Raw genomic sequence first — 144,179 nt, forward strand, 5'->3', positions numbered from 1 at the left:
AGAAACCTCAAAAGCAAACAAGGTTACTGGATCTCATTCAGGCCTGACAAAAGGCAAAGAAAAGTGTTTTATGTGCCGTTTTAAAATGTTAATTTTCTTCCGAATGTCGAGAGGGTAAAACGGCAGAAGGCTCCGACACTCCAATGCCGGGCTTACAATGGGACTGCACTTTCAGTTGATGCAACCGGAAAGGCTTTTAGAAAAGCACTCTGTCTGGAGAGAAACCACCTCATTTCTTCTCCTCTCCATCCAGCCATCGGAAGAAAACCCTGCAATATTTAAAAGCATTCTCCCACCCCCATGCCCTCTCAATTTGAGTTAGGCCAGCCCACATTGTGCTCAAAGCCTCCAGTCTAACCAGTACTAACAGCGTCGCCACTGACCAGCTCTGACTGTCACTTAGACCATCATGTTGCCAATCTGGTAAACAACTGGCAGCTTATATCAGTGAGCTGCCCCGATCCATTTGTGATGGGTTGTTTTTTGTTTTGGCTTAATAAGTCCCAAATCCATTCTTTTTTTTTTCTTTAGGGGGGACCACACTGCTGAATTTTTGCTCTTGGTTTAATAATGCATTTGAACTCCAAGCTGGGGAGATAATGTCCAAACCTTATTTACCGTTAGCCTCCTTGGACTGAATGTGCGCTGTGAAGCTAGTTGATGTACAAAAGAAAGGCACAACAATCCGATCATATTTGGATACTCAATATAAAAGAACTAGGTAATACAACTATAATGGATGATTCCTGGTAAAAAAAATTAACTTATGTAAGTTCTCTTTTAACATTTTTAAAGTGGTCAATGTTTTTAAAGTTTTGACTAGCGCAAAATATTAGATGATACTGTAAGTGCATGCGTCTTTTTTTGTCTGGTTGGTGGGTGGAAGTCCAACTAAGTGCTGTGGGGAAGTGATGCATGGTAAATGTAGCTGAAACACAACCAAGTCACAAAGAAGGCAGGAACAAGGGAGCTGATGATGCAGTATAAGAAGACAGAAGGGGATAGCTCCAGGACATTTCTTAAAAGCCGGATCCAATTTTACTCAATTCATTCTCTCCAACACACACTTTCTATGGCTTGGTGGTTTTTCCCCAAACAGAGGGCATAGACATCACTTTAGAGGAGAGAGTGAACTCTTACTCTCCCTATATGGCTTGCATCCGAATGAATGAATGAATATCTTGTGAAATATTTTAAGGACGGTACTGATATTGAAACATACAAGTTTCAATACCAATCCTGAAGCTAACGTATGTCGGCTCTGATGGGTTACTTTCCATATTATTTTTCTCCAATTATCTAAACACCACAAGCAGCCTTAACAGCAATTCTCTTGAGATTGTTTTTCCTGGTAAAACATTTAAACACATTCTACGAGCCTAAACTATTGCTTTAGATACATTTAGCTGCAATATTTTTAAAACTACAATCACAAGGGTAAGTCCTGGTATTACTATGGTGGACTGTTTTGGGCTGAAAACAAAGACCCACTTTCTTAAACACTTAAGTTGGGGCAGAACAAAAAAATGTAGTGAAGTAACTGGAATATTTAATTGTCTAAACTCAGACCAACTCAAACAAACTACTAAGCCCAACTTTGCCCCTTGTGTCTATAGTCGTTATACTATTAATGATTCGACATGTCTAGGTTTCTGCCCCGACAATGCAGAGTGTGAGGTGCACTGTGACATGTACTGGCCACTCCTCCTAATGTCATACAGCAGGCCACGAGTAAAGGTTGACACAATGTGGATTATGCCTTTTATCACAGTCTGAGGAGTAGGTGGATTTCAAATCCTTATGGGTCCTAAGAAGAATGGCTGAACTGAAAATGAATAGCCTTGGGCCCCACAACCCATTTTGCTCCGTTGAAAGTGGAGCAAAATCCTGGGGCTACAAATGAGTATGCATAAGCTGACACAGTTCTGTTCATGATGATCCACTGAATTTGGGTGCACAATTCATTTAAGGCAAAAAAGGAAACTGTACAGTTCAGCATTTTCTAACTTCAAAAGGCTGCTTTACCGTTTTCCTGAATAGTCTATTCTGGTGTGAACTCTAGGAGGAGTCGTACCAGAAGATTATTTTTCAGCTATTTGTGGCAAAGCAACCTCTGGCCACTAAAATATCCATACAAGACAAACATGGGCCAAGTAGAACGACAAATGCACTAACAAAATAGCTAATAATAATTCCAGTCAATTGAAGTCTCATAGTAAAAGAGAGGTGAAGGGCTGGTTTTAGAGAGAGAAAAAAAAATTATAGGACACGCATGAAGCTGTAAGCGTGACACAAGAACCTTTTCACATCAGCGGACTCGGAGCCAGGGGCAATAAGTGTATGCTGAAAACCTTGCATTTCCTGAACAGCCGTCACCTTACCTAAAAGTTAAAGAAAAACCAGATCTCATCAATTACAGAGGATGTAATGTTTATTCAGCTCAAGGTTAGGTGTATTTATAAGTATGAATGGTTAAATGTACAACCATGAACAAATGTATGTTATACATCTTTGTACATCTGTCATGTGATGGACTGACGACCTGTCTTAAGTGTACCCCACAAACTGCCCAATGTAAACTTATAGGATATGCTACTTGCCCATGCGCTTCGTGGGATGAATGGGTACAGACAATAGATGTATAGATGAAAGAATCAAGTCTTTATGTAAATAAGTGTTGCTTTGGCCTGAAATGATAGGATTTTGTTCAACTTAAGTCAAAGCTTCATCACTGAAGATACAAGTACCGTTTAGATCCCACAACTCTGATACTGCCCATTACCTCCAGTTGCCATCCTCTTATCTTTAACTCATCTATTTGCTATACGGTTTTAAACTTTTATTTTAAAAATATAATTTTTTCATATTTAAATTTCAACTCTTGATTTCCCAATTAGATTAAAAATCATTCGATTCAGAATGCATTCAAAATAATTCCCGATCCACATTCCTGATTCCTTAATCAGGACAGAGGGGTGCTAATTACAGGACGTGCTTCTGTCTGTTGGATGTTGTGAAAAGATTCAGAATCTTAGATCAGAATCTTAATTCTTGCATGACTAGATTTCTCCTGTAGTGCTATATAATATACAAATCAATGCATTTTAATGCAGATCTGTGTATTTGGATTTTTAAACCTTACCTGAAAGTAGGGCAAGATATCAAACCTCTATTTAGAGCAGGGGTGGACAATTATTTTTCCCAGAGGGCCACATGATGAAAAGAAAATATTGTGGATGGCCGGGACAATAGCCAGAACACATTTGTGTACTCTCCGCCACAGAGTTTAAAAGGACTTCCCTGCATACAGTTCTGTGGTATAATTTTATAAATGTGAAACCTTGACTGAAGTTCTTATATCTGACAGCTAAGTAGCTCCGCTCAGTGAGTCTTGGCCTCTAGTTGGGAAAATTAAATGTTACTGCCTGCTGACAGTTATGGCAATGCCCTGCTGGTTTGACGGTATGTCCACCAGGTTGCCCATAGCGTCAGGCCTAATATTAATAATTAAAAATAAAATTAGAATAATTATAATACTTGGCGGGCCAGATTAAAACGCCCAACGGGCCATATACAGTTCGCGGGCCGTAGTTTGCCCACCCCTGATTTAGATACAAACAGAACATTCAGAAAAGTATTGAGAAACATATTTGTACACATGTTCCACAATTACATAAATTAGGTTTTGACCTTTATACAAACATTATTCAAGGTAGCCGTAGAATTTGTCTAAACACTTGCTTGAACTGGGCACAATGTTTAGCGTAGGCTCCCTCAATGCAGCTGCCTACTGCGGGTAATGTCTGATGATAGGGGACATAACATCAATGGGACTGGCTGTGGAGTTTAATTGATTGGTTAGTGAAACATTCCATGATGCGGTGTGCTCTTACTAGACAGGGTGTGTTGCTAGTAGAAAAAGCAGGGATCAGCTATAGTAGAATAAGTGACTCCCAACAGGGCGTTAGCTAAGTGAGCTAAATGAATACCAATATCTGAGAGTATAATTCACAATAAGATGGTCTGTCATACAATTCTCTGAAGAAGAAAAAACTGTTTGGCATGAGCCCTGCTGCTCAGACTAGCACTCATGTTGACTAAATATCATGAAAACAGTTCAAGTTGAAAAGGGGAAAAGGCAGTCACATACATTAACAAAGATATGTTTTGTTCTTCGGACAGTAGTTGCACAATCAGCTTCTTATACAGATAAATGAAGGAGTTCAATTAAAAAAGAAGCGAGAGGGAAAAAAAGGAAGGGAATGTCAGGCTAGCCCAAAGCCAAAAGCATGACTTTTTCAAAAACATAAAATACACTCCTTTGATTGCATTAATAATCCTATTCCTCCCCGCGTGCTTTCTCTCCAAGCTTTTAAGAGAGGAGCAAGCGTGTGTAAAGAGTCACATGACAGCTAGCCCACTGAGGCTGCATTTCCTGATTCAAATCAATCTTCATTTAAATGATCCAATACCGGCTATTAAAAACCCAACATCGGTCTGTTAACAAGCCTTTTCCTGTGGATACTTGAAGAAGCTTGGTTAAATCAAACCATGCAGGTAGTTGCTTTACGGAAGCCAGCACCAAGCTCTGCGGCAATGGATGTCAGAAACTTACCAGACTAGTCTTTAAACTGGGATACCGTCTCCTGTTTTAACATACTTAATTATCAGGCTGTATACTACTTTATAGTACATCCTAGTTTATTAGTCAATTTATATTTCGTATTAAGATTCTGAATGGTCAAAGTTGCCTAACTAGTAATTAAAGAGTTAAAAGTACAATATTTCCCTCTGAGATGTAGGTAAGTTGAAGTACGAATGGAGAAATTGTACTTCAGTACAGTACCTGAGACACCTATATGAAGTTCTTCATAGATCTAGCCTCTAAATGTTGCTAAAATTTCAACAGATCAATGTCTTTTACTATACAATGGCTTAAAGAAATATTTCAGGGAAGCATGCCAAAGCACCTTTAGATGGCACTTTTGCCAAAGTGACTACTTTTCTTGCTTTTAAAACAAAATAAAACTAAATATGAGGCATCTGTTACAGATATCTTAGGATTGAGGTTTGGTCACATGTTAAACAGCCAAATGAAAAGGTTAAAATGTAAATGAACCAAGAGACGGTCTATTCAAAGCAGGGCCAGCATTGAAGTGCATAGGCAAAGCACTACGAGGGCTTGTGTTGGGCTTTCAGCAAAGTTACACCGTGTCGGAGTGGCGACAGGTTTATGTGTGGGTCACGAAGCTGCCCTGGTGCAACTTACTTTGACTATTCAAAACAGTGGCGAAGACCTTTTGGTCAGTGCTGACAAGCCATTCATTAGAGGTGGAACAGTATGTGCATTCATTACAACACTTTCGTGACAGGATGTATGGTTTGGTGCAACCAAACATCAACATCTTTCTTGTCTGTTTGAAGATGTTTTTTTTACAGCAACACATACATATATACACACACATGTATAGTCTATATGTATAGTCTATATATATATATATATATATATATATATATATATATATATATATATACACACACACACACACACACACACACATATTATATATATATATATATATATATATATATATATATATATATATATATATATATATATATATATATATATATATAGACATATAGACATATAGATATAGACATATAGATATAGACAAACACACACACAAACACACACACACACACACACACACAGTTAAGAATGCAGACCAGCACTCCAGTCAAACTACACACTGGGGTAACTTTAGGTAGAATTTCTTTAGTAATGTTGAATCTGGTGATAGCTTTGGAACCTCAAATCAAACCAACAAGAAAACATGTTAAGCAAAACAGAGACAAATGTTTTCTGCGTTACTGTACAAAAGTATTGCATAAACAGGTTTGGAAGAAAATGTTTCATAGTACATATTAGAGTATTATCATTAAAACAATGACGATGCCAGTTCCATTACTTCATTCGATATTTATCATGTGAATGGAAGATCAGTGTGTCCCAGTAGCTAGCTATTCAGTCATTTCCCCAATGTGCAATTGCAATTGGTTGTCATGTCATTTTAGTCATTTTAGTCATACTGAAACTAAAAAAGAAAACAAAAGAAAAAAACAAAGGTTTGAGATGCAGGTAGAGTCCCCAAGATCCAAAAAAAAGTTCCCTGGTTCCTGGTCAATTTCCTGTAATAGGAAAGAGCTAGACATGCATCATATGCATCAGATATGGCTTAGTGCAGGAATAGTTTGTATTCATTTCACTGGATCATGCAAACTCAACCTTCTGGTGTGGAGGAACAAACCTCCTGTTTTTGTGAGTGCACTGGCATTTCCGACCTGCGCTGTAATTAACCACATTCATAAATACACCAAATATGATTTGAAAAATAGTTTACTGGAGCCCTGAGCCTTCAACTTGCATTTAGGGTTAAAAATACCAGGAAGACCTGCAACTCGTAATAACGATGTGTGTGTGTGTGTGTGTGTGTGTGTGTGTGTGTGTGTGTGTGTGTGTGTGTGTGTGTGTGTGTGTGTGTATGTGCGTCAAACAGATGTTACAATCACCAACTATAATTTATTGAGTGAAACTAATAATCAACTCAAATATATGAGATTAAACAGGTCAATCTCAGCTGCCAGCAGATCGTTTAACAAACAACTTTCACAGCAACCTAGCAACAGAAAGCTGCAATAGCACAATCTCTAACCCCACATTTGACTATGGACATGCAACACCCTTGACGAAACGGTTTCAGCTGTAAAAGCTGAGTGAGTGAAGAGGAAAAGGATTTTTATTACTCAACTACAATACATCAGACCTAAAAGGTGAAGTAATGAGTGCCATACTGCAGAGGCAACCAGTAATGGCCAAAATAAATTAAGGCAACATCCACTTTAACAAAAATGATCTCCGCTATGGCGAAGATTGAAGCGCCATCTCAGTAATAATCTTATTCCACACTACCACGCCTGAATACGCATATCACATGACCATTCTCGTACACTGGCCATGTGTTAGTAGGCCGATGTCTAATAGGGCTGTCAAAATTGCTCAAAAATGACATTCGAATATTCGCTTTAAAAAAAACAAGTATATTCAAATATACTCAAATATCTGGTTGCGCATGGCGCAATAGGCACGTCAATAACAGGGCAAATCAATACAACGAGACATAACTACTTGTATAGGTAAGTTAAACATATTTAACAACATATTACCTACACAAAATAAGTAAATTAACTAACGGCCAAGATACTCTCCCTCTCTCTCTCTCGCAGACAACGAACTTGTGGTGGACAGCGAGAAATACGTATCCCGACGTGTCTGTTCCGCTGAAGTTTCACATTTTATCCCATGTTCTCTTTGGGGCACCTTCTGGAGATGTAGCCTTAAGTTGCTTGTCGTTGAACAGTAAGCTAACTCTAGCTTACATAGTGACGAGACGTCCTCTTTTACCCGGACATGTCCTCTTTTCGAGACCTAAAAATGCGTCCGGCAGGGATTCCAGAAACGTCCGGGATTTTGCCTAGTTGGATATTTGTGTTTGTCTGGGTCTTTATTACGCTCTTACAAGTTTTGAAACGGTATCTTACGTTCCACCTACTTGCGTGAGCTCTGACGGTAGAGAGAACTGTCATTGGTCGACCGATCTTAGGGTTGCCAGATGCACGATAATAATCCTCCAAATATGACCATTTTGAGCCTTTGGTACGATCCTTCTCCATTTCCAATCTGGCAACACTGAGCACCTTGTCACCTCGTCGTGGCTGCGGCGGGGGTTGCCAGATTCACGAGAATTTTCCTCCAAAATATATTTTTTTTTTTTTTTTACATTCGAATATTAATTTTCATATTCGAAATTCGGTTTTTAACAACTATTCGAATATATTTTCGAATTTTGAATATTCGTTGACAGCCCTAATGTCTAATAGTGCCGCTAAAACAAGAATTGTTGCTAAGCGGTCAAATAATAGCTTGCCTCCTGTACTTTAAAGCAGGAGCAGCATTATGAAACTGAGACTTTAACTGCACAACAACTGCAATGTTTGACGACAACAAAGTCAGCAAGGCTTGTAATTCTTTATTCACATTGATCAAAATCACCGGTAGTTAACGCTGATGTTTGGATCATGCGATTAGAGAAGGACACGTCTTGGCTGATAATACCCAATCATGAAGGAAAATATTTTCTGCCTATCTGCCTATCCAGACTAAAACCCAACCCTGGAGTTTTCAATCATATGAGATATCGTGATACACAATTACATGCTCTAAACTAATAACAGGCATATAAGCTACTTACTCAAATGTATCAGAAAAATCTCATTATTTTGCACAAAATGTCCTGAATAAATAAGAAAATATGTACTTTTCAGTTTTCACATGCATAATTCATGCAGGAGTACAAGGGTTTTAGTATGTTGGTCTTTTATATAGATTATTTCTTGAATTACCAGAAAACATTTTTTACCTACAGTCGTGATCGAAGATTTTGGCCATATCACCCAGCCCTGTTAAGACCGATTGCACTAGAAACATTTCATCAGACATTTCAACATTTGATAGTGTTTCCTAGTGTGGACAGTCGTAAACGAACAAGTTTGGAAACAATGACGTAGACACCGATTTTGCTACTTGATTGGGTCTTAGGAGTCACGAGGTGTCCTTCATCCTGCCCCTATCACATGACTTGGCAACAATTCGACAAGCAAAGAAATCTCTGGTCCCTCTTTTTGCCATTGCCGTTATTCCTCCGCAGTTTTTTCTGCAACTAAACCAACTGGAGTGTGTAGAAAATACTGCTTCCCGTTTACACCGTCACGCCCATGCAAAGTGTACGTGAATGGTCATGTGATATTAGTGTGAGGGTTTGGGGGGGACGCAAACACTTAAAGCATTGTTTCGCGAACTTTTTCTGTAAAATAATTTTGTGACTCCAGCTGTGTTTTTATGAATAATAGAATAGAATTGCCATCTTCACCCTGGGAGTGTTTAAAAAATGCAGATATATCCGTCTGCGACATAATTTTCGATGCTCCCTGTCCGCTGGTGAGTGTGCTCAGTGCTCACCTGTGTGCGCAGACGTATCTGTGCGCATTGGGGCGGAACTCTGCCGTGCACGATAGAGAGCAGAGGAGAAGCGTTAACGCGACCATTTAGAGACAGAAATGACAAGTCGTCGTGTAGATACGATCAATAACATACGGTTGTTTAGTTTGTTTGATAACAGAACAAGGTGTAGACCTGTTCTATCGGAAAATTAACCTTAAATTACTTCTGTTGTTGTGACCTGGTGCCATAGAGAAAATTACAGTAAATGGTCTGCTACATAATTAACAATTACGACTGGAAGCTCAGAAGCTATAGTTTTAACTACTGTACTAGCTGAAGAGCGACACACTGCAACTATGTCATTCTGGACTGAAACAACAATTTAGGAGTTTGGAATTCCTGCAAGTCATATCAAGACAGTGTTGCATGACAATGCAGCTAATGTAGTTAAGGTCCTCAATTTGTTGGATGGAAGACATGGAATATCTACAGTCCTCTGTGCTGGCCATGCATTACAAATAAAGGTAAATCATGCACTAAAGAATGCAGCTCAAAGCTGAAAACAAAACAAAAACAAATAAGCAATCCTGAACACAAGCTAATTCAAGATGGAATAGCTTTTAACACATGATCAGCCGCCTGCTAGAGCCGAGGTGGTCTGTTAAAGCAACTCTGTCAGACCGAGAAGTACCAAAAAGAGCAAAGCATTTCCTTGACCTCAAACCTGAACTGTGACGTCTGCTGGAGGAGCTGGAACAGGCTCTCAAGCCTATCGAGTATGCTCCTGTTTATCTCAGCAGGGAGTCATATGAGACCCTCTCGTCTTCACCCAAACTCATTATAGGACTGATGAAGTCCACACAGAATGCAACCTTTGACAACATCCGTGAATAGGACAGTACATCTTAAGAAGGTGGGAGGTTGAGATGGCCTACAAAGATGCTTCACCAAACAGTGTAATTGCAGCTGCCCTGGATCACAGACCGACATCCCTGGCCCCATAAGAAAGCCTGTGACAGTGCAGGCCTTTGCAATAGCCGCAAAAAAAGAGTGACAGAATCAGAAAACAGCAGTATGTATTGCAGAGAAGAGGCCTGTGTCTAATGCTAGACTCTTTGATTGGGTTGGACTTAGAAGAAACATCCAGCCAGAATCACTGTGGGGATGAGGCACAATGTCATCAGTCAATCAGTGACAACCAAGATTCTAAAATAGTTTGGGAAACAGCACCTCCCTAAAAATACAGATCCTTTGCAGTGATGGAAAGCAAATGAGGCACGATTTCCCTCTGGCAATTTTCTCAAAAGTCTCACTTGTGTGTACCTACTACATAAACACCTTCCGAGCATCTCCTTTCTGCAGCTGGAAACAGTTTCCAGGAAAAGAGCCAGGCTAAGTACAGAACATGTTGAAATTCTTACATTACAACAGGCATCTAACATCTAAAAGACCTTTGATTCCAATATTTGAGTTGGGCAGCGCTGCACACCGTCTCATACTCTAAACATGATGCACTGTTTGTATAAAATCTGTATTATTTATTTTGTTAAACTTCAGGCTTAAATAATATGCCCTCTTTAAGGGATTAATAGTTTAGATTAATTGACTAATCATTAAAATAGATAGATTAAAAGCGATAGAAAATGTGGTGTTTGTTGCAACCCTATACAGCACCATCCAATAATGCTAAAAATAAAGTCAGAATGAGTAATTAGACCTATTCTGCTGGAGAAAAAAAAACAGCAAGGTCCGCAGAGAAACAAATCGTATGATGATATCTGCTTTTTTTTAAATAGCATGACATGGTGCTGATTCACAGTAAAATATGAGAGACTTTAACTAATTAATGTGACTATCCCAAGATATGAGCACCCACCCAGTCTGTGAAAAATGTCACACTGAAAAGTTAAGTTTACTGCCTATTAGCCAGCTACTATTTGGTAGAGCCCCTTTTAAATAGGCTGTGTAGACATAGTTAAAAGCAGGATCATATCAGAAGTGAAAAAAATCAGCACTATCACTGACGAAATCCACATAATCCCAAAGAGAAATCCTCAGAGGTTTTAATCCTATTCATATCCTACACTCGCAGATTAAAAAGAGAAAAATACACATCAGCGGGATAAAAACAAAGACCTCCCCATCCCCTCACCCCCTCACAGCACAAAAGGCCAATGACACAGGCTTTTAACACATGGTCATTATCTTGTGGTGACACTCATGCTACTGACAAGCTTGGCTTTGTGCAAATCCAGGGACAAAAGTATTTCAGACACATTACCTGCTTTCAGATAAACTCGCTGTACACCACTTGTATCATTGCCTATATCATTACAAATTTTCAAAAATGCCTGCAGATTATGCCATCATTGTCCACAAGGGCCACTGGACAGAATATCAAACACATTCTGGGTGACAGTCTTGTTTGGGTCATGGCCAGGTCACAAAAGCTGATTAACATGAAACGGAACAATGTTTTATGGACTGGAGACTGTTGGGTGTCCAGACAGGTCCATCCTCCAACTAAACACATTATTGATTTTAAAAGATACATACATACGTCTCAAATGCTGGACTAATTCAGTCAATGAAATAATTGATAAAAGAAAGCACAATCTTAAATTCCAGTGAAGCTGCGAGACATCACTGAAGCAGCAGTTGCTGAGTTTTCTCAGGTGGTTTAGTACCATAGAAAAAAAATAAGATGAGAATTTGAAGTTTGGGATCTATGCTTAAAGATTCTAATTTAATATAAATGTAATTGGGCCATTTAGCAGCATTGCAAAATTGCATCCCTTCAAAACTGATAGGTGCATAACCAACATTAAAAAAAAACATGATAAACATACTATGAACTGAACTGTGGCTGATCATTTCTTTTAAATAAAGTAAAATAACCGTCATATTTCTTCAATGTGCCTTTTTTGATAAAATAAAATATGTGGGCGACAAAAAAACAACAACACTGCATTATATATATACATACATATACACATACATATATATATACACACACAAATATATATATATATACATATATATATACACACACAAATATATATACACACACATATATATATATATATATACACACACATATATATATATATATACACATATATATATATATATCTGTATGTATATATATCTGTATGTATATATATATATATATATATATATATATATATATATATATATATATATATATATATATATATACATACACATATATATATATATATATATATATCTGTATGTATATATATATATATATAAATATATATATATATATATCTGTATGTATATATATATATATATATATATAAATATATATATATATATATATCTGTATGTATATATATATATATATATATATATATATATATATATATATATATATATATATATATATATATATATATATATATATATATATCTGTACGTATATATACATGTATGTATATATTAATTGGAGATCTGTATTTTGTACCTATTCAGTTACATTTGACAGAGTTAAGAATATGTCTAACTTCCCTGAGGTGTGGTTACACAAAATACGACATTAAGTTTAATATAAAAATATTTAAAACATGTCTATTTCTGTAAATCATTAAAACTATTGACTATGTTCCATGGTATTAATGTTCAGTCAAGCTGTATAACACCCCTTTCCCACTATGTTGTCCTGAATCTGAGATGCACATATTAGATTCAACTAAGCAGGATTCTCTATCAGCTTAAAAACAATAATCCCGTTTTGGTACAAATACATTTTGTACATGTTTACAATGGGGAAATCAAAGAAATCTAGTCTGCCAAGCCTGAACTCATCCGATGCTCGGCATCTGTCTCTCTCAGACTGAGAAAAAGCGGTGATGAAAAAGGCTTTGAACGCCATCTTGTTCATTGCAGCTGCTTGGGCCCTGAATACAGGAACCCATTCATTCGAGGAGGCGGAGGGAGGGGGCACACTGGCAAAATGAATTCATCTTTGTAATCCAGTAAATACAAATAGCTCCGTTTAAAAAAAAACACCTAACATGTCATGTAAACGAATATAAATCAGATTGTCCTCCCCCAGTAGCGGGTTCTGTAGATGCCATATCTTCCCAGTGCTGGTCAATAACTTCGGCTAACGTTACAAATCTACCTCGCCTCGGCGCTAGAGGAGGCGGCGCTCTGCGAGACTTCCTGCGACAGCACATCTGACTAGTTGCTAAAGCATCTTTTGGATTCTTTAACGTTACCACTATAAACACATGTGCGAGCCCACGTTTTTTGCACCAAACACATCGTGCGGGAGTGCGACCCACGAGTTTGAGGTGTCACTGTCGGTAAAGCGTGTCCGTTTTCCAAAGCTTGAGATACTCTGGAGCGGCGCGGCCCGGTGTAGCGGCTAACAACTTGGCCCGCGACAGATCCGTGATCAAGATAAACAGATTGTCTAAATCCAATTATCATTAGACGATCTCGTTTTCACGTCATTAGGAGAAGAAGTTCGACTGTAGGTCGAACGGTGTGTTCGCAAACTGACAGTGGTTTTGATTCTCGTGAAACTAAAATGGCTATTGCCCCACCAGCTCCACCGCGGCGCTTATTTTCTCAACGCGATCTTAAAATCTGTGTCCCGGCTTGTTAGTAGACACAAATGTCAGTTTTATACATTGTGCATTAAAATGTAAGAATCGCAATAACGAATCACCCCTCCCACATTTCCTTCCCAGTACTTTCGGTGGACTAGGTGACTTGGTGTCCAGCTCAAACGTGTGAATGTGAACATGTAGCGTTAGCTGTGGCACACAGGGGCCACAATGCATGATGGGTTGGTTTCGATTCACTGAATTAAAACGCTGCGAGGTCAACGAGCTCGTTTAAACACAATTTGTTAAGAGTTTTCAACTGAGGAATTCGGCAGACACGTAAATAATCTGAGAAAGGCAAATATCAGAGATACAATGCACGAGTTTGGCATAAAAAAGCGGTGCTCGACAACACCGTTCACGGGGGAGGAGGATAACACTACGGGGCAGATTGTTCTGGCTGCCATGTTCGGAGAGTGCACACACACATCGGCCATACCAGGATGCAAACGTAGGCTGCTGGCCGACTTGTGTGGACTGGCAATGCAACCGTGGGGGTGGCGGCGGCGATTGTGTTGGCGAGGTGGCCACATTTAGACTCATTCCGCTGATTATTTGCATGATATATGCCATAGAGTTTGCAACACGAGAGGAAGTAAATCCGAAACTCCGTTTGTTTTAGTTACGCAAGTACAAAAAGTCGAAACTATGAAATGACCACAGCTCGTCCAGGGGTTAGTCAATACTATTGTGCTCTAAATGTGCGGCGAGCTCACCAGGTGACGTGAAATCATACGACGTAAAATATGTGAAATGTGTGCCAACGTACAGAGACAATGTGTTTTTTTGGAGAGGGGGTGACTGGGCTCAATATTACGATTAAAGTGAACCCACATATTTAAAAATGGCTCGGATAAATGGGCTAAAAAGCAACGCAGATCCAGTTTAAGCCAAATTAGCTGAACCATAGTGGTAGGAAGATACCCGGACGTTGGAGAGGGGTGCTGGCTAACCTACCCAAAGGTTCTCCAACTAACGTTACCCTTCTAATATACATGAGCACGGGGCATTATCTAACGTCGCTAGCATACCGGGTACAACCGTAAGCCATAAAACCGATTAAAGTTGCTGAATAGACACATGAGTTAACGCAATGCTTTGAGTTTCTTAAACAGCGACCCCCACCCACTCTATTGGCAGCGACGGCTAGGTAGCAGCCCGCTAACGGCAGCTAACGGCTCTCGGGTTTAACCCCTTTCTGCTCGACAGGCTAGCCGACTGCACATACACTCAACGCTAAAGCATTTCCTGAAGCGCCATGTAAAAAATTACATAAAACTTACCCGCTTTCAGTCGAGGGTATCCGTCGTTTAAATCACATTGACTGGAAACGGCAAAGTCTTGTCGCTCCTCTCTCCGCCCAGGCGCTAAGATTGAGCTAACGTTGGTTCAGCTACCGAGGAGCGGCACTCCCCGAACCCAGTTTTTGACCCGCCGAGGGGGGAGACACACCGGCACACAGGCGCAGAGATAAGGCGGTGTTCACCCAGAAAGACGTGTCACAGTCCCGTTGGAGCGTTCTTCCGTTTCGACGCAAATTCCAACTCAAAGCAAAAAAAATCCCTTCTCGTCTTTCCCACCGTCGTTGTCCCTCTTTTTTTCTTCCTTCACGCCAGGATCTCAGTCGCTTCTTCCTCCGGCCATCAAACAGCAGAGATGGGCGCGGTAACCCTGCACTCAGGTCTGGGAAACCCCACGTTACGGCAGCGTCACAACGCACGGCGGAGGGGTCGGCGACTAACAGATCAGGAAATACTGCCATTTTTGGTAACGCCAACACACCTAAATAACATTTACCTGCCAAAACGCAGTGTTTTTTCGACAACTGTGCTCATTCAATGATTAAAAATCAGACTTGACACGAGAACGGACATTTCTCACGCCAAAGTAAGTTAGAACAACAGCTTTTCTATAAAGCCCAGTTGTTCTGATATGTGGCCTGCAGAACTCTGTTGGGTACTTTCACGATCATTTACCTAGAACAATTTAGGAACAATTTAGGAAGTGAACAAATGCTTTTGTTTAATTGTGTATTCTACCAATCATATATCTCAGTACACAGTATATGCTCCAGTAGTATAAAATCCTAAATCCACGTTACATATGAGACCGTTGGGTCTTGGGGAAGCAGATGTATTGCCATATTTGGGAACTTTAAACACAAAAGGGGGATTTTTATGTGGGTATAACAACTGCAACTTCTGACTTTTCAATATCAGTACAACAACCGCTACCTCAGGCCAATAACACGGTCTCATTTGCAAACCAAAACAGACTGTGCCACAAATTTAACTACAGCACAGCAGGTTCTTTCCTGCCAGCAGGCATGATTCCAAAACACTCTTCACTACATGTACAGTAAAATAATATACACTGCTGGTTCGATGATATATGCCTAAACATTTACACTGATCCATTAGTAATACCGTAAGAGCCATTAGTCGCTTCCACTGTCCCCAGACATGTGATCGAAATAAGCTGGCAATTTGGCTGTTTTTGTTGACAAGTGATAATAACTTTGCCGTGCTTTATTTGTATAAGGCGATGTGCCCTATAGTTCAAGACGAGAAATCAGTGGGGATTGGCATCCTGCGCCCGAGCGCTTGAGGCTGGGTCTCACTCTGCAGCACAGAGATGACTTGATCATTATCACCAGTGCTCTTGGTAGAGTGCTCAGAAGAGGGGATAATGCTCAGCGGAATAAGTCGTTACTTGGAGACGTGGAACACTTTGGCGTCCACCGGGACCACAAAGTGTGTGTGTGTATGGGGCTTGGTGCGATGGGTAAGACAAAAGCATCATCGGCTACAGTTTGCACGAAGAAAGCTCCTGAGAGAGCCGTTCTCTCTGCTGTGCAGCTCCAGCATTTGGGGACGCACTGTTTTGTGCTTGATCTGTTTTTTTTCCGTCGTCTCTTGACAGTCGCATGTTGCAGTGGAAATGGAAAATAAGCATGTGTCTATTCAAATTATCCATCAATTTAAATTATATATATATATATATATATATATATATATATATATATATATATATATATATATATATATATATATATATATTCATTCGGTCTCTGTCGTCGTTTTCAACACGGTTGTGTGTGCACCCCTGTCAGTTCTTTGAATCTCAAATCCATAGGAGGAAACTGGCCTGCTTTCTTGTATGAACAGTCCTCTGATGTGGACTAGTCAGCTCTGAGAGAAACCTTCCCCATAGTAACTGTGTGGTATTGTATGTTGGGGTAATGTATGGAGGGATACTGTATAGAGGGGTACTGTATGGAGGGTACTGGGGGGAAAGTACTTTATGGATGGTACTGTGTGAAGGGTACTGGGTGGAGGGTACTGGATGGATGGCACTGGATGGATGGTACTGAATGGATGGTACTGGATGGAGGGTACTGGGTGGATGGCACTGGATAGAGGGTATTGTATGTGCACACATGGATTTGAGAGTGGGAGAAAGAGAGTGAAAACCCACCAACATTCATTCACTCACATTTCGGTGCGCATTAAGGAAAAAGTTTATGTGAGTTATTAATATTTGTGGCGGATTAGAAACCAGAAATTAGCTTTCTTTAAAAAAAATCCCAAAAAAAATCACTGCATCATTGCCTGTAACTTTGAAATAGATAGAGACAGGATGTGTTGAAAACACTGCCCATGTGTTCTGGGTGGGGCTTTCCACCGGGACTCATCTGCTCAGGGTAATACTGGTGAGATTCAGTTGCCCCTGGATACGCCCCTGCCCATCTGCATGCATGTGTTGTGAAGCAGCCTCCAAAGCCTCGGCCCAGGCACCCAGGGGACAAGGCTTACTCACGGCATCGAGCACTTTTGAAGACGAAAGCGGAAAGACAACAATCCATACCTCAATGTGCTTTTTGATGTCAACACATGCTTTGAGTTAGTTGAACAAAATAAAGTAAAGTCAAACTATGTCAAACAGTCATCATCATCATCATCATCATCATCATCATCATCATCATCATCATCATTCAGACAAACAATTAAGAAGAGATTTTAACAATTGGGCCATTTTATTCTGTAAGAAACATTGTATAACATCAATAGCATGATGGTCATGCATATACCAGCCTCCTTTGTGTTTTTGTGTAGAATTTAAACAGTTCACATAGACAAGGGCTCCAAGAACACGTTCACTAACTCAGTGGGTCATATTCACACGCAGACACACGAGATACACAGACACACACACATGACAGACAGTGCTCTGCATGTGTGTGTGTCTGTCAGACAAACACACACACACACATACAAAGCATTTGCCCGTAAGTAGCACTATCTCACAGCATTAGCGAGAGATCAGAGGAGGAATCAGATTAGGAAAAATAGAGACAAAATTGCAACACAAATATGACCTAATATGATCTCATACGTTTCATAAAACGAGCGACATTACATGAGGCTAAGCTCATAACGACCTTGCTTTTTATAGGCAGGTTGGGGGTACTGTAATCTGATTTAGCATAATCTCCTCCAATCTCTGATAAATGCTTACAGCGGGCATCTCTGAGAGAGGTCAGATCCCATTGGTCCGTTCTGAGGGCTTTACTGACAGCTGCTGCTCACGTGCGCCGCAGGGCCCGGCTCACAGGGCTTGACGCCGAGTGGGTGCACCGCTTCTTTGGATTGAGCAATTAAAATGTGACAGAGCAATGACGTACAAAAATAAAATCTGGACGTGAGAGATGTTTCGTTAGTGGTGTTATTGTTGTTGTTATACTGGATCATCCGTGATGTCAAATAAACCAAAGGGGAATGTTTACCTAAATGTCCAGCGTGATTGGAATTGTTTCAGGATTCAAGTGTGTATGTGCAAAAGTGATCACATAATCTGAGTCTACTGTTTGAATACATACAGAGTATTCTGTGTGTGGGAAGCACTCATCATCGTTTTATCCAGAGAGGTCTGAGCATATACAAAAGAGTAGTTTATGCGTTTCATAACCATTGACAAAATATTGACTTTTCACCTTTTGATCTCTTTACACATTTTGTCATTGCGCCAAGAAGTCATATGTGATTTCTTTTTTTTTAAAAACAACTATATATAATACACTGTGCATAAAAAACACCCCTAGGAAATCTTAATTATATTAACATAAATAAATGTAGATAGTATCCAGAAACACATTTCAGTAGCATACCTTCTTTCACTAAAGTTTAATTAATTCCTGTTATTTTTAGATCAAATGTTATTCTGTGAGCTGTATAGAAAGAACATTTAAGAATGAAAAAAACTGAGATTGTGAGCGCAGTGTTCAGGAATGTTTTCACGTTTTGTTCAGATTGTTGTTCGTAGTAAACTAGTTGTTAAATAAAGCAACCCTTTTATAAAACGGGACTTTTCTCAGAGGGGGAGGTCAACTTCCCTCAGCGTCACTATTTCAAACACACTACAGCGCTTTAAATTCCTTGACATTCCAGGAATTCCGAAACCACTGGGAGGACCAGTGGGGACATCAGGGGGCCTCCTCGTGGCAGGTACTTGTAAGTGCAACCATCCAGGTCAGTACTGGCCCAGGCCCGGTCCCGGGTCTTCTGGATGAGAGTCACAACCCGAAGACTGACTGTTGATCTCCATCATGTTCAAACTCAGGCAGAATCTATTGTTTTTAATCGTCTCTTCATTCAAAATCAGTTTTCAGCAGTACATCTTTCTCTATGAGTTGTAAAACCCTGTGATGAACCCAACTGTGACGGCCTAAATACTTTCACAAGTGTTTCCTTATTGAGGAACATTCACTCAAAACAAACTCTGAATAGACACGTGAGCTGGAACTTTGACAATTAAATATAAAAGTGTAGTACTTACGCATACGTATTTGGTAGCTATCCAGAGTACCATTGTTACATCAATCACCTATGACTTCGTGACATTGGCCCTAATACCTATGGATTGAAGCTGACAAACGCTGATCTATAGCTTATACAAAAAAAATAAGAATATAACGACAATAATCATCAGCCTACTACTGAGATTAATATGTCTATTATTATTGATACCTTCACTATAACAGCAATCAAGCTAACAGCACCAACTTCTATTATTATATGCAAAACCAATACGTCAGCCTGTGCCTGATCAATGGGCTATAATTGTATACATGTGGCCTTTATACCAAACTGATGTTATCCTTTATTAGTATCTATCAATCTTTGCAAATGCTGTGTCATACTTGACCGTGTGACCCCGGACTCCTCCCACTTTATGGGTATAGTGCCAGCAGTGCTACAGTATGCAGCTTACTGTATACATCTGCTGGCTTACATCAGCTGGCACACCCTTAATCATGATATAACACAGCTGCTTAGTTGGCATTATATACACCCCCTGGTGGTGGAAGTAGGTTCTACAGCTAGATGCTGAAGCTAGAATTTAACCCAGGGCCCACGGATGCTACAGTTACTGGAGAATTAAATTAAACCAGATTTGCAAACAGTTCTTAAACCAATTTCATCTTTATTAATTAGATTAAATACATAACTAATCAATGTGTAAGTTAATGTTGGACACATTAATGTACAGCGTAGCACATGTCTTTGGGTTTTGTTTCAGTGTGTGTGAGTATGTGTGTGTGTGTGTGTGTGTGTGTGTGTGTGTGTGTGTGAGCAGATTTCCCACTGGCCAGCATCCAGACAGTGTAGAGGTCAGTCAGCAGTGGTGGAGATCAACGCCATCAGGGTGACTCTGTAAACATTCGACTCATCCCCCTTCAAGGTAAGAGGTAAACATGCCTGCACTACCTCATAAGGCTAAAACACACACACACACACACACACACACACACACACACACACACACACACACACACACACACACACACACACACACCAGTCAGGTTAGATGGGGGGATCGCTATAAAAAGGTACTGATATAATTAAATATCATAACCTTAAAATGCAATTTCTTTATTAAAATCATGAAATTAGGTGAAACAGATTGTAAATATCCAGAACACCAAAGCCAGTAACTCTTTTATTGTTTTAATTGAACTTTTTGCGTTTTTTTTTTTTTTTGGAAAACGGTAATTAAGTAAACAAGGCATTCAACAAAAAACAAAAAAATGGAATTCACCTTGTATCCAAAGTGTGGCGTCCATGTGACAGTGATGGTGCGTTTGTGGCCTGACTCCACGGTGCCTTTGCTGGGGTCCACACTGAAGCCAAGCTGCTGCAGAGATGCCATGTTGTCCCAGAGAAACTCACCACTCTGGAACAAACAGAGGAAAAAAAGACAAAATCTATACTTTTTTTTTCAACCACCACCAATAAATGAAATCCTTTACATGGTACATTATAATAATTATATGAAATTTGACACTGTTATGATGATTATAAAGTCAGTCGCTGCCTCGAATAGCTTATTGACCGTCTTATGATGAAACATTTGGCAGTATCTATATCTGATGACATCACCAAACCTTCTTGATGGGCGCCGTGGAGCGGATGCAGCCCACCTGCAGCTCCCTCACTGCGGGAGTGACGACCCCTGCGCTGTACTTGGCCCGCAGGGTCACTAGTACAGGGCTGGTGGGCTTCTTCCCCAGTTCTGACTCTGCCAGAAAGAGAGAGAAAGAAAAACAATTTATTTGTTGAATACTTCAATTTAATTTACTTGTTTCAACAAATCCAACTTTAAATTACGTGTAGAACTTGCTAACTCTTTTCAAGTGCACTACTTTATTAAGGACAGATATATCGTAGTCAATTGGCTTGCACAAGAGTCTGCTGATGAATTTTCACACTTTGTGGTAATTAATGAAAACCAATAGCTGCTTAGAAGGATAGGAAAGATATGCACATCTTGCTGCTCGTCAATGGGAGGCTTTCATAGAAAATAAATTTGGATTTATTTTTCTTATTCCGACTACTGATGTTATTTTAATGCAAATCATCGTTTTGATTTAGTGAAATTTACAGTAACCTTGTCAAGGAGCTGTGCCGGTTTTGGATCTTGTGCTGAATTATGAGCTAAATGCTGGTGACAAGCACTTTGGGCTGTCAGCATCCTTTGATTGAAAAGCGTAAATTATTACACCACATACCCTGCTCCCACTGGCATAAAGTAGGAAACGTGTTGAGGAGTTATAAGTCATATTCATAGTGTCAGAGTCTGTATTTTCTCGGCCTTGATGGAGCTTGAGTCACTTTAATAATATCGATCCCTTCCGCAATGACTACAAGCCGTCAAACTACATTGTGTCCGTTGCACCGGGACTGGATAACCCTGAGGGGGAGATGAAGGCAGAGGCCTGGGTACCTGTGAGTTGAGATTGACTGGTTATCAGTGGAGGGAGGAGGGACTCAATGGCCACCGTCAGCGGGTCTCCCCCAAGCAGATACATGTTGTGCGATGAAGCGGCACCCTTCAGATCCACCACACACACTTTACTCTGAGAGACAGGAATGGCACAGGCTTGAGGTGGTTTCGACACGTACACGGTGCAATCAGTACACTTGGAGGGCAGCGTTTTGTTGCCTGGACCGTGTGACGCTTTCAAAACAGCGATTGAGCTCAAGGTCAAACTGTTCTGTTCTCGATGTCTCTGTGCGTGGTGGCTCTGCGCTGACCTTATTCATGAGCTGCACGGTTAGTCTGTCAGAATAGTTGACGGACGGGTGGTCGGGCTGAAAGGTGACATTGACGTCCAGGCTCTGTCCCGGAGCAATGCTGCCCTCTCCTGGCACCGCGCTGAACACACTCAGCGCGCTGTAGTTCTGGGTTCCTGTGGGGGAGGCAACAGACTTTTTCTATCTTTCCGTGATGTCTGGGATGCTCTGGTAGAACAGCATTAAGACTAGAATGGCCATAAAAGTACAGCCTGACTAGTGGTGGATATTAATATTTGGGAGTTTAATATATCTGATGATGATATAAGTGTCCTGAAGATGTTTGCGTTTGTTGTTTCAGGCTTGTCCTGCCCGCCTGTACGTCATGATGCAAGGTTTTCAGGTTCCCCTTGCTAAATTCCTGCAGTGTTACTTTGGTCTTACCCACAGTAGGCTGGACCTGAGAGTCGGAGTAAGTCCTCAGCAGGGAGGCCACACTGTCAGCTCCACCCTGAGGCCTCGAGGGAGCGAGGCTGGCCAGAAGCACCCGGAAACCCACGATCACCGGCGAGCTGTTCTGCAGCTGCAGGCGAAACAGGACTTGATGTCAGTTCCAACTGTGCAAACCTCCACAGCAATCTGTGCATATGAACAGCAATCCATTTGAAGAACGGCCCGGACTCAGACACACAAAACGAACAGAGAATGTGTTCAAAACCAAGATGAAATCTTCTCCTCTTCCCCGTCACTCTTCACTGACTGACCTTCAGGACCTGCGAGGTGCTCTGCTTCTCCAACACAAAGCCAAAGTCCAGGAGACCTCCAGGGTGGGAGGAGGTGACGGTAGGGAACACACCTTCCCCACACAGAGTCACCTCCAGGGTCATCTTCTGGCTACACACCTCCAGAGTCTCACAGTACTAGAGCACAGTAAAGTGCAATATTTGTAACGTTACTAAATTATCTTTGATAATGGAGAGGCACAATGACTAAATCTTGACAAGGACAAATCAGTGGATTCATCCCATAGCGGGAAAAGTACTCGTTTATTAAGTTTGAGCAAAAAGCAGCGCTTCATGGTTAAAATTCCACCGACCTTTTTCTCCAGCAATGGACTGAAGGCCAGAACCAGAGTGTGTTTGTCTCCGGGTCTAATGCTCCTGAGAGCATTCAGAAGGGAAAAGGGACCATGCACACCCAGCACCGATGACCTCAGCTTGGAAACGGTCAAGGAAAAGTTGATAATATTATTATCTATATGATATATTATTATATTATTATCTATTTAGCATATATATATATATATATATATATATATATATATATATATATATATATATATATATATATATATATATATATATATATATATATGTGTGTGTACGTGTGTGTGTGTGTGTGTGTGTGTGTGTGTGACACATTTCACTTGCTTACAAAACCTCCCATCTTGAAAGGATGATTTTATTATTCTTTATTTTATATTTTTTTCTCCTGAGCCCTCCTGAGATTTCTGCCTCTTCCTCAGTACAATGAAAGCGGACATAATGTCCTTTATGGTGCTCGCAGCATTTGAAATTTGATAAATAAAAGCAATAGCTATAACTCACAGTGCACTACACGCCAACTTTCTTTAGAAATGCTTACAGAAACTTTGGCTGAAGAGTTAAAGGCTTTGGCCATGAGACAAAACTTCCCAAGTTTGACTCTGACCAGAGACACTTCTTACATTTCGCTCCCCATCCCTCTCACTCCTCGTGTTCTTTTAAAAAAAAATCTCTACTGTCTGTTCTCAAAGGTACAAAAACATCCATATTCAAATGTTTCATTGTTGTGAGCAATTAGGATTAAAGTGACAAATCAACCCAAAATCAAGTAAACATATTTTTTCCTCTCACTTATGCTTTTTAACAATCTAGATTGTTTTGGTGTGAGGTATTTGCTGTACAGATGTTTCTCTTCTCTTAGATTTAATGGGACTATTTGACACTTTGTATGTGGAACTTAAAGGGGTAAAAACATTTTTTTAAAAACCCTAAAAAAATAGAAAAAAGATTAAAAATATGTATTTCAAAGTCAACTGTCCCTTTAAGACATAAAACGTGCACATCAGTTTTTCAGAAAGTCTGTTTAACATTTCTACAGACGTCAAGTGGGGATTTGTGAGAATCTACAATCTGTTAGTCCAAGTTGTCAAGCAAACTGAACTGTGCTTAGACTTTGTGTTTTGACAGGATACATCCAACGTTTCCCTCGAAATGTTCTGAACTGTAAACCTCTTGATCACTCGTTCACCTGATGACACAAATACAAAGCAATTCATACTGTATGTATGCTGGATGACCAACTGAACATTAACAGAATGGGAAGAACAATCAAGCAAGATACACTTTCAAAAGCACTCACCCACTACCACCTGATGAAAGTCGACTCTATTATTTCCATAGTTGGATACGACCACTAGGGGGGGCTGTACAGCAGGACACTGCAGTCTCAGGTGCAGCGTGTTGAAGGGCCTGTGGAGATATGGAACGCAACGTGCTATGAAATATAAAAGAACATGCGCCACTCCCCATTCTTTGTTTCCTTCACATCACGTAGATTCGTATATCCTTGAGGATAAAACCGGGTTCATTTTAATGCCGTCTTTATAAACTGTGTGAGGAACACACTTTGGTGAGCCACACTTCAAACAAGAATGTTTACCATTCATAAGTGGAATGGCCTCAGGATATGTTTTTCCTTTGAGCCGCTTAGATTTAAACCAAAGGTGCTTCTTTCTTCTTCCAGAGGGCATTTTCTACAACATTTAGACTCACTGGATAAAACCAGACGTTGTAGAGAGAAGAAAGAGACAGAAGAGGCCAACAACAAGTATGGATGCAGTCTCTCACTCTCTCGCTCTCTGATACGTTTGTTTCAACAGAGGCCAGGCGGCCGCACCAAACTGCATTAGAGAGGTCAGAGGATATATTTATAGGTTTTTCACCTGCCAGATTTTATTTGAAGACACATGGATCCATAACCGCAGTATTGAATGGCATAAGTTGATTGGTCCCAAGGTTTCCAAATACAGAATGAGCAACACCCTGGGTCTGTCCAGTTTAGGCCATTATGATAAAAAAAAATTAATAAAAGGACTTAACGGCAGATTATTAAGTGAGGAAACATTACGGGGCACAAACATGACTTCCACTGCTTCAGTGCGAGAGCTTGACACAGCACAACCGGCTCAAAAGAGACTTGTTTTGACATCATCTGTACACACATGAAATGTGCTTGCCAAGATATTGGCTTGAGCATAAAGTTAGCACTGGCGCTGCCATCACTTAGATCGCTCCTGATGATGTGACCCGTTTTGATCTGTGAGATTTTTTGAGTTCCCTTTAATCTTAGTGGCAAACAGGTCTCATGCTAAATGATAGCCCTTCCTCTATTTACTGGATAATCAGTACTGTGTTCCATATACATGGTTTTAATGTGATGATACATATATGATACATATATTTTGTTCTTCTTTCAGGCACACACACCTAATCACTATAAGAAGGACGCTCTAAATGCAACGTTGGGCCAGAATTCACAATTGACATCGAGACGGCATCACTTGATGGGCACCCAGACCCTCAGGTTTATTTCCAAATTTTGGAATGTGTGCTGCGAAAACACAATCAATTGAAATGCCTTAAAAGGGCCCTAAATGAATAATTTACATGTTTGGGAAATAAGCATTGGTATTTTTAAACTAAATATTTTTTTTTTTAGCCTGCAGAGGGACTGTTGACTCGAGTGCTACTACCTCCATGCCAGCTGGGCCTTTTGGTTGTCCTCCCCATCCGACACGAAGCAGGGGACGATGCACTCCCTGTAGCGAGGACTGAAGGAGTACAGCAGAGAGTTCCTGGCCTCCTCGTACTGCTCCGACCTTAAAAGAGAAAGAAAAAAAGGATTAACAGTATCACCTTGACATTATCACAAAGTTTTGTATTTGTCTTTTTCAGTTCTGTTGGATCTTAGATAAACTACCAAGTTATTAATTGGGATGCGCCTACTTTTTTTAAAATATAGAGGCTTTATGTGAAAGATGTTTCCTAAAGATTTTTTTTTGCAGTACGACTCTTTGATATTTGGTTCTAGATTATTTATAAAAAAATATTTGCTTCATTGGCATTTCAGTGCAGCAAACTGGAATAAAAATCAAGTCTTACATAAATAAAAACACTCCTACCACGGCTGTATGTCGGCAGGATCTGGTGATTCAGTTAGTTGGTCTGTCTTTAGGCCATCTGACACCTTGCTGCTCTTAACGGCTTCCACTGGGACCTCGGTTTTAGTCTTACAACACACACACACACACACACACATTGATTGATGGGTTCGAAGGTTAGACAAAAGTAGCGTCTACATTCTCTATAAACACCAGCATGTTCATGAAAGTGAACCCTGCGGGCCGCACAGGCCGACCCTCACAGCAGTAGTAGTTGACAGGATCGCGCGTGTGTGTGTGTGTGTGTGTGTGTGTGTGTGTGTGTGTGTGTGTGTGTGTGGAGTCGTACCTCTTGTTCAGTGTATTTGGCTCGCTGGAGGAGACGCAACGCCTCCTCTTTGATGTCTTGGTCTGACAGTCTGGGTCTGAACGTCACTTGGACCAGACGTCTCTGTGCGAGTGAGGAGAGACGGTCTCATGGCTCTCAGATTTGAAAAGGATCCAACAGTAACACTGGTAGTGGTGTTCACATCCCTGTGCTCTTCCTTGACGGTGTTTTTCTATGAAAGCCTCTGCTTTTTTATTACAAAGCAGAGGTCTAAACTATTTTGGGCAGTCTCCTATCGGTGTCTACTCTCCTCTAGAGTGGATGATAATCCCTGGTTTCCAATTGCAGAATATTCACTATAGATTTCTCCCACTGTGCCTTTGTTATGCAGGTTGAATGTTACTATAAACAGGACTTAATAAACTACAATGATTTTTAAAACACCTGCACTTTGAGATGATGCTGCATCCATGAATACAAAATGAACATTAAGACTCATTGTTTTTTGGTTTCATGCTCTGTACTTATTGACATTGCAGCATAGAAAATACAATAAAAAGGGCACTTGTTCACATCCTTCTGATGTCCAGTAGAGTGCATCATTACACTGTAAAGGAATCTGTTGCCATGACGGCTGTGTGTCTCGGAGCTGAAGATATTCCCCTTGACCCGGTTGCTCTGTGATCGTTATATATTTGTTGCAAATTGCCATTCAAAGTAAAATGTATTTCGCCAGTCCCAGGTTTAGTTTCCCTTCAAAGCAAAAAAGAAAGGTTATGCTCACAAACTTAACTCAAACTATTTCTGACTAGCTCAGAGTTTAGATCAGTTGCACTTGTGGTTTTGCGACAATGTTACATTTAGATTAGAAACACAATTTCAGGAGAGCCGTCTCCACCCGAATACTAAAACAGAGCGTGCTGAGGTACGAGGTTAAATTCTTCTTCTTATTATTATTTGGGCTGAAATATTCTTCAGCCGCGATAGCGCTGAAAACACACTTGGTTTAAACAGGTCCATTGTGAAAGGGGCATTAAAGCAATTTAGTATTCACAAGAAACACATTAAAAAGACTAGTATTCTGCAGTTTATGTGTACAAATGGCAGAGGGCCGTTTAAATCTGTAAAGGTAAAGAGGCGCGCTACTGCACCTCTCCGGGCAGCAGGCTGCCTGTTGAAGGACTGATGCTGACATCTGAATCCTCGGGGAGGGTGAAGGAGAACAGCCTGGGCGCTGCCACCGAAGGGATCAGCCCTTTGGACTGGTCATGAGTGGTCTGAAGGTCGAGCAGGTAGAGCACGGCAGTGGAGCGGTCGCCAAGCGCCGTCGCCCCGAACTGAACCAGAGAATGGGAAAGCTGTAGTGGAGGGCGGACACCCACCGCTCGGCATGACAGCGGGAAATCTCTGTGGACAAATACAAATGCATTGTTTGCTAATAATTAAATGGTTGAACCCAAATGCCACGACAACAATCATGGATGTATTGGTCTTTGAAATCAACAAATCCATTCAAATGAAAGAGGTAACCTGTCAATCCCAGATTTGCAGCTGATCTGGAAACTGTACTCTTTGACCTTGTCGGGATTGAAGATCAGATCTATCTCCAGGGTCTCTTGTGGGAGCAGAGTGCCAAAGCCGTCATTAGGCTGGAGCTCAATAAACTGCAGTGTGAGAGAACAACAACAACACAAATGTCCAATTTTCTAACTTTTTTGGTGTTTTTTGACATTCTGTTTACATGGGAAGTGAGAATGTGTAAAGCATCTGCTGGTGGTGGTGCTGCTGCTTCGGCAAATATCCGAACAGTTTTACACTTCGGAGGCTCAAACGTACAACTTTTAGAACTGCCGGAGCTGCAAGGAAACAAGAGACTTTCTTTTGCAGCAGTCTGACAAACAAAGACAGCAGCATAAATAATTAGATCAGTGCTCTATTAACAGCTTTTTCAACCCAGTTAAGTCAAGAGCGGAAACTGGAAAATGAGCCAACCCCCAAAACTGGCAGGGCGCGTAAGGACATTGGTTTTATTATTAGTGGTGGAGTGCGCCATTCCCCTGTGGGACTCATGCTGCGTACGTAAAGACGGGGGATTCACAGCTAACAATGTTTGACTGAAATCCAACATCTTTGTCTCATTGATAACAGTCTCCATTTATTATTCACTTCCTTGACACATATGAGAGCTGCTGCTTCATATTAAAACAGCCAACTGGTGTACCTCGGGAACGCCCGGGAACCCAAAGTCCTGCGGTAGCAGGGACAGGTTGGTGAGGCGAATGACGCTCTTCACCGACTGGTCGATGGAACAGAAGCCGAAGTCCACCTCGGTCCGGTCGAACTGCAGGTCTGAGGAGGTCACGACAGCCTGGACCGTGAAATGCACCAGCTTCACCTGAACGCACAGACACGAGGCAGAGAAAAATCAGCTTTATAATAACAGTAATGATCAGGATGGGTATCACCTTTTTGTACTTCATCAAACATTTCTATAAGCAGATTGAAGGACAAAAAGAACAAAGACTGCAACAACATCAGCACAGGACTAGCATGGACTGATGTTTCTTTTATTGAAAGAAAAACAACAAAACAAACACCTTCTTAAGTCTGTGATTTTCACAGACACGAATATATGCGCTCATCTGGTGAATCAAATTCCTGCTTGAGGAGAGTCCCCTAATTGGGCAATGCTTTTAAGCATAAAGTCATCACTGAGCAGTGAGATTCAAGATGTGTGTGTGTGTGTGTGTGTGTGTGTGTGTGTGTGTGTGTGTGTGTGTGTGTGTGTGTGTGTGTGTGTGTGTGTGTGTGTGTGTGTGTGTGACTATGCACTCCAAAGCTAGTGTAGGTTCAATGTGAGATTTCATATCAATCATGCTCGGCTGGAGTTATTCTGTATTTTTCTCATCGCCAACAAGTCCAGTAGAATGACTTAAAGCGACGGTATGTTCTTCCCTCAGACAGGAAGTAAATCGTTAAACACCCGTCACAACTATCCTTTCATTCAAGAAGTAATCAGAAATAATTCCGTAAAACAGCATTGTATTGAGTATTGTGTTCATTTTTGAGCAAACATGACTCACACAGGTGGGCATTCCTCTGGGACGGTGTGATTTACTACATATGTTGTGCTGGTGAGTATTTACTGTGGTGCTAATAGTCATTGAACAAAGTGTCACCTCACTGGTGTGTTTTTAATCGCTTCTGGACGACAATTGAGGCCGACGTCACGGGGGAATAAGCCAAATCGATCTTTGGATGCGCAGAGAACACTTACTGGTGGGATCACTTCATTTGTTGATTTCGGTCTTTTCTCCCTCTCAAGAAAAAGTCTCCTTGAATCACGTCAGTGCTCAGCAGATGACCTTGTTTATTGGTCTCTGCACAATTGCTTTCCTGGCTGCTGTGACGTCTGGTGGCCATACAACAGTGTGTGTGCGTGTGTGTGTGTGTGTGTGTGTGTGTGTGTGTGTGTGTACCTGCCAGGAGCTCAGGGCCTGCGGCTGGGGGCAACAGCTTTGCTGCACCACAGGACCATCCTGGCCCAGTCTTTGGCCCAACACACCAACACACACACTTACACGCACACACACACACACACTCACACACACGCACACACAGGATGCAGGCGAGAGGAAAGTGACGATTTAGCAAAAGACCGACCAGATTTAGATTTATTTAGAAAGCGGACTGGCATCAGTGCAACGTGAATGTCTAAGCAGCTGCTCTGTGTTTTTTAATAAAGGCGGCTACTGACAAGCTGACAGACTTCAGTTGCTGTAAGCTATTTATTTTCCACTTCAAGGGCTCCATGCATTTACCGTCATATTTCTAAACTTTTCCGTTTGTAAATTGGACCTTGTGAAGGGGATATTAAGATTTGTACCTCTCGAGGGGAATCATTTATTAGGTTTGACAGGAAATAGCAAATAGTGCCTTTATCAGTGTTTCGATGCACAACAAAGCAACAGTATCACAACGAACCAAGACAACATGAAGACAGTGTTATCAACTAGAATCTAACAATTTCAAAAAGTTCAAAAGTAACACAGAATCTGAATCATGAGTTTTCAATAACAAGTGTCATCCTCAGCTTCCGCTGGTCCTGAGCAGTGCAGGCAACTAAATTGATCCCTAAAATGCACCATGAGAGCAGTAGTTCACATTTACATTTTTACTCACAGGCTTTCGTCATTCATCAAAGAACGCAGCTGCTCATCTTGTGAGAGTTTCAATGCTCGAGGGCTCAAACTATAAACTCTTTCATACGCTGGGAGGCACCCAGGATATGACAACTCCTCCCATTTTGCAAATCAGTACTTGTAAGTGTGAATGTCAGTTCATGGCCACGGCAGCTTGTGTATATCGATACATTATTTGTCTTAATGTGTTGTCTTTCCAGCTTTATTACCAGAGCATGACCCATGGCACAATGCACTCATCAACATTGGAGAAGGAAGTCGGGGGCTGGATTGATTTGTGGGGCGCGAACCATGAGATGACCGGCGCCGCTGAAGGCGGAGTCGACGTAGGAGAGAGTCAAGACGGATGCTAAGCTAAACCGGCCAAAAAACGCGCCACAGCAATATACTGTTTGCTTTTTTTGTGGTGTAGTGTATGGTGTATGTAATGGTGAGTGTATTCATGTTTTTATGTCGATTGTATCCATGTTTTATGTCAAATATGAAAACTCTATGTTACCAGTAGATTAGTAAGTGATTGTACGCATAACCCCATGTTAAAAGGGATGGCATATAATACAAATAATTACAATATTAAATAATTAACGATTAAAATGAATTTTAGCTCATCATATGTACTCCATGGAATAACACAGGAGCGCATGGATCCTTGGTTTCCCTTTTTGAACTCCTTTTAGAGAGATTCTCAGGGAAGCAATTTGGGATAACCTTTACGCTCGGCTTATTAACGCCCATGGAGTAACTAGGCCTTTGGGGTCGGAGATAATTTTAGCTTGTTACCAGCTAAATAGGTTACGACCTTCAGTGGCTCCACTTTCTGTGAGGGACAAAGTGGTAGTGTTTTTTCCCAGGATCACAGGGAGGTTCGGTGTGAAAGAGGCTGCAGTGTGTCACCATAATACAAACCTGGCCTTCGACTCGAACTGCCACCGGAACCTCCAGGACTCCCGTGTCGCTGTCGAAAAGCCTCTTGGCATCTCTGGATAAAGAGCTCCTGTGAGAGTGAACAGAACAGGCAGAACACGCGCTATCATGCAAAGTTACACTTTCTCAATAAAACATTGTGTTTTTGCATCATGTCCATGAACAGAGAAGAGCAGAGGCAGCTGTCAGGGGTTGGTGACAAACGCGCGGCCCTATCAGCGATTTTAACAATTTATCTCCACACATCAGTGGAAAAGCCGCGAGCCACCGTCGAGCTCTTTAAAGAAAGAATTGGAGATTCAGACCCTGAAGAACGACCGCTTTGCTCTAACCCACGGCTGTAGGATGGGCTCGCCAGGGAAAGCAGGGGGAGAGAGATGTAGAGCGCGCCTCCACACTACTGTAGGTTGTAGCCATGGTGATGGGAGACGTAAGTATGATTCAAAGAGGCCAGTAGTCATGCACAGGCTTATGTAAAACTCCAGTCCTTCAATATAGCATGTATAGTTAATTATCATGTAAACAGTGGTCAAATGTCAGATGCAGTTCGCGGCTCAGATCCACCCCCGCCTCTCCTGTTCTCTCTCTCTCTCTCTCTTTCCTCCTTCCAACACCTCCGCGTCCCTCGCACTTCCTTCCTCCCCGTTTCTCGCATCTTACAGTATCAACTGTCTCCTCTGTCTTTCCTTCCCTAGGCTCTTAATGCCGGTTGAAGGCTTGAGAGCTAATGCTGGAAATGTCAGCAGTTTTAGGGCTCTCCATATGTCGGTTCTTTCAAAGCGCTCACAAGCAAGCCTCGCCTTCGACAAATCTGTCAGCCGCAGGTTCGAGGACAGGCTCTGGTTTCATATTCCCCCCCCCCCCCCCCTTTTACCACACTTTTCTCTTTGCGGTGGCGGGCAAAAAACATGCCGCTCTGCTCAAAACACCTGTCATGACTCAAAGCTGGAAGTCACGTTGACACTAAATCTCCTATAGGGACTAACAAAAAAAATAAAGTATTTTTTTTTCCCTCTCCAGCTTCAGCTTGACCAATGGAGCACAGGGGTTGTATTTAAGGAAGCACTCTTCTGCCTGCAAATAACATCGCTGCTGGAGAGTCCCTCTTGAATTAGTTTTGGCAGGGCAGAGTGGAAACGCGTGGTGGGACGTCACCGGGACCATATGGTCGGGAAAATTTATGCTTGGGTGGGGTTTCAGATTTGTCGGTGTCCTGCACAGATTCATTTGGGGTGCTTTTCTTCTCTGAAGCCAGATTATCCGCAACGCCTCGACCAAAAGCAATTCTCCTCCATCTAACTCAAATAAATCTGTCTGTCAGTCTGTCCCTTTGAGTTTCTCAACAATTGACAATCTGGCCCAAGGAAGTGCACTGTTGAGTATGAAGTTGTTTAGATGAGCGACATCAGAGGCCGAGCAGTGGTGCACCGCACGAGGAGTCTTTAATCATACTTCTGAGATTAGTAGGGAAGAAAGTCAAATCTTTAAAGTTGTTCCAATGTTGTGGTACTGCATAGCGAACAAAGGATTTCACCAACTTACTGAAATGACTAAGCTATTTCAGGAGTACGAATGGACACAGAGAAATCAACTTTATCTCTCTGTGTATTTCTGAAAATCTGCAAAGTCAAAGAAAAGACACGAGAGAAGAACGATGAAAATACAAGGCGTTTGATTTTAGGAAAGTGGCTGCTGTTGCATGCTTTGACCTGATGGAAGCAAATTCAATATATTTCTTTTTAGTATGGGCTGCTGCTTGGATTTCATCACCATTAAAAAGTGATGATGGAAAGGATTACAAAACAGATTAAGAGGCTTAGGGATTTTCCACTATGCGGAAATAAGCAAAAAAAAAACTAAATACAATAAATGCCTGTGTAAAAATCGTTTTTGAATCATATAAAACAGACAGTTTATTTTCTTTGTTTCTGTTAGCAACTCATGGCATTATTAAAGTCCCTGTTACGGTAGTGAGTGGTGAACTATCAGGGAAAAGCACTGGTGGAGCTGTCTGGTGTAATCTGCAGTAAATCATCCTTGTAATCTCCCTTTTATCAGCCGCAACTGCTGGGCTGGGACACATTGCCTCGCTCTTCAGGGATTACACCTAAAACCGATCATTAGAGCATCCCATCCAAATGAACTTGTCACCAGGTTGAAATTATTCTTCTGGTCATGTGCATCAGATTGAAATTTTCTCTGTGCCGACCCACAGAGCTGAATTATTGATCTTCAAAAGTAAAGTATATTTTTTTTAGTTGTCTAGAAAGTTAATACATTCTCAAACGTCCGAGCCAAAGTAAGCCAGGTTACTTTGTGTCATAAATTGGTGTCTATTTTAATTCAAATGATTTCTCTGGGCTGAACAGGATCTCAGGAACATGTAAACCATTGGCCTTGATGTTGCTGAGAGGGGATTATGTAGCCAACAAAACACGGCTCTGGATACGTGAGAGAAACATGTGGGCTGTGTGGTGACAAATACAAGTGGAGGAAGACGAGCAGAGAGGGATGAAGCAAAGAAAAGATGGTGAAAAGATGTGGGCAGGTTGTGCACAATCCTTCAGAGCTTAGAAGCAAGAATGTGCTCACCCTCTCCCAGAAGCCAGAGGAGGGGAAGGCAAGAAGCGAACACCTGTGTAAAGAAGGAAAGCTGTGAGTCATTTTGAATCCAGATTTAACAGTGTGAGTGTGCATGTGTGTGTGTGTGTGTGTGTGTGTGTGTGTGTGTGTGTGTGTGTGTGTGTGTGTGTGTGTGTGTGTGGATGAGACAGTGAGTGAAGGCAGTGCTGCTAATGAGGATTTGGAAATCCAATCACAGGCTCTGGCTGGGAGGACTTGGCAGTGCCATTTTAAATGACACACTGTCACTGCCTGAAACAAAAGCAAACAGAGACGAGACATGCGGGAACCAAGCTCGCTGACATGCAGGAAACACTGTCCATTCCTAGCGGGGGTTGTGTGAATATCCAACGCAGGTTAGAGGATAATTTTGATCTTATTTCTTGGTCGCTTCGGGCCCACTATTTCTATTGGTCACGATTGGCTCACCATGACTCTCCGCATAGTCGTTGCTTTGAGCAAAGCGTTGGTTGTTTTTCTGAAAAATAATCCCCAATGATGTTATAATAACACAGAAGGTAGTTCAGCAACACGGCTGTTTTGATAAAGGTATTTACAGAATCCCCAAAGCCTGAAAGATACAACTCACCATCTCAATAAAAAGCTAAGGGTACCCAATCCAAACAAGGAATGGGTACCCCAAAATGGCATAGTATTTCCTTTCATATGATGTGAAGCAAAATTCAAAAGAATTAACTTTGAGTTCAACGTAATCATAATCTATAGATTGAATCAAAATTGTAGTTGTAGTAGACTTCAGAGCAAATAATGAGAGCACAGGGAACTGGGTCTGGTGTCTCGGGTTACGTAAGCAGAATCGGGGTCAGCGATGTATAAGCAACGGTGTGGATGCTGGACGCGTAGAGGGATGAGAGGAGTTTGAGAGTAACAGAGAGAGGCAGAATGGATGCAGAGTTCGAGGGGGAAGTGGAGGAGCACAGTGATGGGAGGACTGTGGAGATAATTTCAGAAAAGCAAAGAGAAAGAAGTACAGTTAAGCACGGAGGTGAGAGGCCAAGAAAACAAGAAGTATGTGTGAGCGAGTGGGAGAAGACAGCGCAGGAGCGAATGACAGAGAGAGATGGAGAGGGAAAGTGTGATAGGGAGAGAGGAGGGAGGGGGCGGTAGCTGTAGCTGCGTTAGTGCTTGTGAACGCTGCACCATCTCAGCAGAGGCACGAGTAATGCTGTACTCTAATCCTCACATTAAAACCTCTGGTGATTCACTAAAGCAGATTACTGACATCCCCCCCCTGCCCCGCCGAACGATGACCACCGCATGCCATAACTTTTGTCATGAGTGAAGGAAGATTCCCCCTGTTGTCATTATTAGTATCATTATTTTTACATCAATATCATCTCAGCCATCGATACAGAGCTGCTGAACTGTGAAGGGAGGAAAAAAAAAAGGAGGGTGGGCAGAAGAGTACTGGCGCCCACGCTGGGTTTTTACATACTGCACTGCACGCCTCTCATATTTGCCCTGGGGTCCCCAGTCCGCTCTACTGGCATTCACACTGCAGTTCAACTCCTGCCTCTCCATCTAAATATAGAGCCGGTATTGTTGTGGAAAGAATTACCATGTCCTTCAAAGTCATTAGAAACCATTACCACCGCGCTCAGAGTGCAGGTACGTGGAAGCAACACTTTGAGACCCGCTGGCTGCACATCTGGAAGACTCAACAGCTTGCCTCTATTGAAAAGCAACACTATCAGTTCAACTAGTAAAAGAGTAATCCAACCGATAATATCCTTTTTATCAAAAGTTGGATAGTTAGATGGACCAGATTTATTCTTTCCAGCTGATCCCTTCAGAAATAAAGGGTTCCAAAAGGGTTCTTTTTGAAGGGCAGAAAGTCCACGCGGAACCATTTACTTACAATGAACCGTTCTTTGGAAAAAAAATTAAGTTTTTTCTTTTGGGGCTCTTTCTAAGACTATGGGTTCCTTTTACAACCCTTGGATGACAAGGGTTGGAACAACTCTCAGAGAATCCTAACAAGGTAACGTCTAAAATAAGATAATGAATGCTCCAGCGATTCCATTATCATTGCATCCTCCATGTGTCCTTCCTTACCTCGGCAGGAACTTGAGTTGGGCATTAAAGCTTGATTGGGCCTGGACGAGGCCCGTCTTTGGGAGGATCTCCATGTGTCTCTTCATTTCCGGGCACACCTCAAAGGTCAGCTTCAGAGCAGTTCTGGCTCTGTCAAGCAAAACATATTCTTTTATTAGCTCAACCAACACATCAAGTGCATTCCCTTAAAAATGAGCCTAATCCTGCGTGATATGCATTGTTCAATACTTCACAGGCTGCGGCAATGATGCACAGGAAATGACGGCAATGCCAGTGGACCATGAGGTGGCGTAAAAAATGCGGCACAGGAAATATTTTTTGTTTGAGTGACACAGAAATCACCTCGTACGGAGCAATGTACCCCAACTCCAAATCATTTAGGTGACCCAATTTTCCAGGAACCTCAACAGATGGTTGTGCCTGTGGCTACAAGCCTCAGTTATAAGCTGAAGCCTGTGATATAAATGGCTCTTCACCTTGGGGAATTCTCCAACACGTCCCAACCACAGCCCACACTCATACACCTTCATGAAACGATGACAGTACAGATACGTTGAGGTGTTGCCGGAGGTGATAACGGTATATGGTGATAACATGTTTGTCGCGGCTGTGGTCCTCCTCAAAAGATACAAAGGTGAGCGATGAGCGAGCTGCGGCCCAACAGAGCGAGGGACACCTTATTGTTTCGATTCCCCTCTAAAATGGAACGATCCACTTTGAGCAGCGAGGTCAACCAGGCGGTTTCCCCGAGGCAAGGACTCTCAGGGACACTCGGGGATATGAGGCCGCTATCTCCATTCCAGCCAAGTGATAACCTTCAAGTCTGCCTCAGAGGAGTATTCATGGGTACGTAATCATATAGGGCAATTAGGCATTTTAATTAACAGGGGCATTTAACTGATCCTTTTTTTGTGCTATACTGGGTGCCTGCGACCAGTTATTTGCTGAAGCATTGTTTGAGGATTTAAAGGTCACTTTACAGCAATTCACATAATTTGCTTCCTCAGGGTAAAAAAACCAAACTGTCATAATTATGAGGATGTAAGTATCACATTACACTAATATTCCTGCTTAATTTGGTCGCAGATGTACAGGGGTTGTTTGTTTTATGGGTCGGCATCGGCCCGTTGGTCTCAATTTAGAGACATTTCAGTGCCGTTTTAATGCAGAACCCTTTTCCTGGTACAACATGACAATGCCCCCAAAGCACAAAGCCTGTTCCGTAAATAAACGTTTTTTTTTCTTGTTGTGGAAACATTGTCATCCCAAGAAAATCATTCCATCATTCCAGCAAGTGTACCGAGACAAAATGTGTTTGCGTTCATGTAACGAAGCCCTCTGGCAACCCGGAGTAACTCTGGTGTGAGAAAAGTGTGGCGAGCCACGATTACACAACCACTGGTCGTTGAAATAACCATCACGAGAACTGGAGCTTGACATGATTCCTTCCCTGGGTTTTGTTCGAAGCAGCTTACTGTGACACACAATTGAACCTTTGCTGCATTTCACACCTCTTTCTCTGTATTCTACTGCGTCTGTATTATTCCCCAAAAACTCTTTTCTCGGAGCAACATTGATAACGACACTCATAATAACCATTGAGGTTTCTTGGCAGTTGTGTCGAAGCATGTTCCAGAGAAATGGCTCATGTTGAGTCTACATGCCGTGCCCACGGCTGCAGCAGAGCCTCTTCCCTTTCTTCAGCGGGCCAGGTGACCGCTGCCTTCTTACTCCACATGCATTCAGAAGCCTCACGGGACACCAAGCCTTCTAACTATCCCCCCACAATGCAGCAGTGTCTGCTTTATACGGTATAATTTGGAAATAGCCAGCTGGAGGACCAAGGTTGTTAATTAGGAACTATGGTTTTTAAAAAATAAAAAAGAAGAAACGACCCTTAACATTAACAAACACGCTCACAATCCTCTTGCCAAACAATACAGGACTCATTGGTTTGATGGCACACTATGCACGGGAGGCATTTTAGAAACCAAGGACAGAAGGCTTTGTGAAGGAACAAGAGCTGTGTGAATGGGTTTGTGTGGCCAGTATTTGGGCAGGAATGCTTAACTTCCCAGCAGGAGCTAGTGGAGGAGGGATTTGAAAGTCCGGGCTTCCTGTTTGAAATGATTAAAAAAAATCCTCACTGCTCCCGAAAAGAAAAAAAATCTCTGCCAACTGCCGGCGGAATATTCCAATCATTGGCTCGCAGGCACAAATCAAACACTGTGCATTTTAAAGTCTCCTGAAAGAAATCTTTCAATTAGTAGGAATAATATTCAAATCACTGGCTCACAGACAAGAGAGACCTATTCAATTATGCTTCGTGCCGTTCTCTTGAAAAAGCTGTCAGAAACTAAGGAGGACTTGTGTGATATCTACTCATCTACTCAAAGGGAAAAGTGACAAATTGCGCGATGGAAGCAGCAGCTCTCTTATTGTTTCCTCAAAAAGCCTGCCAAGCTATTTTGTGTCCAAATTACTGTCTTGAAGGAAGAGTGACATGTTGCATGGTTTGCTGGTGCAAAAAAAGATTTTTCCTTTTTTCCTTTTTCCTATAAAAGCTGCCGTTCACACTGATGCTGTCATCGTCATCTTGTCACATGTGCTGGTATTCCAGTGCACCAGATGGCAGTTGTCACAGAACCCTCGCCCCCACACATGCACATGTGACACAACGACCGGCAAGGTGGTGGACGGCACGCCTGCAGATGTTACGTGAATTGTTAACCTCGCGGGCGCATCATAATGTATCACATCCATAATCATGAGGGGATTTACCGTTTGTCCTGTGTTATCGTACAGAGCAAAGAGGATTGTTGGAGATGTGGGCTTACCGCTTTGTCTGGGTGTTTAGCAACATTTATCAGCTAATGCATCTCTATTTCATTATGTCAGCACGTTCGTGGAATATCTCTGTACTTGGCTCTGAGTGGCGTTAGGACGTTTTGATGTGGGGCCAGCTGAAAAGTAAGCTGGCCCCGTCAATTTTAAGGGATTTCCATGAGCCGGTTTTCTGTGAAAATGTCTGTTTTGGCTGAGACTGAGTACATGAGGGAGTTTTAGTATTGCAGTCAGATAAGCCAGCGTGCTACATCAGCAGTCTGTGCCACTTCTAAAACTCTATTCCAAGGATGTTTCCAAGCATGACAACACATAAAATGGAAATATGACAAGCACCACTCACTTCTGCAATAATCTCTTTGGGCTGTGGGGTTCTGTGCAGCCTCCTAAATATGAATATCCTAATATGTGGTACATTATAATATATCAATTTGTTGTCGATATTGTGTAAAATTGTGAGTGCAATAGCCCGATGACGGTCTGTGACTGAAAGTGCCGCTTTCAGGAAACTTCTAAAACAGTGTGAGGTTCACTGTCCTCTTCTGCGTTCTACCAGGTGTGTGCATGAGACGATATCCACAACTAGTTTATAATAAACTAATAGTACGCACCCTGTGATCATCACATACTGAATTGGTCTATTCTGACAGGCTTTTAGTATGCTCACATTTTATTTGCTGCTTTATCGGGTCAAATTGTACAGTAAAATTACATAACACAAAATAATGTTAAAACATTCACTCTTAAAGATAGAGTGTGTAGCTCTATTTATAAGTGTATGATCACCTGAAACCATAAATGGTTGCCTTTTTGTATGCCTAAAATGAGTCGTTCTCTAGGTAGGGAGTGGGTTCTCTTCACTGAGTCCGCCATGTTGCACCGCCATGTTTCTATAGGAGCTCAGAACGGACAAACCAAACACTAGCTCTCAGAGCCTTTCACGTTTTTGCTTTCCCCTGAAAGCAAAAACGCGATCGTTAAACCGTGTTAACGTGAGCCGTCGAGCGCCAAACGGTTGTACCGCCAGCCGGCGTCTGATTTCTGTTGTTCCTGAAGTAGAGTTGCTTTGTTAAGGATGGCCTTAGAGCGAGGAGAATGGTGTTACCATTCAGCGGCTCACGTTACCGCAGTCTTTGAAAGGAAGGACTAAGCGGAGGGATGTTCAGTTGGTTGAAACCACAAGAAAATACTATGGGGAGCGACGGCATTAAACGCCAGCATGATGTCAGAGAGGCACAAAGGAGTACATCTCAAATCCAGCTAGGGACAGAGTCACAAGGGACGAAACAACATAAATGTGTGATTTTTTTAGAAATGAATAAAGACTTTGCACTACCTCAGTGTTGTTGCCGTTATATATCCAGATATGTGTGGATAGAAGATGTTTACAGCCATTGACAATATGTTATAGTAGAGAAAATACATCTTGAAAAGTACATATCATCTTCTTTTTTACTTTTCTCACAAGATGCATCGGTTCAAGACTTTTAACGAAAAACAAGTCTGCAGCTATTTTTGCTTCTTCTGATGAGCTCTGGATTCGTGGCCGCTGTGCCCGTTTGCCAATACCTTCCATGTGTTCGGCATGTCACACATTGCAACATTGCAGTTGTATTATTTTTGTGACGCTTCCACAAATAATACAGCAGCTATCAGGTCTCTTTTAAAAGCCTTACGTTGCTTTGACAAACCATTGATAGTGGTGATTGTCATCGTGACACTGTTAACTGGCATTGAAATAAACACAACTTCCAAGTTAGGATGTGTTTGGTATCCCAATGGAAACTTTTCCCTGGCATCTGTTTTCCCCAATGGCTTACAATGGATAGCGCACTTCTATTATGCAACGACTACAGAACTCCGGGCAATAAATTAGGTGGCATTCACTAAGTACACCTATTCCATTTTGTTATGATCAGTACCACATCTGTACGGTTGTCCTAGAAACATCCTTAAATGTAACTGCAATGTAAGTGATTTTGATTAATTAAAAATAAATTGTTATGAAGAAAGGGACCTGTAAAATAAAGGGCTACCTCTAGGTCGCATGTCTGTGACTAGTCCTTTAATATTACTGATTACTGAACATGCACGTCACCTTGAGAACTAATGCAATTGAAATACGGCTTTGTACAGTTTCTTGGCACTCGATGTTTGTCCTTGGTCCAATGTCTCCAACTGTTACAGATGATTATACAAGGTGACACTAATATGGTATTAAATGACGTCCCGCGTCCCTTAATTTGATGCATTGCCTGTTCAAACAAGGTCGTTAAATGAGACTCAGTCTCAAGTGTAAACCAATTGGACATCAACTAGGGATGGAACACTAGTTTTGTTCAATTATATTATCGGGGCCGAGGGACTTTTCTCCATCAAGTTACACGTACTGTTGGTGTTTAGTACGTCATAGAAGATGAGCTAATAAGGTTGGCAGTTAGTTTTATGCATGTGTATTTTCCCTCAGAATTTAGTTAAAAAACTAGTTTTATTTGATAAACGTGTTATTACTGCAGTGTAAGGAGTTAATGTTCCATTGTGAGTGTTGTTTGTGAGTGACCCAATAAGTGTAACAATCAGTGAATTGTCGGGTGGATTCATTAACACCCCTCTGTAACACCCTGTGTGTTCTGTGCGTCTTGCCAGTGTTTCCTGATTATTTATTCCCTTCACCTGTTCTCGTTCCAGACTCCTCCCTCCTTGTGTCCCTTCTCCTTGTGTGATTGTAAAGCCCAACCCTCATTGTTTCCACCTGTGCCTCGTTGCTTGCCTTCCCCCTGTCTTTCCCTTTTCAGTTGCGGGATTGTCTTCTTTGTATACCTGTGTGTTTGTGTTGTCTTTTTTGCTGTAGTTGTCAAGTGTTAGTTTTTGATCCGACCACAAAACATTAAGCTATTTCTAAGAACCACAGAGCAGGTGTGCAACAACATTTCTGTATGAAGGTTGCTTACAGATATAACAAATCTGTCAGCCATCTCAGGTTGTGGCACCAACCTGCTTTGCACCACAATACAGTCTTGATAGATGTGGTCAAACATGCAGATCTTCAGGTCAATGCTGGGCTGAACCACACACACGGGGACACTGACTGCAACTCCCCTCACCTGGATGGGTATCTGTTTGTTTGTAATCAGAAATTGGTTTGCATGAAATAATGGCAATATGGAATCTATGGCTCTGTATACATTTAAAACTACTATCTGTATACTGTTTTATACTTCGTTTCGCAAGATTTTAAGTCTTACTGGTTTGCTGGTTAAGTCAGAGAATTTGATGTGGAAGTCCAGTTTGGCCTCTCCTGGGATGGTTGGAGTGAAAACAACTTCCAGTTTGAGGCTTTCAAAGGGTCCAAGCTCTCCTTCTCTAACCTGAGGGAAGGCACACCAACCAGTCAACATTTGATTTAGTAAAAAAATATTTCTGTATTCTAAAATCATTCTACAAAACAAAAGTAAATTGACCAGTCAAGTGAGATGAATATCAGACGTTCTGAAGCTGATTAAGTGCACACAGGACATACAAATCCATTTCTATCCATGTAGGGGAAGCGGAAATCTCTAACAAGTGCAACTTTAAACAGCATCAAACTACACCGAAAAGCTGTGTGGATTGTTTGCTCAGCATCAAGCCATTCGTCCAGCAACTCCTTTAACATAGTGGGACCGGGATAGCTTGATGGATAATCTGCCATTTGAGACACAAGCCTTCACCCACACAATGGAAAAGTATCAGTCAAAATGACAATAGCCGAGCAGAAGGCACCCGGGGACATGCAACACACAAACACAGCCAGAACAGGCGCAGAGGGAGAGGCGTTGCATCATTAGCCCCCCACCAGAGAGACCTAATGAACCCTGAACAACTCAAAACTTAACATGGGCCACAAGGCACACACAGCATCGATGCTGAAAACAAGACGGAAAGGCAGAAAAGTGGTCTGCAGACAGTTGTAATAACCTGTCTCTTAAGAAACAGGCAAAGTCTCTCTCCGCTAGTCCAGTTACACAAGTTGAGTGATATTGTTGCGTTAGATCTGTTAAAAGACCTTCATGTAGCAAATATCTTCAAATATGATCATTGTCATACCAAAAGCAGCGTCCCTTATATTCGGCTAAATTGGTTTGTCCCATGTGGTACAGTGGTCAAGGTCTCCTTCCTTTGTCCTGTGCCAACAGCTACTCTACTCTGATCAGCAGACGGTACTCGTTCACATCCTAGATCTGGTACAGCAGCAGTAGCAGAACATGTGTTGATCACATCACAGGTGAGATATAATTCAATTATACATATTTATTAGGGCTGGGCAGATAAACGCATTAACGCAAAATTAATCTGGCGATCCTTTTAACAGCGTTAACTATTTGATTATGCGTTAACTGCATGTTTGTTTTTTTTGCATATTTTTCTTTTTTTGCATTGGGAGGGGCTTATTGCTTTAAATCTCTGCCAGACGGCGTCGGTCAGACGTGGCATTTTACGGCTCTCCCAGTCCGACCCGCGTAAGTTCAATCAAACATGAAAGGTAAATAAATAGGATGCACGCTATGAATGCAGGCGACACTGCTTTTACTTTGAAGGAGATTTATGTCGGGGCGCACACACGCTTCCAAAGCCTCACCGACAGGCAGCGTTGACGAGTTGAGCCTGACGTGAAAGCACGTATTGTTATGTAGCTTATGTTCTCAACAAGCAGCAGCGAGTGCTACAACACGCGGGCAGCCTACCAGCAGCCTCCACGTCCAGATTGAAAGTAAGTCACGCATGCGCAAAGCTCCTGGCCCCACAATCTGATCCACTATGGCAGAGAAGAGCCCAGCCCTAATATTTATATATGTATTTCAGCAAAATGATAATGGCTTGTTAAAGGCTTGTGCAAATTTAGAAAAAAACTTCCAAAAGAAAACCGTGCAGCAACAACAAATTATAGGAATCAAAAGACTTGGGTTAAACCCGTCAGCAGTGACTCGAAGAAAGCCTTCAGTACGTTAGAGAATTCTTAATTAGCCATAGAGGTGAGAACGACCCAGGAGAAGGCTAAAAATGTACAAGAAGGCCACACTAGCTGAGGATGCAAGCAATATCAGAGTATTCTTTGTGACATCCGCAAAGGAAAATAAAGCCTCTTGTATGGGCCATACGATTAGCACAGACTCAGCTACACTAGCACTGACGGTCTTGTCAGGCTCAACAGTGCTTTGTTAGGTGGGTGGTGTTTTCCAAAACATAGGAAACACAAAATAGATCATGTCCAGGATTTTGTCCTCAGCGTGCCAGGCTCAAGTGCCTTTTGTAGAGAAGCTTTTCTCTCGAATGACCATCAAATGGTCTAACTCAAGAAAAATGAACTTCAAATATATGTGAATGCTTTAATCTGTCAAAAGCCCCAAAACATATCCATGGATAAAGTAGACTTGGTAAATCACGATGTTTCTCTTTTGCATTTGAAATGCTTTTGTCATTTTGCTGTAAAGGTCGAAATTATTTCTTTAATCTATTTCGAGGTTGATTCACATAAGCTTGCATTTTGATAGTACAAACTATTAAAGCTAAATTAAATTAAATAAAAAAATATACACCATAATCACACTGCCATGGCGCCGGGCACTGCGGCTCGCTACCTTTTTGTTCTTAATTTGGCAGTGAGAAAGTTGGCAATCTGAGTCCACAGGTATGCTAACAGATTGAATGCTAACGTCAGCATGCTAATATGCTCACAATTACAATGCTAACGTGCGTATGTTCGGCAGGTGTAAAGTTGCTCACGATCACTTTCTTGCTTTTAATTTGCAAATAAGCACTCAACACAAAGTACACTGGAGGCTGTCATCCGTTTTTTTTTTCTTTAACTTAATTATTGGACAATCATTTTAGTAAAAGAAAGGACAGGGATCAGCACATGAATTATGTTACCCTGAGACATAACTGAGTATTTGCAATACTTACATTTCCTAGACTTATGTCACCGGAGTCTGAGTGGCTCTGCTCCATCTGGACATGCTCATCAGTGGACACACACGTCTCAGGAATAACTTCTGGACTGGAAGCTGAACCCTCTGACTCTGCCACGCACACACACAAAGCAAAACCTGCTCTTTGGTAGTTTCTACTGTTGCGTGGTTAAGAGGTCAAGCTGTCCTCGGCAGCTACCAACACACCAAGCAAGAATGCATGGGCACGTCAAAATGTGATGCCAATCTGGCCTTTAGTTCAAGAGATATCGGTGGCATGAAAAGAAAATACAGTAAAAAGAAACTATATAACATCAACGACTGTCAGCAGCCTAAACATTTGGCCCAGATCAGACAGCCTCTCCCCAACAATGGCAAATAGATGAAACAGTCCCAGTCTTCTCCAAACCAGCAGAGCAAAGGCAAAAGACTGAACTGCTTATCGCGGCATCTGTGGAGAAAAGTGCTGAGTGCGCCGATGAAGGCTTCTGATTTGAAAGAACGTTAAAGAGAAGATCCTCCTTGTCATCAGCTGTGAGAGCAAGGTGAACCCTCCGCTTTCTGTGTGCGCTTTTCATTCTTTTTGTTCTTACCAGGACCAAATGTCCTAACAGGAATAGAAAGATGAGAGAAATCATCAACAATGAGCAGATTTTTGTCTCACTTGCTGTATTTCAGAGGCTGTTTTAAGAAACACTGTCCTCTACAAATGATGTTCACATAACACTGCATTGACTAATATGCAGGAAAAAACATAGATACTTTTCAGTGTATTTCTTTTCGCTACAACACCGCTTGCTGCAACTAAAGCATGATTATGGCTCAGTTTAGTCCACTCAAAACACTTTGCTAAAACCAGGGAAAGAGGGTGGGTGTTGGTTGGTACTGAAAAGGTCACTACATCCTACTGCGCACTTTTAGTCAGCATAGATTTTTTTTCATCCATCCATTATCTGAACCGCTTATCCTCACTAGGGTCGCGGGGCGCTGGAGCCGATCCCAGCTGTCAAGGGGCGAAGGCAGGGTACACCCTGGACAAGTCGCCAGTCCATCACAGGGCAGACATATAGACAGACAACCATTCACGCTCACATTCACACCTACGGGCAATTTAGAGTCCAATTAACCTATGCAGCATGTCTTTGGACTGTAGGAGGAAGTTGGAGAACCCACGCTGACACGGGGAGAACATGCAAACTCCACACAGAAGAATCTGCCAGACCAGTATCCGAACCCCGCCCAGATCTGGATCCGAACCACAGACCGATTGATTTTTTTTCAATATTCTAAAAAATAAAACAAGACTAGGGCTCTCAAGCGATGCTAGCTGCTCTGTGAGGCTGCACTTGAGCTAAATGCTACTTACATCAGTATGCTAAGATGGTCACTATATTTATAATGCAGAAGAAAATTGCCATGCAGTGTATTTTAAAGATCTATTTCAGGGAACTTGGGTTCAGGGTTGGCTCGTCTAAAGGGATCCTGCCAATCGTTTGTGTCCATGCTTGTCCACGTGTTGTGAGCAGGTATATAATGTCCAGTGGGAAAAGGCAAAGAAATGGTACCAAATTAGGCCGTGTCGTTGGTAAAATTGGCATTATGTGCATGCTGCGTATTGCTGCTTTACCTGGGTGCTCTTGCTGCGACGCCTCAGAAAGTTCTTGACTCTCCTGCTTTGGTTGGAGTTCTCCGGTGACCATGGAAACAGAGCTGCTCTGGGTGTCGGATGTTGTTTTTTCACTGCTTTTCTCCTGTCAGCCAACAACAACACACACATTGGAAGTTGTACAGTACATGACGCTTTATTCACATGTATTTTGACCTGGTAATGTCAAATGAGAACATTCGGCGAGTGCGAGGTAGGATTTCCTAATTTTAAATTAATGTTGTGGCTGCAAATGTGCTCCATCAGGCCATCAATAAAAACAGCAACTCTTTAAGGTCCAGAATGACAGTCTGAGCTGACAAGCGTTGGCAGAGACCTTGAGTGCCATCTGGTCACGGCTGGTTTCTGGACTGAGACGTGTGGAGGTGTCCAGGCTGAAGAGGGTGGCTAATGCACCCTTGTTGGTCAAGGTGATCGTCCATGAAATAGTCTGGCCCACCACGTGCGAACCAAAGTCAACGAACCTGCTGTCAACCTCCAACTGAAGAGAGGATACATTCACATAGAGTAAAAAGCAAGTCTTGTATAAACTCATAAGGTCCCAAACTATAGCATGCATACATGTATTCACAAGAAAAAAAAAGGTTGACATCACGAGACATGAAAATGACATTGGTAATCATTTGAAACACTAAATGTCTCTTGGTTGGCGACAGCACACAACTCACATCACATCTCTTGATGCTGCATCTGACGGGCACAGAGAAGGGGCCCACCGCGGACACAAACTGGACCTCACCTTCCAAGTCCTCGTTGATCTGAAAGGGATTGAGTAATGGGACAGTGCATTGATTTGTAACACTGTTCGGATACCGGACACTGAATTCAGAAAGAAATCTTGATTCTTAAACAAAAGAATGAAACAAAATCTGGCAGAGAAGGAGTTATGACTCAGCTGATGGGAATATGTATATGCAGTTTTTCACGAGGATGCATCGATGTCATCTAATATCTTATTTGTTAACATCCCCAGGGAGGCTGTGGGGAATAACTCCGGCCTCTGTACCTCTTGTTGCCTTGCACTGCTCCCACAGGCAATGAGCAACGAGGTAACAAATAAAGGCACAACACTAAGCAGATATTCCCTTGTGTGATCCTTACACTGTTCATCTGAAGTGGATGTGAAAACCCTCAAATTAAAACTCAAAAGCCAGAAGCCTTATAGGCATTATTTCATTTTAAATCCAATGTGCTGTACCTTATAAAATATCATGAAAATAATTCATTAAAAAGGTGCATTGCGAAGCTATTTAAACTATGCTATGTGAAGAATGAAGTGGTCGAGTATTCTGAACAGCATTATGGCCATTAATGTACACTAAAAGTCTGTCACATGCTTTACTCCAACTGGACATTATGTATGAACCACATGTGTCTGAAAGGAGTTGTGATGTTACTAACCACAGGTTTAAAGACTGCCTGCATGTCACAGGACATCCCACTGGATAAAAAACCAGGAGGCTCAAAGCTGAAACACAAATCACAGTGAGTTATGAATAAGAAAATGTGAATTTTTTTTCTTTATGGCTTTAAATGCACTGCATTACCACATATAGAAAACAGAATGCCATTCCTCTGGTTATTTAACTGGATATTAAACAGTTAAGACACATTGTAAAATATTTGATATATTGACATATTTCTACTGAGTAACACAAATATTTGATATTTGATAATGATATTTTTGTCTTTGCACGGACTCACACATAGGCAGATTAACGACATGAACTGAGCCTCGGTGGAAACACTTTGGCTGTTAAGCCCAACAGATTGTAAAGTATGTGCATGCTGCATTCAACAAGGGATCAGCAGCTTCTGATGAAATGTGGAAGTGTTATGAATCTCCTGAGACCGGGAGGAGAAGCGAGGAGACAGAGGCGAGGTCAAGAAAACAAAGTAAAGAAGAAAAGGTTTCGTTCCATATGTAATTATTTTAGTATGATCTTGGACCGTAAACCAGAGCAGAAAACCACAAAGTTTATTTCCAGACAAGAAGAGAAACACGAGGACTGGAAGCTATTTCACAGCAACATGTGTATCTCACAGCACATGTTCACACCAACACTAATGCTGCCCCGAGGAGCTGCACAACTCGCGAGGAGAGAGACGATCGATATGCACAGAGCAGGCAGCCAGCCAGAGAAGCACGGAGGATTCTCAAGAATTCAATAAATGAACCAAAAAATTGGAAACGTGCAACTGTAAGCATAATTAGGTACAACCTTGTTTTACGATGTCAGCTTGTTACAAAGTTGGACCTTTTTTTTTTCAATTTTCATTTTCATTTTTTGCCCATTTAGACACTTTTTTAAAATCTAGCACACTCTTCCTGTTTCTTCCAATGTTACTTACTCAAGCTTTAGTTTACAATCAAGTATACGCAGAAGGAAAAGCAAATGGCAGTCGACCTCTCTAAATTCCATTTGATGAACCCAAAAGGTGCTTTGTGTGCCATTGTTTGATTGATATAATACATAATAATATTTCTAGTCTCGAAAATAGGGACATAATTAGCAATCTGTGTATACTATCACAAACCCCAGTGTGCAAAGGACAGTTCCGTTTTGGTTTGAGCCAACTGTTTGAAGTTGGCGACACAGCTGTCAGGACGGCCGGCTGAAGCTGGTGTCCGTGCTCACCACTGTGACCTGGAAGTGTATGAAAGCGTTCCAACTGGTTGGGGAAGTCTGGTGGTAATTATCAACGTCACACTGCACTTTAATCAGAATTCCTTTTTTTTCTCTCTTTCATTTGGTTGATTCTCCTTTCCTTATTGGTACACCTCTTCTTTCCTTCCTTCAAGACAAATGGTATAGAAAGACACGTGAAGAGAACAAGAAAAATAGAACAGTTCACTTGGGATTAAATGCTGAGTGAGGCAGAGTTTGAAAACGCCTGCTCGAGCCCTATTTAGACTGCTTCAAACCAGGCCATACTGTACAGTATATCTATTGCAGCAGACCCAAGCGATGAAGCGGAGAAGGTACGGTACTGTACTAAGCATGCAGTGCTCTATTTTACTTCCAGGCCCATTGGCTTCTCCTGCAGTAAATCAATAAACCGTCTTCGTTTATTATTTAGCTCAACAGAGCTAAAACACCGTCACACTCGGACAGCGCATTCCAGTGATGCATCTAAACTCTGATGACGTGTGAGAATATTACTTGGATAATCTTGTTTCACATTACATATAGTGGCGACCACATAATGCATATTTTTACACCGTAGTTTGAGGAATTATATGAAATCAATGAAGGTTTGACAATGACAAAGTGTTTTTAAGTGCAGCTTTTTAGGTCAATTAATCCGAAACGAAATGTTTATATATATTTTTTGGTGAATCTTTAAGTAGGTTGAAAAGGGTGTGAGTTGTTTTAAATAAAAAAGTTTTGACTGATACCCCTATTGAATTATTATTTTTTTTTGTAGATTCTTATTCAGACTAGGGAAGATGAATAAAACAACGAGCACAGTTAAGTGCAGCACGGTTTTCTGATATTAGTCATTGGAATTTCCTTTGACAGACTACAAGCACTTGAGAAAGAAAGAAAAGGCTGGTTCAAACTTTTAGCTCACATGTTTCAACGGGGCATAACTATAGCATACCTTGGCTGTCATGTTTGCATCTAGTTGACAGTCATAAAGTCTTTGAGACCCATCAAAGGCTCACAGACCACTTTGAAGTTGGTTTAAAAGGCTTAGACTTTGACTCAAGGCAAAAATAGGTTTGCTGTGATCTTAGTTGGAGTTCACATGCAAGGCAAACAAACTGCCGAGATCGACCTGTTTTGAATATTGAACTAGCAAAGAAAGCTCTACCCCCACTCAATTTCAGCGATTACATTCTTTTTTTCTGAGCTCAACAGTAATTTTTTATTTATTTATTTTTTTACAGTTATTGATTACTCTTAATATTTGACGGTTGCTTACACATTTCTCTCCACATGCTCACACATCTTAAAAGTCCAACTGATTACACAGAATATACCCTTTATGTGCCGAAGTTAAGACAGAAAGTCTTTCTAAGAAAAAACTAGCTTACGATGTTGCCCAATACTGAGAAGACACGCTGTATAATTTGAATGAATTTGTTATTTAAGGGGGCCATATATTAAAAACTATTCAAAAAGGCCATTATGTGAACAACTTTGAGATGTCGGGGTAATTCTCTATTCTGGGAGGATTTGTGGAAAGGTTTTCTGTTACTTGTAAGGCCTTCAATGAATAAACAGGAAGTCAAAGAAAAAGTTAATCCTGTTAGATCCGACCTGTAGGCTATTTGTTCCGAACCTCATTCAGATCTATTAATGTGTGTTTGGAAATATATATTTAAGTGCAAATGTGCATGTATCTGGCATGCTGTTATTGGTTCTTTTTACGTCCGCCTGTGAAATACTTTGGTGTGCGGTTTAGTATGTGTTGTATAAATAAGCTTCATTACTATCAATTACACATGGAATGTTTTTAGATTAAAACTTTATTGCAGAACATGCGGCTAATAGTCACTAAAAAGGTTTGAATGGAGTTGTATTACAATGGCACAGGAAAGTAGGATTTTCTATAAAACCTGGTTATTTGTTGTCAAATCTAAGAGCCAATCAGCTCTTTGATCCGGCGACAGCCAGGCGTTTCTAATCATGCCCTGGGTCATACAGTCAGCGGCACCTGGCTCTAAAAACTACAACTGTGTGCTCAAACAGATACAAGCATCCACATTGATTGCAGTTGGTTCCTTTTGAATTTGTATACTGCGCTCAAACTGTTCAATTAAAGAAATGTCCACAGGCTGGAATGAAAGGATGCATCTCATTCTGGTGCTGCATGATTTAGATCAAACTAAAGAAGTTGTAGGTGTGAGTGCAGTCCTCAGATTTTGTCGAGTACCACCGTTTCTACTCCAGTCTCAGTTTTCATTTTCACAACACAGCCCAGGAGCACGCAGACCAGAAGAAAGGGTGTCTTCCACCTCGCATTTACAGTGCATGCGAGGAGGTGACTTGGAGTACTTGTAAAGTTCTTTGCAACCTTTGTTTTAATAAGTGCTATATAAATACAGTTCATTATCGTAACAAATTGTACAAACACTGTTTTCTGTACTTTTTTACCCGCTCTGCCCTGGGCTGTTGTGTATTTAGTCCCAGCAGTGAAAACATAGAGCAGAGCCAATTCTGGCACAAATGCACAAAGCGTGTGCGCTGGGTGAGGGGGTGTAGGGGGATGGGAAGACATTTTTAGAAATTCAGGGGGCGTACAGGGAAACATAGGATGGTGTGAAAAAGCCCAGTGCGTTCCTCGTTCACATTTCTCTCTCTCTCTCTCTCTCTCTCTCTCTCTCTCTCTCTCTCTCTCTCTCGATGTGCTAATGGTTTTTTAGCTGGGCGAGCCACGAAGGGTTTGCAGTTGTCATGACTAAAATATTGCAGGTAAACACATCAGACAGTGTAGTAGACGGAGGGTTGCACGACAGGTACAATGGCAGAAATGGGTGAATTGAGTTTTTTAATTTATCTTTTAAAATTTGTCTTGCTGACTATAATAGACACAAAACTATTTGACTTCACTATTATGCATTTTGTCATGTTCCAGATATGGGGTGGTCAGAGTTAAAATAGTTGAATATGTACGGTTTACGACACATGGTAATGTATTGAATCCTTACTTTTCCTTTTAATCAATCTGTTGCTGTCGCTTATCACTAACCCACTACATCTCACTGGGTTGGAAATAGGCCCAGTCAATATATATCTAAATATATATCACTAATGAAATAATGGGTTAATCTGACCCAAATTTTTAAAAAAAACACACAAACAAGGGTGTTGTTTCCCCAACCTTAATACAAGTATACAACACTAGGTATTGGATTTAAGAAGACCCAGTATTGTAGTGGTCTATTTTGAGCTTAGTGTTTTTTTGTAGAGAGGGTTGTACAAGAAAACAAGTGCCTTCGCTGAATGAGTCATTCAGTGGTCACGACTACTTCTAATATTGTGTGAACAATCAGTGTGATACACATAAACACAACATAATTGATTAGTAGACCTTCGACTGATGGACCTAATGTATATCGGCAGCTGTTGACTGATGAAAGTGGGACTATCTGACATTCACTGAAGAGCAGCCACTGCAGTCATAAGCAGTCACAGGATGATGGCAAATTGACTTCCCCTTCATTTCCTAAGAATCTCCTCAGTCAGTTGCTTTCATGACTTTATAAGTTGTCTGAGAGCGAGTGGAATTGGACGACAAGAACAACATGTCTCCTGGTGAGGAACTTCACGTTCTGTTTACTAGTTTTCCTATTATCAGCCAATAACCCTGACCCAAAACTACTACGTAATATCACGCTGCTGCATCTTTCTCGTTTGGATATTTCAGTCACTCAGCAGCTCACAAAATGAGTTGGTAAGCATTTATTCTGACATTTATTCTAATAGAGGATTAGACGCCCACATACATTGACCAAAAAAAATGTTTTTCCCCCATTGAAATGTGTGCTGTATTGAAGCCATATTACAACCGTAATACTCAATAAAACTGTTGTCTCCTTTGCTGCTGCTAAAGCAGCACTCAAGTTGTGGGTGAGGAATAAATACTGCACCATCTTTGACTAAACATGGTTTCGATTGATGCATGCCTTTAAGAAAGAAAACTAGTTTTGGCTTTGTTATTTGTATTTAGTATTATTTAAACCACCTCACACCATTTCACCCTCCACCTTATTTTGGGAGATGACCATGTCCAACAGCAGGAAACCATCTAGGCTTTGACATGACGGAGGAAATGGAGTGGATATCATGTACACTCTGCGTGCATTCACCCATGTTTTTTTGTTTTGGAAATTATTTTTTTTTGCTGCATGTGAGTTAAGATCAGAGGACTAGATGGCGATAAGTTCGGACAAGTGTCCCAGCACGAAGGCTCATGAGCGGCACTAGTAGTTTCCAGCTGACCCTGCTGTTGCCCGGGAGACTCTTCACTCAGTCAGGCAGAAAGAGAAGAGACGAAGAAACCACATCGAGTCACGGGGGAGCTGATGGGAAAGTGATACACAGCGAGTGACCTGGAGAACAATGCATCTCTGCTCGGTCTGTGGGCTGCTGGCAAAGAGAGCGCGCGAGAGAGAGAGAGACACAGTTAGAGAGAGAAAGAGAGAGGGGACTGACTCACTGAGCTGAGTCTCATAAGAGGAGCTGTGATCGTGGTGGTACAAGCTGGCATCAATACGTGGGAGGACAGGCTTTGCTTTCACGTCCACTCCGTCGTCTTTTAAAATGACAAGAAGTGCTTGTATTGAATTCCTACGTGGTGATACATCAGCAAATGTTTCCATGTGATGATTGAAGTGACCAAACACACACAGTGGCTTCACAGGAGCTTCAACATTTGCTGTTGTACACACCTCGAGCTCTGGTGTCGTTCCAATATGCTGAACAACTGTGCTAAGTTGTGTTTTATCTTTGTTAGATAAATATATCAATAGATGGGATTCATTTTAGGTTTTTGGTGAGTTGCTTGGTGTAATGCTGTGTGTGTTTGTTTGCACCCCACAGAGGCTTCACAGTGGCTTCTTTCAAAGTCTAGGCTGTTAATTTGAGTGATGGGAGTGATGGGACGCTCTGTAAGGATGCTGTATTGACATATTACAAAAGGGACAGTTCAACAATTTTGGCACCTTTCTGTGGTATTCACCGAGAAAATAAAGATAAATGTAATCCCAGTGCGTTCAGTACAGTGAGGTCCAAGTCACATGTCACCTTCTATCATCCAGACTTTCATGGAATTTGGATGGTGAATTAGATGACTCTATTTGATTTTGCAGACTGGCGTCCTCTTGACATTTTTTAGGTAGCAGTCAAGGAATTGAAAGTCCCCTTTAATTTTTTCTCGTTTCCAGGTCCTGGGGAGTACGTCAGAGCGTTGTCAGAGTCCAGAGTTGAAAAGAGTTTACCAGACCTCCGTACCGTGGCCACTACCGTCGTGTTTACAATGTAAAATCTTACTTGACAGAGAGGAAATGATTCAGTTTGGTGGAAACCCTGAGGAGCTTGCAGTAATTGGTGATGTAGCTGGTGTTAGTCAGGACGATTCTCTTCTTATACATCATCCCAAGTTCAAAGTCCTAAAAATGAAGATTCACTGTAATGTCACTGTAAATTCCTCAACAACAGATTACAGAAAATAAATCGGCTGTTTTTTAGACATACAGGCTGGGTTGCACCAACAAGGATTAAATTAATCCTGGTTTAGAGTTAAGCCAGGGTTAGTAAATCTAGGTTTAAGCTGGTTTATATTTAATCAGAGATGTGTTGCACATCTTAACTTTAACCCTGGATTAGTTAAACTACTTTAAACTAGGGTTAAAACAGGATTAGTTTATGTTCAATGTCTGCCATGATGGATTCCGACGAAATGTAAACAAATTCACAATGTACATTTAACAAATACGGAACTAAATAACCCTAAATAAATGTAATCTTTTTTCTAAACTAACCCTGTAGCATAAAATCACAAAGCTACTAGCAGCTGGAAAAGTGTTGGCACAGCAACGTTCCTCTCACTTCCATGCTTGATTGCTGGTCCAACCTTCACATTGAGGTTTATGACAGACTCCTTTGTGAATCTATACGCTGTGAAAACTCGCTGTTGTCATAGAATTCAATTGGGTTTAACTTATCTCTTATTTTCCTGCGAGGAACTCCTTCCTCTAACTCCATCCAGCGAAGATATGCAGCCATGTGGTCAATAAAATGGAGATAAACCTCCTCCAGGGGTGGTTTAAATATAACTGCTAATCCTGGTTTAGTCTTGGTTTAAAATAACTGGTGCAACAGATTTGATTTTAATCTTGATTTAAATGAGAATTAAACCGAGATTACCAAAGGGTTAGATTTAACCAGGATTAATTGTAAACTAAGGTTAAACTAGGTTTAAAGTTTGGTGCAACTGGATTAAAAGACAAACCTGGTTTAAACCTAGTTTAAGAGTTAATCCTTGTTAGTGCAACCCAGCCAGATAGTTTTAAACAGGAAAAATGCACATATTGCACAAGTTCATTATTATTCTTTGAAGACATGGATTTCTATGACAAAGTATCTTCAGGATGTGCATTCTGCAGAGTGGTGAGGTACCTTGAAGACGATGACCTCTGGTTTACTGATGAATGGAGGCAGTTTCAACTCCTTTCCATGAACCTTTCTAGCAGGAACGTTCAGCTTTCCACTGGTCGTTGCCGGTGCTTTCTGGTTCACTTCTGTTAACACCAATGGCGCTTTCACATTTAGGAGCTTCTGTAACCACAAAGGGGAGCAACAGCTGGTTGAGTCTTTACACATAATCCCACACTAAGACTTTTAATTGTCACAGCTCAATATAACAAAACTGACATAAAAATGCCTCTTTAATGTATTTTCAGAGTATGCCTGATGGCCTTCAAACTAAATCTAACCTTCTATCATCACAAATGTTTTCAGATTTATGATCCCTCCTACTCTAAATGCTACGTGTGAATAAGACCTGTATGTAATGTTTCCGTTAAGATTGAGTGGAGCTGTACGTGTGCACCACATGTCATAAAGTGTGAAAAATATGTAATGTAGGATTATTAAACCCTTAAATAAGAAAATAAGATTAAAACAATGTACTTCCTATGGGCTTAGTCTGCTGCAATATTAAAAGAGACAGATTCATCATCTGCGTATGGACTTGTCGCTTTATCTTTAGCTGAGTCGATTGGACACTTTGTCAATTTCCCATTGTTCAAAACTATTATTAGATATCCCTTGTACATCCCTTATCCCGTATACATTATCTTATTGTCAGTACTGGGTCAATATATATAATAGTTGATATTACCCTTAAAGATAGAACCTAGTTAGAGAACCTGATTCTCTACATCACCTATTTCTATTCTCCATACAAATGCTCCCTCATCATCATGCAGAATATATGAGAAGTTGTCAGATATTGTAACATTTAAGTTATTTAAGATGAAGAAAAAGAGCTACGCTGTGCGTTTAGTGTTCAACATGTGAAAGTGTTTTTTAAGAGCACCACTTGACTTCTCCTGGTCTTTTAATCCCTGCTCTGTTCTTCCTGCATTGTAAAGCTTTTGATGTGAACTGACATTTCATCATTGCCCCTACTCATCAATCATCTCATTAGCTTTGTTACATTGCTGTGCTCAACTATCACACACGCCATCCATTACTGTGTTGAGAAGAAGCCTTTGATGAGGGAATGAGTCTGATCCGCTGGGAGGAGGGAAAACGCTTCCATTTGACTCGCCACTGACTCAGAGCTGCGAGCTGCTGCGAGCTGCTGCGAGCTCGGAGGCCTCCGAGGCTCCAGTGCGATGAGAAGCGATGACTTAACGTACTGCGTTTTGAGTGTGTGTGGATAGACTGGATGAGCGAGACAGCCGACTTTCCTCTACCGCAGCAAGCCAGAGAAACACTCTAACAACGACTAATAATAAATTATATAACAATACCAGCTTTGCACTTTTAAATCTGTAGTGTTCTCAAACTGTTAGAAAGTCAGTTCTAGTTGCCTCCAGGCGCTCTAATAGTCTACTGTTTGCTAATGTGTTAGTCCGACTTTGGCCCCAGATATCATTGTGATACTTTTTTTTGCAACAAATAAAACAAATTGGCCAGTCTTGTTCACCTGATTCTAGAGAGGCCCTTTAATCGGGTTTGGACGTGACCACATATTTATGGCGATGATAAAAATGCTGATGATCATCATTGTTATTTTATCACCTTCATTATCAGTCGTAGTATCATCGTTATCCTATTAATGAAGGGTTTTAATGGATTTCATAAATGTAGCCACGGATCATTTTGCAAGGGGAGGTAAGTAAGAGTTTGTAAAAGTTTCTGAATTGTGAGAACCGGCTTCCTCTGTGCATCCCGGGTTCTGAAGACAAATATTTGTGGTGCACACAGTGCAGTTAATAATGCTGTGAGGGGCCAGCTGCTGGAGACACGCACAGATACCACTGGAGAGAATGCACCACAGATAATGTTGCACCGTCTTTAAGAATGATTGTCAACGGGCTCTCAAGCAGTCTTTGATTATATAACACTTGAACTGCAAATAATATTATTTTAATATTTTTCATGTTTCTTTTTTTACATTAATCAATAGTAAGTAATAATAAAAAGAAAATAGTGAACAATGCAATGTCTGAGTTTCCAGGGTGACATCTTCAAGTTTCTTGTTTACTCTGAAACCCAAATGTATATAAATTTAGCTAAAACGTAAAACAGTAAAAAAAAAAAATTGAAAAAATGAATGAATTTGAGAAGCTGTTTAGCCTAATCATGACTTTGTTACAAAAATTGTTGTTGAATAATTTTCTGTTGATTGATGAATTAATGAATCATGAAATTACTTTTTGGGGTTCCAGCACTAATTACTCACATCCGCAATTTAAATCTTCCGGTCAAGCGAGCAAGCTGCATGTCAAACCCCGATGGTGGTGTGAGGGTCACGGGGAGGATGTGGAAGTGCCCCCTTAAAAACAAGCACCCTTAATCTACCTGAGTCTATAGTGCAGGAACGAGAACGCCATCCCTTACTGACTTTCCAGCCGCAAACTGTCTTTATTGGGACCCACTAACAAGCATGCACCCTACACCCCAATTTCTAGCAAATCCGATTAAATCAGTAAACAATAACTCAGATTAATCAGCTTTGTTATTTACATCGAACCTGCAACGTAACTATTCCCAATTGATTAAAAATTGTCTTTTTAGTACAATTATTTTCACACAAACTGCTTCAGTTTGTCGGCGGGGAATTCAGCGGTCTGAAAATAGGAAATAAAATATATTTGTGGCTACTATGCATGGGACATGATTTATCAGTGTTTGAATGCAACAGCTTGCAAGGATTTGCTTTTGGGTGGCAGTTGCTGGTTTTAGTGCACCTTGTAGTTCTGGTCCCACAGCCCAGAGAACTCAGGCTCAGCCAGGCTGTCAGCAAGGCTCTGGTGGTCCCCTTCCTGTTCCACGCTTTCCTCCAGGTCCCCAACATCAGAGGGGTCTGACGACGAGCTGCTGAGGTCACTGAACTGTGTCAACTGCTGAACAAATGCACACACAGACACACACTATTGTTTCAATTCACTCAACCTCTGTTAACAGCCATTACACAAATGCCATCTGGGATGCTTCAAAACACTCACGACTGTGGCGCTCTCTTCTGACGGGGGGCTGGGATCCAGGTTGCGCAGGAGCTTCTCTGTCACTCTCCCCAGAGATGGGAACTTGTCAGCGGTTGAGGGTTTGGGCAGCAGCGCCTGGTGCCTGTTTCTGCTTTTTACCAGCTGTTCCTCCTGAAGGATTTTGGCCACAATCTCCACTCTCTTTGACTTCTGCCTCCCCTCGAATTCCCTGAGAAAGGCAAATCAACAACGTCTGCATTTTACCGAAAATGTGGTCATGTATTCCTCAGCGCACTGCGAGAAAAAACACCCACACACTGCTGCATTGAGTGGGAGTGGAGGACATGCATGTGGGAGAGGAGAGGAGAGGAAAAGAGAGGACGTACGCTTGTTTTCGTTTTATCTGCTCTAGTTGTTTCTGTTGGTACATATGCTTGATGCTGTTGATTCCTTGGGCCTCAAGGGATTCTCTCAGTTGTCTCCGTTGCTGCTCTTTCTTCTGGGCATTTGCTTTGGCTCTGTTTTGTTGGACCCGTAAGCTCTCCTAAAGAAATCAGATTAGTGAAGCTTTATTTGACCCCATCGCGTCATGTGAACTAAGACAGGTGTCTCACAGCTGTACCTGTGAAATGTACTATGAAATGTACCTGTTGAATGGTGAATTGTGAATTACAGCACTCAGCATGATGATGGCCATATTGGAATATTATGATACATAAAAAACAGCACGCATAAACAGCCCCGAGCTAAATTTAGTGCTTTCTGGGATCCATGAGGGGGTGTAGTAATGACAATGAAATGGAAATGTGGTTTCTGCTTCACATCTCTTCTTGCTGAGAGGAGAGTTTGGTCAGAAATCCAAATCCTAATGGCACAGTAAAAATGCATGATGAGTTCCTTAGGCTTCTCAATGTAGTTGACCAAATGGCAGTCTTGTTTGAATGTAGAGTGAGTCATTTCCAATGTAAGATACACATGATTGGAGACATTATTCCAACTTCAATAAGTCACACTCCACACTAACACTGACGTCTCTCCCATTAAAACACTGGTATTCACACAAAGTTACAGAGCCCAGTTGGTGTCCTGGGAAAAACACATATTTTGTCTCCTCTATGCTTTGCTTAAAATGAATCACAACCCTTGACTGTATTAATAATTTGTTAGACAAACATTCGAAAAAGACATTCAGTTTGTAGAGTTATAAGTGTGCTCAAGTTGACATGTTTGTACAAATACAATTAAGCAAAGTTGTAACTTTACAATGTCTTTAAAGCTAAATACACAAAATATAGTTTGTACTTTAATCTTGTTCACTTCTGCCCTTTGGATTTAGTCTTTAAATGTATTGAACTATAGATATGGTGGCTATAGAAAAAGTCTATATTACACAGTGCTCGAGCTTGTGTTTCTCAATACTACTAACACAACTGCGGTATCAGTTTTGAAAGGTTTCGCTCACTTTGGTGGCCGCTATGTTAGTTTTCAGTGACTTGACAGCCTGAATCCTCTTCTCCAGCAGCTCCCTGTTCTCCTGCTCCGCCTCTTGCTGGTGCATCCTGAATAAAACAGGGACAATACAAAAAGCACGTGAATGCTCAAGTGCAGGTGATAAAAACTAATCGGCTGTTACTATTTGGGATCGGCATGCAACACTGCGGTTCATTATCATGGCATGAGAAATGAGCATTACCCAGAAATAACGTATACTGTTAGGAAACACTGTTCCAATTACATGTACGTATTTATAGAAAATATATCAATTTAACCGGATACATATCTTTCTATGACAACAAGGATTTTTACATAGAATAATGACTTTCATAGGGAAATCAATTGGATGAGGAATGGCAAGCAGGTGAAGTATTCAGGCGTCCAATTGGCTGATAGCTTCTTTTACTCTTCGAAGCAGGAAATTTATGTTAATCAAAAGTAGAGTATTTAATAATTTAATAGACAAATTATATTTATATTTTGCTTGGTGGCACGTTGTCATGGTAGAGGCAGGGCTTTATTTACCATTCTCTGCTTGATTATCTGACTCGTGGCACTCAGCCCCAAGCCCATTGTTCCCGACGAAAATGTAAATCTTAAAAATCGAGTCCAAAAAAATCTATCGCTTCACTCATTGGTTTTTTAAAAGTCAAATAATTTCCTAAAACAGCGGGTATTGTTGCGTGTAGGAAACACTATTCAAACAGGAGTACATCGTGATACACAAGATGTATGCATTTGTCTTTAGACGTCTGTGTAAGCTTGTCTCATAATAAACTAGTGCTTATGGTCTTGGTAAGGAAGGAACATGTGACCTATTGCTGCAGCGTGGCTCATTGATATGCTTTTAAAAGTTTTTGTTTTTTTTACCAAAATGACGCTCAATAAACTTCACATCAGGACCGGGCTACTCAGGGAACACTACCAGTGATCATTGTATTGTTGGAAAGGAAAATTTTCACTCAAACTGTTCTGTACGGATTTTAGCGACTTCATGTATCCTGTCTGGCCCACTTTTTATATATGTCTGCTAGCGTGAGCAAATGATCAATAGGCTGTGTCAACTCTCCAAAGAGTCGTCTAAGAAACCCCATATTCCTATTTCAGTCCAATCCCTGTTTATTGGCTTAAAAGCTGATTACCTTTTAATGGTCTCTTTCAAGTACTTTGCAGCTATCTTGCGGTTCGCCCGGCCGTCTTCAATCTTCTTCCGATATTCAACCTCCTCTTCCTTCAGCACGGCTTCCTGTGTACTATCACAACACAATCCCAAACACTTATAGAACATATCAGTCATCACACAGATGTTCAAGGTTGATGTCACTGTTCAGCCGTTGCATAAAATAATCAATAAGAAAATGCTTTAGCACAATGTCACAGGACAAATATTACCTCTATACCTCCATAGGGGGAGTGATGCATTGTGTATACTTAAGGCACTTTATTTTGAATTCATAATCATTTACCATGTGCATATAAGTGGTATTTGCTGAAATCCAATGTTACATCTTCTCCTTAATACGTTAATGTACTGAGAGATTAATGAGAGAATAATTGTGTATGCTCAACAGAGCAGTAGTTGTCACACGCACGCACACGCACACGCACACGCACACACACACACACACACATAAAAACACAGGGTGCATGTAAAAGGTGATTGTTTGCCCTACTCCCTGAGATGCTGCATCTTGAGACGCAGGTTCTGGCTGGTCTTCCTCTCCCGCTGAAGCCTAACCGCTGCCTTCTGGCTCTTGATGGCCTGGAAGACCCGCTCCTCTTCCTGCACCTCCTGTCGCAGGAAGGAGAACCTGCCGAGCTCCACCTCCACCTCAATCAGCAGCAGTCTGAGGAGCGATGATGGAGAATGAGATGGGTGTAGATAGGACATGGCAGTTAAAAATGCTGACTGGAGGATTATATTATCTCCCAGTCGCCAAGAAGCTCTAGCTATATTAGGCTTTTGAAGCACAATGCGGCTTTGATTTTGTAGTTTTTTTTATGTGAACAGATCAGTCAACTGAATCAAGTGGTCCATGAGGCAAACACTTAACCGGTGATAATTAGAAAAGCCTATAGCATTCTGAGTATTGGAGGATATTGTTTTCCTTGAACAACAAGCAGTTCCTTAAAACAGAACGAGGCAGCTTTTCTTGCACAACAAGCTAGAAGATAGTGGTTTGAAGCGTTTATAAATCACTGTGACGCAGCTGCACAAAATGTCAAATGAACAGGCTTTCTGACTAAAGAGAGCACCGTTTTAGAAAGAAACACAAGGGGCTGCATTGGCGTGGGCGGTTTGTTGTAGGTACCGCTGAGATGCTGAAATATGATCCGGGAAGTCTGTTTCGAGAAATAGATCCACGGGTCTGAAGGTTTATCAGAAGCCTAAACGCTTTTTTAAGGCCTCTGTGTTTGCTCCCCACAGTGTTAAATCAGTGGTCCCACGCAATGCCTGTGTCCACTCGGAGTGTCCCCCCTGCCCTCCACACACACACTCACACACACAGACACACACATCACCGAACTGCTAACGACTTCATGTCACTACCATACTTGTAATGTTTGCAATATCTGCAACAACGCGTAGTGCACTTTATACTCTCACTGTGAAACTGATTGTGCAATATTGTTTTCACATTTCTATCCCTACTTTTATATATTTTTTACACTAATAGCATTTACATCCTTTCTTGACATTGACATTTTTTATTTTGATTTGATCTTAAGTTTAAGTTATTGTAATTCGATGTAGAAGGAGGACCGAGCAAAGTTATATTTTCATTGTACGAAGTATCTGTCTGTTAACTGTGCATATGACAATAAAAATATCTTGATCTTGATCTTGACTCACTCCTGTTGCTTCAGCCCAGTGTTGATGTGGCCCTCCAGTTCCTCCTCACTCTGCAGCTTGTGACACATGTGCTTATGTTGGGCTCGCAAACGAAACACTGCCACACTGCAGATTGAAATTTAAAAAAAGAGCAGAATACATAAAGGGGTTGGACGAAGAGGAAACATCTTATACGAATGTAAAGAACAACTCACTTGTTGTCCACTGCTCTCTGTTGCTCGATCTCCTCCTCCAGGCCATCCCTCTGCTCCACCAAGCTTTCAATGTTCTGACGACAGGCATTAAGCTCTTCTCTGGCAGAAAAGAAAAAAAAAGAAATGTGAAATAACACAGAGCAGTTGATATAGAAAACATCCCAGAAAAAAAGCCAATCAGAAATGCCATTTTCAAGGCTGTTAAAGTGCAATGTACACAGAGCATCAAGCTCATGGATTTCTTTGTGGACATTGCAATAAAAGGATGGCAATTCTGTGGGCTAACAGGGTAATCCAATGAAGTTATTGAAAAGATGAGAGTGGAGACACACACACACACACACACACACTCACACACACACATACACACACACACCAACCGCTTTGAATTGCCCAATGTTTTTTTTATTATGCTTAATGGCGTGCAAAAGAACAATCTGTGAGCGGGGAAAAAATCAAATCACGGCACATAGTACAGCAAGGGTTGTGTTGTGTTTAGGTTCCATTAAACTTGCGTTTGATCAGAGCACAGCTCTACAGCTCGACTCTGACCTTTGATGTGTTCTGCTACAGAAAAATGACAGGACATTTTTTGTCAGGGACCACACCACAGTTCATCGGGCGCCTAATGGCTTGCAGTGCAGACAAAAAATGTGAAGAAAAAGTGATAGGACATTATATAAAATGTTCTCTCTGCAGCGGAAATGATTTCCTGCAAATAGCTGAATCAATTGGTATTGAAATGATTGGCTCGGAGTGAAGAGGGCAAGAGGGGAATGACCTGGGAAACAATTATGAAATTAAAAAAAACACAGAAACTGAAAAGATTGTGTATGGTTTGCTTTTTCATAGCGCTGCTGTGGCTCTATAGAGGTCTGCTCATTGCCAGGTCCGGACCTGGCTTTCAGCACGTCACGCTCCTTCTGTTGGTGAAAGCAGTCCAGCTGGTCCAGGTTTCGTCTCAGCTTGAACATCCGTGCTGTCTCGGCATTACGCCTCTTCTTACCATTCACGGTCGCAACCGCAAGGTCACCGTCAACATCGCTGTGGTCATCGCTACGGGCAGATGGAAAACTACATTCAGGAAAGGTTGCATGTTTAATGCGAAATCTGCATTAATTGCATAATGTACATGCATAACATTAGACCACTGTCATTACTAGATGTGTTCATCCTCACAATGAACTTTGCTATATATATATATATATATATATATATATATATATATATATATATATATATATATATATATAAATATATATATATATATATATATATATATATATATATGTATATATATATGTGTGTGTGTGCGTGTGTATGTGTGCGTGTGTGTGTATATGTGTATATGTATGTGGACCATAGGTATATATATATATATATATATATATATATATATATATATATATATATATATATATATATATATATATATACATATTTTCTATTTCTTATTTTGTATATATCTGCCATCCCTCCTCTTCTTTTATTTTCTTTTATTACTTATGTTGTGTGTTTAGTTTATTCCATTGATGTTGATGTCTGTAAATGTGACACGCTACTTCGACAAAAAAATTTCCCCATAGGGATTAATAAAGTACATATCTATCTATCTATCTATCTATCTATCTATCTATCTATCTATCTATCTATCTATCTATCTATCTATCTATTTACTATCAGCATACAGAGAACAATACAGAGTCACATTGACTTGACGTTAGACATACTGAGAGGAAAGTAATATGATTGCTACATGAGGTATTGTTATGATATGATCCCCAGAAAAGCAAGAAGCACTCACTCATACAACTCCTCCAACCACTTGAAATCAGGAGAAAGGGCTGGCTCTTCTTCTTTAAAGGCCTCCTGAGGGCCCAGAGCACCTTCTGAAATAAATGTATATTTTAAGTCTCTTTATGGTAAAACAGACAGTTATATGCATGATTGTGAATTGAAGAGATCTTAAAAGTTAAGGCTACAAGCTGCATTTTGCAACAAGGCAGCAACGGGGGCCGTCACTCACCATCACTGTCCTCCTCATCGCTGAGGAGGTGGACACTCTGCAGCGCATATCTGTCTGACGTCACATCGAATGGACTTTCGCTGTCTTCGACGTTCATTTTGCCTGATTCATGAATAACACGTGCGCATATTAGCAGACAAAACCCGCTCAGGACATAAACGTTTTAGAATAATTTCGACGTTTGCGCCTTTTGCTTGTCACAGCGGCAACTGGTCTTGGTAAAAAACTTAATAAAATATCCTTTTAAAATGTTATTTTAGTGGATTAGTGTCGGCCGAATTAAAGACCGACTCCCGGTGGGTTTTCAGCAGACGTTGAGTCGTATGTTTGGGGTGTGTGACATTGCCACAGAGTCAGACGACATTCAATGACCGCATTTCTGAATGGAATTTGGCGGCTAGCTTAATCTTGGGAAGCTAGACAGCTCGGCAGCGAGCAACGTTAATTCACAAGTAATGCAGAATTTAGGCTGTCTGACATTTATAGTTCACAACTTAATTAAACGAACTTCAAGCCGTTACCTCGCTCGTCCGGGGTTTCCAGCTCCTGGCAAGGTATCTTCTCAAACTACTTTTTTTTATTTTTTATTTTTATCTCACTGCAAAAGTTAATCCGCCATGTTCGTTAGTGTTGCCATGGAGACGGGACGCGAGGGGCGAGGCCTCGCAGTCCCTCGAGACCTTACTGCTGTAAAGATGTCTGTCACATGAACCTCCAGCTGAAACCTGTGGTAGAAGAATATAAACTATAATACGTTATACTTTGTAGTTCTTATTCACAAGTCCACTGAAATGATAATAAATGGTAAAACACACGAAGGACCAGCATATGGCAGGCAAAGTAGATACTATAGTTCATGTTTGAGTATAGGAATGACTGGTTGCATAAGCCCACAAAGCTGCTGTAGGTCTTCAAAAATCAATCTCTAAAATTGCATTTTGTGACTTCCTGTCTGTCGTTACCTTTCAATGTAATTTCCCTCACCAACACCGGTTTATTTCATCTGATTAATATCAGTTGAGCCATGCACAACAGAAAACATCTCAGCTGGTGCAGAGAGAAGAATGACAAATCAAGGATGCAAGACTGCTATCTGATTTACGTTGGAAAAAATACATTGATTTCTAGTTGATCAGTGTTCCACTGGCACAGTAGGCTTTTTTTTTTCTGGTAAGATTCTCTTTTTTATGTGACACACGAATGCTTTCTTTCAATTCATCATAATGTCAAAGAGGAATTGAGAAGAAGAAAAAGGGCAGACATATAACATATTGGAAACATGGGATACACGAATATGTTTGGATCCCCATAGGAGACTAAATAAATAAATAGTATCTGTGTGTGTGTGTGTGTGTGTGTGTGTGTGTGTGTGTGTGTGTGTGTGTGTGTGTGTGTGTGTGTCTGTGATGTAGGATAGAGGGCATGATTTGTTGGAAAGATAAAAGCAAAGCAAAGGCAGCTGCGAAAGGAAATGAAGACATGCAGCTGACATAAAGGATGGATCAACAGGAGGAACGCAGATGGAGATGGAGAGAGGGAATGAGGAAGAGTTAGTGTTGGAGAGACAGGCAGAATAAAATAAAATAGTCTGTAATCTGATGTCTTTGTATATCAAAGGAGCTTGCAAGGCAAATCGGACTGAAAAGTCCGGCGGGAGGAAGAGATGTGTGGTTTGAACCCAGCACCACTGACTCAAGGCCTGCTGCTGCTCCCCAGGGCGAGGCAGCAGGAATCAGGTGCACTGCTGCAACATGCACTTTCCCACAGCACATATCACTCGTTTCACTTTTAATGAGGAGAAAATAAAAGCCTGCACACTTTGTAAGAATGGAGGATTCAACTCTTATCAATCATATAAATATATACAGATTTTTTTTTTAAGTAAAGTGAGAATGCTCACCGTGTCTCATATCATGCTTACTTGAAAAGTCATAGAAAATTAAGTGAGATGTTGTTAGAAAAATTCACTCGACCCCTCGGAGTAAAATCATTAAAACAGGAACATTTATTCGTTGCAAGGAAGGACCAGAGTCAGAAGTACAACATGATAGACAAATTGCATATCCAGGACTGCTCAAAGATCTCTCAAAGAACCATCTCTTAAATACTCATCATGACCCACTAACAGAAACCCTCATGAAGTCTTCGTCCTAATGGTGAACCTTTCCCCTCGTCCCATAGAGCAGTTTGCAAGAAATGATCATATGATAACGAAGGAACTGCACATTCTTTCAGATAGAAACATACAGATTCCCCAGTCTCACATGCTGAGTGTGTGTAAGATTAAACAGAGACAGTAAGATGAGAAGTCTGAATATAACATTGAAATAGTAAATGATTAGGCGTTGTGGTGAAGGACCATAATACAGCGAACACAGTTCAAATACTCAGCAGACAATCAGCAATTTGAATTTTCAAAGCAAAATCAAACAACATCATGTGAGCCCAAGCTGCAGGTGCATCACTCAGATGTTTTTATATATATTAAAAACAGATGACAACATAGGAGAAGCTGCTGACCAACAGCCCAAATCAACTTGGTGCCGTCAGCTGTTACAGAGTGAAGAATTGTTTTCATTTTAGGAGAACTCAGTTATCGCCCAAAGTGGGAGGTGGACCTCCAGGGGGGAACTAAAGATCACATTAATAGAAAAAAAGAAAGAAAAAAGTATATCGTACATATGTGGGATTTGGTTTGAGAGACAAACAATACTTAGTCAGACTCACTCATTCATCTGATTGGTGGGTGGGGGGTAGTTGAGGGGTCCCTCAGAGAGACTCAGGTGCCTCTGGGTGCCCACTGCACACTTCGGATGGGGGGGGGGGGGGGGGGGGGCACTCACTTTATGTGTGTTGCTGTTAGTCCCTGAAATACGATGCTATTGGAGACAGTAATTACCACAATGGGTTTGATGTGTTCAACATTACATAATATTCTGCTGGTGGCCCCTCCCTTCCCTGGCCAGATTGAATCTGATGTTTAGAAGCCAAGCAAGGAAGGAAATTGACAGATTAGTGACTCTTTATCTCTCTCTCTCTCTCTCTCTCTCTCTCTCTCTCTCTCTCTCTCTCTCTCTCTCTCTCTCTCTCCATCCATCCATCCCCCCCACCCCCCTCCCACCCTGCCTCTCTCTCTGCTCTGCTGCCGGCGGACAGAAGGCGGCGGCGGCGTTGGATCGGCTCGTTGTTGCGGTCGGACCGGGACTTTTCTTTTTTCCTCAGTGCGCTCCGCTCTTGTGCGCTCCTGGACGCGGAGAAATGGGGAGCATGACCATGGGGTCACCACCAAAACCAGCAGGAACACCATCACCACCATCACCAACCTCATCAGCACCAGCGTACTCTACTTTCCTCTCCTCCGCGCCGGATCACCAGGAGACCGCGCTGAAATAAAACTCTTGGCGGTGGCTTTTGTCGGCCATTTCCATTCTGGGAAACTTTTTCTTTCTTTCTTTCTTCGTGAATTATTAACCACAACGCGCGTGGAATGGAGATCCCAACTTTCCTGGCAAGTCTTGGTCTGCTCTTCCTTGGAGGGGATATTTTTACCTGGTGAGATCAGCTATGCTTTTTTTTTTACTTCGAGGTTATTTCTGTTTCGCACCACACAAAACATATAAGAAATGAATACAAAATAGGTGAATACAAAGTTGGATACATCATCAAACTTCTGATCGAAAAAGGCAAACGACTACTAAAAATGAGAATACCATTACGAGGAGGTCATTACAATATCCACACCTTGTGGACGGTACATCACGAGACAATCAACATACATCCTACTTTCAAATAACCAATTAAAGCTAAAATATTGCCGGTCCGTTTGATCGCCTCCCACGACGTCACCTTATTAATATTAACATGCGGTTATAACGCTTGAGCTGGGTGAATGTGTGTGTGGCTTCTCCCCACCCACAACCAGAAGTCTGCTTTCTCCTCTGCTTCACCTCCGGGCACAGAGGACTTGATGACGCTATTTGCATAATGCATATGCATAGAGAGAGGTGATGTTTTTAAAAAAAAATGTATTATATATCATTTTATGGAGAAGAATTCAATGTGAGGTGAGTGGGTACAACGTCACCCACCTGCAGGCCTATTTCATCAGGGTTTGAGGGTGCACAACAAACAGTCCTCTGCTATAACCACCAACATACAGAAGCTCAGTTTGAAGAGTTCAAGGAAAGGAAAGGAGTTAACAGACGGACATCATGCCTTCTCAAATCTGACACTGAATCCTGCTCAGGACGCCTCCTGTTTGCTGCACATTAAGCTAAAATCAGTCTTTTAAAGTCCATTTTAACACTTTCATCTGTGGATTTATCCTAGCAAGCGAAGGCAACCTTAAACTTACAGCCATTTAATTTGTACATTGGAATTTTAACCGACGTGACCTCTGATTCTCAGCATTGTAAATGACCTTCCCACGCGGATGTCTTAAATACCAAACAGGTGTCATCTGGGTAAACCAGGTGTGTCCAAACTATCGCGGCGCATTTTAGCGCTTTGAACTTTTATACATGTTCAATGGAGGCCTTCATGGCACATTCATCTGTGTGCAGTGGAAATGCCCCCTATGCTCTCGTCCACAAGCACCCAATTCTTGGGAATATCAGCATCCTCTGCCCCAGTTCCTACCCCCTACTCCCCACCCCGTTTACCCCCCGAAGACCATATTCTGGCAAGTGCCCCTATTGAAAAAGGACAAAGGGTGAAGCTACTTAAATTTTGGGTGAAATTTGGACAAATCATTTCTATTGTCCCTCTTGACTGTCCACCAGCAGAGGGAGTAACAGCTATTGTAATTGGATACAAGTTTTTGCTCCAAGTCACTGCTGGTATTATTATTTTGTTCCCAGTACAATGCAGAGAGGAAGCTTTTTTTTGTAGCTCATTATGTCCCCCAGTCTCTCTCTGTCTCTTATTCTCTTCCTCTTTCGCTCTCACACACACTGTTTTGCCTTTGGTGGTTGAAAGTTGCAAACGCGTTCCTTCCCTCGCGCCCCGCTCTGAACAAAATTACTCCAGTTCCCTTTTTAGCTCCTCATTTATCCATTTCACCAAAGTTGCTTTGCTGAGTTATGCCTCGGTGCCTTTGGTGCGGAGTCATTTTCACAGCTTTTCTTTTCCAGCTGAAGTGTCACCATTCACAATTCACAGAAAGGGATTTAGAAAAGTGCGACAACTACTAGGTGCTGGACAGAAGAGGGTGTAAAAAAACAAAAGATATTGTGTTACATTGTTTATGTACTTATTTTTTGCCAAAATGTGATGTTGGACCCGAATGGAGCGTCGTAGTTTGACAGTGTGAAAGTGGCGTCAAGGGTCCTGACCAAGCGACCAACTGACAGGTGTTGTGTTGCACGACTGCAATTTTCAAATTCACAAAATTGTGGGATTGTTAGCCGAAAATGACACAAATGTTCATTTCAGAAATATGAGTGCATCAATTTATTGAAACTCAAGTGAAATAGAGGACATTGACAATATAGTGCAGTTCAATAGTAAATATGAAACGATTTTGGTCAAGTAGATGTGTTTACACTTTGAACACTCTCGAATAGCATCAGCCTCACCGGACGATGTCAACACACCTTTGTCCGAGCAGACTAGTTGTTAGCAAAAAGGCGTAACTGCTCAACTAACTAAGATGTTAAAGGTTCGCTCTATGACATTCAGAGCGTCACATAATACAGCATCACAACTGTCTATTAGTGACATATTTCGGGCCGGCTGCGCATGTTTTTAGTGCGTGTTTGTGCATGTGAGGATGCATCAATCCGCTAGCTCAAGGCCGCCGCTCCGCCCCTCACCCTCACACAGCTCATGTCGGGGTTACAGCTGATGCTGTTTGCACTGTTGGCTGTGAGCGGCTGGCTCAGCCGCCGTCACGTTGGAGAGTCGTGTGGAGGCACTACGTCCTCTCAATTTACCAATTCAGCAGTTTCTTCACCTTTGTTCTGTGCTACATGCCCTTCCTGCTACACGTCAACATGTCTGCTGTGACGAAGGCCTATCTGGAAATTAAATCATCTAAAGAAATAAAACTGCACCTTTTTTTTGTCGAACCAGCTCACTACTTTTTAAAATGTAAATTAAAATGGATTCAAGCATTTTTCGAGATTTTAACCAAATTCTATTTGTATTCGGATGAGCTCACCGTGGTTTGGTGTTGCCTATGAACACTTCCGGCAGCTGGACGACATTAGAAGTTATTTTATACATTGGGAGGAAGATAATAAATCACAACTATGCTTTATGCATACTGGAAACATATACACATGTTTAATACTTTATGAATAAGACCAAATATGTTAACTGGGGGATATGTCTAAAACAATTAGCATTTAATTGAATGACCACAAAACTAGCTGACACGAAAACAGCTGAGGCGGCGTAATATTTAGGTGATTTGTTTCTGGGATAATGAAACTCATATCAAACTTCAACTCTGTCATGTGTAGTTAGCTATGGACCAGACACAGGAAGCATACACAGTGTGCACAGAGAGTAGGAGGGTTGAGGGTCAACAGGAAAGGAACTGATGTTATTGAATGTTAATAACGTTAGCATATTTTATCATCCAATCTAATAGTAGATGCTAATTCATCTTGTAAAGCTCAATCGCATGTTTCAGCTTGGCAGCCAAACAGCCAGAGGAGTTGTAGGACCGTAAACATTTTGTTATGTGGTCATATTATGGTTTAGCGAGATGTGGCAGGAAGATATGCTGTAGCAGGTTTTAATCCCAACATGTCATGATCTCTCTGATCTGTCACACTCGTCCTTAAACGGCGAGTGACACAGTGCTCCGAACCAATCTGTATGAGAGGCTGAGTCAGCGGATAAATCTCTCCTGCTGTCCGAAGAGTACATTTCCCAATAACACAGTGATTGGATCATGTTCCTCTGGCTGCATGAACTGGCTGCGTAAGTCCCGACTCTGCTCCTGCAGCGGGGTGCTCCCACTGAAATCCTCCCACTCAGTTTAGACGGCAACGACAAACACTTTATTCTAATTTTACTGGTGTCCAGTCAGTTCAAGATGCTCACAAGCATTTGGAATTGGATTATGAAGTACACGTCAATGTATTTATCTTTTAAAATACTTTTTGGAAAAAGCTCCTTACAGCCATCTGCAAATTGGATATTGGACATCAATAATGGAAAAATATATATTTTTTTCAGTCAGTTGTTCATTTCTCAACACTGTAGTGAGCGGTGGAGCTAAAAGTAAGAATACTAAGGTTCTCTGTATATGTTAGCTACATTTAAGGGGGCTTAGTTACTTGGGGTGTATACTGTGAAAGTCGGCTTTTAAGTCGCTGCTACCTTCGGTGGGTGTCCCGGTTGTAGCAAGCTAGCGATTTGCTAGCTCCCCGCTGCTGCTGCTACTGCCCGCGTCCCCGCTGCCCGAGTCGGGCGTCGAGCCGGGGCTGTTCCCGCTACCCGTGGTGGTTGTCGGTGAACTAGCGAGAGCTAACAGCAGCGCTAGCTGGCTTCAGCAGGGAGCTAGCGTGGACACTGACCGAAGTTAGTAGCGGCTTGTAACCCGACTTTTACGGTAATTGAAAAATATAATTGGTATGATTCTATTGTTAAATAATGTATCATTAACAAATGAAGTACAATAAATAAATCAAAGATTCAGTATTTCCTCGTCCGAATTCCTGCAAGTGTATGTGGAGAATGCTCTGATACCACATTTGGACCTTAATGTTTGTTATTGCAATTCATATTTAACATAAATGAATTAAGAGTGGAGAATGTTTGCTGTCTGGTCAAATCAAACAATTAATTGCGGAGCAAATAAAATACAGAAATTACCGGGAACCCGTCACATGTCCCCAGAGTCAATTATTTTAACAGCCAAAAACCCCACATAAATGTGTTCACTTTTGCAATACGGAAAAAGAAAAGCTCAGATATGTTACTGAAACAGAACAGACATGTATTTGTTGTTGGTGAATAATTTTAATTTAATCATAGTATTCAGGAGGGGATGCCTTCGATTGTTCAATAAGATATTGTTTTAATATTAACAGTTATTCCCTTTAAAATAGATCTCCTTAATTGACCAAACACAACTGGCATAGCAGCTACCGAAGAAGAAGAAAGTCATTCAGTAATCTATTTATCAACTCCAACTTTTGTCAGGTGAACACAAGGATGTGTGATTGGCAGTGTTGATCTTCTCTGTCCTGTACAGTATTGTATGTCCATCCAGCAGATCCTCTGTAGATCTCTCTGTGTTTATGAGGATAAGAGAGCAGCCTGTAACTCTAGCATAAGGGTTCAGACCTCAAACTGCTTAAGTGTCCTTGAGCTGCAGAGTAAGGAGGTGCAGGGACACTTCAGTGCTTCCACTAAAAGCCTCTTGCTGGATTTGAGGCGATGCACCACATGCAAACAGCAAAACGAAACACTTCCAAACACAATTATTCTGTGTTCTAATTAGTTCAAATAGGCTTACAAGCATTCACATTTGGATTATAAAAATAAATCAGATGTCTTTAAAAAAAAAAAAAGAAATCTCTGATAGCAATCTGGCCTATTGAAGATACAATTTTACTTTGATACAGTGAGCACTCATAGCACAAACAAAAGCCTATCAACATGTCCTGACTCGTCCCTGGAGCCTACACTTCCCATAATGCAACTAACTGAATCTTTTCTTTGTCCTTAAATGTCTTTCTCAGACTTGGCAAAAACTCTCTGGAGCCACAGCAGATGTTATACCTCTGTTGCAAAAGTATTCATACTGAATATATGTGATATAAGTATGGACTTGGTGCACTTTGGTAAAAGTTAAGGAACATCAGTGTATTGGTTTGATTAATATGTTTTAAAAAAACTATTGTGGTACTCTGGATGCTGTGTACACCGCAAGCCGCAATGCCTTCCCTCTGATTTATGTGCGTTATAGAAAGTCGCCCTTTGTTGACTGAAAATATTAATAAGTATATAAATGGAATTTGGATACAAGGTTGGTGGGACACACTTGCTCAGAGGCCACTGTACTTGATCCATTGGTGCACACTTAGTTTACGTGGTATGTTTTTTTTTTAAATTCTGTATTATTTCACACTGCTTTAATCATTTGTTCATTTCCTTTTCGCCATATATTTTTTTCAACATTCCCTACTTTCCTTGTTGCTTATAGAACAGTAGATGCTAGGATCAAGGAAGATTAAAATACAAAAAAAAAAACAATAAGCCAGTAAAGTCAAAATGATTGTTTTATTTCATTTTGTCAAGTGACTGGATAGAGCGGTACAAATGCAGTATTCATTCATGAACACATCAAATAAATAATGTGCTGCTCCTTGGACTCCACACCTAAATGCAAAACAATATACAGACATTGGTAATGTAGTCCATTAAACGATCTGTTTGCTAAATTAAAAGGGATCTATTATTCACTGTTACTGTCAGTTAATGCAACACACCTACACACACCTACACACACAGTCATATAAATAGGGCAGACTTATTTATTGAGTTTTTTGAAGATTTATTCAAATGGATTGTGCAACGCTGCTCATCTTACGTCGACGCCATTAAACCAAATGACCCTGTTGAGCGTGAGCATGAGGATTGGTGATCAGGTAACTAGGCAATTAGGCTTGTTAGTGCGTGCTGCACATTGATTTCACAACAAAAAGAAAAGACGCCATAAATCTGAGATGGGCTGCTCTTTGTCTTGTTCTTCTCCTCCTGCCTCCTCTCTCTCTGTTTAATGTTAGCTCATAAACAGACGGGTGCAGATCCGGGCCTTCGGGAGGGACGTTTAATGAAAGAGAAGCACAGAAGGGAGAGGAGCGTCTGGAAGCGCTCTCTCTCCACTGTTTGTCATGGATGGAGGGCTGAGAAAACAGAGGAGTTATGTTGAATATTCAGAGTATCTCCACAGAGCGATGGCACACTCGAGCCCTCGCATGTCTTTCAGCAGCATACAGTAATATTTCATCTCCCCCTTGGAGAGCTGCCTATGTTGCAGTTCAGCTTTATGTGGTCGTGAAATGCAGAATCAGGTCGGGAAATCGGTGTGAATACCTTTTTTTCTCAAAAAACATCCATTTGAGAAGTGGGATGAAGGCAGAAGAAGTGGGATAATGGTAAATCCATTTTGTTCCTTTGTCACCGTCATTGTTCAGACGTCAGGGATACGAGATTTTGAAAGTTTAGTAAGCATTCACATTTACTATTTTGAATTAAATAAATATGATGCGCTTCTGCTGTGTTGTAATAGAAGAAGAGCAGCCGACAACAGATAAACAGATAAGATGGCCCCTGCAAAATCTATTAACAACACGTTTAAGGAAAAGAGATGATACAGGTCTTCCACTGGTCTGTGACATAAAGAGGGCACAATGTTACATGTCTGTAAACTGGAATTATAAATACACCTCGTAAAGTCAGGGATCGCAATACTAAGAATCCTGAAAAATGAACACTGTACGGTAGGAATTGCCTCTCTCGTCCCTCCATGTGAGGAGGCCTGTTTGAAATGGTGTGGTAATGGATTTCTTGAAGGAAAAGCTCTTTATTTCCATATTTAGAAAGTACCAATTAGTGAAGAAATCCAGGAGTCACACTGTGATTAATTAATTCACTCGGTGCTCCCAATTTATTTCAGACATGACAGTGATTGCCAAGCTAAAAATAAATCTGCTACTACAACGCAGATTCACCAGGGAAATGTTATTACTGTTATTTCCTTTTGTTTTTTGTATTGGACTATTTTTTATGCTGATAATTATGACACGCTTGTCTTTTTTCGCTGAGGTCAGTTTTCCACGTAGCCGCCCGCTGGTGTAATGCTTTGCACTCTCGTTGTCGACTCTCTCCAAATGTCACAGGCCTTATTTCAAAGGTCAGGCTGTTTATTGTTGGTCAATAATTACGCCTTCGATCAAGCCCCCATACGGTCCATTTCCCTGTCAACGCCACTCCCAGCCTTTGTGACTTTGAATGTCAGTGAAACCTTTTGATTTTATTCAATTCATTTATCGCACGTCAGTCGGCTCTTTCAACTCTGGAGGACGCTTTTAGCTTCTAAAGTCAGATTTTTTGCCACAGTATGTATTATGAAAACAGGGACGGGTAATTCCCTACTCATATTGAATGACATGGCGACGTAACTGACCTGACGTAAACTCAAATACATTAAGGACCATACTGCAATATTTATCTGCACGTCATCTGTTTACAGGCTCTGTTTTAAAATGCAAAACTGCCACCTGGTGGTGTCTGAGCTGTGCTGCTCTTGTTAAATCCTACACGGAGGCGGTTACTATCAGACACTCTGGGACTCCCTGAAGGCTTCAGGGGCCTTGAGGTAGTCCTTTTATACAATATACATACATATAAGGACTCCCCATATATCCTATTATTCAGCTTTCGAGAGGTTAGCGGAATAGGAAAAGCCAAAAGCACTGCTTGATTCGAGGTGTCACTGCCCCACACGAGAGACAGCAGTGAAATAAGGCGCTAACTTAAAAGCCTTATTAAATACGGTCTAATGAGGACGCGTCTCGTTTTAATAAAATGGTCCCGAGCTCCGTGGACTGAGGCGCAGCATGACGCTCCGTCTGAGCTCTGTGAAATGTGAAGCTGCACTGATAGATCTGGATCAGCCTCCTTGTGGACACACTCTGGAGAGACAAATGAGGGAAAATATGCCAGCCAGGCTTCAACCCATGTGGCTTTCACATGCTTGATGTGTGCAGGATTATTTGGGAGGCTACGAGTGATGGCTAGCGCTTTGTTCTGATATTCAGTATCAGGAGAATGTGACCATTTCCATGCAAGAAACCCCAACTAATGAGATGTTGTTTTTTTTAATGACATGCTGCTGATGATAACGCAAAAATGATTCCTGGTTACATTTTTCATTCCACTCATTTGAGAGCACGTCTATTGCACTGACTATGACTTATAGACGCTGAGAAATACAGGGCTTTGCATCATATTATTGTATAAATTAACAAAGTATCAATTAAAACAGAGAGCCTGCTTTATCCAACTTAAATCTCTTATGAATATGTATATGAAAATATGTCGTCTGCTTGTTGCTGTAAGTTTAAGAGACCATAATATCCCAATTCAGGAATGAATTATTCAAAAGATTTAGAGAAAATAGGTTTATAGGATACGGCAGAGATAGCTATATATGTAAAATGTTCTTGTCCTTATACATTTAATAAACATAAAATAAATAAATGTAAATGTCGCTGGCTGGATGTGTAGATAAACGATTAGTTACTCACACCACAGGTGTTAGTAACACCTTTACAAGGAGATGACATGTCATCCTTGAGTTAACAGATTGTTTCTGCTCTGCCCCCGGGAGGAAAAGAAAACGAAACCAATTATGCATCTTTAAAGACACAATTAGGATTCTGGGTTCATTTTCTTAACCTAAAGAAACGTTTTCAGATTATTTTTTTTTTACTTCAGCGAATTCTAATCCTTTTTCTCTCAACAGTGAACATTGTCTGGCACCCAGAGGTGTGTTTTTACCTGTAGATGTGCACGTTCCTGACTGTCGTGAGGTAGCTGGACGACCTCTGAAGGCTGCTGTGTTTGCTGTTTGTCTCCTTTAGGGCGATGCTGAATGACATTGGCGACTATGTAGGTAAAGACATTCAAATTTCCTGGTTACCGAACCTGGATGAGTTAATGAAGGGCTATGCCAGAAATTTTCGCCCTGGGATAGGAGGTGAGTATGAGATCTACTGCTCGTGGCGTTGGGTTGCATTTCACCCCCTCACATTTACAGCCATCCTTAGCGTCACCCACCTCAAGGTGCAGCAATGCGGGCGTTCACATTTCATTCTCCAATTCCATGATCCTGAGAGGTTCTTTTTTTTTTCTTCTTGTGCGACATTTGAAAACAAAGCCGTGTTTACCTTATGCAAATACCTGCTTTGACTCTTCGTAGGCGAGTCATTTGTTAAAGGACACGAAAAAAAAAAGAAAACCATCGAGGTGGGAGAGAAGCTTATCTTTAAGAGCTTATTGAGGACGATGGCGCCGAGAGGGAGACGGGTAGAGACGTTGCTAAGAATGGCTGCAAGATGTGAAACATCCAATGACCACAGCGATAGATTTCTCAATCTCACAGCTTAACTCAGCTGAGCAAAAGGTGAAAATGTGGAGCAGGAGCACCGCTTTCACCACACGCCTACGCAGACCACCAAACCACAGCACCCCGTGGTGACTGCACTCCTATTGATGGAACATGACAGTGAGCTGACAAATGGCGGCTTAAAGGAAAGAGGCTGTTGGTGACCGCTGAGGAATCATGTGTGTTATTGGGAGGAAGTACCTTTATTCAACTCATATCCCATAGCCTATTCACTATGTTATATATGTTTGTGTCATTACGTCACAATCAAATACCCATGACATTTGCACAAAAAATAATAATGATAAAAAAGGATTTATAGATGTTTTTTTGCATCTTGAAAATGAGGTAATATTCACAAATATGGCGTTCAGAGAATGAATTCAAATGGTAGTACAAACACTATTTGTTAATCACATGTTTTTGCTTGGGAGACGTTAATAATAGATATTTATCAATGGATTGTATTTTGTAATTTTTCAATCAAACATTGACATGATTGGATTTGTGCAAATGGGACAACATTTTTGTTATACAAATCATTTACAAAAAGGATTCATTAGGTTCCATTGTATTGTGGAAAACATTTTTACATTACGATCATTTACATAACATTCTATTCATTTTGCAGATGCTTTTGTCCAAAGCGACTTACTGCACTGTTAAACTGCATGCTTCCTAAACAGACAAATACAAAAATATATATCAGTAAGTGCTAGCATTTCTAGAGCTCAAAACATATTTGTGGACCTTATTTGCAAATGCAGAATAACACTTCTGTGAATCCTAATGTATCTGTGTAATATTCATGCTATTTATTTTAGGTTTTATGACACAAAACATGCCATAGCATTAACCTTTCAGTACATATAAGCCAAATTGTCCATACTACTGCTTATGCAGCGCATGTATTTCAAATGTTTTATTAATCTGTGCACAAACACTGGAGGATAATATGTAAAACACGCTTGCTATTGCATCAGGTGACACCCTCTAAACCTGTCTGGCTGACCTTGGCGTGCAATGAACATGCCATTGTAAATCCTCTCACACTTTACACTTTACATCCAGTGTATGGCCAACCGAATATGATTTGAAATGGTTATGGGAAGGTGTTGAATGGTGGGGAAAGGTAATATATGATTCCTTAATGCTCAGTATAAATAGCCTTTCTGCTCTGCATCAGTGAGCTCCCATGTAGTTTCTGCCCTCTAGCATCCGATCACAGAGGCACACTCCATGCTAATCATATGGCTAACTGTTGAGTGGGAATGCTTGCGCGCGTGTGTGTGCGTGTGTGTATGAATATTGGCAAAAGCTCACTCTGTGCGAGTCCATGAAAGCCCAGTGCTGTTTATGAATGCCCACAGTGTGATGTGCCACTTAGCATGGTTAAACTGGATAATGCTTAATCTCTATGCTCTGTAGGAGTGTTGGAGACGTGGGATGATGGTAGGTGGGAGGGGGAATAGAGAGAAGGAAAGCGAAGGGACTGATGGGTTTAAAATGAGCAGAGAAGGTGTGTGTTTGTTTGGGGGCGAGGTTTGCTTCCCTTTCTGACTTCTCCACCCACAGGTCCACCGGTGAACGTGGCCATGGCCATTGAGGTGGCCAGCATTGACCACATCTCCGAAGCCAACATGGTAACGTATACACAGTCGCGCTCTCCTTCCTTCCACACACAGATTCACTGTCATCCCTTCAACTTCTCCTTTGCGGCACAGATCAAAGATTTGCTATTTGCATAATCCTGATTTATCCCACTTGAGGGTTTCAAAGTACTCAGTGGGAACATGTGTGACACATTGGATGAGTTGTTAGATAATTCGGTACTTTCATGGGTTTTGCATGGTGAATCTAATCGATGCACTTCATATGTGTGGTACTGATTCTTTTCCACACAAAAAAATATTTTAAAGCATTCCAATAAAGGCTGAAAACCAAAGCTGAGAACCAGACAAAGGGCAAAACTAACTACTACACAGCTCCAACTTACAACATACTTAGCTCCGTCCTCTTGTCATGTTTGGTTGCAAAAATCCAAGATGGCGACGACCACAATTTCAAAGTTGAGGTTTCATCACAGTGACTGTGTCCACTTTGTAAAGTCCAAGTGAGAGCCACAAAAGACATTATTCAGATGTTTCACAGTCACAGTAGTGTTGTTCACGGATCAAACTGATTTCAGTGCAAGTTTTATTTGTATTTAATTGTATAATGAGAATCAGAACCATTTATTTGCAGGTATGTTATACGTTCAAGGAATTGGTCTTGGCGGGTAGTGCACACAAACAACACCAATCAATACAGAAATAGTGTAGAAGAGAGCAGAAATAGAAACATATTACATTTAGTAGAATAAAATAAAATAGTTCACAGATATAACAGTATAGACAAGTGTACTGTAGGTGTATGTGAAAGTGTAATGTTTAAAGTGATATGTGCCTTTAGATATGAGGTATAAAGTGCTAAATACAGACTTCAGTCGAGATACATTGGTTTTGTTTCATTAAAAAATATATATTCTTGATACAAAGTGAGTTTCAGAACAGCTTAAGGATTCCTCACACTGAAGCATTAGACGTGTCTCTTTCCGTGAAGTGTGTCTCCCCATGTCCGTGACTCAGCCGACATCTTCGCATGTGTGTTTGTTTTGCGTGCTGTTCTTGGCAGGACTACACCATGACCGTGTTCCTGCGGCAGAGCTGGCGCGATGACCGCCTGTCCTACAATCACACCAACAAGACTTTGGGGCTGGACAGTCGATTCGTGGACAAGCTGTGGGTGCCCGACACCTTCATCGTCAACGCCAAATCCGCTTGGTTCCACGACGTCACCGTGGAGAACAAGCTCATTCGCCTTCAGCCCAACGGAGTCATTCTTTACAGCAGCCGGTACGAGCATCAGATTATTGCCTCCACTAGTCTGACAAGTGAGACAGTTTGTATCTGAAAGCGAAGAGGTTTTTTCATATTAAAAGATATGCTTGTTTCAGATGTTTTAGGGTTTTTTTCAACAGACATTTTAGAACACAGACATATCTTATTTGCTGTCTTTAGGCATGAAAATCCCTCATGGTCATCACACGATGCGTCATTGTTTTTGGTAGTAACTTGGCTTAGAAAAAAAATGTGATATGGTCTGATGTGCATGTATGTATAATGGAGAGAGATGGGGGGAGGAGAGGGAGGCGGTTGAGGAAAATGGAAAAGGGAAGGTGAAGGTAAAGTGGGTCAGATGAATCATCAAAAGAGCAAAATTGGGTGATATTGTGAGTGTGTCGGTAGAATTCATGAACTTTTAAACAAAATTTATGATGAAAAAAGTAATCCTTCAACCTAAAACTATATCCTTTTTCGTTGCCTTTTCCAAAAGCCCCGTGTACATGTTCTCTTCTGCTGCCTGTGTTGGCAGGAAGCCTTTGTTTGCCAGTGCCTCCCAAAAAGCTACAAATGAGAAAAAAAGATTAATATGATGGTTTTCTTCTTCTTAAGGTGTGGAGAAGATTGGAGCCATGATTAAAAAACAACAACATTGACAGTTGGTACTAGATGAGAGGCGAAAAGTTGTCTCAGGAAGCATAGCAATATCTTTTTTCATCCAACCCCTTCTTGGTAAAAGGTCGCCCCTATGTCGTTTTATGTGGCTGAACAAATGACCAATGCTGCTCTTTTTCTGTTTAGTGAAGATTTATATTAAAAATACCAATTTATCAATCAACAATAATTGACTGTGTAATGTAAGAGTGTCCCCAACTAAGAGAGAAAGAGAGAGCTCTGTCTGTTATTTCACAACTTCATTTCCCACACCATCTCAGTGGATGTTTACATTTTTGTGATGCAAATTGTTAAGTATATAGCAGCAGATGCAGGATTCATTGGATGATTGTAGTGCTGCTGCTGGCAAAATCAAAAAAAAGAGAGACAAGGTGCAAACAGTTGTTTTTTTTTGCGTTTTAGTTTCATTGCCCGTAAATGTTTTTGTATCACTTCGGCCTAGCTGCTCTCATTAGCATTGTGGACTCATCCTCATTAGCATAAGACAGCATTTAGCAGCTAAAGTGCCATATATTTTTCTCAGGAGTTGTTGAAAACCACAGGTGAAAGGAGAATGAATATTCAAGTTGCATTTGTCAAAACACGACTCCAGGTGAATATTAATGCTGCCCTGTGTCTTCTGGATGTGTAAACAAGTAACTGTTTGCTAAACATTTGGCCGTTTGACCCTATGACATACGTCAGTGTTGTGTTTCTAGAATAATTTAGTTTCTCCCAAAATTGCCCCCCAGAAAACCATTAACTGGTTCAAAGGTTTTTGGGTCTTCTCCTAAAATGATTATGATTGCTATAAAGTATTGTGCTCCTTTTCATCTCAGCTAATATCAACAACAGGTGATGAACATTAATTGCTCCTGCATTGCTCCTAGCATCACTTCAACGGTGGCGTGTGATATGGACCTGACCAAGTATCCCATGGATGAACAGGAGTGTATGCTGGACCTGGAGAGCTGTAAGTCACATTCACATAAACGCTGCTTCTTCCCTCACACACTTATAACAACATTTTGCTTTCTTGATTTTTCTTGACACGTTCATGCTAATGCAAAGGGCCGCCTGGCTACAAGCTTCGTCCATTATCTATTATCCATTTTTCTATTATCTTCTCTATACCCTCACGTTGCTGCATCATTTTAGGCTGTACTGATAACATGTCTTGTTGTCATCGATTGTTCTCTGTCTAGATGGTTACTCCTCAGAGGACATTGTGTACCACTGGTCAGAGAGTCAGAAACACATCCACGGCCTGGACAAACTGGAGCTCTCCCAGTTCACCATCACAGACTATCGGTTTGTCACTGAGATGTTGAACTTCAAATCTGGTGAGCATCCATCTTGCTCTGCTTTGTTTTTCTTGTTTTTCTTGACTGTAGCTCCAGTCGAGACCGCGCGATAGCCGCTTCCATTTGACGGAGTGTTTTATGCATTATGTACCGTTTGGCTTGCCTCTTGCGTTGGAAGTCTCAGATTCTTTTTGAAGCAAGATTTCTATTTTAACTTGAAGCACTTCTCTGGTAATATTCTATGCATAGAAGGAATTAATCAAGTCAGGCTCGCTGCTGAGCCAGGCGGGAGGTTTAAGAGATGATGGGAGTTGCTGCTGGGAAAATGTAGTTTGCGGCACTTCTTTTATGTCTGGCATCTTGGAGCTTGGCCACAAGGGGCACACATGAGCAGATAGCCATTCTGAAGTAACCATAAAGCAGTTATACATTGTGGTAATTTCCTCAACTAAGCAAAGCAATTAAACACTGTCTGTTTTCTGCTCCCCAGCGGGACGATTTCCGAGGCTCAGCCTCCGCTTTGAGCTGAGACGTAACCGAGGCGTCTACATCATCCAGTCATACATGCCTTCCATCTTGCTGGTCGCCATGTCCTGGGTGTCTTTTTGGATCAGCCAAACCGCAGTCCCTGCTCGTGTATCCCTAGGTTGGTAATAGTTTGATGAGGTCTGGATTAACTTTAAAAAAAAGACATTTTAAAAGGTGGAACTTAAATCAAAGTTGGCGCTCGTGCATCTGTAGAAAGGTTAAACCACGCAATGTTTTACGGTGCTAAGACGGTGCAGCTTGCTCTGGCAGACGTTGAACTTTCAGTTCTACACAGACTACTCGTCTAAAATCTTGAGTAGATGAATGTCATTCATCATACTGAACAATACTGCCCGTTTGGTATTTTTAGAGCCTCACCAGTGGTACAAATGTCAAGTCCATGCTGGTGTTGGTAACAGAGAAAAGACCAAGTCAAAATATACACTTAGTTTCTTCCAGGTAGTGACAAATGTTGTGTACCATGTTGACTTTTTGTCTCGACAGTAGCACAGCTCATTAAATGTCCATGTTCATCCTCTGAGGAGCATAATATCCTCAGTAAATTTCATGGCAATATGCCAATTAGATATTTAATGTGTAGAAATTAAAATTGGGGCTTGACATCTGGCCAGATGTTATTGGGATTTATAGTTTAAGTGTCACCAAGTGACTCTTTAAGTGCTGTTTCCTTCCAGTATTGTGAAGATCATTTGAAGTTTACGCTTAATCTGCAAAGAAAGCGATGATGAGGATCATTATTGCTATAATGAGCTCGTGAGCTTCAGATTTTTTTATTGTCCAAAATGTAGTGGGCAATATAAATGTTAAATGGTCACCGGGCTGCTAAAGTCAACATATGTGGTCTGTTAATGAGACAAAGAGCCTGCAGCCATGCTGGCGGCTTCGTGCAGCTGTGTGAAGGCACAGTGGTGCAAGCACGGCTAAAAAAAACTAAAGAATAACTACGATCTGCATGTTGTGCCTGCTTCGTTTCGACAGGGATCACAACCGTGCTCACCATGACCACGCTGATGGTGAGCGCCCGCTCCTCTCTGCCTCGGGCGTCAGCCATCAAGGCGCTCGACGTCTACTTCTGGATCTGCTACGTGTTTGTGTTCGCGGCGCTGATCGAGTACGCCTTCGCGCACTACAACGCCGACTACAGACTCAAAGAGAAGGCCAAGGTGAAGGCCAACAAGCTCAGCTCTGAGGTGAGGAAATCATTCCTGTCATGTACTCCCATCAGCAGATCACAATGTGGAACTCCAGGGAGGGGAGTGTTGTGAGTAATGAGCACACAGACCTGTGCAAGCGCCTCAAACTCCGGCGCTGACAAGCAACCATCCCACTGACCTTCAGCAAGACAATGCATCTCTAGAGCGCGTAATGGGGAAATGGAAGAGTTCCCTTCAGGGAGTAATAGTCACTCTCATCATACTGCCTGTTTGCTTTACAGTTGATATGCATCTTGCTGAGGTATACCTTCAGAATAGGACATGAATCGAATCAAAATCGGTTATGTTCTGACGACACAAGGGAAATGAGGACAAAGACATGACAAGATGATTGAAGTGAGTGACATTGAAACATGCAGTGGGCTGATTGGTAATGTGTGGAGACCCAGCATGCATTGTTGAGGGTAAGATATCAGGCTCTATAGAAACCTACGAAACAACAGAGACGAAACGCAACTAACTACATGTAACTACCATACTTAAGTTGTTTGTACTTTCCTTGAGTCTTGTAAGTTTACTTCGGTTACTTTATTTTCCACAGCAAATTTTGCTTCTCCACCACTACATTTATCTGTGAACTTTAATTGCTAGTTGGATTACAAGATAAGATTTTTCCACAGAAAACAAAGAATTTGAACATTTGAATTTTTATTTTTTACAAAACCATGTGTAACAATGTAAATGCAGGACTTTCACTTGTTAGCGTGTCAGTGAAGGATCTAAATACTTCCTCTATTATTGAGTAAACCAAAGTAGAGAACTCCCTAATCAGCCTCGTTTCAGGAACAGCTCTAAACAGTTCTGGATTGTAACGTTTTATTGTAAAAAAATATTGTATAATAGTGGCCGGGGCTGAATGTTTTTATTGAGAAAAAATGCAGAAAGTTACTCCATGTCTTTAGATTGAAGAAGTACTTCTATGATAAAGCTAAATGAGTGTGAAGCGCTGTGAAGTGATCTGGGAGCACAATGCAAGAGGTGGTTTAACAAAAAGTGGATAATGTAATTCTTAAAATGTAGCTCCCTCTCTTTTGATATTTCGCAGGGTTTAGTAATTGTATCCGGATTCTCCACTTCTTGTCCATCAGTAGGCAGATTGGCTAAGGAACACGTTTGTCACGTATTTGATGATTAATGACTCAAAACTGCACTTTAACATGTAAAACCTCAAGGTGTCTCCATGCCTCTCTCTCTCTCTCTCTCTCTCTCTCTCTCTCTCTCTCTGTCTCCCTACAGTCCATTGTGAAGAACGGCAAACAGGCTATGGTTCTGTTCTCCCTCTCGGTCACCGGCATGAACCAGGGCGTGATGATTTCCAACCGCCACGGGCGGCCCCAGCGCCCCAGCAGCGAAATCCCCGGGGAGGGCGGCAGCGAGGAGACCGAGCCGAGGAGGAGAAGATCCAGGCAGACGGAGGAGAGCGAGGAGGAGAAGAAATGCTGTTCCAAGTGCGTGTGCAAGCCCATTGACGCCGACACCATCGACATCTACGCCAGGGCCGTGTTTCCCTTCACTTTCGCCGTGGTGAACGTGATCTACTGGGTGGCGTACACCATGTGAAGAGGAGGCAGCAGGTCTGAGCGAATGGCTGCCATCCAGGGCTGTATATATATACGAAACTGCTGGAGTTGTGCCACTTCAATGCTGGCAGACTGGTGCAGCTGAAATACACTGCAGGCCTCAGTAAAAAAAAAAAAAGAGAGGAAAACTTCAGAAGAAATGAAGTGTTATGGCCTGTGAACATGGAAATATGGTAGTAATGGAAGTAGTTATGAGTTTAAAAAGTGTTAACAGGACTTCATATATTCAAATAGAAAAACAGAAATGTGCAGTATAAATGCGAAGGACTGTGTTGCCTGTTGGAGGTTTACACCAACCCGAGCGCAGTTTAGCCAACAGCCCAGATCCACATGCGCCATGCTGTTATACGAACTAAACACGGGACCCCGAAACAACACATTCTGTTCGAACACCCGCAGTACTGACCACGAGCGCACACAAATCGGCACACTTGGCTTAACTAACTTAAAAGCAACGATCTGGAGTGAACCGCCTGTTATCTCGAAAAAAAGCCAACGCGCCGCCCAAACTAGAAGGATAACAAGATGAGGTGAACTACTATTCTGCATGGCTGATAGCTCACTCGCTCCATCCTCCTCCCGCACCATCGCCACCCCTCTCTCTTCCTCTCCCGCCTTTGGTCCTCCACCCATTTTCTTTTCAATTCATTTTTCGTTCAGGACACCGTCTGGGGCGTCTTATCTCCCTCTGCCAGTTCTGCCTTTTTCCTCCCCATTAAAGGACTTCCTCCACTACAGTACCTGTGTGTGTGTCTCTCGCTCTTACTCTCTTTCTCCTACTTCAAATGGTCACTTTTGAACCATCCAAATGGTTGTTAGGTGTGATTAAAAGAATAGAAATGATGAAATCCCTTGTGGGAGATGAAAATGTGTCAATGCAAAATTTCTTTGCCGCAGTGATTATTATTATTATCATCATGGGGCTCAAAAAGGCTTTAATTTTGAAGGATTATGAATGCCTTGTATGTGCAACTGACAGAGGTCAAGTTTGTGCTCTTATAAATAATTATAGACTCTCGTGCATCCTTTGTATGAACTTGGAAATTGATTTTGTGGACATTCAGCATGAGAAAGCACCGTTTCCCCGTCAAAGACCTAGTTTTCCCTTTTGGATTCACTATCACAGTATTGCCTTTATGATATGCACTGCACTCGTATGTGTCCTAACATACTGCATTGAGGATCCAATTAGAATTTATTGTATAATTTAAAAAGTCCAATGCTGCAGCCGCCAAGGAAATGTTTGCAGTTTCTCTGACAACCATAGAGAGAAATGTCACCGTAAACTGTCTGTTTGATTCCCTGTATACACAGGGATGTTTTATTTAACTGATGCTGTCTCTAGAGAAAAGGTCAGAGGGTCACCAAAAACATTACGGTTCCTTCACTCGGGACTATTAATATTCACCGCCAATGCCATGGTTAGTGTTCACAATACATTTTCATAAACATGGACTTGGTCAAAGGAAAGTCCTGACCTTACAATGGGACTAAAAGGTCAGATGGCTGAAAAACAAGCAATTGCAATACAGAAATACCAAAGGTATGTCTGAGGACATTTAGAAACACAATGCACAGTCTATGTCTCTGTGCCCCAAACATTCAACGTACTAAACTTGTAGATACTGTGGCTACACACACCAGATGTGTGTGGAGTGTGTGGTGATGACGTGACGGCTCAGTCAGACTCTGTATTTTTTCTCCACACACACCTCCCCTGTTCTTCTCATCTCCGTATGTTTACACGATTGAGGCATAAAGCCTCAAGATGAAATGTGATTTTTTTTTTGCTGCAACATTTCCAGCTCTCATTGACAAGTGTTTGCCTCAACTTGGCACAACCAAAATGGGCCCCAATGGGACAGCACAGCATACAGCTGGCCACCTGGTAGACCACTCAAAGTGGCCTTGGCATAATTGAAAACCTGTAAGTTAATAAAATAAAAATATCTGTCGATGGCAACTGTACAACCTTGCGATTCAGCTGTAGAGAATGAACCCCAGTTTTGAAGCAGGCTGTAAACATGTTTATTGTTCCACTTTTGGAGTTCAGTGGTTAAAGTTCCTGGACAGCGACGGCCCGTGCCCTCCTCGTTCTGAGGCAGTGGCCAAAACGAATATCCACTCACTGCTATACTGACCGCTCAGGGGGAACATCGGTGTATCCGACAGCTCTTGCTGCTCCCTGTTTTTTGTGCTCCATAAATGCAGTGGCCATGGAGCGAGGCTCTTATCAGGGCAAACAGCGCAGAGGCAGCGCAGGCATGGGTGGGATCCGGGCAGGGCCGGGAGCTCTCTGAACAGGGAGCGCGACAGCCCGGCTTCTCCCAGGGAGATAACTTTGTTCTGGACCAGGAGAGATGACATCATGACGGATGGCGATGAAGATGTGGGCGCAGGGGGCAGGAAACGCTATCTCCTACAATGGCACCGAGGAGACACACGCACACGCACACACACACACACTGACACTTAAGTGGACTTGAACAGCAGTCACACACAGGAACACACGAAAACACCCATGCACACACACACACATTGACGCGTCTACACAGCCAGTGGGTCTTGGAGATGTCGTTTAAAAGGCGAAACCGGACAATAGCAGGCCCGGTCAGAGTGTGCGACTGTGCTTGTATTGACATTTTCTACTGCTGCAGCAGACGAGAACTTTTGGGGAATAAACTGAAGGAAGTGATCTCAACCCATCCAGCTCATACTGTAGGTATACTGCATGCAACTACATATGGCATTAATGCTCTTCAGGGGATACGGACCTGTCAAAATCAAAGTTATTTGGGTTTCTAAGCTTGTTAGAAAGTGAGAAAGCTGTGACTCTTTATTAATGACTATTTCATCTCTGTCCAGTTAAAACCACATATTCTATTCCACTGTCTTGTGGGTGAGGACCCTGTCCTTTAGAAATTAAGTTATTCTACAGTACACTGTTTAAAAGGGAACATAATGCTGACTGGATGACATTTTGTTGTGACATGACAAACATGATAAATGTTGTTATTGAAAGCTTTCAATAATTGTTCTGTACTTCATCAGTACAGTGTTAGTCAATTATTTTTTAGCCACTAAAAAAGTCTCCAAATATAAATCCTGTTACCAAGTGTGCATTATTAGAACGGAGCATTACAAATGATTATTTTTGGATTTTGTCTTAATTACACGGTGACAGTTCAGAAAAAACAGGAAACATAAGGGACAAGAGAAGGATATGATTTGCAACGAAGGTCCTTAGCCGGAATTGAATTAAACGGTGTGCATTTTAACCACTTTCAAGTCCTAAAGTCTTCATAATAATCCTCACATTCAGAGATCAAATTCAAGCAAACCCATGCAAAGCCTTCTGGAGTTATTTAATTTGGGCTCCAGATCAGTTTCTCTAACTTGCTTACTAATCACCGCTTGCTTTGAATTCCCCCAAAGATCAGAAGCTTCTATCCTAAACTGACTAATTGACAGCGAGGACTGTTAGCACACAAACATTATGAAATAGTCATTGATATTAAAAGCTCAATTGGGGCATAAAACGTGTAATGATGCAAGCGGTTACTTAACCATTTACAAAATTTGTGTGGTTGGTTTGTTTGTTGGCTTCCTGACACTGACAATTCTGTGTGAGTTTATTGCTTGAATTTATTGCAAAATGCAATAAAATGAAACTGGCCTTCGGCAGTTGTCAATTCTATACTCTGCAAAGGCCTTTACTGTTGGACATTAAGTGTGTTGCCGTTAAACTATATGAGATTCAAAAGAACATAAAGGACTTTGTTATTGCAACTTTTGAGACTTTGTAAACAAAAGTTTTGTTAAAGTTGCGCATAAATATAGGAAAAGCTTTAGCTTTCATTGATCCTGCAAGAATGATCTGTTTCAGAGCAAATGTGGCATGTAAATAGTATTTTCCCTTCGACATTTAATATACTCAATATGTCATTGTGTCTGGCATACTGTAATCCAGTGGACATCAGTGGTTCAGGCTGTATTAAAAAACACCAACCAATCTAGTAATGGCTTTCACACAGTAAATTAAGGGAAGAGGAAAATCTGTACACTTTTATTCCTATTTAAAAACGTGTTTCCATCATTTGAAGTAAGTGTCTTCTTCACAGGATTCTGTGGTGCGCGATGTGTCGGCTCCTGAACGTCCTGCTGGCTCTGCTGAGTCGCTTCCTCTTTGCGGTCCACGGGGTGGTGACGGTGTGGCGCGTGGTGGCCGTTAAAGAGGAGCCCCTCTATTGGCTGCTGCTGACGGGTGTAGCTCTGCTCGGCGTGGAAATGGCCGTCACTCTAAAGTGCACCCGAAACGCAGAGTGGAAATGGTAACATTTAGGCCACAACAGTATTCATGTCAGGACGAGGCTGACATTTGGGCTAAGGTTGGCCCTTTTCTCAACAATGACATCGTCTGCAGCCAATGCTAACGGGTCAGCGAGGCTGTATATTATCTATATGACAAGGATAACTCAGCATTAGAAACAGGATTGGCACTAAATGCAAATTGCAGCTTGGACTGATGAGATGATAGTTTTGAAGGTATTGGACAGATTCAAAAATGGATCACAAAGTCATAAAGTTTCATCCTCTGCAGCTCTATAAATGACTCTCAAAAAATGATCATCCCTTGAGCCACTGCTTGTATCGATTGCAGACATTGACGCCACACTGTTAATAACGTAATACTCTGATCCAATCTAATCAACCTGAAAGCAGGCGGTGTACTTCAGCAGTTTAGTATTGCACTGCCATGAAGTTGTGGAACTCACAAGAGACAAATGAAAAAAAGAGTCAAATATCTTGAATGTATCAAGTTCCGAAAACGTTGGATCCTTCATTTCCCACAATGCAACTTAATTGCGTCTCTTTGTGAGGGCATCACTGCCTGGGAAATGAAGCCAAATGAACCCTGAAGACATCTCCACAGGTGGAAATGTATCCGGCTTTCCAAAAGGGACGCAGAAAACATTGTATAACTGTTTTTAGAGGCTGAAGTTATATTTGATAAAAAGGATCCTGGATTTGCTTCAGTAAACAAACAAAAATATATTTTTAGGCTAAACAAACACATACAAACCATCTTTTGCTCTTGCTTAAAGCAGTGACATGAGGATCGAGGTGTTGTGAGCAGGACTTTGTAAACCTGTTTTGTGAGGGAGAGTAAATAACTTCTGAGCATTTTACAACCCATCTGCTCCGGGTGGTGAGAGGCAGCTTGTGGACGGCCTGTAATATTCTCTGCCACTAAATTCTCTGTTATCCTCTGCAGCTCTTTCTCTCTTTCTCTGTCTATCAAAAAACAAATCTATTCCTCCGCGCTGTTATTGCTCTGTCTTTCTCTGAGCTTATGTTCTGATCCTGCCATCACGTCTCTGTCACAGTCTCTACTTTCCAGTGTCGGAAAAAAAAGAAGTCTGCTGCTGGCTCAAGCCGTTTCTGTCCAGCTGGATTAAAAAGAAATATATAAATATATATATATATATATATTTGGCTTGAGTAAACATAAACTGACACCAACCTCTATTACGCGAGTCTCCAAAGGATATGAGCATTTAGTGTCACACCTCATTCAACATCAAGCTGTGTCTCATTCAAAAGCTGCAGCTCTCCGACACATACAGTGAGCATCCACAGACACAAGCTTTCTTCAGGCCTCTCTCTTTCTCGCTGAGTCTTACTTTGAAGTTCTCTCCTCGTGGAGAAGGCTTTGCACTGTCAAGAGGGATTTGCATATATGATGAGAATAATTGCGTGTCTGAAATTCGATGCTTCTTTTGGAGAAAAAAAGGAGGAAAAAAAGGACTCTTTCTTCTTAAGCGGGTGGCGAATAACCCCCCCCCCCCCCTCCAGAATGCCCCTAAAAATAACCTACCCCCACCTTTCCCCCGACCACCCTCCCTCTCCTTTGGCGGCCCTCTTTTAGGTTCTCCCCCATGGTCTTCCTCTACCTCAGTACTGTCATCCCGTCCATTTGGTTCCTGGAGCTGAGCCTGCTGCAGTCCAAGCTGCCTGTCAACAATTCCACAGACCCCGAGCTTCATTTGCTGGCTCGCATCCCGATTGCAGCGGTAGGCAGCCCACCACAAAACTGCCCTCCACGCAGCCACATTAAAGCAACACCTGATATCAGATAAGATTTAAATCTAGCAAGGGGGTGGATAAACTATTAGTTGCAGGAAATGTGTAATTGACACAGTGAGATGAAGTCCAGATAGGCTCCTGCTCGAAAAACTCTCAGATCTCTCCCCCTTCTGGGCGGATTTTAGTGCAGTTTCTTTCATGTAGGATTTGGGAACTTTTTTTGCCCCATGGCTGTGCTCGGGGCTGGGTGGCAGCTTTTGAATCTGAAAGATGTAGCGTTTCGGTAATGTTGTGAAATGTCAAGGGGTGCCGTCAGGATAAACCCAATTATCTCTGCCACAACGGGGAGCTGACTTAAGTTACATCGAGAATAGAGAGGACTTGTTGAATGGATGATTGACAATACCACAGATTCAAAATAATAATATCTCCATGGATGATTGCTCAAAACTTCAGTGCAATATCGGGGAAAGACAAATGTGAATACAAAGGAAATACCCTGGTATGTAACTGTGAAAAATCAATTGTCAAACTTGAGGAACTCCTTTGTCTTAACCAGACGTTGCTGTTTCCTTCACCCAGGCCATCGTGGAGCTGGACCCGGAGAACTGGGTAGCTGGTCTGGAGCAGACCATGCTCATAGTGTTGGTTCTGGGTCGCTGGCTGATGCCCAAGGGGGACATGTCCCGTGACCAGCTCTCCCAGCTCCTCATGGTCTATGTGGGACTGGGCGCCGACATCCTGGACATCTTCGACACCTTCAAGGAACCCGAGGTCAAAACTAACCAAACGGTTGTCTACATGGGCCTGGGCCTCTTTTCCTGGGCGCTCATGCAGTTCCCTTTGGTGCTGACCCAGACACAACTCCCAGAGGCCGAGCCTCCGCAGGAGAGCGCTCCTGGCCTCACCGGCCGGCCCGCTGCTTCGCCGTCGCCGGCCTCCTGCTGCTCCAGCGAAGCGTGGAGCTTGCTGCTCACCGTGGGACTCCAAGATGGCCCGTTCCTGGTTTACCGGCTCTACCTCATGGTCCGAGAGCAGGTGCTCAACCAGCTCATGATCTTCTTCACCTGCAAGAACATCCTCATCGTCCTCTTGGAGCTTTACAGGATCTTTGTGGTGCAGTGCGAGCAGCGGGTTGGGGAATCGGGGCCGGGGAGGTGTTCTGCTCTGGTGCTCCGATGTCAAACCCAAAGGGGTCGGGTGGAGGAGGAAGATGAGGAGGAAGCAGGTGGAGAGGAGCAGAGCTGTCATGCAGACACAGAGAGAGGCACTGAGAGGGAGGAAGATCAGAAAGGTGCCCAGGTTTAGAAAGGCTCAAAACGCCCTGAGGCACGGCTTTAGCCCTTAGGGGGTTTGAGGGGGTGTGGAGGGGCCTTTCACACACCAAGAGAAAAGTCGAATCCATCTGCCATCTCTTGCATCTCAGCCTCGCCCACAGACTGTCTCGGCTCTCTGGAGGTTCAGTGACTTGAAATAGACCACAAGAGAAGAAAATAAGTCCCCACTGAAAAGATCAGAGAGGAGTTTATGCAACCCCCTTTGATAAAACCTTTCCAAGATGTGGTGTTTCAGTCAGAGGAGGTTTAGAAAACTAGTTCCACAAGTTCAACACAAACTGTCAATCTCTTTGATACATGAGAACATTTTACAAGATAGCTGGAACTAAATCGCATTGCTTTATCGACAACAGCTTGTGGTGATCTCATTACGTAGTGCGTAATGGGAATTTTTAATAAAATGGTTGTAATGATGATGCCCTTGACAGGAGACGGTATGGATTGTGTTAATATGGCAGAGTAAGATGATGATAATATGTCTTGCTTAATTAATAATCTTTTTCCAATAAAGATGTTTTGGAAAAGCAATATGCTGTTTTTTTTTTCTTCTTCTTGTTATTTGTTACTCTTATCACCATGAGATGGCAGTGTTGCCAAGTCAACCAAAGCACCACACACATGTACGTGTTTACTGGTACATGGACTAAAACACAAACCTGTGAGACAGCAACACCGTTTCACAGTTGCAGAGTTGAACTCCCTCTTTGTTGGTTTCAGGCATGGAAATCCTCTCTCTGTATCTCTCTTCTGATTCAGTGAGGAAGTACGGCATTTGATAAATTCATTTAAAAGATGAAGTCACCTTCCGGCTGCGGCTGTGTAATGAATAGTCAGAAGACAATCTAGACACCTCAAACAGTATCACAAGTAGGAGGAGGGTGAAGAGGTTAGCTTCATTTTCCAAGGTTCGTTTCCCTCTTGAGCACAATCAGCTCTGTTTGAGAGCTCTGTGCATTTTGTTTTATTATCTTTGAAAAAGCACACTCGTGATTATGTGGGAGTCGAACAGGATTCACTCTCACTTTCTCTCTTCCGAGAGATAGAATGTGCTTTTGAGATGTATCTCTACTGCCCATAAAAGCGCGAGGCTCGTTCGAGAGCCCACAAGGACCTAGAAATATTCAAGCCGCTGCTCTGGGGTCCTGAGGGTTTCAGCTACTTCATGGTGGTGACAAAAGACCCTCCCGGCCCCTCTCACCTCGATCCAGACTATACCTCTCCTGTCCAAGCGGGGGCTGAGACGCAACCCCTCCTGCGTTTCTGGATGACCATCTCTGTGTCACTCACACCGCGTTGGGCAGGCCCGGGGAATGAAGAGTGGCAATGGTCAGCGAGGGGCAATTCAAACAAAGGCTTTTCCCGCGCTGCCCGGTATCTGCGTCCATCAAAAAGCTGCTCTTCGCCTTTCGCCTGCAAAGTGGCTGAGGCTCTTCGCTTTCACTCGGCTCTCAATGAAAATAGACAAAAACATAAAGAGAAAGGGAGAATAAGAATTTGCATGTGTGTGTGTGTGTGTTTCCATGTGTGTTGTTGATTATGAAAATGCATGAAAATGCATATATATGATCAAGAGTTTCTAAATTGACAACCGTCGTGGGCTTGTTCCAGAAGATTTTCTGGAAAGCACTACTTTACTTCCTCCGTTTCATCTTTGTGGCGGCACTTTGGTCTAAATTATTGATAGTGGAGCCAACTTCCCACAGAAAGAGGAGAAAAATTAATGAAGAGTCCCCATTGAGATGTTGATTCTTCCCACGACATAATGCTATCTGGGCTCCTGGAGTGCAGGCCAATGCCCAATTCACAAAGTCACTCCCAGCCAAAGGACATCAGGCAGAACCGAGGCGAAGGCGCCGCTTCTTCTAAGCACCTGAGGTTTGGGAGAATCCGATATTTGTGTGACAACGTGATGTGGGCAATACAAAAGGGTGATGAAAGAGCCGCTTGCTTGTGAAGAGAGTCCTTTTCCTCTTCAGATTAACTGCATGCTTTAACAAGATTGTGTGGGCAAGTGGGAGGATGGGGATGTCAGCTGATCCACGGGCTGCCCTACATAGATAGAGAGAGAGAGAGGAAGAGAGCGTGGTAACTCAGAGCCTGCAACTCCATTGCACATGATATGAAAAAATAAATAAAAATAAATCAACCCTCACAAGCCCTCGACTGAAAAATATCTGCTCACACGGCAAAGAGTGATGCTGCCTCCAGGTGCATGCTGAAAAGCTCCTGCATGTACATCTCTGACTCGATCAAGTCCTTCAGCAAGGCAAAGCCTTCGCATGTGACATCGTTTGCCACAAAGTCTTTCAAACCACGAAACCATACGATCACGTTTCTGAGGACAAGCCGGAACCATGGATCATTGTCAACATATCATTTAGTTGAAGTGATGAGGGTATGAGTCATGCTGATGTAGTTACAAAGCATGGTGCTCCAGTTGATTTTTCTTGATTGGCGCTCTCCCGAGTCGAGAGCAACGTTTAACGTGTCACACCCGTCGCACGTTCAAGTGTGTTTTCTTTGGAAATACATTGAAATACAAAATATACCCACTTGAATTGCTTTGTAGTGGCAGGCATGGGTTAAACCCACGGGGGGCCCAGGGCATGAGCTGAGCTGTTTGCTGTGTATCCTTTAGTACCTAAAGATGCAGTGCGTAAGATCTTGCCGGAATGATAGCTTTAGTTAGTTTTAGCATAAAAAAGAGAAACAGAACGTGAGGAGGTGACAGTGTTGATGCTATGTCAAAGACGTGACAGTACTGTATTGCATAGATATCTTCCACAAGGAGTATGCTAACCAGCTTGTGAGTAGGTACGTCTTTCATTGTATAGCACTTTTTTAACACAGGACAGAAAACACAAATACCAAGTGCACAAGAAAATACACATTGAAACTCACTGAGGAACACAGAAAGCAAAGAGCAACTAAATTAGTTACAACATTTAGAGAAATTATAGAAAAGCTGATTGATTTTTGGATGTTTTTTTTAAACAAACCAAGAAGTAGGTAATTACACAAAAAGTCCAAAAATGGCATAAATAGTACAACTTTCAATTTGTCTCAACTGGGAGACTACCTCGTTGAGAGGAAGATGGGCGGAAGATTCGGGAGACAGACCCTCAGTTAGCGGTTTACTGGATTTAAGTTGCAAAAACTGGAAATGTTTGTCTCCCGGAGCTAAGACAAGCCCTTCTGTCCTTCAACCACCATCTACCGCCACAGTAAACACAAAGACGGATCACGTGAACCACAGGCCGACACCTCACAGTTTGGCAGTTTTGCCACATTTTGCGTATTCTTGCACCGCTGCTAGTTTGTAGTTGTTTTTTCGACATTTTATTTTTAATTCAGATCGTATGGTAGTAAAGTTGAAATGCTACTTGGATTTGTTTGGAGCATGGTGAATGATGTCCACGACAAACAGAGCAAAATGTCTACACCGTGAGATGTGGTTAAGCTCTGAATAAAGCTTTTAAATGGACAATGAGTCAATATTTTTTTGTCCAGTATACTGTTTCTTAAATTAAGGATCCCTTCTGCAATGAACAATTACTTAAATTGGCACAAACTAATGGCCTCACAACGTCAACTCTGCTCCTTTGGGGCCCAGCTTTCAATCCAGCCTTGTGTGGTGAGGGGTTGTAATTCTTTTGTTTAAAACTTTGCAGACTTGGAATAAAGAAGATTAAGCATGTAATTGACCTTTTGATTTATTTGGAAATGTGGGAATGTAATCAGAGCTTCTTGCCTTCAAGGTCTTTGCACAAAAAATGAACTCACAAGTCATATCTGCACTGCTTCATGATAATACATTGGGAAATAGGGAGTTATACTACAATACATACATTAGGTGTCTAAAAGAGAATCATAGAAAACGTTTGTTTGGCAAGTTTTGACATAATTAACATTTCGTAATGTTAATATAAATGAGCGAGACAGAGAAACCAATCCGCTCAACCTGAGCAGGTGCATTTCCCATAACAGCATGAAGCGCTTTTACCACGTCACAATTTCCCTATTTCGTGTCAACTAATCAGGAAGTCCAAACACACCAAGGTGCGCCTCATCAGCTTCCAAGATAAACCTGTCAACATGCCACTGAAACGTTATAGCAGGAGAGGAGGAGGGAAAACAAAGGCAAACTTCAAATGAACTCCACAACTTTCTGACAGGTAGCTGAGGATCCAGACCGAATGTATCACCATGGATGGCAAAAATAATGAGTTTTACTTCACTGGTTGTGGATCAGGGATAGTACATTGCGGTCTTGTTTTTACATAGAATAGGATTTTGACATGAAGTCAATAGTGTGATATAGAGGTGCCGTTAAGGACAAAGCTACGGCAATTTTTAAATATTTAAACTTCTCTAGACGTACTATTGTCATTTCTCCCCAGACCAGTGCGGGCCAGCATATCCTCCTCAAGGAGCTTGTAGTTCCATCCTCAAGAGTTCAGATGTCCTGCAGCGCTGTAGTAGTAAGTTTAAGCTGTAAGACAAACATCTAATGATGAGACTTTTCTGTTTTTTGACTTCATTCACTGTGGAGGCATGCGAGAAGAACTAGGTTTTCGTTACACAATAGGTCTTTTTGTGGGTGAAGTATTCCTTTAATCCCAATCTCATCACGCTCAGATGCAAAGGCTTCCAATCAGAGAGTCAACATAAACAAGATCAGGTCGACTGTGGCTCAGAGGTAGAGTGAGTCACCTTCCAATCGAAACATTGGCGGTCCATCTCCCTTGGGCAAGACCCTGAAACCAAATTGCACCAAACTGTTTAGTGCAGTTGGCATTTGCATTGTGGCCTCTGCCATGTGTGTGAATGGTTGAATGAATTTGGTGTACAGCTGGAAGACTTGAAGGGCTCTCATATTCTGCATAAGTTTAACTTTTAGCTTAACTTCTTGATCCAAAGACAAAACAAAGTTGGAGAAGAGAAGGTGTCTGATGACGTCGACATGTTGTCCCTCAGCCTTATTTATATTCATTTAATTTCTCCTCCAGTGTTAATTGCTTCTGTAACCAATTCTATGCAGAATGCAAAAGTGAGCGATGAATATGAAATCCCTTTCTAAACCGAGCATTTTGAATTCCTACCCACATGGCAGTTTTGAAGATAACTGTTGCGACAGTTAGCAGTTCAGTCAGTCAATCTCAGGCCACAGAGGATGTATTGTTGAAATATTAATTGGCCGCCTCCTTTGCCATCCCCCAGTTCCTCTGAGTTGGGAGAGCTGCCACTTTACCCACTTCCAATCTACAACATGGCCTCCGGTCATCGAGGCCGAGGCCACGTCGGGACACCAGTTCTAATGAGGAAATACAGTCGACTGTCTGACTGGACGGCGTAATTAGGGCAGTTGAGAGCACTCGATGAACAAACGTTTTTGAATGTAGCTCAAGTGTTGCTCAGCCATATGCCTTGCGATATCCCCGCAGTATGTTGCTGATGCCCTACTTCTGTCCTCCACGCGAGGGGACTGACTACTCCCTACTCATATGCAATAACTCAACCAATGCAGCCCAGAGCTTTTTGTTGGGGAACGACTGGTACATTCATGTATTCACTTTGGGTGCCAACACAAAGGGCATAATACAAAGCAGTGGCTCAAAGTTGAACTTGAATTTTAATTAGTTAGACGGAGAATGCGTTCTAGTTCACTGGCAATACTATTACTCTATCTTGTCAGTCAACACGGATTGACTGACAAGAGCTTTTGCACAGGTGGAAACAATGAGGACGGGGCTTTACAATCACACAGGGGGCACACAAGGAGGGACGAGTCTGAAACAAGGAACGATCAGGAAACTCTGGGAGGACACGACACATGGGCGTTAAACATTAATACCGTAAGCATAAATCGAAACGAAATCGCTTCATATCGGATGACCCTGGACACCCCGCATGTGTTTTCAGTTACTTTGTATCAGGTTGATGTTGGAGTGTACGTGATGAATCGGCTTCTCTGAACCAACAGGAATGATAAAGAAGCAATTTGTCCCACGCTAACAGGTGTAAACAGAAGTCTGTCAATAAAACAGTCTACCTGCAAGGATGTCAGATCTGCCAAAAATGAGTGGAATTCACATTTCTTTTCAGTGGATTGATAATCAGACAGTAAATGCTATGACATCGGGTTTATGATTGCCAATTTCTGATTGGGAAATTATGATGTCCTGCTAACTTCCCTTTAGACACGGAAGCAACGCAATATGCCACAATTCTGGATACCATCCACGCTTGCAATTGTTCCAACCGCTTGGTGTCTCTTTTGATGCTACCATTTGGAGTCATTAAAGTCCAAAATTGTCAGTGGCTTCACATAGGTGCTTCAATATCATGCGACAACAAACGTTTGAAAATCACCAACGAGACACACATTAGATGTGACACGTTCCGCTATTTGGAACCCAACCTAAAAGAAGTAAAACGTTTTCTTTGTCACTTTAATCGGGCCATCTTTTTTGGAAAGAGTGTTCAACACGCCACAACTGTGATGACTACTCCTTTGGCGAAGCTAAACTTTATGAAGGCCGTGCAGCCTTAATGGTGGTTCCAAACACCGGCCCAGGCTCGTAAGTGTTTGGCATGAAGCACAGGGTGTGTTAAACCATACTATTTGGCTCCCTTCCTCACTCAGACACACATGTTAAAGTGTCGACATCTAGGGTACTAAGATGTCCGGTGCCTACCCGACCGAAATACAACGCGGATTTCGATGCTTCCTTTCGGTGCTTCCTTTTGGTGCCTGAGCCGATTTAAATACTTTTTTTTTTTTACACTACTCAGTAAAGTTGCACGGTATACAGAAACTAAAAAGATAGTGCTGTACCTGCACGTTAAAAATGATAGGATTTAGCATATTTTTAGTGTTAATACTTTATTAAAATGGCGCGGATCAGAGTGCAGTGACTGCTCCGCTTCCTCTCATGTTGCTGCATGCAGCGGGGCTCAAGGGGGCGGGGCTACCAGCGCGCGCACGCAGCGCGCTCACAGAGTGATCGCTGGAGCTTTTACCGTCCAATGCTTGTTGGGACAAAGCTGTAGTCCAGTAAAGCTCTCAGTTGATATTAATGATGACGTGTTGTCCAGTAAAGCAGCATTCAACAGTTTCTGAGTGGAGTTCTGTTGCAAACGCTCCCTATCAGGCCACCTGATGCTGATCTGTTCTTTTTTAAATAAATAAATACATATATAAATATTGTTTATAGTTTAAAGTGAAAAAGTTTGAAGCTATAATTTGAAGTGTTTTGTATGTATTTATATTCATAGTATACTTTAAACAGTTAATATATTTTTATTTGATGAAAAAAATGGCCTTGGCAATAAAAAAGTATCGGTTTAGGCACCAGTATCGGAAAAAACCCAAACGATACCCATCCCTATCGACATCTCGTAAACCCCCCCAGCCACCCTAAATAAAAGAGTAACATGGATTCCAAAGGAGGTCGAGCTCTGACATGGTCCGTTATGTAAACATGTGATGTGTCAAAGAGAGTGGTCGATATTGAGAAAATGCAATCACTTCACTTTACATGTGTCTTCATTGACCTGACAGGCTTAGCTGAGGAAACTGCCCCTGGCTTTAATGGCACCAACGGGCTATGATGTGGGGTTCTAAGTGTGTGTGCTTATGTGTGTAACCAAGGACTACTTAAGAAAATAGAAATAAAAAAGAGGGAGAAAGCAAATGAGTGATGTAGATGCTTTGCAGATTGAACCACACTGTAATGGCACAAGTGGTCCCCAAATGAGCCAATATAATCAATGAAAGCATCTGAAAGAGGACAGGCTGTTCCTTTTTAATGGCTGGACCAATGAGCTGTGTTAGAGACATGCTGTCACATAGATAAGGCACGCAAAGCTGTTTTTATTACGTCTCTGTCTCTCCCTAAGCTCTGTCCTCTTAGACCTTCATTATAAAACTATTCTATGCAGCTGCAATTTACCGAACATCAGTGAGTGTAATGATTGTGTGTGAGGGAGAATATTATGGCGGCGGCCCATTGCACATTGCTGAATGACGAGCTGGCCTCGCAAGGTGCATTTCATGAAGATTGAGGCACCAAGTGGTTTCGTTAAGAGGACAGAAAATAGCCCTCATCGCGGTCTTGAGAAAGCAATCTGCCGTCAGATAAGAAACAGTGCCCTGGATCCCATACATGCTTCTCTTGACACTTGAAGAACTTCTTGAATCCTGTCATCCATACATGCACATGAAAAATAAAAAAATAGAATCAATATTAACAAATGCTCAGGCTGACTGTATCCCAGGAAACACCGTCGTATCAGCAACAGCAGCACCACGCTCAACCAGAAGCCTTTTCTGTACACTTATAGCCCTCTCAATGATCATCTGCCATTGATTGCGTGGTAGATTGTGTTGTGGGCGGGTTCTTTCTCTTGGTTTGGTTTACATAATTACATTATGTAGGACATGGGCAGCCAGAAGCACTTTTTCCTCTTTGGAAGACTTCAGAGTGTGAATGGAGCTGATCTATTTCAGGAAGTGGGTTAGTGGTGAAGGGAAGCGGCTTGATTCAGAGAATAAACACATATTTTACACATTAGGATATTTGTTATTGCACCATGCAGCCCCTGGTGTCCCCACATCTGTAGATAGTGAGACAGAACCATATCTCATTCTGGATGAAGCGACTACAATGAGTGCACGGTATGTTCGCTTCTGTATTATTCACGCCATGCATTACATTCAGACCCATGTGGAGGATAGCTCAGCAGCATGCAGGGATGCGATTATCAGGTTAACAACTTCCACTGCTACTAGCTCCATCTTTTGGATTCAATAATAACGGCTTTAGGAAAACCAGGGAAGGTTCGCTAAGCCTAAAGACTGCTATCCCGTCTCACTAAAAATACTCACTGATTCTTATGTTCTCTAGTCTGTTTGAACCCAATATGAACAGATATGTAAAGCACTTCAAATCCCCTCCTGTTATATTACAGGTCAAATTGAGGGAGCAAAGTACAGTTTTTCTATGAAACTTCTTCTGCTTGCCCTAATTGGTGTAATCAACGTAAAATTATATATCTATATCTATACCTATATATGTATATCTATGTCTATGTCTATGTCTATATATATATATATATATATATATATATATATATATATATATATATATATATATATATATATAGATAGATAGATAGATATATGTATATCTATATCTATATCTATATAGATATAGATATAGATATACATATATCTATCTCTCTCTCTCTCTCTCTCTCTCTTTATATATATATATATATATATATATATGTATATATATATATATATATATATATATATATATATATATATATATATATATATATATATATACATATATATATATATATAGAAACATCTATATAGAAACATATATATAGATTACATCGGTAATTGTAACCCATTTTAAACTTCAAACAAAAAAGCAAGTGTTTGTCCTGCTTCATGTTCCCATCCCCCCACGTGAACCACACCTTCCAGACTAAACAATGCTTATCTTCTCACTTTCTCCCTAAATACACCTTATAGGACCAGGAACACTAAAGTAAGGTTTTTTTCCCCATGTATCTCCTAATAAATAGGGTACTATAAGATTTCTAATAGACTGACTGATTTCATCCCAATCTCAGACACAGGCACAGATACTATTTTGAAAGGAACCTTTTTTTTCAGGAGGGAAAACTCTCCTCACACTTAGCAGTGCAGGTGAAACATACAAGGGAGTCGCTTAAGAGTTCTACCAATTTTACACTCTGCAGATACAACTCAGCAGCTTACTGCAGGACAACATGCACATTAGAAACAAAAGGATGGCGGCCCTGGAGGCTCTGGAGCACATCCTTGATCACGACAGTGAAATAGAGGAGTAAGTGTCTGAAGATGAAGACCATTTTGAGGTCAATTCAGATTTCTATAAAGTATAAATGAAGATAAATTCAAAATAAATCATTTAACTTGAGCAGGTCACTATGACCCTGAACAGTAGATCATTGGTCTACATCAGCCCATGAAAAGAAAAAAGTTTCAAAATTCAAATCAAATTTAGGAAAAAATGCATGTTATGGTAGACTAGTAGGTTTTAACAATGTACCTAAACAATTGTTTTAACATGTATTTTTCATTAAGATAAGTGAGCCTAATTGAACTATGATCTATAGAGGGGTGAATAACTCATTCCACTGACAACTGATTGAATTTTTTGTAATGGTGTTGATGTTCAAACTATATTTAGTATGATTTTTTGGTTTCTGACAACTTTTGGATGATTCAACACGCACTGGGTCACATTGACCCGCGAACATCGTTTATAAGAAACGAACATAACAGAAGGATTAAGCAAGTACATGTATTATCAGCTAAATATTATAATACTGATGTGTCACTGCATGAATAGCATTTTAACGGGAAAATGTGAAGATATAATTTTACTTAGGAGTAAAAGTACATGGTGAATACAAGGTACATACGTACAATTTGACCTCTGTATTTAACTCAGCATATAGGAGCATTTGGGTTCAGTGTGTTGCTCAGGGACACTTTGACATGCAGTAAGGAGGAACTAGGGATTGAACGCTAACTGTGTGGTTAAAGGACAACCCGCTCTAACCCCTGTACCACAGCCCCGGTAGACGTATAAAGTAGCAGGCTAGGCTAAACCCCCTCGGAAATGGAGCTTAAGTGGTAGTTCAGTTCCCTTTATAGTTGTCATTCATAAATATCTCAGTCTCTAATTCTTCCTGTGATTAGCCTATCAACTGATTGGGGGGGTGTCATCTTTTAAATTAACCAATCAGATGCTGCCCAGTGTCCTTAAGCCAATCATATTGGATTGCTGCAACTCCCTCCTTTACTTCTTCTGTCTGGACTTCAGGGGGTTTCTGCCTCATCAAAACTCAGCATCACTGCCCCTTAAATATCCTGTTTCAGGAATCCAATCGCCAAAGACTTTTCTCTATTCAATTGTTATGCATAAAAATACATATATTGTTCAATTCAAAACAAGTCTCTCCTGATTGAAATGGGATTAATATCAACCTTCATATCTCACCTTCTAATCAGAAGATGAAATTTGTCCCAAAAAGTGTATGTTGCGCTTTCTCACCATGCTCAGCACAGCTCCTAATATTCGAATCCTGAAAAATGTACTGTGCAGTTTAATCAAGCCAAGTAACCATCCAATTGAACTAGAATTATGCTGAGATTGAAGTAAAACCCAAATAATCTGTCTGCATTAATTCAGTCATAGCATTCTTAATGCGCTGCTGAAGTATTATTGGACTTGTCCTTGAAACTCACTTACTGTGAATTGATAAAGCGAATTCTTTGTTATGGCCCACTCAAAGAGCCTCCCATGCAATTGTACTACGGGCTAAGACTTGATTTCCATTTCCACTGCACGATAACAGCCTCGCCTCACTCCTACCGAGCAACAGACGAGGATAAAAGCTTAATCAAAGCCAGTCAAAAACAATTTGACAAGCTAATGGCTTTGAGGGGCTTGTGTTCTACGCCCAGATTCCTCTAACATGACACACACATGCTGCTGTACACAAATCCCACAGTTCGCCATTTGTGTGCTGGTGAAGTGTTCTCCACTGGTTAACGCCTATTAATATGTGTTACTTAAATCATAATTGATGGGACTCCCTTTGATGTACCACGGAAGTACATACATGCTTAAAAAAAAAGAAAAAATCCTTTGAAGGCAGATCCTCCAACTACCTCCCCTACAGTGAGCTCGCCAGGAACGAAGAGCAGAATCCCAGAGGAGAGGGAGTGGTAGCTCAGTAACGTGGTTCACCTCACATCTATCCGCACTCCATCTCTGGCTCCCCACCATAAAATGAAGAAGAAAAAGAGACACCCAGGCCTCATATGTCACTGTCAATACTGGCCCACATGAATCCAATATGTACAGCAACGAGAGACTTTGTTCGAACAGATTATCTGCTATTGGATAACGAGCAAAGTGGTTTCGAGTGCCCGTGCGCATCAGCGTGTCAAAGCTCATTCACACACGGAGTAAAACCTGCACGGCACGACGCATTCAGGAGTAGACAACAAGAACAAAAAGCAGGGAACACAGCAGCCGAGCTTTCCTTACAAAGTGAATTGTTTCCTAAAAGGACACGCTGTGTTATTCGCCCCACAGCTAAAGAAAAGATTGCTTAATCCAGAACACAAACGCTTTTTTTTTGCTGATCCCTTGTTTTTTTTTTAACAAATAATTGTATTAGCCGACGTGACGCCTCTGGGATGGAAGGAAGACAGAAGGAGAGAGAAGAAGAGGGGAGGGAGGAGAGGGGGCAGCATCAATATAAGGGAATATATAAAAAAAGATCGCAAATTCATCGTCTGACAGGATCAAACTAAAGTTAGTTTGGTCCCTGTCAAACTTTCAATCGATACCAGACACATGAGTATGGATGGACAAAAAGAAATAAGCAGGGTTTACAATTAACATTTCCATTAATTGGATCTCGGTCTAATCAGAAACCCCACTGACCCTCAAGTAATACGAACGCCAAGTCTACACACTATAACTGCAATATCTGCAGTGCAGTCTGTAAGTATCGGCACAGCGATGCTGTCTGTTTTCTATTGTTTCTGGCCAGCACATTGAAAGCTGTGTTAACGGCAGCCAAACTATATGAAAACATGGGTTTACAAACTGTCACACAGCTGCAATATGATAAGTCTCATGTATTCACTTACATGCTCACTACTTCCCAAACACATGCACCTTTGCTGAAGGCTCACTATTTACAGCACTCATCCAGACGAGTAGTTTTTTCAAGTAGTAAGGTGTGAGCTAAGAAGCAGACGTTTGAGAAGTAGTGAGCATACAACTGGATAAATAAGACTTTGATTTTTCTGGCTTTTACTGACTATTCTACCTAAAAAAAAATGTAAACCACGACCAAGATGGGTGTACTTTTTAAAGGTAAATGAAGGACGACATCATTCTCATCTGAATGTGAGTCATTATTTGGACACATGCATATTTCGAAAATAGTTCTCTGGATCATTTGCAAGTAACTGTCCACCGCCTGAAACATTGTTGGAGGGCCTGCTCCCACCATGGCCCCTCTCACCCCGATATCGATTTTAGCCAAATAAGCCGAGCAGGAACATCATTATGTAGATGTGGGTAATAGCAGTCACACGCGCAAAGTCATTGCTGTTGGTTCAGAGTCGGCGGCTGGTTGTTATGCATGTTGTATTATATTGTGTCCTGAAGATGGACTTTTTGCTTTTTAATTGACTGTAAAATTGACTAGTTTTTATCATGCATACTGTGATATTCTGTACAACCTCAGGTTGCGGCTTGTCTTTTAGGGGTGATGGTAGGTTCGTCCCGCAGCCAGACCAGTTGAGATCCACTGATTTAGCGGCTTCTCAGGTCAAGGGTGCAGTTTGCAAATAAGTAGCTGAAGCAAAAATGCAAATGATCCCATCTGGAGCAAGTGTTTGGTTTGTCCGCTCTGGGCTACTGTAGAAACACAGCAGACTTTGTGAAGAATTGTCATATTCAAAGGCAATGAAAACACAAAGATTCTTATTCTCAGATAAAAACATACATATCAACAACATTCCATTCACAATAAATTTCACCGCATAAACGCTACACACTGGCCCTTTAATTAAAGAAAAAACTAAACAGGGGTTGGAGCAAGGGGAGAAAGAAAAATTCTCAGAAATTCAGCCACAAGCAAAGAGCTGAATCTCCCGACCACCTGACACCAGCCTCCAGGCCGCTGAAGTAAGACGCCGAGAGGAGATGTCACACCATCATGCGTGCAAAGGTAGGGAGTGAAAAGAAACTTTATAAGCAGTCTAATGCTATGTTAGCATCAGTCTCACCTGGCTACCAGAGCGGGAGTTGATGATTGACAGCCCATCAGGCTGTGAAGTACAAGTGCTGGACTCAGGAGCACAGAAGAGGAAAAATTGAGTTCTCGTGTGGTTCCTGTTTACTCTCAAGCATCTGCTGTTATTTGCTTTGTTGCATTATTTTTTGACCACTTTAGTCTCCCCATAACTTCAAGGTTACAGTCTGTTGTTGAGCCGCTGTATATGTGAGCGATGGATTCTAAAGCAACCGATCTCGGCTCTTTGTGGAGTAAACCCTGAGCCATGGGGATGAGTCCAGCCTCCCCACTACGAATGTATAATGGCCATTTTCTGTCAAATTCTTACTTAATGCCCCTTTTAAAAATGGAAATACCAATTAAACCTCTGTTGTGAAACCAGCAGCAGTGCAGTTTCAGTGCATGACAGAAAGCAAATATTACCAGGAACATAACACATTCAGGATTTTAGGATTTTCATAGCCGAGTTCGAAGACAGGAGTTTATTTTTCCTTCTTTTTGTTAAGTCGGGAGGCACATCAAAGTTTGATGAGAGATTTGTTTTCGATGCACTTCTCACATCTCTCCGGTTCTGTGTCGCTCCAGTGCGCATGGTGGAGCTCCCTCACTGGATGATCTAGTGCAACACTTAAAAGTCAGCCGACTGGTTTTATAACCACATTAATCATTGTTGCTCTTGGATGCTCGGCAAGCACCCTCAGACACTTGTGGAAGGGCAGAGCGCACCGGGGCTTTTCATGAATTAAGACCCAAGCGGGCCAGAGGCCAGTCAATAGCATGTCCCAATACACACCGTATGATTTACCATTGTCGCCTCGCTATAAAGTTCCATCTTGCAGTCGGACATGAGATTATTTGACCGTCCCTCATGTTAAGTGGATGAGAGATTTATGTTATTATTGTACTTCTCTCTAATTTTGCTGGAATTAGTACCGTACAACAGAACAAAGGCACACAGGCTGATGCAATTGCTGCGCACTATTTGCAGCAAGTCATTCGTCATGGGGAGGGCTTTCTGTATAGTTCATATGTCTGTCCCGTGTCTGCCATGTTTCCTGAGGAAGGAGGAGGGAGGAAAATCAGGAGAGATATCAGTGTCTCCATATGACTGACAGTCAGTCTGGAGTAGTGGCCCATGCTTCGGTTTCTGGTCTGTCTTTTCGTTCTTTTTTTCTGAAGAACTGTCCTGTAGTTTATACAGTTCTGCGTTTTTCCTTTCTATTTTCAACATCCTTTGCCTGCTATTTGACACTAAGTGTGCCTATTGCAACCCAATAACTCTCATACCTTTATTACAAAATTCACTGAGGATTAATTTAGATTTCGATCCTTCTCCACGGCGACTCTGTGCTACACAATGAGATAGATCAAGAGTAGTATTTCCTAAAGGACATGTGACACTCATCACCTCATTTTGAATGCCACCAAACTACAAGAGATGTTCCTCAACCCGAGGCAAGTGACTGAGTGATGATGAGTCACCAAAAACCAGACAACCACGGAGGTGACCTTCTACAAATACTTCTGTGTCCACATAGGCCCTATGCTCAGCTGGAAAACACACATTGATAACCTGGTAATAGACTGCAGAGCAGACTTTACTCCCTAAGGCGATTGAGGTTGTATGGAGCGAGCAGCCACATCATGCTGATGTGCTCCCATTCAATCCTAGAGCATCATAAAATATGGAATTACCGCATGGTCTGGCAACCTACCAGCGCAGTATAAAAGGCAGGCTTGACAGTATGCACGCAACAGCCACAGCAAAGAAAAGACTCTTAGCCCATACAAGCATGTACGAGCGGGCAGTTATGACACAAGCAACAACAACCATTGCGGACTTTCAGCATCCTCTCTTCTCTGAATATCAACGCCTGCCATGAGGATTGTGCAAAAACCAAACCCCTTGAAGCTATCGTTTGTTCCCGCACAGCACTTTAGCATTTTAACTTGCCGCGTTGTCAATGTAATATGGTGTTTATAATTTGGTTATGCAACGACTTTTCGGGGGTCTCGTGGACCCGCTGCATTTTGGGTATTTTAATTGAACTTAATCACACAATTTGACGTTAAAATACTCAACAGATGTTTACTTCATCCCAATTACAATCAATATAAACAGCATTTATGGATAATATTGCTAGCAAACCGAAAGGTGAGGGATTTTCATGTCTGAACAAAGTGCAAGCGAAAGAAAAGGGTGGCGGAAGAAAACATCACAGATGTGTGACCTCATGAATAAAATGTGACAGGAATACACGAAACACAAAAATGACATATTTCCATCACATTTCATTGAGGATTGACTGGCACTCTTTTGGTCACGTCATTTTGTTGCACCTTTTTCTTCTGCAATGGATCAATGGCCCCTGCCCGGAGAACAATTTTATATTGTTTTGAACAATAGTGGATAGGAGCACCGATATCATTTACCAATATACTGGAAATTCGGTTAATACTTTCAAAATGTTTAACTTGACCACTGTCCTTCCAGCACTGGAAATGTATTCAAACACTTGAAAGGACAACACTTTTAACCATGACCACCATTTCTCCTGAACTCAATCATTTTAGTTTCAACCATAAAGTGTATTGGATTCAAACAACATTTGAGTGGATGAATGACACATGCATGGAGCATGAAACACATTGCATCCTATGTGTGGGGCATGGAGTAGTCTTCCATTCTCTACCCCATTTATTTCAAGTTTTATCTGCCTTTCTCAGTTTTGCAGCCCTTTTCACCCTGTAAAACATATCCAGACACCCAAGTCCCAGCCTGCAAGAACTGTGAGTGCTTCTGTTTGTTGCTCCCACAATGCGTTAAGTGTGAAGTGAATCCCCCTGTCTGCTTCCAACAACATTTCACCATAACCAGAAGAGCAGACAGGGGCACTTATTGTGCTCTGTGTGGAGTCAAAACCTCCACTGCCTGATTGGCACCTCATTTACTCAGCCTAATGGAAGGAGGTGGGCCCCTGGGTGAAGGGAACTACACAGATGCACTGAGTGAGTGACAGGTCTGCTACATTGTTAGAGACAGTCCCCTGGCCTTGACTTTGTTGCACACCAGACGCACAAACAAAGCAGAATTAAAAAGAATATTTTTGATAGATCGTAGAAGTAGAAATAAAAGCTTCTCAGTTGGGTGGAGTTGATTTTTTCAAGGTGTCATGTTGCCCTTTTTTGTTGTCAGCGGTAAGCTCTTTAAAAGTGGGTCAAAGAGTAGGTTAACTGAAGCAAATCTACCAGCAGTTGCTAAAAAATGTGAGCTAAGATTAAAACGTGTGATGCATCCGGCATCAGTTTGAAGCAGAGGACACTGTGGACTGAATTGAAATACTTAAAGTGGCTATAATAAATATATATATTTTAAATAATAATTCATCAAATCAAACAATATGAGAGGGCTTGATTGTAGTCATGAACCTACATGAAATTAGCAAATCTGAGTTTCAGCCCTTTGTTCATCTGACCAGCCCACGGATTTAAAGGAATAGTGTGTGAGGTTTAGTGGCACCTAGTGGTGAGGCTGCAGATTGCAAGCAACAACATACCTGTCTGCTCATCCCTTTGTTTCCAAGGGTGTCAAAGAACTACAGCGGCCTTCAAGTAGGGAAAGGTATCTTTAGAATAATATAACGACAAAGAGCTACTCAATACTCTGCTCTTCTTCATCATTAAATAATTGTTTTTGAAAACATATATATATATATATATATATATATATATATATATATATATATATATATATATATATATATATATATATATATATATATATACATATATATATATATATAAAACATATTTGCATATATATATATATATATATATATATATATATATATATATATATATATATATATATATATATGTACTAGTATATTTCACGCTTTTATTTTAAAGTAATGTTATCAGGACAGTATAACAGGCAACAGCAAGTTAACATACATACATATACATAGTTTATAAATCTGTTTTCTTTTTTTTCTGAAAAGTTACTGTTCAGTAGTAAGGGTCCCTGTGAGGGACAAACTACTCCTTTTGTCCATGTTCAGCCTGTTGCTTACATTAAAGATGTTAAAGACCAGCAATTGATTCACTTTATACAAAAGCAATAAGTGCTTTTCATGTTTTCCAGCTCAGTTCAGTTTTTCTTCCTCAGTGAGAAAAGTCCAGTCTGTGTTGTCTTGAACAAGTGCACTAAACATCTTGTGATGTGAGGAACGTTCTCCTCTTTGAGAGAAGAGTAAAGATTCAGAAGTGATCCTGACTTAAAGTGCTCTGCCATAGTGTATTAGACCGCATGGTCAGGAGCTTTGCGCACGCGCGATTAACTTTCAATCTGGACTCGGAGCCTGCCGGTGTGAGCACTTGTTGCTGCTAGACTGCTGCTTTTACAGCTTCGAAGCTGCTCTTTGCTGTCCCGCTGCTCGTTCAGAACAGAAGCTACAGAACAACGCGTGCTTTCACATCAGTCGGCGAGGCTACGGAAGACTAAAGGAAGTCTTTGTACCACAACTGGAATCAGTTTGTTTGTCCATTTGCAACCGTGGCTCAGTGGCAGAGCGGGGTGGGCCTTCAATCACAGGTTTGATCCCCGGCTCCGCTCGTCCATGTGGACGTGTCCTTGGGCAAGACGCTTAACACCACGCCTGCGGTCGGTGAGTGGGTATGAATGGTTAGTTAAAGTCCTGATGCGCAGGTGGCACCTTGCCATCAGGGTGTGAATGTGTAAATGAATCGTATAGTGTCAAAGCCCTTCGAGTGGTCGGAAGACTAGAAGAGCGCAATATGAGTACAGTCCATAGACCTTTCACCATGTGCTCATCTGTAGTTTTAATTTGTTGACAAAAACATATGTTAAAAGGTAACTTTAATTTAGTTTTAGTCTGGTTTTCATAAAAAAAAAATTAAAAAATCCAAATTTGCAATGCAGGTTTTGTTGAAAATATCTGACTCTTTAGCTGTTAAGGCTCCAGGACTTTGTAGGAATAGACTTGTGGACTAAATTCCTCTTCAATTCACTGATAATTAGACAGGAACAACATACAGCTGAAACAACTTTTGACTTTGTCGTGTTGCAGAGGAATAAAAAGTTTCCTGGATTAACGTTGACGGTCAAACATGTTTCTGTAGATGTTTGCCAAAATACTATCGCTACGTTATCCGTGGTTTTAGCTTTTCCTCTTCAAGCTTAACCGAGATAAGTGTTTCAGTGAATAATGGAGTGAATCCAGCTTCTGAAAGATTGGCTGCTCTGCTCATGTTGCTGTGGAGGCAAGATCAGCACGTGTAACCACGGTACACGAAGGAGGACAGCATCAGCTGAAGCCTCAGAATGCTCAGAGGATATGAAAATTAGGAATGCATAAAAGAAAACCGGATTAAATCGAACAAAAATCCTGTTACTAAAATTGGACTAAAACTAACTATATGTTTCTCTCAAACTATATCAAATGCCGGTTACATAATTAATGAACCCTGGAGAGTACGAGAGATGGTGAATATTTCACCAGGAATACGTCTCTTATTGAATGATAATGTTGCTCTGTAACTGAGCAACTCAAATTTTCGTCAAATTTAAAAAGTCATTGTGGTCCCTGAGCCAAAATGTTTGCCCACCCCTGCTCTATGGGCTAAATGACAATTAGAGCTAATGCAGTTTTATGTATCATGGATTAAATTGATTCCATAATTAGCATAACTTACAGTTATAAATATCACTGTAATCATAAGGGATGTGTAGTCATCGATCACTCCTGTGATGCTTCTACACCTCGTGTTTCAACTCGATTTTCATCCAGCAGTCTCTGTGAAGTCTTGAGCTGGTGATTCTTCCCCGCTGATGCAGTCTGAGTTTCCATTCAAACATCGTGGCTGTTGCTCCTGCTAATTCCACGGAAAACTAAATCCATGGAAAGTGAAACTATTTGAATTGTCTTCAAACTTCGCGACGTTTGATTTTTCCAAGTGCATGAAAGCTCAAAGGGAAAGTCGTCACAGTGCAATTTGTTTCCTTTCCGAAAGAAGAAAAAGTCTTGCCTTTTGAGTTTGTTTTACACAGAAAACTTTGACCTGTTGACGGAGAGAACAGTCTGCCTTCTGCAACAAAGTTGAACTGCGACCAATTAGAGAGGAAAAGTTGCCACGAAAAAGCAAACAGGGAGCTGTCTGATGCTGAGCTAAATGACTGCAGCAGAACGCATCAACGCACAAACAGACAGACAGACACACAGACCGACACACACAGACGTGGCTGTGTGTTTACACACATAGACAAAGCAGTGCGCTGGTTGGGAAGAGGGAAACAGAAGCTCCTGCTCCCTTGATCTTTGTTGGTGTGTCAGAGTGTTATCAGGTTCGGCTCCTCATCTCTTCAAACTACCCGGCGCCTCTCAACTGATGCAGTGCAAACACATCAGTCTGAGGCGCAAATACCTGTCCTTTACACCACTGACATGTCATACATTCAGGAGAACATCTCATTACACCTTAAACTTAAGAAATGGTATTGTATTTTTAATTTTTTTTTTACTCATGTTGCCTTTCATTCTTGTTTACGCGCTACTGCTTCGTCGTCTCGAACGCTGTGCTCTTTATTTGGTTGGTAACATGCTATCAAATGTAATTTGTGAAACTGTCGAAAGGAGACCGCCGAACGGTAATGTTTGTTTGCGGTTCTCTCGGTCACAATCGGCTGGATCTGTCATTTCGCAAACTCTCCGCCGAAACAGGCCACGAAGAGTTAAAAACGCTTTTCTGACAGTTCATGCTTTGTGTTAAAATTACCTCTTGCTTTCATCCCCCCCCACCCCCCTGTGCAATTTCAATTCTGTGGCTTCCTTTGCGCGCGCGCACACACACACAGACACACAAACATGCACACACACGCGCACAATTTATGTATTTATTCATTTCCTCCACAGCTTGTTCAAAGCGATGTACACATCACCCTCGCTTGACGTGTGAAGCTCGGGTTTTTAATTATTCATTCCGCAATATCTAAAGCAGATATATTCCAGCACTTTTCTGCTGACAACCCGGGCTTAAAAACAAGAGCAAAGTGGAGGACAATTTGAGTGAGCAAACAAACTCCTACCGGGTAGTAATATCATTCCTGCAGCCCCGTCTTCTCACTCATCATCATGATCGTGAGCTGGATTTGACATGGTGGAATAAATCACTTTGCTACAAGATAAACTCACTTTGACGAACCCGGGAGATCCCACATACAGCGATCTTCTCATACGTTTATGGGAGATACGTTTGTTTCACACAAGACACAGCCCTCAGTGCGTTTACTATAACCACTTCCAGGCCCTAATGTGCAGATGGACGGCACGTTGCATCGTAGCTGTAACTGACGGCGAAGTCTCTGGAGGCTGAGTTACATATTCATGTAGGCTATTGTGTTGTATTTGCCCCTTTAGTCATGAATGGCCCAGAGCCTTTTTAGTTCACAGCCATTGCTTTGTGTTCGCGTGCAGTTCTCCAGCACGGACTGATATTACAAGACACGTTTTTTGCAAAATAGCTGCTAAAGGCTGAAGAGAGAGAGAGTGACATATTATGTGGCAAATGTATAGGACAGCTGCTTGGAGCACACAAAAGGTGGCTCTGTGAACATTTTTATTAAAAGTTTTTTGCCAATGAGCGGACGGACACCCAGTTAGGTTTGTCGGGCTCAATTTAAGGATAAGATTTTGTATTTGACTGTGCTTCTTTTCCCAATGACATGACTTGGGGAGACAAGGACAAGACTAAACCTCTTGTTTAAAGAACATAGAACATATTCATGATTTTGACATCCTCAGATTCAGAGTCTGATGGCATGGTGGAGCGGAATGAAAAAACAAGGGGTGTTTCAGTTGTTTGTGCTTTTTTTTGGTCAGCTGAACAAGCTGCAAACACAACACTGACAAATGACCATCTTATAATTGACATGATGAACTTGTGAACAAACACTTTTCCTATTTACGCACTCGACAAACACGAAGGAACATTAGCGCTCATATGTCTGGTAGGCTGACTCACTAAATGTAAACTCTGGGATTGTGCATCTCGTGCTGCGAGCCACCCAAGAGCGACAATATGTCGAGCCAGACCTCAGCGCAGACCTCAGACTGTGTGTCTAGCCATCTGATGAAGGAAATCAACTGTACTGCAACGGACTCAGACGTCTAATGTTAACCTGTTATGTTTAAAGTGTTCTGTTTACATAAATAAGTGCTCTAGCTAAGATGACTGGTTGTTGTAATTGCTGGGTTCAGGAGGTCATTGAACGTCGCATGAGCTGTGTTGCTGTGAAGCCTGCTAATCTCTGTGTGTGTGTGTAGGGGTGTGTAGCGGGCCGGGGAGGGGGGAGGGCCTACGACCCGGCACGGATGTGAAGCATGTTGCGAGGTTTTCAGTGTGTATCTGTTGTTTTGCCGGAGGCTACGGCCGACAGTAGCCTGTTCTGTTCTCCAATAAGCCAAACAACATCTTGCCACTTCCTGACGCTGAGCCGCTACATTACTTTTAGATATGTTTTGTTCTCCACAGACTTCTGAGAAGACTGTATTCTGTCTACTGCCGATGGGCAGTTAGCGTATAATCACTTTATCTACCTGCTGCTGTTGAAAGTGATCCAAAACAGAAAAGTTACGGTGCCCTAAAACCCTAAATAATGAGATAAAAGTGGCAGAATTGATTAGAATAGATTTGAAGGGGGAACTGTAAAGTTGTCTTTGTCATTAAGAGTAACGCCTTTACTACTAATAGCTCTTTCATTAGTCAACTGCAATACAATGATTTCTAAGTGCATCTTTACGATCGAGTAGACGTGTTGGCCTACGGGACAGCTCATGTAGTGTCCAACAGGCGAAAGGTTTGTCCTCTTGAGACCATGAATGTCCCCAGTAAGTACAAATACAAATAAAAGCAATTCCTGTTTATGTTAGTCAAACAGCAACCTGCTGATGGAGCAAGATGTTTTATTGGTTGACTAGCATTAGTGTTTTTGAATGATTACCGTGTTGAAGACAAAATGTATTTGCCAATCCAGTCGCTGTTTCAAACCAGTAACGCCGAAGGTACAGAAGATACAAGTGTGCATCTATTGCAGTCGATGACAGTGTAAAACGCCTTTGCTATGCAGTCAGCAGAATAAATGTCTTTTCTTACCGATGATTGTCAAACCTTTACTGCCCCCTAAACACTGCGGTTACCCCCGGCTGTGCTGCGTCTAGCACTTCTCTGCTTAAGGCGCCTTGCATTTTTGGAAGAGTGCCTTGAGCGTCCTGAGTTGAAGCCTCCCGTTCATTGTTTTCTTTTTTCACCCTCCGATTTTATGTAATACCTGTGTAGCCAAATCACAGCGACCCAGCACAATAAACAACAGCTGGCCCTGTGACTGACGGCGGATCGTCAGCTTTCCTGCAGTCGCCTGGCAACAAGCGAAACAAAACCACAGAGTGATGCTCGGTGATGTGTGCGTGTCGGCCCCTTCCGCACATATATAATAGTTGTCTGTTTTTCTTCATATCTGTGCTATTAACACGGAGCTCTCTCTCTCTCTCTCTCTCTCTCTCTCTCTCTCTCTCTCTCTCTCTCTCTGTCTCTCTGTCTCTCTGTCTCTCTCTCTCTCTGTCTCTCTGTCTCTGTTCAACCTTCAGCGTGTACCCTTTATGTCTGGGTCTCTTAGCAGCTCCTCTGCGAGCACCTGCTCTGTTTACACGGCGTCTGTCATCGTGGACAATTAATCACAATGCATATTCGACAGACCCTTCGTGATTACTTTTAATGCTAATGAGGCTTAATCACCTTAATGCCATCATTATTAAATTATGACCAGAGTCCTTATTAGTTAAACATGCATGCATTACATGTTATTCCTTTCATCTGTTGTACAATACTCCATTGATATCTTTTTAATTCATTAACGTGTTCTTCTGGCAGCTTAGAGCCATGTCCAATGTCTAGTGATTGCATTAATTATCTCATTTTGAGGAGTCACTCAAATCAATGTTATTCCATCTGGGTGGTAGATTATGAGTCGTATAATTAGACGTATTGGATCCACAAGCCCCGGCATCAAGTATTATATAGTGTTGTGACACCTGGTTCATGCATCGAACTGGAATAAGACACATTTGATTAGCTGCAGTATATAATGGTCATACAGTAAATCCATAAATGTATCAAACGCAGGCACACATCAAAAACACACATCAGTTTCACTTCAAAATCACGATTACAAGACAGTCACAACGGTACAACCAGAGGTGGTTCGAATTCCATTTACATGTCTTTTAAGTTAATGAATAAAATACTTGGGTGTCCTGGGTTCAGGACTTTTTTACCCATCCACCACCTCAACCGTTACACTTTATTTTCGACAAGCAATAGTAATCTATGACACAATATGTTTTTGAAGCCTAATTCACGACACAGTTTCATTTACTAAACACATGGTGGTATTACAGAGAAGAGATTACTGTGTGCAAGAAAAACAAGAAAAACTGACAAGGTTTCTTTTTTCCTCAATAGCTTTCCATTTCCTTTTCATGGTCTATTGTGTTCTTTAATCTAGTATTAGTCCCATCAGGGCTAAGCTACTGCTATGTCTCTCAGTTCAAACAGCTCAAGTTACTGTCGATGAAGAAACTGCAGCTGACTGTGGCAGCAAGACTCAATCGCCCAAACTGCTCAGGCAGAACCTGTGCTATTGTTGCTCTGCATAGTGGCGGTAGACGGCCTTATAAGCCTTAAGAGACAGTTGTGGACTTATTGTCAGCTGTTTTGAGGGTTTTCTGCCCCCTGGTGGCCCAGAAATTGTGAAAGCAGCTTTACGTGACAAGTATTGATAGCTTCACTGAGACCAAACCTGTTCCAGTTGTTGAATTGGGAATTGAGTAGATGTTGTCCTCTCCATCTGGAGCGGCTCTTGCTACACACGGTGCAGCACTACCGGGACTTGTATACAGACTTTGATGTGGAAAGGCTGGTCTCAGCCAGCATTTGTAAGAATACTTAAAAAAAAATAATGCACCGTCATTCGCAGATGTTGCGCAACAATGATTTAATCCAAGTAATATCTTGAACGAGGAATAGTATAACGTATAAAGACCGCTAAAGCAATAAAGGGTATCTGTCAAGTGGCAAGTCAACGTTGATGTTTTTCTCTCGTAGCTCGGGTACGTTAGTAACTACAATCTTTTCTGAAACCTAACCAAGTAGTTTTGTCGCCTAAACCGTACTGCGCTTCCTGTGCAGACGGACTTTTTTGTTAAAAAGGCTGCATGCACGTAACGAGCTGAAATTGCCAGACATTGCTGGCTTTCGTAGGAAAACGGACAACAAATGAGGAGCAACTTTTTGTAGGATATCATACGAAACTGTTGTGAGGATCAGCTGACGGAAAATATTGGTCAACTTCCCCTTTAATATGTGGAGGAGTGGCTCAGTTGACCCCTGCATATCCCATAGAGTTGAACCTTGTTCCACAACCTATTGCAGCCCGACAACTCGTGTATACACTAGATGACCATTGTCTTGTCAGGACAAGCATGATGTAAAAGATGGTTGTCTTGGCCCCATTCCCAGGAGCAGTTTTCCTTCCATCCGTGTTACGTTTCTGTGTCATTGAGCATCTCAGGCTTCTCATAACCTTTCAAACTCTACACCCTAGTGATCCCACTCCCAAGCTTCTTCATATTGTTTTACCGCATGAGGAACAGATGTGGAGAAAATTATGGAACTACTGTGATTGCTCTGAGGGTGAACAAAATAAAATGTTGCTGGGAAAAGTCAGCATTTCTCCAGCATATTGTGCCCCAGAGCAAAAGAAACTGAACACCACAGACAAGCATTGTATCCATTATTTTTTATGACTCAAACACATTTAGAAGTATGTACTGAGTCATTCAACGCTGAGAGGATTATTCAGTCCCTCGCTGCCATCGGCTGAGCTACTCTGAGCCCTGCGGCAATCAGTTCAAGATGCTTCAGCGTCAGCCTCCCCAGAACTAAAGACGTCCTGGACTTTTCTGCCGTTGTCACACAGTTTATATCAGAACTGCCCTTGCTGTGATGGTAATCCTAGAGTACAATATTGGCACAGACTGTTTTTACCAGACAAATGACAGCCTTAGTCATTTGGTCAAGCACAACCTATGTTTACATTTCCCCTCTTATGACTGTGCAAATATCGACTGCTGTCTGTCAGAAAGGCAGAAGTAGCACAATATTGGCATAGCACCACAAACACTCCGAAAGGACAGGTCACTACCGCCCTTTCAAAACAGATAACGGCAAACAGGAACACGAGATCAGACTGAATGATGGCTGAATGGAGCTTTGATCCGATCCCCGGGTTCCTTCAACAGATCCTTTGCATCAACGAGGATGAGATTGCTGCTACATTGCTGTGTTGTTAATGTTAATGTCTCTTTCATCACATGCTGCCTGGGAAAAGACCCATCTGGCAGACGGGAGGAGTGGCAGGTGGATTTTCAAAATCAAGGGTTTTAGTCACCTAAAAATGTGAGAAAATGCCTCCAACTCTAAGCAACAAAGTGCTGGAGCATTGAAAGAGACCAGTCCAACAGGCTGAAACTAACCTCAGAGGGTGATAACTCAACATGAAATGAGCTGAATGACACATACACTTTTAGTGGGAGGCGTGTATGTGTTTGCCTATGTATGTGCGAATGTGATGTGCATGAGGTCAAAAGGTCAACAAACTAAACCAGAAGTAAATAAACAAATACGTTCAAACTATCAAATATAAAATAGATAGTTCCCGTACTTGATTATTGACAAAATTGTTGACAAAAAACTGCGAGCGAGTCGGACAGTTTTCAGCTGCCTTCAAAGTACTGACAGGAAGTTAAAGAAAAAATGACTTCCTGTTAGTTCTGATCTGTAGTCTACTCGTAGTTTACAAATCACGTTTGGATTCATTCATATGTGATTATAAATATATATTTATAGAGAAATGTGTGTGTATCTGCATCCTTTGTTAGGATGCAAAGGATGAGGTTATGTGCCGGTTAACTTGGGCCGCTTGACAGACGTGGCTCACACCGCTACGCTATGTGGCAACGTTTTTGGTCCACTTTGGCGCAGTGAGCTCTGCGCTGGGGGGCAGAGAACAATCATGCGCATGCCCAACACACACACCGGTAACAGGGAAGGTAACGCTAACTGTAACGCTAACATCTTCATGGGTGTGTCTTGACGTTATTTCTTTCGTTGAAGCTGTTTGACAGAAGCGTTGGTTATAATATATTGTCACTTTGGAGGCTGTAGTTTGTGTTGTTGCTCAATAGTACATTTTACTGCGAGGACTACTGTATTAAATCTTGGTGAAGAAGGAGCTGAGCCGGAAGGCGGAGCTCTCCATTTCCTGGTCGGTCTACGTTCCAACCCTCACCTATGGTCACGAACTCTGGCTCGTGACCGAAAGAACAACGTCGCAAATACAAGCGGCCGAAATGAGCTTCCTCTGTAGGATAGCCGGGCTCAACTTTAGAGATAGGGAAAGGAGCTCAGACATCAGGGGGGAGCTTGGAGTTATGCCGCTACTCCTTTGTATCGAAAGGAGTCAGCTGGTTCGGGCATCTAATCAGGATGCCTCCCGGACTCTGGGAACGCCTCGGGGTCCTCCAGAATGAGCTGGAAAATGTTGCAGTAGAGGGGAGCCTGGGTCGGCCTGCTGGGCGTGCTGCCACCACGACCTGACCCCGGATAAGTGGCTGAAAATGGATGGATGGAACTTGAGAAGTGTCTAAGTAAAAATTACTTACAATTTCTGTGTGGAAATGGTTACTTAAGCTTTTTTAAGTAAATGTCACTCTAATTTTTTTTCAGTGTACATACAGTGTACAAGTTCACTCAAGGCTTTTAATGTAGTTCTGATTATAATTTTTACTGTTGGCCAATGGGAAGCCTGACCAGGAACTTAATGTTTGAATCTAAGGTCAGACTTTGTAACACAACAGCCAGTAAGATGAATGCAGGTCTCTGAAATAGGCCTTTACACTCAAAGGCCCATTCTTTTTTGTCCGATTAATTTGCACACCAAGACTTTTTTCTTAAAATGTTGTTTTTGTCATGACTGCTTTCACTCGTACATGGCAACAAAAAAAACACTTTGTCATTTTCCGGAAAGAGGCAATTTTTCTGAGCTTCCCTTATTCAAACTATACACAACAGCGTACAACAACACGGAGGCTCCACAGTCTCAACCATGATGGCAAACTCTCTATTGCCTCCCACGAGGCCTTTAATTAGTCTTAAAAACCTGCCAAGGGCCGAGGGCATGTGATGCAAGTGGAAAAGCATCCTCACAAGAGAGCGTTTCTGCTCTATATGCACAAACGGGGGTCCTACGAGTGCAGAGCTGCTCCTTCACGAAGATGCTTTTCATGTAAGTGCGTTTTAAGACTCAACGGCAGCGTATCACAGCTGCCCTTCTTCCGTTCTTTCCTTTCACAGTAAAAGCCTTCGACATACCAACCAGGTAACTGTTGACCACGGGGGACTAAAACACACTTATTTCTCTAAAAAGGAAACGCAATAGAATATGCTTTCATTTGCTTTGGCTGAACAGCCTGTCAGACGCTGCTCCGGGTCAACAGGATCCAGGAAGTTGGACTTCTGCCTTCTTAAATCTATTCCAACTTTTTGTTGGTAAAATGCTGCAACTGTTGCAACTTTGCATGCGCACGTGTGTGTGTGTGTGTGTGTGTGTGTGTGTGTGTGTATGTATGTGTGTGGGCACGCGTGTGTGTATGTATGTGTGTGGGCACGCGTGTGTGCGTGTTTGGGTCTGATGGTCAGCTGAGTGACTCAAGTTACAGTCGGCCTGCTGCCACAGCGTTTACAGATTTTTTCATCAGAATGAGTTATTTTGCGATCAGTTCTTGAGCTAGAGCACATATTTACATTTTTCAGTCTTTCCTGGCATATCATACGAGTCAGAAATAGTGAATATAAGTCAGTATTACTGTCAATGAATTAACTGTTTCCAGATCAGTGTATTTAGATCAATACATTTACGTGTGCTGCCTATTCTGTTAATTTGCTCAGGAAAATCAAACGCCTACCCACGGACTTATCCTGCGGCTCGGGCTGGACGTGTGGATGAGTGGTGGGAAGAGATGGACAGGATCGAGACACGCTGCAATTTACGAGAGGGAACTTAACTTAAACAGCTGGAAAGGTCAAGACAGGAAGCAGCGGCTGTTCTGTCTGAGTTGGTTCCCCCATCGGACAGTGTTTCCCTCTTGGTAAAATTGTAGCGCTCTCCCTTGTGGTTTTGCTGCGTTCACGTGGAATCATGCTGACAAAACAGCACGGGGAGAAACAAAACAAAACAATTATGCCAATATGTTGCAGAAATATATGAAACCAAATGATTTTGCTTCTTATTTCGTGTGGTTATTCTCTTTAAAAAGTCGCTTTCCCTTAATTTTCCCGACGCTAACTTAAACAACTCTTTTGTCACGCAAAAGGTTAATATACCATCTGTCTGGAATAAATTAATGCTAAAAAAAAACACAAAGTTGACTGTGAAAGAAACAATGAGAGCTTACAGAGGTTTATGTTTGTCCAATGGCCATTTATCTCCATCCAAAGAGGACAAATTAGCTTTGAAATTTTTATTTGTATGAGGCTCACTTTTTTGCTTGGCAACCGTTCTGCTAAATGTCCTGTTGTGCCCAACAACGGGACTGTTGTAAAATCACTTTCGTGGCTTATTGCTTGAATAGACGAAGATGCGGCTATTACTGCGACAAGATAGTGTAATTAACAGCCAGGGATTATACATACTTGGTGTATAATAACCTTCAATTAGGCTACAGCAGGACAGATAAAAAAAAAAGGTAATCCTTTTCAATTAAATGACAAAGAAAAGGCTTTGTGACAGTTTTTGTTGAATTCTTGCTATTTTTCGGTTACTTTAACTTTGTAGACGCCCACAGCAGAAATGTACCTAAATGAAAGGTTACAATTTTGAAAAGACATTTTAGTCATTATTTTATTCATTTAACAAGCTCTCAATGAGTGAGGCACGCTGGCTGGCTCTCACCAGCCGGCACAAGTGCCTTTAGACCGATCAATCTCGATCAATTGAGGACTGAAACAGACAAATTCATCTCAGGTAATGAAGACACTTAAGGATGTTTTTCTGATGTTAAAGCGTTCTCAGAAGCGCTCGGAAAAATACTGCTTGTCTGGTAACTTATCTAATTGCCACGGGGCATCACCTCTGCGTTAGATTTTCCTATATTAGTTTTCCGAGCCCAAACGAGGCTCATTAGCCGGCTCGCTCTAATTAGTGGATATATATCAGAACACTCTAGGGTTCCTCACAATGCATGCTGGGAAAAATGAAATGCCATTACTCAATCCGGTCTCATGTTTAATGTCTCGGACAGTGGAAACAAACGAAATACTGATTGAGTCAGTGATGCGGAAACAAAGTTTGTCTGACGCAAAGAAAGTTGGTCACGAAGCCAGTGAGGCGACGCAGACGTGTTTTATTGGAAGAGTTCTCTGAAGTCCACTGAAGTCCTATTTTAGTTTGTTGCGTCAACACTGGTATAAATTAGAATTGTATTCATTCCAGTTAATTAGCCAGCTGCATGTCATTTGAATAGTTCTCGATATTTAGAGCATTACCCTGAAACAAAAATGTTTCAGGCAATAAAGGAGACATACTTGATATCGCCGCGTGTTGAAATTGCTCGGGACGAGTTGGGAGAAGTGGAAGCTGGCGTCGTAAAGGAGGAAGACAAATGCAGTTGGAACCTGGAGAGATTCCAGCTCAATAAGGCGAGCAGACGGGACTCAGCAGTGTATAAGAAGACCATTGTGCGCTTTCAAATATATTGTGACAACTTCACATTTGGCACAGTGCTGTACACTGAGCTCAACATGTCATTCATGTTTTCAAAATGACACTCCTTTTGTCTCACCCAGCATTTGAGACATTCATGAATTTGAACAGCTTTCATGTCATTTTCTAAAGTCATTCTATTACCCTGAGGGATATTTTAAGATTCTTAGTCACACTTTTTTATTTTTTATTTATCCAGCTGACTACAAACGCTCTACAACTCTTCCTATGTTTTCATTCAAAGCCATTATTCTTTGTAGATTTGCAGATAAATAATTTCCACTTTTTAAATATTCATTTAGATTTTTACATCAAGCACTTTTCCCCACAAGGGAGTCAACGTGTCAGTTGTCATTCGGGGCGTGCTTGGGTTGCATTTTCTAAGCTACTCGTCCTTTCAATTCAAAAATTAAGGCAGACAGCAAATCACAGTGGAATATATATGTATAAAAAAAACAAATAAACAAAATAACTGACAGGCTGGACACGTCAGCGACAAGAGAGCGAACTGAATCAGAAGAAGAAACAGAAAACTTTTAAAAAACATTTTAAATCGTTTATTTTAATTGACAGCATGTCTTCCAAAGTAAACATCAAAACAGGCCGCTCGTCCATTCCCTCTTCGTCACGGCCCTCTCAAACACAAATCACCATCGAAAATATGTTCAGGGTTAGAGAAAGATCATGATTTTAGTTATTTTAAGTTAAAGTTAGAGGACCTTTGATGGGTAAAATTATAATATGGAAGGGAGTGGCCCTATGTGGTGTATGGTGAGGGTTAGTCCATAGTTTTGTATGTGTATCACACATACTGTGTGATACTTTTCTATATGTGAATTACATTTGGAGGCCTTACTCAACAACAAGACCAGAAATAACAAGGTTGTGAATACCATTCATGCTTTGAGTGCCTTGTTGAATGGCGCCAGGATGCATTTCTCTCCAAACACAGATCCGAGGTCAGTGTGAGCATGTTTAGGTCAGGTGATGTTCTGTAGACTCTCTGCCAGGTCTCATCCTGTCTCCCTCATTTGTCCACTACCTTCGTGAGATGAACATGCCCAGCACAGTGTGTTCCCGTCCTCCAGCATACTGAATTGTTCTCTGTAAGACAAATGAACCTGCTCTCCGTAGAGAATAAAGATCTAAAAGATAAATTTGGTATTCTTTTCTTCAGAAATACAAAAAAGCGGGTCCATTTTTTTCCCATTAAAAGACTGAATATGCGTATGCACTTTTATGCTTTTCTGTTGTGAGGACAGTCTTTCATTGATGTTTTTCTTACCCTAAACTTATTCCGGTGGTGTTACTTCCACACTTGATTAACCTGCACCATTTACATCAATTGGAGAAAGGTTTATTGTTACATTACATTTCAAATGCAAAATAACAATAGGCCATTGTCTGTTTTGTTTTTTAGTAGGGCTGTGAAATGATTAAACATTGTAATCAAATTAATCGCAGGTTTCTGTAGATTAATCATGATTAATCACATATTACCGATATTCTCGGTATATTTTTGTAAAAACATAAAGATTTATGATAAAAGACGGATATATACATTTTCATTTACACATTGGGCTGCTGTTGTAAGCAATGCAACTATAGGCTGTAAGGTGAACGTTTCATCTCGCTCCGCAGTCATCTACGCAATCTTAAGCTCATAAAAAAAGAACGAGTCGCAGAGCCACCAACTCTCAGGCTTTCGCCGTGTGACACACGCTCACACGCCACACAACCAATATCTCCCGCGTAATAACTAGTTTGTGAAAAACCCAGAGAAAAACAAATATTCAACGAGGCAAAATCCCGGACGTTTTTAGAATCCCTGCCGGACGCATTTTTTTAGGTCTCGAAAAGAGAACATGTCCGGGAAAAAGAGGACATTTGGTCACTCTCGTTACAACCAGGTAATTATCAGTACTAACAGAGGTCCAGTGATCCCCTGTCAGTGAGGGTGGTTTGGCGCATTCCACTTGAACTCCCCTCGCAGACCAACGCATGCTTCCCGTTGAGGCTGGTTGTGCTGCGGTGAAACGTCAACGTCTTCCCGCAGAGTGTACATATCACTTTTGACTTCTCATCCAGAAGGGCCTCCGCCTCATCGGAAATGTACATGTTGTTCGCTTGGATAGGAGTTAACGTCTGGCTGCATTAGAGCAGAAATAGTTGAATAGGTGTATTTAAAGCTCATTCTGCGCATGCGTTAAAAAAATAACTAATTAATCCTATAATTTAATCATAACGCGTTAACGCGTTATTTTTCACAGCTCTATTGTTTAGACATGGTTGAAATGGGAGTTAACTCATCAGCAAATATGATTGAGCTGTTCTTGAATTTTGTTAAAGTAAACTTCTGTACATATTGTCTTAAGAGTCTTTACAAAACCAATAAAAGGTTGCATTAATAAGTAATAAAACACATCCATAAACTCTTAAAACTCAAAAGATTGTGTTGTGGTCTTGGTAGAGGCTAATACTAGTTGATGTTTGCAAAATGTCATTATTTCGCATCGAAATGATATGATCGTCCATTGGATTCAGTTCAATGGACCATCAACTTAAAGTTACTACGTTACTTTCCTTTTGTGTTGATTTTGGCTGTTTCCAAGAGCACCACGGCTTTGTGTCGTGAAGATGTGCAGCTGCCTGACTCCCTTTAGCAAACCTCTCATTTCACTGCAGAAATCAGGAATACCCCAAACAGACAGAGTCGATCTTATCAAAATGAATATTACCATCTCGTCAAAATGAATATTACCATATTAGATGTCAAGGATTCTTCTGTATTTAATATGTTCTTCCACGCAAATAGAACACACTGTCCGGAAGAAGACATGTTTGTTGTCCCCTGTTTTTGCTCTTGGTCCATTCATTCTCAATGAATCCGCTTGTCAATGACACGTAGAGTCAAAAGGATTCTGGGGGATGAACAGACATTTTGCAGATACCTGATAATACCTTTACAGAAGCCCTTACGGACCCATTTGGACGGAAACTATAAATGATGTCTATTCATCTTCCCCCTGATGTTTGATAACTTTGGCTCAGTTCAGTGGCTCCACAACAGCACTTGAATACAATAAGTAAAAGGAGGGTGTTTTTAGCTTTGACCGACAGCGAAAAACACAATGTGCTCAACAATCTCGGTTTGGCCGGGAAGAGATCAAGACAAATACTGGCATTTTCCTTTGACAACAAACAAACCACCCATAAAGGACAAAAGGACATTCACGGTGCTGCCTGTGAATCCTTAGAATGTCACGAAGCCCTCCAACATTTAACCGAGCTCCCTCATCTCCTGTCACATTGTATTGCAGTTCATACTCTGATGCGAATACTCTGCTTTCTTTGCCCTGCAATTTCTAGTTTAATTGCTTTTGTATAGTTCATCTTTTTACAGTACATTTTTATTTGCACTTGTAAACAAGAGTTTTACTCTTTTATCTATCTGCATCATGCCTCCTTATATTTGTCCTTGTGCTGCTGAATTTCCCCTCTGGGCATCAATAAAGGTTTATGTTAACTTTCATAATGGTATCACTTTTATAGATGGCTTTGAATGACATGTTCACACGCTATAAATAGTATACTGCATATCTCCATGTATCTGTCACCCATCCACCTCAACTCACAGACGCACAGCGTCGTCACTGGATGGGGTGAGGAGAGGGGTGAAAGCCTTTTGAGCCTTGCAACCTCTAATACACTGACGCTATTGAACAGGCGAGAGGGGCTGTATTGACTTTGATCTGAATTGAGCGACTTTCATGGTCAATTTTACACGGACTGCTAGCTCTGCGCATCAATTCACCCCCGAGAGGAAATGAGATTCCTTCTTCACTACTGGACCTACTGCAGTGTGAAGCCCAGATAGATGCTCCCCCCCCGCTCTCGCATGACGTGATATTGTCTCATCAACACGCGTGCACACACACAACGTGAAGCTGACCTTTGTCCTGTGAGATTTGTGAAGACCTTCGGTGGAAATACAGCCGTCCCCTCACTGTTACCCCATACCTATTTTACCACTTCTAAATAAAGTCTCATTACAGTTTGTCAGCTGGTCATGGACTTTGAGCATTTCATTTTATTCCCCAGCAGGATTATGTGACCAGGACTCTCAACTGTTCATTTTTTTTTTACATTTCAGGCAAGCAGAGAAATGTTGTCATGAAATAGTCTTCATGGCAGTAAAAGCCTAATAGTCGGCTGTTTTATATTTTACTAATAAAAACTAATATGCATCTTTTGTTCAGAATGTCATTACTGGTCATGTTGTTACCAAGTATACCTGAATGTTAACACTGAACTTATCAGTTAAATGTTTACTGATGACCACAATCCAATAATTGCTTGTCTTGCAGGGTTGAGCATTAGTGTTAAAAAAAAGAAAAGACAATGACAAACAAGTAAAGGGGAATGTTTTGCAATTTATTTGAAGAAATGTTCAAGGCAATGCAAATGTGTTCACATTCTGTCCTGACAGGAAGTGAAACCACTGACTGCCTGGAAGGTCTGTGACGTGACGCCGCTCCATAATTCAGCCGCATAGCATTGCTTAAGTCAACCTGAGGGGAGAGTTTATATTAACCTATTTTACAGCAACAGGTCGCATCTTCAACACTCTGTGATCTCACAAATGTGTCCAGCCAAAATGATTAAATCCCACTTTCAAACCCAATTTTGACTTTCCCAAGCTGCGGGGCAGCTAGTAGCCAATAGGCTCGGACAGTGGCCGAATCATACAGCCATGTTTTTGGTAACGTTACAAAAAAAGGTTTGAATCCAACGAAATCCAATGCGAGCTATTTCCTCATTCCTCCTGAATTGCAAGGACATACCTTTGAAGATAAAATCCTCGCTCCAAAAACCCTTGAGGTTGGCATCGGCAATGCAATGAGACTAAATCACACATGACGCATGGAGTGCTCAAGCTACCTGGAGGTACGAAATAAATTAAAAAACTCAAAGTACTCTTTAGAAAATTATCCCAAACTTCTGTACTTAAACACGCTAAAGACATGCTGACAAAAAATAGACGTTAAGGAAAAGAAATGAAGACACCATTTTCTCTGCATTGAATCTATGTCTCGTAGAGTGAACAGCACTTTTACTTCTGAGCAAACGATGTGCCTCTCAACACAAAAGGGTCAACCGTAATGGACCATTTTCACCTTTTGTGTAGTTCATGTGCTTAAAAATACGAGCTGATGTAATGGTTGTCCAAAGATACATTTTAAAAACAACTATTTCTCTTCAAAATGTTTTGATGAAAAAGAAAAAAACTCTACTTTCTTGATGTTGTGGTCAATACATTTTGACTCTCATCCCAACAGTAGCAGAACACACACACACACACAAACTCACCACTATACTCTCTAAATGGCTCCAGTTTAAAACGCGGCTGTGTCATCTCCAGCTTGTCCAGCAGCCATATGACGCGCCGTATCTCTCCCAGTGGCTCTCTTGCTAAAGAGCTTTGGCAACTGGGAAATGCAGCGGGGGTGTAAGTGTATGGATGAAATTAATTAAAAATGCAGGAGAACATCAGTCCACTCTTTCCTCAAAGCAGGCGCTCACGCGCTCTCATCCGGTACATGTCACGTAAAGTGCACTCTGGAAGGCGTCGCCGCTGTACACATTTGGCGTTCAAAGCCGACCACTCTCACTGTCGTCTGTCTGGTGGTGTTGTGAGGAGATGAAGCGCAAGAGCATCTCCAAAAATGTGAGAGTTCATTCTTTTGTTCTTGTTGTTGTTGTTGTTGTTGTTGTTGTAAGAGTCTCTGGTATAAACTCTAAACTGTGGATTACCTACTCATCTCTTAGACGAATGCAAGATTGTTTATTAAGTTGATTAAATTCTCTGGACTTGACTTTGTTCGCATGTGGGTTGTAAAAGTCAGCAATTTAGTTTCATGTAACAATGCGTGCTATAATATGCTCTCGGTGCAGTGTTGCTGGGACTTAATCAGCTTTAAAGAATTGTTATACAGACAAATGTTTGCGAACAATTCCCTGTTTGTACGGCATTCACTGACAGTTCACGCACACGGCCGCGCATTTCCTACTTTGACCTGCTGTCTGATATCGTACACATAAATACGCACATGGAGGGATGCTAGTTCGGCGGTAGTTAGCTCGCGAGCTAACAATGAGCTACGCAGACCTGCTTTTCAGTTTCCATTGCACGTGGCCAAGCAGGGTGAGATGCGTCGCGAGGCTGGGAGGACGGCAGTCCAAGTGTTATCAGAGTCCACAAGGAAAGTAAGCAGCTGCGGCACGGAAAAAGGAGAGAGACATAGAAAGAGACAGAGGAGAGATCGGATTGAAAAAAGAGCGTTAAACAGTTTGCTTAGGCAGCGTCGAGGTCAACCAGCTGGCTGACCAGACCAGAAGCAGACAGCAAAGCATGAGGAACAGACACAAGCTTGTCAATGAGAAAATAAGCTGATAGGGTAAACAAATGATATAATACATGTAGTGTATTTGTAAAAAACAATTACATCATAAAATAGATATCCCTTTTCGTTATAAAAATAATAATATTTTATTTGTGGCTCGTGGGGTAGAGCGGTCGTTCTGTAACCACAAAGTAATATGTTCGATGTTTCCACTTGTTAGGATGATTTAAATGCAGTAACTTACCTCTCAACTTACCTTTCAACATGACATGTTTTGTTGTTTGCTAATTTATCGCCACATATCACGCAGACAGGTCAGCCAGCATCGTTGGCGGTAAAAGCAAATTAATATGTCCACGCAGAATTAAACTCGCTACTTTCCTCCGTGACTTTTCTTTTTCTTTTTTTTAATTTATTGATAGTTTAGCGAGGGCGAAGCTCTGTGAATCATGATAAGCCGCCTGCAGGGTAAGACGCTTGACAGCGATGTCATAAGGTGACTCGCATATTAGTTAAAAAATATTAAAACATGTTTTATTTTCAGTGACACAATATCACCTCAAACTCTAATGTAAGAGATATAACTTTTCTCATCTTGCATCAAGATCTTCCTGTCATTCTGATAATTATCGTCTTTGTTTACGTGAACGACGAAATTAATAAATAAATACAAAGGACAGTGATAAAACTGGTGAAAATATGAACACAGCATCCCTCACTGTGTTTTGACACAGTTGTTAATAACTGTATTTATTAGGAAATGTGCTAAACTATGACTCATCCTGCTTAACTACAGAGTTCAGCATGAAACTTTCTGTGAGATCTCTGACATCTAGTTTCATCCGGAGATTGTGGACGTATTTTGGAACCTAAGCCTCGACTATTCTATTATTGTTGTTCTATTATTGTTGTTCTATTATTGTTGCTGCCTAAACTTAAACACGACCACTGAACACTGTTATCTATTTATGTTGCCGAGTCAGTTTCACACATTTTCACATTTTCCATGTTACATTTTTGTCATACAACTCAGTCAGGGGTCGACAACCTTTATAATCCAAAGAAACGTTTTCCACCAAATAAAATGTGTTTGGAGCCGCAAAAAACTATTTGATATCACAGCTTATAAAGTTGTATACACATTATATATATATAAAATCTACAGTACAAACTTGACAAAGAAGCATGAATACAATGGGCAGACAACATCCCTATGTCACGGGTAGACGCAAAGGACTGGAACCAATTGCCAAAGATCGGTGTAAAGTCATGATGCCAGAGATCCTTCATATATAACAAAGTCCCACAGGGTGGGCAAAGGAGGGGCCCGAGGAGGAGGCAGACGGGCTCCGGGGTCCGAGACAGAGGGCGACCCCAGGCGGGCAGAAGCGCAGGGGTTGGCTCCGGCGGGAACCTGCAGTGTGAAATGTTGGACATTCTACAGCAGTGGTCACCAACCTTTTTGAAACCGAGCTCTACTTTGAGGTACGCATGCGATTGTAGGTGCACCACGAATATTAAGCCCAACTATTATATAAGCTCGGGAGGTAGAGCTGTTATCCATTAATCTGAATGTTAGTGGTTTGATCCCTGGCCCCCGCATGGTTTACATGTCCAAGTGTCCTTGGGCGAGATCCTGTATCCTATTATCCTAATTGCTGGTGTGAGTGTGAATTTGACTTGCTCCTTTGTCACAGGTGGTATCCTCAAGGGTATGTTTCTGCCACCAGTGTATGGATGTGTGTGTCTGAATGGGTGCTTTGAGTGGTCGTTAAAACTATAAAAGCAATATATAAATTCCACCACCCCTTGGTTGTTCGCTTGGTTCTCCAAAAGAAGCCATACACATATCGTAATAAACACAAAAATACTCATTCAGGGCTTTAACAAAATCCCTGGGGATGAATATGAGGCAATAGATGCTATTTGATGTTATATTCTACAACTGTTGATGATTATTTCATCAGCTCCTCCACAGCAAACCATGAGTGTCTGTATAGCAAAACAATTGACGGTAGATTTAGGATTTGAGTTGGTTTTTATCTTTTTTTAATTGTTAGGGGTGGAGTTAATTTACAAGTTGTTGTAGTTATGGCTTTTGAACACCAAATAACACTGCTGGTTTGAAAGAGTATCAAGTGAATCTATAGACTGTTTTTTATCAGAGTTGGTTGAGTTGACGATTATGTGGATAATAAGACACACCGAAAAATGATTATTCCACATCAAATGTTTTTTTTCTCGTTAGTATCAGTTTTACAGGGCAAGTATATGTATATTATGACTTCATTCTTGTAATACAATTATAATATTTTCCCACAAATATTTACACTATTTACTGACTTCCAGGTAAACACATATACGTTATGTGTTGAATGTGAAGAAAGTTTTTAACATGAGCGCCAATCTTGTTGTCAATTCCAGAGGGTTATCAAGTTTATAAGTAAAATTAATTTAATTTGTGATTGAGGTGAATAACCCAACGCGTGCATATTTAAAGAAGTGAAAGACACAAAAGAAGAGGGAAGACAAAAAAATGCCTTTGGTGTTTTGACTCTTCAGAGATTCAATTACAGGAGAAAAGTTGATCTACATGAGAATAAATATTTAAATGCAAAACAAAATGCTTGAGAGCCTTACTGCATTATGTTTCATTATCTTTTTTACATTTTGGATTGTCACCTGCCTGAATATTGTGTTTCCCTTCAGATGAAAAAAGACTTTTGCACCATACTGTAAATTGATGCAGAATTCGCCAGAAATCAGAAAATTGTGTGTGTGTGTGTGTGTGTGTATGTGTGTGTGTGTGTGTGTGTGTGTGTGTGTGTGTGTGTGTGTGTGTGTGTATGTGAGTGTGTCCCTCTGAGCACTGCACTAGTGATTTGATCCAGCACAGTGATTTCCATGACTGGATGATTATTGCCTGTCCCTGGCTTTGCCTTTGAGATGCAAAAGTTAAATGGCACTGATAGTTTTAGGCATTTGAACAAATGACCAATGTGTTCTTATGATGAGGACATCGTGGACTTTGTTGTTTTTTTTTATTTTGCCAGCAGCAGCACTACAATCATCCAATGAATCCCGCAACCAGCCGTTATATAGTTAACAAATTTCATCACAAAAAATGTGAACATCCACTGAGATGGTGTGGGAAATGAAGTTGTGAAATAACAGACAGAGCACTCTCTCTCTCTCTCTCTGTCTCTCTGCCTCTCTCTCTCTCTCTCTCTCTCTCTGTCTCTCTCTCTCTCTCTCTCTCTCTCTCTCTCCGCGAAGCTTTGAATTCAATCACTGCAAATTTGATTAACAACAAACCGCACGCTGGCCTTGGAGATTAAGTTTTGTTTAATTTTTCATCGGCTCTGTCAAAAGACGGTGAGGGCAGCATCACCCAATGGCGCCGGATCAATGAGCGGATGTGTCACTCGCTGAGGATTAAAGCTTCCAGCTCGGTCACGCGGCATTGTTTGCTGTGCTCTTTTTGTTGTCAATATCTAAAGTGCAGCCGCCCGATTCTGTCCACATAAACATGCACAAACAGAGTAACAGCCCGGCTGTTACAATACTCTAAATCTAATCCTGATGGATTTTTTTTTTCCTTCCTTTTCTTGCGTATGTAAGCCTCACAGAACATAAAATCAGGGACTTCATTGCTAGGCAACTAGTCTCTGCACAGAGATGGGGAGGGTGTTCTGTGTTTACTGTCAGAGATCTGCTGCTAGTGGGAGTGCAGCCTCTGCAAAAGAGAATAGATTAAAAAAAAATAGATAAAACAGATACAAGTCGTTTGTGCAGACTTAAAATAATAATAAGACCAAGCAATTGCTGAACTCAACAAGAACATGTATGACTTGTTCGTGTTCGAGGTCCGTCCCCAGCTCGGCGCACATTAAAGACTCACGGCGAGAGGCGCTCCCTGGATTACCGCGCTGCAAATTTACTGGGCAGACTACTGAGGGAGAGGGAGCTCTCTTGAGAATGGGAATGATGAGGTAATCATTCACCCTGATCTGAATTAATAAGGCCTCATTAGGCAGTCGGAGACACACTGCAGCGCTGAACCACAGTGTGGATTCGCCTCACCGTCTCCTCCAGTCAGATTTGGCCTCTGCAGCCCGCCGGCGCACACTGTGTTCGTGAAGAGAACTCCGTGTCTCATTCGCACTCGTGCGTTAGCCTGATTTGAGGTGTGTGGCAGTTGTACGCTGCGTCTATTGCAGGGGCAGCCTTGTGCTACATGCTCGTGCTTTGTCACAACAAAACAGTCCAGGGAGTAGGTCTTCTTTGAAGAGAGCGGAGGATGTAGACTCAATTCTCTGTTGCTCAATAGATTTGATTGCATCACATATTCCAGCATGTTCCGCCGTGTCTGAACGCTCTACTTCTTGTAACTTCTAGTAACTTTTTGAATCTGCCAATGCAAGCGGTGTGTTCTGGGTCAGCGCGAGACGGCCTTAAGCCCCCGAATGCCCAACAGGCTACTTGTGACCACTCTCATTCCCTTCAACTGTCAGCAGCTTTTCTGGGTTTGCACCCCTGTGAAGTGAACCTAAATGTGCCGACAGCCCCGCTGAAAAACACCATTGATTAAATGGCCAAAGACCTCCCCACAATCTAGATTTCATTACCCAGAATAAACACGTTGCATCAGGGCCTGAGCGTTTGTCTCCCTGCCAGTCTGTTTTGAAATTCAATAGATTGTAGTGGCAGATCTCTGAGGAGTAACAGAGAGAATTGTTTCATGGAGTGGAAGCCTGTGGTTTTGGTTTTATTCCCAGGGAGTACTTGCCCGAGCAGACTGAAGGGCACTTTGGTTCAGAAAGCACCCCACCTTGCCTCAATCTAAGTAAATGTGACAGGTAGCCATGAAAAACACACACACACACACACACACACACACACACATAAAGATGAAATGTAACAAAGACACAACAGCAAAATTACAGACATGAAAACCTCTGCCTGTCCTAACTCTTCCCTCTGCGCTGTACATGGTATTGCATTTGCAGGACAACCAACCAGAAAAACAAGTAACAGGAACAGTTCCGGTTTGATGCATCCTGTTTATTTCCATTTACCTCAACCTTCGAAATAAAATGGAAGTCAGACAACAGTTAAAGATCAAGCTGGAGAAGCGAAATAAAATTGCATGAAAGTTACATGATGTGAAAAAAAATCTGTTGCAACAGTATCATTCGCTGTTTCGTCAGAATCATTCACGGAGGTGTGAGAAGCATGCAGAAGAAACCAAAGGGTAAATTATTGACTAGTTTATCATTAACCTACTTCAGCTGCTTCGTCAATATTAGACTCAACTATGAATAAAGTAAGAAGGACCAGACACTTGGAGACCTGAAATAAGCACATTGTGTTCAGATTTTAGCTTTTCAATTTTTCCATGAGTTCAGAAAACCCAACACTAGGTAATGTACACATACTGACTAATTAAATGATCACAGTTACCAATGCAATGCTCACAAGATAAAACACATGGATCTGTACATTTTTTTTACTGGGGCAGAGCTCCTGCTGTTAGAAGAAGACAGGATTCCCAGAGAAGAGGTCATACATCGGACAGAGCCATCAGAGCAAGGTTTGCATTGCTGAACACAGAAATAGTTCAGATAGGAAGATTTCCACTGAAAGGCCAAAAGGGAATCTCTTAAAGATCCACCGATGACTCTGCTGCCACAAAAATGTCCAAATGGAGTGCGAAGCATCAGTGGACAGAAAGGAGAAAGACTGAGTGGCGAGCTGGATTTGTGACCAGTTTGAATCAATATAGACTCATGTAATCATGTTACTTTTCCTCTGTTGGAGTGGAGCTATAACTGTTTCAAAGTAAGTAATGGCCTATTGATCCACCGGGTATCATGTAACAAAGAGTCTTTATTCTCTCTGTCTTCTTCCTTAGTGCAGTATTTATTGACATCTAGCCTTCAGGTCATGTGAATCATTGTTGGAAATTGACACAGGAATGAAATAACATTAATAACGTTTATTGAAGCACCCTAGAAGTATAAAATTTGTGTCAATAAATATATATAATATAAAATAAATATATTTTTGCAAATACACAAGCAACAACAGATCAACTATAATAATGCCCTAAACTAATACTACTCTAAACTAATAAATGATGCATCTACAATAACAAAATCAAGAAGCTACTAAGGCCTTGTAGTATCCCTCAATGCATGCCTTTTCACATTGTACTACATTTCTAAACCTCTATGATAAGGGTTAATGCCTGTTCCCACTTTATTACTTTAATGAACCTCCCTGCAGTTTGCACACACATGACCACCATCATCAATAACTCAACTAATGACCTCGTGATGGCGGCTGACACTGGACCTGTCAGCGTTTTGATCCTTATAGACCTAAGTGCATCCTTCGTCTCAGTCAGGCACACACCCTACTCGACAGCATGGAAAAATATAACATGGTCATGTGGTTTGCATTATTCCTGACAGGTTGTTCTCAATCTGTCATTGCAGGGGCCAACTTTTCCTACTCCTCTAATACAAGGAGTCCCACATGGTTCTGTCTTGGGCCCACTTGTATTCTACATTTACATGCCACCTCTCTTGCACAGCAATAGGATATGTGATATGTGAGCAAGGATTTCATTGCTACGTAGAAGACGTATCAATGTAGGTATCAACAAAACCCGAGTTGGCTGACTCCTCTCTGGCCTAAGCATATGACTTCGATCACAGATTACTCATTAAACCTTCCACGGAGCCCTCGTTTCCTGTATGCAGCGCTGGAAGAAGAAATATTAAGATCTTTTACTAAAGTAAAAGTAGCAATAGCACAGTGCTACGCTGTTATAAAGTACAAAAGTAAATTTTGCCCATTTTAAAATACTTTTTAATTATATTTATAGCATTGGATTTGCAACATAACTGGGAATTAAATGTATCAGAAAAATGTTGTGTAGTAGTATCGAATATAAGTATAAAAGTACCTAAAAAATGTACTTACATACTGTACTATATGCTTATATGGAAACCTCGAAACAGCTAAGGTCGAAACCAAAGATTGTGCAGGCGAACAGGCCATTGCAGTAAATTGCTTATGTGATAAACTATGGATGTCTTTTTTTCAAAACTCTAGAATGAAGGACCTCATTTTGGCAATGCTTCTCTGCTGGAATGAGCAGTATAGCTCGTAGTATACCAATTTCACACAGCAGATGACCGTATGGCCCATTCACAACTTTTCACAACTTCTACGATAGTGTCCCTGATTGTCCCCATTCGATGAGACTCCAGGCTCCAGTGCACCTCCATACAATGATTTGAGCATTTATTATACTTAAGCAACAAAATGCAGTTATAGCCCATTTGCTTCACATAAAAAAAATTACAAACCAAAACAGCAGTCCATAACCCATTCCTGCCGTGAATAGGTTATTTAATTCAGGAGGAGAATGTGAACAGCATCAACAAAACAATGCTCTGGGCAAATAATATGGCTTGCATCTTTACATTAAGTATCGACATTGCTGTGTTGGGAAGTCTTGATGAGTCTACCTCTGTCCGAAGCCATACGCGTTCCAGTATTAAACACGTAAAGGCAGCAGAATAAAAAGTCAGTTTACTTATAAAACTGAGAAATAAATGACAGATTTACAATGAATAGTTAGCACTTTTCTCCTCATGTGGAACCAACCGCACAGTAAGCGGCACCTGGTCAGGTGAGTGCTTGAGTCGCCCGTAAAATTATCCACATTTGATTCAAACCCACCCACAGATGAACTATCCACGCTGCTCCTTACATAACCATAGTTAAGTATGCAAGCAGCTCCAGCAGCCATGGCATGCAGCATTACCACCGAAAGGTCACAGCGATTCAAGGCATGTGGATGAGCATCGATATAGAGCCATTAGTCAGGCCTCTCCTGAGAATTCTCACTTTAATACAGAAGCTCCCATGTGACAGTTGTCTTCAGCAGCATGAGCCCCCCAGCCCCTCAAAGTTGAAGTGTCTCTTGTGACAGTGCCCACAGCTTCTCTGTAAAATGTGGGGAAGCAGCAGGCACTATTGGTTCCTGCAATTTGCCCTAATGGTTTTACATACCTCCTTCATTGAAACAGTCACTTTGATTTACCTTCGCAGAGCAGAGAGCTTGGAGGACATTGGGATTCTAGCGGATAGGTGCCGTGTACAGCGGCGATAAATAATCCAGAGGATGTGTTCAACAGATAAATGGCTCTTTGCTTGAGTTCCGTCCCCCCTGCACACCGTGTGGGTCTGAGGAGGCTGCCGTCCTACTCTGTACACTGTTTATTCTTACCGCCTGCAGCTCTAACGTTCAGCTGCTTCAATTTCTTATTCCAGTCACAAGATCGTTCAAGTACATACTAAGACAGTAGGACCTACCAACACAACACAGTTTGGAAAAAAAAGGAGAAAAACGTTTCTACACTTGCTGCTCTTAACGATTGCCGTCTGAAAGCTGCTTCACACTGCTTTGCCAAAATTGGTTTTCAACCGAGATGCTTCTCCCTTGGGTTGCCTTCTCAATTTCACACCAGGCAGGAAATGACTATCAATTAATGTTGTTATTTTGATTCCTTTTGAAATGCATTTCGTAAATACAAAAAAGTCACTTTGTGATCAGAATTGACGTGAATTAGTTTGGGAAGTTGTCAGGTTATATGTCAGATATCAAAGTGTCAACTCAGTACCCAAAGTCCAGATGAGGTTAACAGGAATGTCATTAGTTGTGTTGGTATTTTGTTGTGACGTCATGAAGTATTGGCTTTAACTGAAGATGATTCTTGGAGAAAAGTCAATGAATCATCAAAGCCATTCATCCTGAGACGTACATAATTGTGTGAGCCAAATCTCTTGCCGATACACCCGACATTTGTCAAGATCTTTCGCTTCAAACCATTAAAGGCCAACCTCATGGTGGCGCTATAGGAGAAGTCAAGTCCTTACCAAAGTTTCTCTATATTCCATCCAAAAGTAGTAGTTTCAGTCTGGACCAAAAGGTTGGACTGTAGGGCTGCAACAACGAATCGATAAAATCAATAAAAATCAATAATTAAAAAAGTTGGCAACGAATTTCATTATTGATTTGTTGTCGTGTGGATATTTTACCACTCAATAAGTTACGGAGATGTTTGAGTATTAAAAAAAAATAGTGTAGAGAACAAGTTCTGACGTTTAAACAAATCTTGTTAAGTTTTCTTATTTGTATTTCTTTATTTTTTTTATAAATTCTAATTTTTTTTACTGTGAATTTGTACTGCCAGTTCTGTTTTTGTAATAAAAGGTTGCAAATTAATGCTTTTTAAAAAAAAGTTGTTTATCCGATTAATCCAAAAAATAATCAACCGATTAATCGATTATTAAAATAATTGTTAGTTGCAGTCCAAGTGAACTGACCCCGAATAAAAGCCATTGATGCAGAGTGCCTGGAAATAAAACTTGTCCGTGATCTCTGGTGGTCAAATGACATAATGATGACAGCATATCCAAATGAGCCATTTCTTTACTCGCCACACATTGGCAGATATATGCAGATCCTGATATATCTGTGATAAGATCAAATCCGTAGGGCTCTCGTCCAGAGTTGGAATGTGAGTTTCAACGTATGTCGCTGATGTGACCCTTCTCTAGAGAGATAACGAAGGCTGTCACACTTTTAAATACTGCACATTCAGCCAATATGCATGTAAAACATTCAGCAAAATAGCATGGGACGAGTGCCAGAGGACACCAAAGGCATGCCTCCTGTATTATTCATGGAGATTTCACTTAGGAGCTTCACTATTAGAAGTTCAGAATGCTTAACTTAAAACTTTCATTCAATTTTCATAGATCTTTAGGCTGACTGTGAGTCGGCATGCATTTGCCAGTATGACGTACACTTTTGATTTGGTTTCACCTGCATACCGCTGTTTCCTTTTATACTGCCAATGACTAAAGGGTGTAGGTACAATACGCACATGGCTATTTAAAGTACAGGCTTGGATCCAAAAAGTCCTTCCCAAACAAGTACAAAGAGGAAGGCCAAAATGTGTTGCTGCTCTCCGTCTCTCTAAGGTGCAATATGTGGTTCAGTAGCACCGGACAGTTGCAGGATAACAGCTTCGATTTCTTTTGCTCTCTGCTCCGAAATCCTGTGTGACTAAATGGTCTGCCATCTCGGTGCAGTGCTGAGGCGCAGACCACAAACAGGGCCGGCCAGTCAGGTAGTGAAGGTTAGACAACAGCGAATGATGAAATGACATGCTGTACGGTATTTTTCATAGTTGGCTTCGTTCTCTTTGCCTTGTGGCACTTCGATGAATGTAAGTACAGTGGATCCAAGGACGAGCAAACCTCACGAGTGAAAGCACAACAGACAACGGCAGAAAACCCCCAGCAAAATTTTAAGCGTTATATTACAAGGCTGGACTTTTTCTATGTTTTCTAAAAACAGTATATTTACTAAAGTGTAGGCTACTCTATACATTTTTAAATTTTTTTTTAGCAAACCTTATTTCAAACAGCCTTGGAATTATATACATCAAGCGCACTAGTGAGTATTTGCAGCATAACGCTGTGTAAATGGGATTAACTCAAAATATCCTTCAAGGGTAGCATCCTATTTGTGTTCTCCCTCTAAAATTGTGTCTGTGGGGGCTACCATATTAAACTGCTTCTGACAGAACAATGAGAAAATATTCATATTCATTATTCTCAATCTTTCTTCCTTTTCTTCCTGAAGCTCGCTCGCTCAAGCATCCCAAGACTGTTTCACCAAAACCGTTTTAACCGCACAAGCCCGTAAGATGAGGGCCATTTGCACACGGGGTTTGTGAGATTCACCAATTGGCAAAATCTACACCCTCAAATTGCTATATAAGGCTACCTTTCCTGCCCTAATTGTTAAATTTCATTCACAAAAAAAGTCATAAAAGAAAAACTTCATATGCTGACAGCGGTCACGCCGGGGAGACTGTGTTTGAACTGGCATAAAGTCTTAAAATACACGCGTAAACGACGACCAGGCTCCAATCACTGAAACCACTTGGTAACGCGTTTCTTTGATCACAAATGTTTTGTTGTGTGAACGCTAATGCGTCTTGCGGCGCCTCTCCAACTGGGAGGCGACTGGAGAATACTTCATCACAGCATCGTCCTCGTTCTCCTGCTGCTTCTCAAATATGCTGCTGTAGATTATATTAGCAGGTTATGAGTCGTGTCGAAATTTATGAAAGTAGTGCAATAATAAAACGTGGAGTCCTTAGGCTGAACCAAGCCAACTCTTTATTGCTCCCACATTGTCAACTGCAGCATATTATAGGGTCACTCTTTCTGTTCTTACCTTTCACAATAAAAGCCCTAGACATAGACTGCCTCTCATTCGCTTAACGTCTTTTGTTTCAAGGCAACTCAACAAATGTAACTTTTTCAATGTCTGAATTTTTTTTAAAAACCCATAGAGATATTATTCGAGTGTGTCAAACACCTTGGGCAGTTTCTTTTAATATCTGGCAGAATAGGTGCGAACACTCATGACGCGTGTGCAGACACATTTTAATGTGTGTACTGATGTACTTGTAGCTGCCCACTTGTGATCGGACCACCCAAGATGTTCATGCCAGGTGGTGAAAACTACTAAACTATGAAAGTTGTCGAACTACACTGACTACCATTTACACTACCATTTACTTTAGATAAATATTAATACAAAAAATATTGTAAAACCTGATCAATAAATTAAATTGGTAACATAGTAAACACACAGAGACTTTTTGGAAAAGAAAACAGATGAATGCGACAAATTCTCTTAAATCCATATTTTATTTGGGACTCAAGCATGAATTTGTGCGCAAGAGGTTTACACATGAGGCTCATTGCATCCTTTTTCTATTGTTTTTCCTTCATAAATATGTAACAATCAGGATACAACATGTATGTACATAAGGCATTTTAAATTGGGAGTGGTTACCTTCTGACAAAGCTTGACTTTGCTTCCTGTCTTTGTCCGAAGCGCAGACAAATATGGCCAACTGCTATTTGACTGTGGCCAAGAATATGGTTCAAGATGTTGGACTTTTTTTCATGAATGACTTGATCTGCATTACACAACCAAATATCGACAGTCAAACATCAAAGGCGGGCCCCTGAAGCTATTAGCTTCTTCTGCCTGCCTTCTTCAAGTGACTACTGATGGTGAAATGATGTTCAGTGGACCTTCACATTAAAAGTCTCCCGGTCATTACCATGCAGGGGCAATCAATCCAAATCACAGTCATAGCTAAATGAGTGATTGTTGGTTGGCCTGTTGTACAACACAATTATGTTGGAATGGCCTCAACATCCCCCTATTGACGAGAGCTGGTTGCTTTCACACGAGAGCGCTTCACCTTGTTAACTGCTCGAGGAGAGTGAGGGTAATTGTGTTTCACTT

General features: G+C 41.5%; 4 protein-coding genes across 6 annotated transcripts in view; 2 read left to right on the top strand and 2 right to left on the bottom strand.

Annotated features, from left to right (window-relative positions):
- The window catches only part of LOC137800029 (guanine nucleotide-binding protein G(I)/G(S)/G(T) subunit beta-1), a 33,862-nt gene extending 18,491 nt beyond the window's left edge, over positions 1–15,371 (bottom strand). Inside the window, exon 1 of the mRNA XM_068597015.1 lies at positions 14,985–15,371. The gene's annotated coding sequence lies outside the window, so the exon portion shown is untranslated. The remainder of the gene's footprint in view (positions 1–14,984) is intronic.
- Positions 15,372–20,164: 4,793 nt separating this feature from the next.
- On the bottom strand, positions 20,165–66,466 carry cfap74 (cilia and flagella associated protein 74). Of its 3 annotated transcripts, none has more exons than XM_068598395.1 (39): positions 66,350–66,466; positions 65,829–65,930; positions 65,607–65,688; positions 64,700–64,858; positions 63,803–63,901; positions 63,609–63,713; positions 62,428–62,601; positions 61,897–62,007; positions 60,723–60,819; positions 59,647–59,804; positions 59,282–59,489; positions 59,024–59,179; positions 56,220–56,378; positions 55,092–55,210; positions 48,490–48,556; positions 47,757–47,846; positions 47,405–47,569; positions 47,050–47,173; positions 45,418–45,533; positions 42,720–42,842; positions 42,469–42,590; positions 36,631–36,759; positions 31,915–32,002; positions 29,028–29,201; positions 28,337–28,470; positions 27,958–28,213; positions 26,828–26,929; positions 26,500–26,606; positions 26,071–26,196; positions 24,678–24,787; positions 24,511–24,566; positions 23,371–23,490; positions 23,039–23,194; positions 22,719–22,857; positions 22,296–22,450; positions 21,985–22,117; positions 21,146–21,279; positions 20,800–20,934; positions 20,165–20,477 (listed from the first exon to the last, which is right to left on the bottom strand). In XM_068598395.1, the coding sequence occupies exons 2-39, from the start codon at positions 65,923–65,925 to the stop codon at positions 20,373–20,375; spliced, it is 4,890 nt and encodes a 1,629-aa protein (XP_068454496.1). In that variant the 5' UTR covers positions 65,926–65,930; positions 66,350–66,466; the 3' UTR covers positions 20,165–20,372. The 3 variants fall into 3 exon arrangements, with proteins under 3 accessions (XP_068454496.1, XP_068454495.1, XP_068454494.1); XM_068598394.1 differs by having other exon boundaries at positions 59,024–59,176; positions 65,607–65,691; XM_068598393.1 differs by having other exon boundaries at positions 65,607–65,691.
- A 2,492-nt stretch (positions 66,467–68,958) lies between these two features.
- Positions 68,959–87,880, top strand: gabrd (gamma-aminobutyric acid type A receptor subunit delta). The gene is made up of 9 exons (XM_068596865.1): positions 68,959–69,380; positions 78,437–78,552; positions 80,536–80,603; positions 81,634–81,854; positions 83,387–83,469; positions 83,702–83,839; positions 84,291–84,446; positions 85,328–85,539; positions 86,800–87,880. The coding sequence occupies exons 1-9, from the start codon at positions 69,316–69,318 to the stop codon at positions 87,121–87,123; spliced, it is 1,383 nt and encodes a 460-aa protein (XP_068452966.1). The 5' UTR covers positions 68,959–69,315; the 3' UTR covers positions 87,124–87,880.
- Positions 87,881–91,280: 3,400 nt separating this feature from the next.
- On the top strand, positions 91,281–94,571 carry LOC137800798 (transmembrane protein 26). Its single transcript, XM_068598146.1, is given in 3 exon segments — positions 91,281–91,474; positions 93,073–93,217; positions 93,813–94,571. Coding segments are annotated over 3 exon segments (1,098 nt in total).
- The last annotated feature ends 49,608 nt before the right edge of the window (positions 94,572–144,179 follow it).

Source organism: Clinocottus analis, unplaced genomic scaffold (genome assembly GCF_023055335.1).
Source record: "Clinocottus analis isolate CAN_PGR_092001 unplaced genomic scaffold, fCliAna1.0.p SCAF_4, whole genome shotgun sequence".
In the NCBI taxonomy this organism is placed as follows: domain Eukaryota; kingdom Metazoa; phylum Chordata; class Actinopteri; order Perciformes; family Cottidae; genus Clinocottus; species Clinocottus analis.

What these genes read in the sequence shown, in the direction of transcription:
- gabrd (XM_068596865.1), top strand. Translation starts at nt 69,316, where the DNA reads ATGGAGATCCCAACTTTCCTGGCAAGTCTTGGTCTGCTCTTCCTTGGA. An exon ending in GATGTTGAACTTCAAATCTG is followed by an intron (nt 83,840 to 84,290) that starts GTGAGCATCCAT and finishes TCTGCTCCCCAG; the next exon opens with CGGGACGATTTCCGAGGCTC. An exon ending in CCCTGCTCGTGTATCCCTAG is followed by an intron (nt 84,447 to 85,327) that starts GTTGGTAATAGT and finishes TCGTTTCGACAG; the next exon opens with GGATCACAACCGTGCTCACC.
- cfap74 (XM_068598393.1), bottom strand. Translation starts at nt 65,925, where the DNA reads ATGAACGTCGAAGACAGCGAAAGTCCATTCGATGTGACGTCAGACAGA. An exon ending in GTGACCAGATGGCACTCAAG is followed by an intron (nt 47,174 to 47,404) that starts GTCTCTGCCAAC and finishes GTTGGCTGACAG; the next exon opens with GAGAAAAGCAGTGAAAAAAC. An exon ending in CAGTTCGAGTCGAAGGCCAG is followed by an intron (nt 29,202 to 31,914) that starts GTTTGTATTATG and finishes CTGTGCGTTCAG; the next exon opens with GTGAAGCTGGTGCATTTCAC.